General features: G+C 39.1%; 3 protein-coding genes, 1 long non-coding RNA gene, 3 other non-coding genes and 1 pseudogene across 14 annotated transcripts in view; 5 read left to right on the top strand and 3 right to left on the bottom strand.

Annotated features, from left to right (window-relative positions):
• The window catches only part of LOC127447142 (4F2 cell-surface antigen heavy chain-like), a 4,864-nt gene extending 4,533 nt beyond the window's left edge, over nucleotides 1-331 (bottom strand). Inside the window, exon 1 of the mRNA XM_051708760.1 lies at nucleotides 1-331. The gene's annotated coding sequence lies outside the window, so the exon portion shown is untranslated.
• Nucleotides 332-3,274: 2,943 nt separating this feature from the next.
• Nucleotides 3,275-11,637, bottom strand: LOC127442669 (uncharacterized). 5 transcript variants are annotated; one of them, XR_007897516.1, is made up of 6 exons: nucleotides 11,396-11,637; nucleotides 11,151-11,232; nucleotides 10,702-11,021; nucleotides 10,553-10,603; nucleotides 10,131-10,322; nucleotides 3,275-9,725 (listed from the first exon to the last, which is right to left on the bottom strand). It is a non-coding gene; the product is annotated as an uncharacterized LOC127442669 (long non-coding RNA). The 5 variants fall into 5 exon arrangements; XR_007897517.1 differs by having other exon boundaries at nucleotides 11,151-11,212; nucleotides 11,396-11,636; XR_007897519.1 differs by having other exon boundaries at nucleotides 11,151-11,209; nucleotides 11,396-11,636.
• A 20,962-nt stretch (nucleotides 11,638-32,599) lies between these two features.
• LOC127416118 (calpain-5-like) lies at nucleotides 32,600-110,574 on the bottom strand (annotated as a pseudogene).
• Nucleotides 65,537-65,630, top strand: trnai-uau (transfer RNA isoleucine (anticodon UAU)). The gene is made up of 2 exons: nucleotides 65,537-65,574; nucleotides 65,595-65,630. It is a non-coding gene; the product is annotated as a tRNA-Ile (tRNA).
• Nucleotides 65,854-65,947, top strand: trnai-uau (transfer RNA isoleucine (anticodon UAU)). Its single transcript has 2 exons — nucleotides 65,854-65,891; nucleotides 65,912-65,947. It is a non-coding gene; the product is annotated as a tRNA-Ile (tRNA).
• On the top strand, nucleotides 66,185-66,278 carry trnai-uau (transfer RNA isoleucine (anticodon UAU)). Its single transcript has 2 exons — nucleotides 66,185-66,222; nucleotides 66,243-66,278. It is a non-coding gene; the product is annotated as a tRNA-Ile (tRNA).
• An 8,366-nt stretch (nucleotides 110,575-118,940) lies between the features above and the next one.
• Nucleotides 118,941-125,293, top strand: LOC127448683 (protein canopy 4-like). The gene is made up of 6 exons (XM_051711411.1): nucleotides 118,941-119,110; nucleotides 119,450-119,576; nucleotides 122,191-122,287; nucleotides 122,526-122,648; nucleotides 124,299-124,416; nucleotides 124,592-125,293. Exons 1-6 carry the CDS (start codon nucleotides 119,026-119,028, stop codon nucleotides 124,693-124,695), a joined length of 654 nt encoding a protein of 217 aa, XP_051567371.1. The 5' UTR covers nucleotides 118,941-119,025; the 3' UTR covers nucleotides 124,696-125,293.
• A 13,128-nt stretch (nucleotides 125,294-138,421) lies between these two features.
• Nucleotides 138,422-144,179, top strand: part of LOC127448607 (netrin-1-like) — a 20,686-nt gene continuing 14,928 nt past the window's right edge. For 3 of the 4 annotated variants that reach the window (XM_051711298.1, XM_051711291.1, XM_051711277.1), the window contains exon 1: nucleotides 141,107-141,329. The gene's annotated coding sequence lies outside the window, so the exon portion shown is untranslated. Of the gene's footprint in view, nucleotides 138,514-141,106; nucleotides 141,330-144,179 lie in introns of those variants that run through there. The other variant, XM_051711282.1, reaches the window with a different exon arrangement.

The following is a 144,179-nucleotide window of genomic DNA, read 5'->3' as shown; positions in this document are numbered from 1 at the left end:
CTTCAAAATGAGAATATTTCCTTTTCAAGCAGCTCTGACCACAGTACAACTCAGTGTCTAGATCTGATGGTCAATCCAGTTTATATAGTGCTGACTTCACATGCATCCGCCCATTCATTATCTAAGGAGGAACTCCAAAGAACTTAAACATGGATAATACAATGTGACAGATTTCTGCAATAACATCAAACAACAGAGTGCTTTAAAACACAATGCTCTCTGATTTTACATACAGCTCGCAAAGTTACACCACAATCCCAACTGTAACATAAACTTCATTCTAAAGAGTTTCCACCTTAAATTTCCTCTCCCAGCCACATTGTGCCTGAGTTCACTTGAGTGAACTGGAATTTATTCTGCAAACATTACCATGAGAATGGATATATTCTTCTTAGTTAGAGATATATAGAGGGAAAAAACAGTTAAACTCACATTGGAAGATAAATTGTAAATGTCATAAATGTCAGGTACAGTCAACCTTGAGACATCCATGAACAGCATATAGGCTAAGTGAATTGTTGTTCTCTGTATTTATTGCATAACCATGCCATAAAACATTGGGTTGAGCTTTCTGTAACAAAGGCTTTAGCATACAGTCTGAATCAATCGTTTTATCATAATCACATCTGTTGATAAGGGGGCCTGATCTATACCATCCATTTAAGTATTATTATTATTATTTATTTTTTTAATTTATCTGTATTTCTTTTCAAAACTCTTCAAATGTACAGTAGATTGCTCAACTAGACTGTTGGGTAAAAGGAAAGATTTTCATGTTTTATGGGTAAAATATAAAATAAAAAACCCCCGTCTAAAACAGCTTTCAATGACTCCTTTCAGAATGTTGTCTTATATTCATTCTAAAGTTGGCTGGTTTATTCAAGATTATTAAAGCCACAGGCCACAGTCAAATACCAGCACATGATGGTTTGCTTCAAGTGATAGGAAACATATGTACCCAGAAACACACAGAGGTTTTATTTCATGCCATCTCATCTCATGAATTGTTTTGTCTTTCTTTTTTCAGCATTTTTTGTATTCAGCATCTGTTGCAGGACTTTTAATGATTGGTGGATTGATCTTACAGGGGTAGGTTGTATATGTAAAACTTAACATATTGCATACATGTAAAACTGTGTTAGAGTGTGCGACAGAATGCAAACAAGAAATTAAGTGAATTTTAAGTGCCACATAGTAGACTTTCCTTAGTGGCATTCCTTAAGATTAACTACTGGACCAACATTATGCAATGAAATGCAGTCACTGTTTCTTTGTTATCTCGTTACTACATATGTTACGGTCCTTCTTAGAAACTCTGCTTCTCATCACAATGAACATTGCACTGCCAGCACTACAGTTCTTCCCTCATTTCCCAATCGTACCTCTTTCATTACTTTCCTTATATTCCTGGCCTCCTTTTTTTTTTTTATCTTGCTTTTCTTAATTCTAACTTTTTGTTCAGCAAATAAATACTCTATATAAATACTGCTGGCAAAAAGAAAAAAGAAAAGAAAAAAAAGCTGTTGTTCTTTTTCTTTGTGGCTCTTTGCTACTTAGTAATGCTCACTTTCCCTCTCACCCTACCAAGAGAACAATGTGAGAGTGTTTTTCCCATGTGTCCCACATTCTCTGCCTCACAGTGAGGAGAATTTCAAACAGTCCCTGAGGTACAAGGGTCACAGGGATTACCAATAATTCTCTCTACTGGGAAATATCCTTTATCAGGCTCCACTTTAAAACATCCTGTAGTGGTCTATCTAATCAGTCTGAGAATGTGCATAAATGTATATATTATTACACACTTTATGCTTTAAAGTTAAAAATTACTTGCACTGAAAAAAATAACTTTTGTGAAGTAAATATAGCAAGATTAAGTCCTTTCTACATTAAATAAATTAAAGTGTGAACTTGAAAATATAAAGTAAATTCTTCATTTAAAGATGTAAAAATGAATATATATATATATATATATATATATATATATATATATATATATATATATATATATGTAATATTAACTTCTATGTAAATATCATTTATTATTGTTTATTATCTTTACAATGTGTCATCATGTATCAATCCTAAAGAAGAAACTTTGTCATATCTATTTACCAATTTGAGTGAATTTCACTGGTAAATAATAATGTGAATTTTACTTTTCCTTAAAAAACATCCCAGCATGCACTGGGCTTGAATAATTAATGAGATTGCATGGTTTCACTGTTTGTAAGTGTTATGATTCACTGTTGTGTTACCTTGGGCTTATCCTCTGTCTTCTATTTTCCCCGGACTACACTTCCCATAATTCACTGCACTCATCACTGCCAGCTGTTCCCGATTGTTCTCACCTGTCTTCCATTACCTCGTTTATCCTTGTGTGTATAATGCCCTGTTATCTGCTCAGTCTTTGGCAGTTGTTGTGTTTTGCTCCTGTTTTGATGTAATGTTTGTTTTAGTTTCCCAGTTCCTAGTCTTGCTGTGTTCCAGTGTTTACCCTGTTTTGTACTTTGGGTAATTCCAGTTAAATATTAAGCTGCATCTAGATCCTGCTCTCGTGACTTCTCTCAGACGTTACAGTAAGTTTATTTATGCCATTTTATTCACTTTTTTTCTTTTCTTTTTTTTTCTCTTCATTTGGTGACTTCTTGCTTTGTGCAGACTTAAGTTCATTCTACTCAATTTCCCATTCATGATAAAAAAAAATAAAAATGTATCCATCAGTCGTCACTTTCATGGGGTTTTGTGCGCCAAGTGTTGAGGTCCACGGGCACATATTTCTATTACCAGTAATGCAAGGTAATGTTGTCTCGCAGAATAGCATGCATTTAGTTTCCCTGCGGAAGGATTCCATTTGTCATGTGGTAAATGATGATTCATGTGTTTGTAAGGAAACGTGACAGTCAAATTAAAATGAACAGAATAAGTTTACTAAAGGACCATGTATATCATATTTGTAATGAAGTTACTGTATTTACTAAAGATTAAGTTTACATTTACTCATCACACTTTTTTCCTTTTACTATTAAGATTTACAAAAACTGTGTGCAAAAAGTTGTTACGTGACACTTACTAGTAGTGGTTTTTTTTTTTTTTTTCCCCCAGTGTGGGGCCAACCAATAGACCCTAAAGTGACACTTTACTTGATACACTTTCTGTAGTTCCTTGGTTTAGAATGTTTGTGAAGATTATAATGTTGTTAAGGTTATATATTGTTAAATACTCCTTTTTGTTCTGTACACAACACAAATAATCTGTCCAAACAAGAGACAAAAGGTCTGGGCAGCATTTTATTTTTTTAACAGTACATATTATAGCACATACAAACACTTATTTACTGTACATGTATAAATAAGGTAGTTAGTTGAGCGTTTGAGTGCACAGTGCTCTCTAGTGGGGATTGTGACAACTTTGTGACCGGCGTGGCCCTTCAACAACACAGCATAGCCTTAGCAAGAAGGAGACTCTTTAATCTTGTTCACACTAACAGCCCAAATCAGATTCTGTAAATCTGATCACATATCCTAAACATTAAATCAGATTCTGTCTGTTCTGTCCAGTCCAACTGAAAGTCAAGCTATGACGACAAATGTATGCCAGAAAATAACGGCAGTACACTGCCTGAACATACAGATCAGTGTTGATCACTTAAAAGGAGCAATGTAGCCTATTGGTTGTTTAGCTCTGAAAAACACCTGGTACTGTCTGCTTTGCAGTTCTAATCTAATTACTGTAGCTGATTGCTGTTAAGTAATTTATTGTAAACAGTCATTTTGAATGGTGCTGTTTCTTGGTAAATGAAGCAGTACATCAAGTTTACCGTCTACATCCACATATGACAAAAAGAAAGCCATTTGTGTGTCCAACATTAGAATTCCACCATATGATTCCTTAACATAAAATTGAATTAATCACTTCAGATTCCTCAAGTACAGCAAAATGCCCAATCACATTTTAATTGTTCACATGTAACAGCAATCCTAAATTTAGAAGAAAAGAAAATGTGTATATATTCAGAATAGTCAAATAACATTTTGGACAGAGCACTCAGTTCTTTTGCAGATGAGCTGATGTAATTGCTAAAGGCAAGAGATCTCTGAGACTGGTGGTCTTAGAGGTTCCATCTGGCTTAGTCAGTTAAACGTACCAAACTAACACAACATGAAATTGGAGAGAGAAATTCAGAAGGTAGGAAAGGAAAAAATGAGAGAAATGGTGCATTCAATTCCTCCTGGGAAGCTCATACTTAGGAGGTTGGAGAACATAAATACAATGTGACGTGTGTTTGAGTGATTTTAGTCAAAGAATGTATCTGTTTTGCAATTTCATATTTCTCACTTTCACACAGACTGTCAAAGATAGGAAGCTTTTAAGCATAAATGCAACAAAATGAAGTGGCACCATGCATTAGCTGTGTAATTAATGCTTTATCTATTTTATTCTCATGTGGCCACATTAATATATTTTTGTTGCACAAGGCTGTTGCTTCACAAACCAGATAGATGAGTTTTATTTTCTGGCAAGCTTTATCATTGTTCTTCACTGACAGAAGAAAACAGGCATACAGTATTAAATGCAGTCAAAAGTGAAACATGCTCCTAACTCAAATAAAATCCCATTATTGTCACTCAACCATATACACAAGTGCAACAGTGGGTGAAAGTCTTGGGTGTGGTTCCAAGCAACATAGCAGTATGACAATTAAAATAAACATCTGACTTACACAACACAATATTCACATAATATACAGTATACACAAAATAAGACTGTATAAAAAAAAAAAAACTGTTACTCTGATTACAATCATTCCGACATGACTTGAACGGACCAAAAGGCAATGAAGTACAAATGTAGTGACAGAAAGATGTGGTAAAATGTGATGAACAAGTAATTACCTCCATTAAAACTTGTCGGCAAGCATCACAGAGTCCCACAAAACTATCTTTGATATCACTGTTAGTCAAATGAAAATGAAAGAATTATTTAACATAAAGCAAATGTTTTCTTGAAAGCTGCAAAAAACAAAATTTAAGTTAGCTCAGTGGTTCTGAAGACTTCCCACATGGAAGATCGCCACGTTCTCAAATCTCATCCTCTTTCACACATTCAACAAAAATGGTGACAATACATGCAAGAACCAACATGCACAATTTCTTTTTTTTTTTTTTTTTCTGCCTATTCTCAAGCCTTGTTTAAACTTTCCCTTAGCACTTCATCCCTCAATCTTGTGTTTCACGGTTGAAAAAAGTAATAGTGGTTTTGAACAATGAGGGTGAGTAAATGATGGCAGAAATTAAAACTTTTAGGGGAACTATTACATTGTAACATTGCTTCTGCACTGGGCCAGATTAACCATGTCCAGGCAGGCTCCACATGATGGCATTTATTAAATAGGTTATTAAAGTTTTTCAGTATCATTAATCAGGTGTAAATTATTGTCCAGAGGTCTGGACTGCTACTGAAACTTTCCTGTGGTCTCTGTTACTTTTCTCAGTGCAGACCAGGATGGACCAATCACAGTTGTTTATTATTTATGGATGAAGATTTTGCTTTTATAAATACTGCAGAGGTGGATTTCTATGAGCAGGTATACATCCTTGCAATTACCAGTTTTTATAAAAAATATCTATCCAGAGTAAAAATATCTCCAATGAGACATAAAACATTCTGAGATTTAAATGCAGATGGAGGATTTGATTTTCTGAGCTGTCAAGCACCCCCTGCAGGAAGAAAACTTTGTGTCTCGTAGGAGACAGTCAATGGCTGACAACATTTGCAATTTGCAATGTGTTCATTAACAGAAAGTGTGTAGGCCTACTGACAAAAAGTTCCTACATTTGGATCCTTTTTAACCCTTTAATGCATACCTCAGGTCTTTAGTGTCATGGAACCTCATTCCACACCCTGTACCTCACCCACTTAGTTATGTCCACACCTCTTTAGTATTCCTCAACCGTTCTCTTCTGAATTGTGCAAAATTGCAAATAATATATATATATATATATATATATAAAACTGCTTAATTCCTAAAATGTATAGGGTCTTAAAGACCCTATATGTAATAATGTAACTTTTCTGTGCTTCCATAAATCAGATTTTTATGATTATTTCATTTCTATATTATTTTACTATCACATGATATATATTTCTTTGTTTATTACAAGATATATGACTACTATATTCATACAAATGAATACTATATCAGGTTGATTTTCTGCACAACAATGGTGAATTATCAGTTTAACATACTGTATGCGTGTACACAGATATTATACAGGCTATTTGTTACTCAAGGTGGCGCTGTTGTTTCAGCGATTGACTTGGCTTACATTTGACATTGCTATTTGACGAAGAAGCAACATGGAAGTAAACTATAGCAAGTGTAACACATAAACAGTTTGATTTGGCTATTGTCATTAGGGTTTACTATTGAAATTGTCAGTTTTGCATCTATTTATAATCCAAAAGTTCCTGAGAAAATACATATGTGTAGCTTATGTGTTATGTGTAGCTCAATGTGTGTTTGACATCCAGCTGTGTCTCTTGAAATTTCAGTGTAGAAGTAATGAATCCTGTTCTACATTTGTTGCAACAACCCTTTGATATATTAAAAACAAAACATCAAAATATATCACTGAGTTAGTTAGTAACAATTTTGGAATATACAACATACCATGTGATGGCTATGGCTGTAAATCATCTGTAGCCTTCTGCCACTGCTCTCTGTATCACAGTTCTCTCTGCACATACAGTGAGGCCATAGGAGGCATTCTCAACATTACAGCCTAAGCCATATGAGGGAGGGGGGTGGTCAAAGTCAGAAGCATAATGTCCATTTAAACAGTGATGCAAGCTGATCACCAGCTGTCAAGTTCAGTTGCTTGTTATATTACAAACAGCTTGTATATTACATAAGAATTTTCACCTGGATCCCCTTGCATGCTAAACGAAAACTGTACTACAATACTAGCATGTCTTATTTCGTTGTTAAGACATGCAAGAACTGCCTTCATGAGAAATGCTGTGTAATCATATCGCTTCAACCAAACAAAAAATTAACAGGTGCATCAGCCTACCAGTGATAATATCGCCCCCTGTCGTCATAATAGCGGCACCGACTGGAAACCCGCTTTATGGACAGTAAGCCATCTCAAGTGCCTGCAAGCATTTTGCCACCAGTTAGGCAACTTGACCAGTGAAGTTATATATGAAGTTATCAAAAAGAACAAAATAATGGGGAAAAGACAAAAGGGCATCAAAAGACAGTAAGGATATCACGGACACATACAAACCCATTGTCTACTCAATTTTATCTAATGTAACTAATTTAAATACACCTTACCACATAACTATAATGTTATTGTTATGCATCAAGTACAGTATGAGGGATGCAGATTGCATTCTGGGACAGGTGCTGCAACAGGACAACTGACCTCACGCATGTTTGTGGGTGGAGCGAGGGCTGAGTAAACGATCTAAAAAAAATTATATAAAGATGCTCAAAAGCAAAGCAAGATTAGATAGGGTGTTTAACGTTACAGTCATTAGGCCCGTATATATAGCTTGTGAGCTATAGAATTCTTTATGAATTTCCCACATTTTAGAATAACAGTGAAGTCATCCAACTATGAAGTACAGGTATGTTATGTAATTGATTATAGAGTGACCATTTTTTTTCAAACAAATCACAACTATCCCACATATGCTGGGAACTTGTTGGTTTCTTTTCCATCACCATTCTGACCAACGTATTCTTTTAAAATGAATGAATGAATGAATAAATAAATACATTTTAAGCATTGTATCGAGTAATTCATACAAAGACATACGTTATACTTGTCTACAAAAGATTCAAGCATTTTAAGCATAAGCCTTTAGATTCTACTCCTACTGCTACGTGTCGGTGAGTGATGACAACTAACTGCAGGCTATGCCAGCCAGACATCACTTCAGTCTACTACGATGGACTTCACAGAGGATAAACTGCTGCCAACTCCAACTATAAGACATGTGATACTTGACTGACCACTGCCTGTACCTTGGACTTAGGATGGACTTCACCGGAAATGAACTGCCACAAAAGCTTCCAGCCAGAATGCGATGCCCCTCACTGACCACTGCCTGCATCATCTTAGACTGCACATTCTCTTAAAATGGAATCCATAGACAATAAATTAATTACCAACTAAAGTCTTCATCAGACAAATAACAAAGGACACCGCATGTATGTGCATTTCCCCTGTCAATTTGGGATGGACTTCAAAGACTTTGTCATTTATCTTACAATTCATTCAAAATCCTTTAGTTTAAATATTGGCCACCAACATCTGCTCAGTTTACTCATTTAAACCGTGACTTGTATTACACATAACTAATATTGGCATTACATTCATGCTTTTTAGTCAACTCCCTCCCACCCCCAGTGTATATATAGGCCTTAATATTTTTTTAAGGTGTAATCTACAATCATGTGCATCTGCACACTGAAGACTTTAAAGGAATAGTTCACCCAAACTTCTCTCATTATTTACTCACCCTTATGCCATCCCAGATGTGTATGACCATCTTTCTTCTGCAGAACACAAATGAAGATCTTTAGAAGAATTTCTCAGCTCTTTTGGTCCATACATTGCAAGTGAATGGGCGCCAAAACTTTTGATGCTCCAGAAATCACATAAATCAGCATAAAAGTAATCCATAACACTCCAATTTCAATGTCTCCAGAAGTGATCTGATAGGTGTGGGTTAGAAACAGATCAATTTTTAAGTCCATTTTAACTATAAATTCTCCTCCCTGCTCAGTCAGTGTGCACTTTAACTTTCACATTCTTCTTTTTCTGTTTTTGGTGATTCACATTCTTCACGCATATGCCCCCTACTGGGTAGAGAGAAGAAATATTGACTTAAATATTGGTCTGTTTCTCACCCACACCTATCATATCACTTCAGAAGGTATGTATTTAACCACTGAAGCCATATGGATTACTTTTATGTTGTCTTTATTTGATTTTTGGAGTGTCAAAATTGTTGTACCCATTCACTTGTATTGTACAGAGCTGATATCTTCTTCTAAAAATGTTCATTTGTGTTCTGCAGAAGAAAGAAAGTCATACACATCTATGATGGCATGAGGGTGAGTAAATGATGAGAGAATTTTCATTTTTGGGCGAACTGTTCCTTAAAGACATTACAGCTTCATTTTCTGTTACAGCATAATTTTCTGTAATGCTGCTTTGAAATGATGTGTGTTTTGTAAAGTGCAATACAAATAAAAACGTTACTAGATGAAAAGGTTAAGATCACGATAAACATAAATTTAGTTGTGTGTCTAAACTTTTCTCTGCTAGTGCAATTAATTTTTTTGCACATTTAAATGCATTATTTTAATAAAACATCCAGAAGTTTAATGATTGAACAACTATTGAAAAACTATGACAAAATCTCTTGTGACAAATTTATATGATAAAATCATATATCAATAGGAATAAGACAGCATCTTTTTAGAGCATTACAGGAAAGAATCTACAGGTCTGCAACTAAATTCTATGACTCAAGCTCAACAGCACAGTTGTAGATGGTATACAAACAAAATGCAAACATTATGGACAGGCACAGAAAACATATATTGTTAAACCAAAATGCAAACAGGTACATGGTCCTATGACAGTGGTCTCCAGTGCTGTTAGGGTCATAGTTGGGAGGATATATGGAGTAAATCCAGTAGGTACCTGAAAGAAAAACGTGCATTATCATTGTCCTTGATTACTGTAGCTCCTCTATTAGATGATGCTATTATTGTCCATATCAGTTGTCCATATTTTTACTAGTGGTTGGCTTTGTACATGAAGTCATATGTATATTTGACATTCTTGCTTTAAAGGCATAGTCTTGACAGCAATTTTTTTGCCATTACAAAAGTTTTGCACATAATGAGAAAAATACAGTATATTGAAATTTATGTACACAAACAAGGATAAAGAGTCCTGGAAGACATTACTGAGTGCACCTTTAACACAGCATTTGTGCTGTGTCCCTGGTACCTTTGGTGCCACAATTAAAGGACAGTACTGACACTAAATGGACAATAACTTAGTTTATTTCTATACTTCTAATATAACACATCTTTCCCTCACCAGCAAAGAACCAGCAGACAATGAATACGTAGAGCATCAGACTAAAGACACAGCAGAACCGAGCAAGCAGACAGTCATCCAAAGTATTCCTTATGTACAACAGCAGCAGTGAAAGCAGACCACTTGCCCCAATCACAGTCAGATAGATGGGGAGGTATGGTTGAACAGGACACTCATGAAAATGGATCGTTCCTAGAAACATTTAGCCAGATAGTGTAAGAATGTTGTCACAAATGCAAAACTTTCAATCTTCTCTTTATTTGAGGTCATTGACATAAGATTCTTTGAAAAAGGCAAAATGTTTAAAGTATTCTGTGCTAACTCCAGTAACATATGATTATGATTTTCTCATGGATTGTCAAGGAAAACAAACTGATCAGTTTAATAATGTTGTATATTGTTCAAGAAAAACAGCTTTTTACCTAATCCAGTGGCTGGAATCAAAACCATCCATGCAATCATGTTAATCATCACTGAAAAAAATAAAATAAATAACAATAATGGTTTTTTTTTCTTTCATTTTTTAAAATTACGTTCACCATTAAATTAAGCACACCACAATTAATCCTACCAATGAAAGATCTTCTGGCAGCAGACATCTCTGTAGTCTCCATCTTCAGCAATTTCTTGAATATTCCACAAAAACTGTGAATTATCGCTTATTATTTTTTTCTTATACATTTGACTTTCAAATATGAGGAGGACCTCTAAAATTACCTTCACTGCATTACTAAGATATGAGTATAGCATACAAGTTAAACTGGACAGATCTGAGTTGTCTAGTTGAGTCAACTAGTATGTTTTCACAGTTCTGTGGTCAACAAGCTTGCCCAGTAGCTTTGAAACACTTCCTTTGGTGAAATGTTGAGAAACTGTTTTAGCAAACCTAAACTGAAACATTACAACTGTCATTCCTTTGCCCTTTATACATGTTAGATAAAATAGCTAAATAAAACATAAACTCCAGTGTACATAACATAATATAATATAATATTTTTGTTGTTAATAAAAGTTTCTTACCAAACAGTGATGTCAGAAAAGCTGATGACCTAGCCTTGTCCATCCTCAAAATATCGTTGCTGCTGAACATTTACAATAATTGCTTTAAGTTGGGTAAAAAATAGCAGAGTATCAACTGTCATCACAAAATAGCATGAGACATTTTAAACATGTAAGATAAGTAAAAACAGATAATATGATCAAAGGACCAGTAAGATTGTAGGATGGAATTAACATATGTGTTGATCAATAATTGGGTCTCTCACCTCAAGTTAAATGTTGATAAAAGTTTCATTCTGCGTCACCTCTCGGGCTTTAAGCAGTATGACAGAGTAATGCATGTTTCTGCCCTCTTAACTTTAAAAAGAAAAAGGAGGACTTTTTCTGTTGTCTGTCACAATGTCTTATTGACAAAGCAGTTAAAATATTCAGGATTTCCTAACTGCTTCAGTAAAGCACTGATGCAGACTCTGGTGTATTTTCACAGCAGACTGCAACCAAGTTTCCTCCACTCTGGGCAGGGGCAGACTGGGAAGAGAAATCGGCCCTGGATTTTACATACAGTTGTACTCAAAAGTTTGCATACCCTGGCAGAAATTGTGAAATTTTGGCATTGATTTTGAAACTATGACTGATCATGCAAAAAAAAAAAAAAAAAAAAAGGTATTATCACATAGTTGTTTGGTTCCTTTTTAAATCATAATGATAACAGAAATCACCCAAATGGCCCTGATCAAAAGTTTACATACCCTTGAATGTTTGGCCTTGTTACAAACACACAAGGTGACACACACAGGTTTAAATGGCAATTAAAGGTTAATTTCCCACACCTGTAGCTTTTTAAATTGCAATTAGTGTCTGTGTATAAATAGTCAATGAGTTTGTTAGCTCTCACGTGGATGCACTGAGCAGGCTAGATACTGAGCCATGGGGAGCAGAAAAGAACTGTCAAAAGACCTGCGTAACAAGGTAATAGAACTTTATAAAAGATGGGAAAGGATATAAAAAGATATCCAAAGCCTTGAAAATGCCAGTCAGTACTGTTCAATCACTTATTAATAAGTGGAAAATTCTGGGATCTCTTGATACTAAGCCAAGGTCAGGTAGACCAAGAAAGATTTCAGCCACAACTGCCAGAAGAATTGTTCGGGATACAAAGAAAATCCCACAGGTAACCTCAGGAGAAATACAGGCTGCCCTGGAAAAAGATGGTGTGGTTGTTTCAAGGAGCACAATACAACGATACTTGAACAAAAATGAGCTGCATGGTCGAGTTGCCAGAAAGAAGCCTTTACTGCAGCAATGCCACAAAAAAGCCTGACAACACCTTGACATGCTTCACAGCTTCTGGTACACTGTAATTTGGAGTGACAAGACCAAAATAGAGCTTTATGGTCACAATCATAAGCGCTATCTTTGGAGAGGGGTCAACAAGGCCTATAGTGAAAAGAATACCATCCCCACTGTGAAGCATGGTGGTGGCTCACTGATGTTTTGGGGGTGTGTGAGCTCTAAAGGCACTGGGAATCTTGTGAAAATTGATGGCAAGATGAATGCAGCATGTTATCAGAAAATACTGGCAGACAATTTGCATTCTTCTGCACGAAAGCTGCGCATGGGACGCTCTTGGACATTCCAGCATGACAGTGACCCTAAGCACAAGGTCAAGTTGACCCTCCAGTGGTTACAGCAGAAAGGTTCTGGAGTGGCCATCACAGTCTCCTGACCTTAATATCATCAAACCACTCTGGGGAGATCTCAAACGTGTGGTTCATGCAAGACGACCAAAGACCTGGAGGCATATTGCCAAGATGAATGGGCAGCTATACCACCTGCAAGAATTTGGGGCCTCATTGACAACTATTACAAAAGACTGCACACTGTCATTGATGCTAAATGGGGCAATACACAGTATTAAGAACTAAAGGTATGCAGACTTTTGAACAGGGGTCATTTCATTTTTTTCTTTATTTCCATGTTTTGTTTTATGATTGTGCCATTCTGTTATAACCTACAGTTGAATATGAATCCCATAAGAAATAAAAGAAATGTGATTTGCCTTTAAAAATGGTACATATATTACCAATTCTCCAAGGGTATGCAAACTTTTGAGCACAACTGTAGAAACCGTCCCAAACGGCATTACACGGTGGCCCATTTCAGCTTATCGCCACCTGTTCGGCCCCGTTTCATGGCTGGCCCACCAGGAAAAGTCCCGGTTCTCCCTATGGCCAGTCCGCCTCTGACACTGGGCCACACCTTTAATATTCAAAATGGTCATTAAAATCAAAGTAAAAACATCTCATAATTGGTCTTCACCAAAACAATGAAATCAAGCTATGGAAGTTCACTCACAGATGACTTTCCATTTTAGAGGTCAGGGTGCATTCCAATACACTACACAGCCACTGAGTTGCCAGTCAACAAAGGGACAAATCATGCTCAGTGGAATCACAGCCAAGCACAGATGTTACCTTGATCAACTTTACATTCATGTAACTTTTCATCAAAGGGGAAAATAAACATTTGCTTGGGGAAAAGCCCAGCAACCATTCAGTAAACAGAATTCAAAAATCGATATGGCAAGCATTACACCACAGTAAGCACAACACATTGCATGAATATGACATACAAAGCAACCCCACACTACTTCATAAGTCACCAAAAAAGTGACAGAAACAGAAAAGTTTCACAGGTGCTAAAGAGACCTACCAAGCTGAGAGTCAGCAGAGTTTTTTAATAAAAAAAAAAAAAATTAAAAATGGTGGAGAGCCGATATGGCTGATATCAAACACAGCAGAAAGAAAGAATAGACCGGCCATACATCATGATGGCGCCGCAGATGGCCGCCTTGGTGTAGAGCGCTCCTATTGTTTTGTTGTTTTTGTTTGTTTGTCCTGTATTTAGTAATCTTTTTCCAGTCAGTTTTACCAGAGACAAACTGCTGAACATTTGACAGCATATACCAGTCAATCTTTACACTGGATTTTGAATTTTCTGATGTTTTGTTGGAAATTTTAGTCAGAGGCGCGGCTATGTTGTTTAAACGCACTATGAGATGCAGGAGAGGGAGACGAGCAGGCGCGCTGGTCAAGCTCTGTCGGTGTGGCTTTCAACCAGAGCTGCTGAGCATTCATCTTGCGAATCTCCGCTCTCTTGACCTAACAAAATGGATGAACTACATCTCCTCACCTGCACAAACAAGGACTTTTCAACCTGTGCTGCCTTATGCTTCACAGAAAGTGAAGTAATTCCAGACAGCGTGTTACATCTGCCAGGCTTTCAGCTGTTCAGAGCGGAACGCATCGCAGAGATAACGGGGAAAACGAGAGGTGGTGGAACATGCTTTTACATCAATGAAAGTTGGTGTACAGATGTAACAACGTTAAAGAAGATGTGCTGTCCTAATTTGGAAGCGCTCTTTATTAACTGTAAGCCTTTCTACTCACCGCGGGAGTTTTCCTCGTTTATTTTGGTAAGTGTGTATATCGCGCCAAATGCGTGTTTGAATGCCACGCTGCAACAGCTGGCTGATCAAATCACAGACACAGAACAACAATACCCGGACTCAGTTATTATTATTCTTGGGGATTTTAACAAATAAAGCCTCACACATGAACTGCCCAAATACAAACAGCACATTACATGCCCAACCAGAGACAGGAATATACTGGATCACTGCGACACAACAATAAAGTATGCATATCGCTCTGTTCCTAGAGCAGCTTTGGGACTATCTGATCACTGTCTGGTTCATCTTCTTCCAACCTACAGACAGAAATTATAATGTAGTAAGGACTGAAAAAAGATGGACCAATGAAGCAGAGCTGGAACTATAAGCCTGCTTTGACTACACTGATTGGAGTGTTTTTGAAGCTGCAGACACCAATCTGGATGAGCTTACAGATACTGTAACATCATATATCAGTTTCTGTGAGGATATGTGCATTCCTACTATTACTTATTTAACATTTAACAATGACAAACCATGGTTTACAGCAGAGCTCAGGCAGCTTCATCAGGCCAAAGAGGATGCTTACAGAGTTGGGGATAAAGTCTTGTACAATCAGGCCAGGAACACACTGAATAAGGGAATCAGAGTGGCTAAAAGAAGATACTCTGAGAAGCTGAAAAACAAGTTTTCAGCTAACGACCCTGCAACAGTGTGGAGTGGCATGAAACAACTTACGAATTACAGGACTCCTACCCCCAACCCTGTGGTGGACCAACAACTGGCTGACGACCTGAATGTGTTCTACTGTAGATTTGAAAGGCACAATCTCACACCCCACAGCCACTCTGACCTTCACTTCACACAAACACCAACACCTCCTGCAACCCCCCTCCTCCCCCCTCCTGCCACTCAACCTGCACTTAAGATCTGTGAAGATGATGTGTGCCATGTCTTTCGAAAACAAAGGATAAGGAAAGCACAGGGCCCAGATGGCGATTCACCTGCATGTCTTAGATCCTGTGCTAACCAGCTGGCCCCCATCTTCACACAGATCTTCAATTGATCACTGGAGCAGTGTGAAGCCCCATGCTGCTTCAAACGTTCCACTATCATCCCCATCCCAAAGAAACCAAAAATCACGGGATTTAATGACTACAGACCTGTCACCCTGACGTCTGTGGTCATGAAGTCATTAGAGACTGGTGTTGGCCCACCTGAAGGACATCACTGGACCCTTTCTAGATCCCCTTCAATTTGCTTATCGAGCAAACAGGTCTGTGGATGATGCAGTCAACATGGGATTCTGTCATATCCTACAACATCTGGACAGACCAGGGACATATACAAGGATCCTTTTTGTGGACTTCAGGTCGGCTTTCAACACCATCATCCCAGCTATACTCCGGACTAAATTACACCAACTCTCTGTTCCCACGTCTATCTGTCAGTGGATTACCAGCTATCTGACAGACAGGCAGCAGCTTGTGAGACAGGGGAAATTCACTTCCAGCACCTGTACAATCAGCACTGGTGCCTCTCCCCACTACTCTTCTCCCTCTACACCAACGACTGCATCGCCAAGGACCCCTCTGTCAAGCTCCTGAAGTTTGCAGACGACACCACTGTCATTGGTCTCATCTGAGATGACGATGAGTCTGCATACAGAAGGGAGGTTAAACAGCTCGCTGTCTGGTGCAGTCAAAACAAACTTGAGCTGAACACGCTCAAAACGGTGGAGATGACTGTGGACTTTAGGAGGAACCCCCCAACACTGTCCCCCCTCACCATTCTAAACAGCACTGTGGCAGCAGTGGAGTCATTCAGGTTCCTGGACACTACCATCTCACAGGACCTGAAGTGGGAGACCCACATTGACTCCACTGAAAAAAGGCCCAGCAGAGGTTATACTTCCTTCACCAGTTGAGGAAGTTCAACCTGCCACATGCGCTGCTGATACTGTTCTACTCAGCAGTCATTGAGTCTGTCCTTTACACTTCTATAACTGTCTGGTTTGGTTCAGCTACAAAATCGGATATCAGAAGACCACAAAGGAGAGTTCGGACTGCTGAGAGGATTATTGGTTGCCCCCTGCCCTCCCTTCAAGAACTATACACTTTCAGAGTGAGGAAAAAGGCTGGAAAAATCACTCTGGACCCCACTCACCCTGCCCACTACCTTTTTGAACTGTTGCCTTCTGTCCAACGCTTCAGAGCTCTGAGCACCAGAACCATCAGGCACAGGAACAGTTTTTTCCCCCAGGCTATCCATCTCATGAACAGTTAAAACTGCCCCTTTGAGTAATAATTAATGTGCAATACACAGCTTAGTCTTTTTATATTATCCAACACATCCTACCTCTTCTGCCATTACATTTCCGTGCACTGTATATAACCGATTTGTATTTAGATTTGCACTACGTATGTGTGTGTATGTATGTATGTATGAATATGTATGTATATATACAGGTGCATCTCAATAAATTAGAATGTCATGGAAAAGTTCATTTATTTCAGTAATTCAACTCAAATTGTGAAACTCGTGTATTAAATAAATTCAATGCACGCAGACTGAAGTAGTTTAAGTCTTTGGTTTTTTTAATTGTGATGATTTTGGCTCACATTTAACAAAAACCCACCAATTCACTATCTCAAAAAATTAGAATACATCATAAGACCAATAAAAAAAACATTTTTAGTGAATTGTTGGCCTTCTGCAAAGTATGTTCATTTACTGTATATGTACTCAATACTTGGTAGGGGCTCCTTTTGCTTTAATTACTGCCTCAATTCGGCATGGCATGGAGGTGATCAGTTTGTGGCACTGCTGAGGTGGTATGGAAGCCCAGGTTTCTTTGATGGTGGCCTTCAGCTCATCTGCATTTTTTGGTCTCTTGTTTCTCATTTTCCTCTTGACAATACCCCATAGATTCTCTATGGGGTTCAGGTCTGGTGAGATTGCTGGCCAGTCAAGCACACCAACACCATGGTCATTTAACCAACTTTTGGTGGTTTTGGCAGTGTGGGCAGGTGCCAAATCCTGCTGGAAAATGAAATCAACATCTTTAAAAAGCTGGTCAGCAGAAGGAAGCATGAAGTGCTCCAAGATTTCTTGGTAAACGGGTGCAGTGACTTTGGTTTTCAAAAAACACAATGGACCAACACCAGCAGATGACATTGCACCCCAAATCATCACAGACTGTGGAAACTTAACACTGGACTTCAAGCAACTTGGGCTATGAGCTTCTCCACCCTTCCTCCAGACTCTAGGACCTTGGTTTCCAAATGAAATACAAAACTTACTCTCATCTGAAAAGAGGACTTTGGACCACTGGGTTAAGTTCAGTTCAGTCCAGTTCTTCTCCTTAGCCCAGGTAAGACGCCTCTGACGTTGTCTGTGGTTCAGGAGTGGCATAACAAGAGGAATACGACAACTGTAGCCAAATTCCTTGACACGTCTGTGTGTGGTGGCTCTTGATGCCTTGACCCCAGCCTCAGTCCATTCCTTGTGAAGTTCACTCAAATTCTTGAATCGATTTTGCTTGACAATCCTCGTAAGGCTGCGGTTCTCTTGGTTGGTTGTGCATCTTTTTCTTCCACACTTTTTCCTTCCACTCAACTTTCTGTTAACATGCTTGGATACAGCACTCTGTGAACAGCCAGCTTCTTTGGCAATGAATGTTTGTGGCTTACCCTCCTTGTGAAGGGTGTCAATGATTGTCTTCTGGACAACTGTCAGATCAGCAGTCTTCCCCATGATTGTGTAGCCTAATGAACCAAACTGAGAGACCATTTTGAAGGCTCAGGAAACCTTTGCAGGTGTTTTGAGTTGATTAGCTGATTGGCATGTCACCATATTCTTATTTTTTGAGATGGTGAATTGGTGGGTTTTTGTTAAATGTGAGCCAAAATCATCACAATTAAAAGAACCAAAGACTTAAACTACTTCAGTCTGTGTGCATTGAATTTATTTAATACACGAGTTTCACAATTTGAGTTGAATTACTGAAATAAATGAACTTTTCCACGACATTCTAATTTATTGAGATGCACCTGTATATTCATATATATGTATGTGTATATATTTATTTTATATATATATATATATATATAGTCTATTGTGTATTATATATATATACTTTTTTTCTTTTCAATATTTATCTATTTTTTATTCAATTTTACTTATTTTTTAAAAGTCTTGTTGCTGTTTTTTTTTTGTGTACTGTTGTGTACTGGAAGCTCCTGTCACCAAGACAAATTCCTTGTATGTGTAAGCATACTTGCCAATAAAGCTCATTCTGATTCTGAATTTTGCAAATACTCAATATTTTTGAAGTTGCCCCAAGCTGGTCTCAAATTACCAAACTTTTGATATCCAGAGAACTAAGGAAAGGTGCACAGACCACTGGGCCACATGTTTTGTAAGTGTTGAAGAAATATACCAAGATGAGAGTCAGCATGTTTTAACTGTAAAAAGTATTCAAAAGGGTGGAGTGCTGATATGGCTGATATCAAATACAGCAGAAATTAAGAACAAATAGGTCATGAGACATTTTGCAGTTGCTCAAAGTTTTCCAGTCACCCCAAGCTGGTCTCAAACCAGCAACATTTCAAACTCCACAGCACATTGGTATAGTCAGCAAGTTCTGAATAATAAAAAAAAAAGTATTCAAAATGGTGGAGAGCCGATATGGCTGATATCAAACACAGCAGAAAGAAAGAACAGACTGGTCATGATGTATTTAACAGATTAGCATGCTAGCTGATTAGCATGTTAAACTAATGTTACCTACGGATATCATTGTGATCAAATAGCCTTATAAATGTGTTGGTTAGCATGCTAACTGATTAGCATGGTAACCGATTAGCATGCTAAGCTAATGTTGCCATACGGAGAGCATTGTGATCAAATAGCTTTATAAGACAGAAAAATTAACAGTTAGCATGCTAACCGATTTGCATGTTAAGCTATCATAGCATGTAGCACGATTACCATGCTAAACAGACCATGTCCTTTTGAACTACATGTGATGCTGTCTCTAAACTACTTAATCCTTTCAAACGATATCACTCCCATATAAATATCAGAAGAACAACACTTAGACAAAGAAGAACAAGAAGTATACATGCAAACAGAAGTGATCTGTGATAAAACCTACAACTATTCATTAAACACAATACAACATCAGCTCTAACACTGGTCAACCTGGGAATAGAACTCACAATTTCTCAAACTATAAATCAGTGCTTTAACACACTGAACCATACAGCTGACAGGCCCATTGAGTGGCAAAGAGACTTCCTGAGGTTAGAGTCAGCACTCAAGTGTAGGTTATCTTGTGAAATATTGGTTCTCCAAACTGCTCAAGTATCATCAGGACATGATGTTGATGATGCATACCAATTTTCCTTGAAATCCGACATTGTATTTAAAAGATATATCATTTTTATTACATTTCAATATGGTGGAGGGACAGTATAGTTGATATGGGACAAATTGGTATAGTTGAAATCCTCATGACCCACAGAATCCATAGACACTAACCTCATGATTTTATTACCTTCGGTGCTTGGCCCCTAAATAATAAGAAAACCAGTGAAAACAATAGGTGCCACAGCACCTTCGGTGCTTGCCCCCTAAATACATTACCAATAAATAATACAAGTTTATCTATACAGCTACAGTATATGAACTGCAGTAAATGGCATACACAATGCCTACAAGATTTCTTAAAACATTGCTGATCCTAGTCAGCCACATAAAGGACAGCACTACACATTGAAATATTTTATACCAGCAGCAAAACATTCACTAATTTAGAATTTAAAAACTTATATTTTAGGTCAAATTATTATTTTATTTTCTCTATACATTAATCAGGAGGTAAACTGTATTAGGTCAAGCCTTTCAATTATGTACGTACAGTATCTCAGCAACAGTAATCTGTTATGGAGGATGTATTTGTCGTGATCACATTTACCAGAATAAGAATGTTGTACACTGAAAAAAAGAGCATACTGCAGAAAAAGCTTCTTCTTTTCTAGCTCATCTTGCACATTGTTTAGCAAGCCTCTGCTTATGCAATGTCCTCAGTAAATGCATTATATTTGAGAAATAGCATTTTCCAGTTGGAGGCACATATCAACATCCATATCACTATATTGTCTTACAGCCATTAATCCCTTAATTTAAGCAGTGACAAATGTATCTATAGGCCTAATTTTAGACCTATCAGTTTTACTTGATCAGTTTGTTTGTAAGCCTTATACATTTACTATATGGCCCCTTCCCTGTTCCCCTGTTACCATAATCCTCTCAAGCATTATTGAGTGGCTTGATTAATCAGTATGTTTAAAAAGAAATGTGGGCAAAATTATGGCCTTACTGTAATATTATTATTGGATATAAACATAGCAAAGATATTGTTTTTTTCTGCAAGGAAAGTTAGTTAGTTCATCCCAAAATGAAAATTCTCTCATCATTTACTCACCTCATGCCATCCCAGATGCGTATGAATTTCTTTCTTCTGCTGAATACAAACAAAGATTTTAAGAAGATTATCTCAGCTCGGTAGGTCCATACAATGCAAGTGAATGGGTGCCAGAACTTTGAAGCTCCAAAAAGGACATTAAGGCAGCATAAAAGTAATTAATACAACTCTAGTGGTTAAATCCATGTCTTCAAAGGCAATATGATAGGTGTGGGTGAGAAACAGATCAATATTTATGTCCTTTTTATTTATTTATTTTTACAAAAAATGTCCACTTTCACTTTCTCCTTTTGTTTTTGCTGATTAACATTCTTCGTGCATATCGCTATGCATATACTGGGCAGGGCGGACAATTTATAGTAAAAAAAGGACTTAAATATTGATATGTTTTTTGACCCACACCTATCATATCACTTTAGAAAACTGATTAAACCACTGGAATCGTATGGATTACTTTCATGCTGCCTTTATTCCTTCTTTGGAGCTTCAAACTTCTGAAGACCATTCACTTGCATTTAATGGATCAACAAAGCCGATGTTCTTCTAAAAATCTTCATTTGATGTTAGCAGAAGACAGAAGGCACTATTTTCATGAGTGCTCAAAGCTACACAGTGCTACACGCTATGACAGTGAGCAACATCTTATCCAATTTTCGTCAGAGCGCTAATTCTAAGTGCAATTTTCATTTCAAGTGGTCATGGGTGGAGTGTTTGCACTATCTGTGGGTGTGTGTGCAAACTGTGGATGTATTGTATGTTAATGATGTGGCACAAAGTGCAATTTGTTATTTTCTTGAGAAATTGGCCATTGCACTAAGACATTTCAAGACCATGTCTTATTTCAGTGCAAAGTCTGCATTCAGTTACTGCATTTACAGTTTGGAGATTCCACCAGCAGGTGGTAATAAAGTTGTCCAAAACCCGTGACACTCAAATTTAGCATCTCACGGGCCAAGCCCAAAGAGGTTTCACAGCTAAAATGGTGAGGGTGAAGTGTGTGCATGGGGATATTCACAACCTCCCTGTGGTGACCCTTGTGATTAAATTCCGGGTAACAAAACATAGAGTGGAGACCACGGTTAGTGCCCGCCTCACCCATCCGCTGATTTTGGGGACTAATTGGCCTGAATTAAAAAATGTATTAAAGGGAATATGCATGGATGGGTCCTGCACAAAAGTGATGAGATGTGAAATGTGCGATGCTCTGGCAGGGGAGGTGGAACCAGGGCCGTCTTCGTCAGCTCCACGTCAGGATGACGCGAGGGGGGGGGAGGATGCAGCCCCTCCCGTCCTCTGGGAATTTCCCAAAGGGGATTTCCCTTTGGAGCAGTCGCGAGAAGAAACCCTCAAGCACGCCTTTGACCAAGTGAGAATGATCGATGGTCAAAACTCCAGCCGGGTGACGCCCTTTCATATCCTTATTTCGCAATTATAAACAAGTGGTTGTATAGAGTGATGCAGGATGCTCAAACAAAGGAAGATACAACCCAGCTCTTCATATCACGGAGCCGTCGGGAAATGGTGTTCCAGGTGGATCATTATAATCCCATGGTGGGTCATCTAGAGGAAAGAAAAACACTGAACTGCCTAATAGCCCGTTTTTATTGGCCGGGCATTGGCGGCGATGTCCACAGTTGGTGTCCAGCATGCCGCGAATGCCAGCAGTTGAATCCACCAGCCACCCCAAAAGCGCCATTGCGTCCTCTTCCACTGATCGAGGTCCCCTTCTAGAGAATTGGAATGGACCTCGTCGGGCCATTAGAGCAGTCAGCATGCGGACATCGCTTTGTATTGGTCCTGGAATATGCAACACGATATCTGGAAGCAGTGCTTCTGCGCAACATCTCAGCACGCAGTGTTGCGGAGGCACTCTTCAAAATAATCTCCTGGGTGGGGATTCTGAAAAAAAATCCTCACCAATCAGGGCACAACTTTATGTCACGGACACTACACGAGCTTTACGAATTATTGGGCATTAAATCAATCTGCACCAGCGTGTACTATCCGCAAACAGATAGCCTGATGGAGCAGTTTAATAAAACTCTTAAAAATATGATTCGTAAGTTCGTACACGAGGATGCTAGAAATTGGGACAAATGGATCGATCCCCTGTTATTCACAGTACAAGAGGTCCTGCAAGCATCCACTGGGTTTTCCCCATTCGAGATGCTGTATGAGCGGGGAAGCTTGGGAGGAGGGACCTTCAAACAGTAAGAATGAAATTCAGTATGTTCTTGATCTTAGAGCAAAACTCCACACTTTGGGGCAACTAACACAGGAGAATTTGCTCCAAGCTCAAGAACGACAGAGCCGACTGTATGACAGGGGAACTTGGCTGCGGGAATTTGCACCGGGAGATAAAGTACTCGTATTACTTCCCACATCGAGCTCCAAATTACTCGGCAAGTGGCAAGGACCCTTTGAGGTCACACGATGAGTGGGGGATCTTGTTTATGTGGTAAAGTGAACCGATAGAGGGGGCACACATCAAATATATCACCTCAACCTCCTGAAATTGTGGAGGGAGGCGGTCCCTGTGACGTTGGCTATGGTAGTCCTGGAGAGTGCAGAGCTCAGGCCGGAGGTGAATACAAAACACAATCATTTCACCCCGGTCACTTGCGGAGACCACCTCTCACCGTATCAACTCGCAGAGGTTGCCAAATTGCAAAAGGAGTTTGCAGACGTGTTTTCCCATCTACCGGGTCGTACGAACCTCATCCAGCACCACATCGAGACCGAGCCGGGGGTGGTGGTACGTAGCCGTCCCTACCGATTGCCCGAGCACAAAAAGAAAATTGTCCGGGAAGAATTGGATGCAATGCTCGATATGGGGGTAATAGAGTAATCCCACAGAGATTGGTCCAGCCCGGTTGTTCTAGTTCCTAAGAGCGACGGGTCTGTATGGTTCAGTGTGGATTATAGAAAAGTCAACGTGGTGTCTAAATTTGACACCTACCCAATGCCTCATGTTAATGAGTTGCTCGATCGGTTGGGCACTGCTCAATTTTATTCGACACTAGATTTGACAAAGGGTTATTGGCAGATCCCCTTGACACCAATTTCCCGTGAAAAAACAGCCTTCTCCCCACCGTTTGGATTACACCAATTTGTGATGCTTCCATTCAGTTTGTTTGGAGCCCCGGCTACATTTCAGTGTCTCATGGACCGAATCCTCAGACCGCATTCGGCTTACGCCGCTGCCTACTTAGATGACATCATCATTTACAGTAATGATTGGCAGTGGCACATGCAGCATCTGAGGGCGGTTCTGAGATCGTTGAGATGAGCGGGACTCACAGCAAACCCCAAGAAGAGCACGATTGGACAGGTGGAGGTACGGTATCTGAGGTTCCACTTGGGCCATGGGTAGGTGCATCCCCAAATTGAAAAGACTGCGGAAATTGCGACCTGCCCAAGGCCCAAGACCAGAAAGGGGGTGTGACAGTTCCTGGGGCTGGCTGGCTATTATAGGAGATTCGTGCCTAATTATTCAGATGTCACCAGCCGCTGACTGATCTCACTAAAAAGGGAGCTCCAGACCCAGTGGACGGAGCACTGTCAACAGGCGTTCATGCAGGTTAAAGCCGCACTTTGCGGGGGGCCGCTTTTACATTCACCCGATTTCTCTATCCCTTTTGTCTTGCAGATGGACGCTTCAGACAGAGGACTGGGGGCTGTGCTCTCGCAGGTGGTGGAGGGGGAGGAGCGCCCAGTGCTGTACATTAGCCGCAAGCTCTCGCTGAGGGAGACTAAGTACAGCACCGTTGAAAAGGAGTGTCTCCTCACACTCTGGTACTACCTGTTGGGGCGGGCCTTCACCCTCTGCTCGGATCACGCCCCACTCCAATGGCTCCACCGCATGAAGGATACCAACACGTGGATCACCCGTCGGTATCTGGCTCTTCAGCCATTTAAGTTCAAGGTGGTCCACAGACCGGGATAGCAGATGGCTGTCGCCAACTTCCTTTCCAGAAATGGAGGTGAGAATGGTAGACAGGCCGGATGTCTCCCTGGCCTGAGTCGGGCGGTGTTGATATGTGGCAGTGGGGGCGTGGTCGAGCATCCGTCCGGAGAGAGAGAAAGCGGTAAGGGTGCTTGCACCTGAGCTAGATTATGTTTATCACCTGTTTCTAATTCCAGTGAGCATGGGGAGAGTGGTATATAAGCAGCCTCACCACCAGCAGAGAGAAAGAGAGAGTCTGGCACAAGGAAGGCCACGGTGCTCCTGAAGCTGTTGCGTTCATTCTGTTGTATTTGTGAAGCTGATGTGTTTAAGTGACTACGTGCCTGTAAAAGCTAATGTGTTTAAGTGACTACGTGCCAAAGAAGCTGATGATTTTGTGAAGTTGTAAAGCACTGAAGTGGCCGATTAAAAGTCTTACCTGAGCCTGGAAAACCTGCTTCCCTGTGTTCTCCTTCCCTTCTGCTGTGAAGTTTGTTACACTTGATTTATTGACAGTAGAACAAATCTCTGCTTAGGCTTGGCAGGTGCTTTGGAATGAATTTACAACCCATATAAATTAGGATTTTTAACCATGAGTTCTTGATATGCATTAGTAGATTCTGTCTGCTAAAATGATAAAAAATGTTCTTTGTTCACACGAAATGTCTTTTGACTAGCAGATATGGTGACTCAATGACTGTACTTTAATATTTGTGACATTTTGTCAGTTCTAAAAGGTGTCTGTTACACTGTAACATGATCGATTCTTCACTTTGTCTTTTGTTGTTGTGGGTTTTTGTGATTATGTGTCTTTCTACACATAAACATTGTTTATTTAGTACAAATGTTTCTGTGTCTGGCTGTTCGTGATGCTCTAACAAACAGTGGAATGCTCTGATTGCACCACAGAGACACAGTGTTTACACTTTTCAGGAAAATCAACTTATGAATGGTTTACTTAGAGTAGTCCCTGAAAATAAAGCAAGGACACGAGAAAGTACAGCAAAAATTACACAACACCAAACACATCAGCTTTAACTGATGGCTCAGCTGGTTCATGACGTCTACTAATACAATTCAAATACATTTTAGTGTGGTCTTTTTAAGTCCTCCATTCATTTATTCTCTCATCTGCCCTTCTTTTGCATTGCTGCAAGCTACTTTACCTTACACCATATCCAGATCCACCCATTGTCTGACAGTTCTTAGACTCCAGTTCTCTGTTATCTGTCTTGTTATCTTGTTAACATCTGCTAAGGGCATTGCAGCTGCCCCCCATGTCCCCCGCACTCTTTAAAAAGGTGATTTGGTCCCCCGCACCTTTTCAAGCTAAACCCATACCGAGTCCAAATGGTGGATTTGTATACAATATTCTTTGCGTTTTGTTGCTGTGGGTTGATTGAGCAACCATCCATTCAATCACAGGTGAGTTTCATGAGCCGAAACAACCCTTACGTAGTAGGCCATCAATCAGAAAGTCTAAACAACACAGCTCCGTTTATTTAAATTGCTTTCAACAATGCTCATTTATCCATGTATTTAATCTGCATTAATGTTGATCTAAATTAATAATCTAGAGATGAGGAACACACAAATGAGAGTTATTTATCGGCATATCCTTCTTGATTGCCAGCATTTTGTGAAATGCACTGCGGAAAAAAAGGACAATCCTTCTTTTAAACACACATTGTAAGTGTAGTTTATGTCAGCGCCTGTGTCTTCATTATGTTATTCTTTTTACATTATGTTTGTGAGCTAAAACTTTGATCAGTTCTTTTAGCCAGTTGAAGCAGATTACTATATATGTGTTAAATATGTAAAGCTATTTTTAATATCAGCTCCTGTTTTTTTTTTACATCTATATTAGTGTGCAGTCGACAAATGTTAGGAATAAAGATAGACCTGCTGTGTTCTTAGAACACAGGCATTTTGTGAATAGATATGTAGACACTTTTTTTATACATGAAAACACACGGACGTTATTGAAACTCATAATTATTATAAGACTATTATTGTTGTCTTTTGATATGTCATGCACAGCAGCTCACAAACTGTAGGGAAATGATAGATTTGCTTTGTTCTTACAATGATTAAAACCTCTACTAAAGTCTCTTTGTAGGTCTGTAGACAGACAAAGGATAACATTTTCTTTTGATAATTGATTCAGTGACTAACTCATTTCACACAAGACACACATTTGTCACCACCTTCTGGCATCACCAGAAATGGCCACTGAACGAATCATAACAAATTTTGGTGAATGTAGTCAAAACACTCCAGCCACTTGGATAAATTTAAATCCAATAAATAAATAAATTTTACAGAGTAAAAAATAAAATTGTGCACATGCACAATTGTCATTATTGTAATTGATTAAATAATTTATTCAGAACCAGCTTGTGCTCAGTCTTTTATTGTCATGTGAGAAACAGAAGCAAGTGCTCCACAAGATGCCCTTTATTTTTGCAGCTAATGTTGCAAAATTTTGCAATTAATTTGCAATAATTGAATCTTTAAAATACTGTAACAAAGGTTCATTTGTTGGGCAGATAAAGAGGAAGCGGGAGCTGGTTTCCACGTTCCATGTGAGTCAGGTTTTTAATTCTCCACAAACAGTAGTCACTTTCAGTTACACGCACAACCAGGGTTGGGGAGTAACAAAATACATGTAATGGGATTACGTATTTAAAATACAAAATATAAGTAACTGTATCCCACTACAGTTACAATTTAAATCATTGGTAATTAGAATACAGTTACATTCAAAAAGTTGATTACTGAAGAGATTACTTTGCATTTTATTGTCATTTGTTTCATTTAATATTTAGTCCTTTCAGATGAAAAACATTTATACATATAAATGATGCAATCCAAAGTGCATTTGAACAGCGGTGAAACACTTTCTTATGATGTGTTACATTCATACGAGCAGACAGAGAAGTAAGTTTGAAGTAAGTTTGGAGCACAAGAAATAGAAATAAACCTTGTGTAAATTGTCATCTTTACGCAAAGCTAAAATGCTATTTCTAGCCATTTTACATGCACGTTACCAGGCACGATCATATTTTTTTTATTAAGAAAATTCACGTTCGTAATTTCTTTTTTTCTAGTAAGACCTTTGATATTAGGGTAAAAATCGTATTCTTGATAATAATTTTTGTATTGTTTTCCTGTAAAAATATTTAATCCTTAAAACAACATCAATTTGATTGATCTTGTTTTAGAAACAACACTACATAAGATATTTAGGTTTTTCAGAGAATGTATTTTTAACATGTGTATTTTGTCTTACTGTACTGGCAGAGTTTTTATAGTCAAAACAAGTGAAAAAATCTACCAGTGCTGAAGAAGTAATCCAAAGTATTTAGAATACGTTACTGACCTTGAGTAATCTAACGGAATACGTTACAAATTACATTTTACAGCATGTAGTCTGTAATCTGTAGTGGAATACATTTCAAAAGTAACCCTCCCAACCCTGCGCACTACAAAGGTTGGCTTTTCAGCATATACAAATAAAGTTCTGCTTTTCAGCATCTACAAAACAGTCAGTAGCAGACACACAGTCTCTCATGTGCCCCTCTCTCCTCTCTCTGTGGACTGGGCCATCTTTTGTCTTCGCCGATCTCACTGTGCACACAGAAACAGTAATTAGTAACAATTCATCTCAGGTGGATATCCTTACCGCTTTCTCTCTCCCCAGACAGGTGCTTGACCATGCCCTCACCTCCACAACTACAAATATATAATATATTAATATAATACTTATATCATACTTATATATTAGTGTGTACCATAAAATATTAATACTGCACTGTAAGTGTTGGGTTTGTGCGAGCCACCTACTAACAGCTGTGTCCCCCCACTTTTAAAATGACTGCTACGGCCCTGACGTATGCTTAGACTAGAAATCCATTGCAACTTATCTTCTAGGTGTTCTTGCACTTAAAAAATAATTAAAAAAAAAAAAAACACTCATGGAGTTTCACAAACTAAGTTCAGGATGAGCATGTTCATTTAATCCGACCAATCATTGCCAGAGTAAACATTTATAAACAGCTGCTTATGATAAATCTTCCTGCATCTCTTCACCACCCCAACTCCTCCAGTCTACTCATTAATAACTCAACAAGTCCAGGGGGTATTTCGAGCTCGGGTCCAGTCTCGAGCCTCAAGCCCTCCTCTAGGGACAGCGAGCCAAACATGTTTACACTATCCTCACCTCAGGATTGCATTAACATGCGAACTACTTGCATGTTAATTGTAGTGTCACTAATGTATTATGCAGATGGTACAAGTCATGTTGCACTGTAATTATAAAATGTTGCTGGATCTGTTCTGTTACCCATATAGTGTTTGATTTGCTCCCCTCTTCCAAGCATATCTGAACCATAATGCTTCAGTTGTCAAAAAATAATTATAATTTTATAGAAAATATGAAAGTTTTATATGGTGTGCAGTGTTTTATAAGGTATTTGAGAGTAATGAATTAGGTAATGATAACACGACAGGTAGTGCTGAGAAAAAAAACATGTTTTTTTTTTTTTTTAGATTTAAAAGAAAAGTGACATCATGCAGCTCCCCACTGTTTTTATTGACGTGCCTAAACACACATTTCATGTCATCATGTTAATCTTTAGGACAAACAGGTTCTTGAGATGAAAAATTTTTAAAAAATAAAACATTACACAGGGAAATCCCAGAAGAGGTCTGGCAAGTGTTTTGAAAATAAATTCAATCAATCCTAACTACATGGTTATTTTTAGCTAGGTGCCTAGTATGGCTTTCTTAAAAAAACCACAAAATAAACACTGCCAATAACCATTTCACTAGCACATATTACTTTCTTGCACCACCTTGCAAATGTACCCAATAAAATTTTTTTAATTTTTGTATTTTTTTCTTTTAATAAGAGGTTTCAATTCAATTTGTCTTGTAATTAAATTTGTACCTCTGTCTATTGCTGTGTTCCATACAACTCTGAAAATCAGAATTTCCAAGTACCTACTTGGAAAAATGCATCAGAATGCCACTTGACTTCCAACTTTCATGAAGAAATCTTCAACTCCAATTTCGCAGTGGTGCAGTTACATGACATAAAAAATAAAAAAAAGTCGGCGCTCAGGGAGATGCACAATTAATTATGATAAACATTGTGTTTTCATATTAACCAACAAAAATCCCCTGTACATCTTATACTTGGTGAATAAAGTTCTAAATTCTAAAGCGATTTGCTACAGAATCCCATGTATAGGGGTGTGTAGGTGTTTTTTTTATTTTTTATTTTTTTTTGAGAACCATTATGGCGTTGCAAAGAAACTTGTATCGAAATATGGAGCAGTGCCAACTATACTGGACACAACTTAATGGGCATTCCAGTGCATTCATGCATTGAGTCTTGACGCTTACTTAGGCAGTGAAACGATCGAGGGCGATCTTCAACCCTCTCCCCCTGGCTGACTCGCAAATCGATCAAGGGGGACTCCCCACTTGGTGAACGTCCCGTATTTCCCTACACTGAATGCGTATTGAAGCGATTGAAACGACAGAAGGGAACCCCAGGGCCGATCATCCCTTATAAATCTACCAACAGCTGGATGCAGATTTATTAACCATTCACATTTGCAGCTTATTTTAGTCTGGATTATTTTTACTGTTGCCAGCTTTATATGCAGTTTGCTCTGCAAAGATGTTAGCCAATCATAACAGTGGGCATGTATACTGAAGTTTTATTGGGGAAGCACACCAAAACTGAGTGTTTCAGACAGAGGGCCAGAGACAGGGTGGAAAAAGGTCATGTAATACTACCTTATTACTGTTTCTTGTGCAAAAATAAAAGCTCTTGACTGGGAAAAGAAAGACTGCTGGTTTGATCCCTACTTCAATTCCACCACAGGAAGTGTGCCATGATGAGCTATCACCATTGTATCCTTTAGCAAAGCACATGACCCGTGACCCTGTAATAAGTTAATGACAGTGTTCTATGGTGACATCACATGGACGTAAATTCCAATTCCATATTCACTTCAAGGTATGGCAGATATGTTGTTGTTTTCTTGTTCAGTCCAGCATGGTCATCACCGATCATTACTTTGAATACACCTGTCCATCACAGGTTATTCAGGCACTGGCTTGAGGAGGTCTTTACAAAAACACATCCTCATGATTGGCCACCCAGCAAGTCAATCACTCGGTTCTGTTCTCATTCATAACCTCCTGTCTGAAATAGTGCTCCTCCCAGAATGGAATCCAGCAGCAAACCTCTCCTTCAAAGCTACTTATGAACAAACACGCACAAACACATTTATTCTCTGCCACAATAATGCAAATATTATGTTCTCTACATGGTGATAGTGGCTGCATTTTTGAACAGCCGAGTTCAACTTTTTTCAATATTTTACTATAATATCAGGACTATATATTACATTAGTAATTGTATTATATTACTATTGTGAAATTAAAACCTTCACAAAATATTGTGCAGTAGCCTCTAACCTCAATTGAGATTTTTGATTTTGGGTTCCTGCTGTAAAAGATGGCCTTGATATTAAATTCAGGACTTATATAGTGGTATAGATTTGCATAGCCCTCATGTATTGTTTTTTTGCATATCCCTCATGTATTGTTTATTTCTGAATTTGTATTATTTTAATACTCAGTATACTTGCTGAGTTAAAGGTGCTATATGTAAGACTGACAACAAGTATTTGAAATGGGTACTGCTGTCCAAATTCAAATTATTGGAGAGTTGTCTGGCCTGCCCCAGACTCAACGCTCATGCGGGTTGCCAGAATGTTGACATGCAAATTAGCCAACTCAGCATTCGTTTTAAAGGATTTCTGGGCTTTAAGCTGTCTCCATCTTTCAAAGGTGTCTCCAATATTTATACTTGTTTTACAACGCCTCTAGTCATGGTGGTTTTTAGACGGATGGTGAGGCTTTTTAGGTCAGGTGGAATTTGTTATCTCTTAGTTTGTTAGTTTGCTGGCTTCCACGGCTGCAGCACGCAGTGTTGTTTGCCTGCAAACTTGTTCAAATCTGGCAACCCAGCGGTGTCAAAATACTACTGGTGAGTGGACAGTGGGCGAGATTACACAGGCCAAAACAAAACAGAAATTCCGGCCCGGAATGGAAACTTCAAAGTAGAATATACTGGCTGTTGCATTGTTATCGGAGAAGACAGTATTTCAGCTTAGCATGTTTCCTAATTCTCTAATGACATATTATGATTTAGTACAGTAAAAATATTACATATAGCACCTAAGTCACACATCACTTAGACCTGTGTATACTGGCGTGTGACGCTAGGTGGCGATAGTGAGATCACAGGAATGTTTCACTTTTAGTGGAAGAAGTCACACTGCCGGTACTGTTCAACGTGCTGCAAACGATTATTTAACCCACGTTGTGTGTTTAATGATTTCTCTCATCATTTATTCACCACCATGCCATCCCAGATGTGAATGACTTTCTTCTGCAAAACACAAATTAAGATTTTAAGAAGAATATTGCAGCTCTGTAGGTCTACAGTCCAAGTGAATGGGTGCCAACATTTTGATACTCCAAAAAGCACAAAGGCAGCATAAAAGTAATCCATACTGTTCACTGAAGGAATTATGCAGATGCGTACACCAGGAACATTGCTGAGTATATTAGATAGGCTGAATAGAAATTGTGAGGTGGTGAGTTTTAACCTGTTTGTTTGTGCTGACTAATGCCTGAGCTGATAGACTGTAGTTACTGCACTGGGCTCAAGAATACAACACTGCCACACTGAAAGAGCAGGTAGCTCTTCCTTTAACTCCCTAAAGAAAGAGGACCAAACAAAAAAGGAAGATGAGACCATTAAAATGAGGGTGAAGTTAGGTAAAAAAAAAAAAAAAACCCAAGTATACATCTTAAACAGGCTTGAAAACAACAAATACTGTACATGTTTTTTTGTACATTTTAACACTCAGGGGCCGACGGACGGCGCATCCTGCTGGATTTTTTCCTCATAACAGCGGAAACAACTTAAAATACTCCATTTTTGGGCATACAGATAAGTGTAAGACATCATTAGAGACAGTAAAAGGTCTACTTTTGTGTACACTCACAATAACAACAAATCCTTGTGCTTTTGTAAAATAAACAGGATGCGCTTTCAGCTGTCTCTGTCTCCGTGAGCATCTTTCTGAAACACGTAACAAATGAACTGAAACTCCACGAATACTTATCAGACAAACATGAAACGTATGTCTAAAGAAAGCTTAAAATGTCTACTTTTAAATAAAACAATTCAAATTTAAAACAAATATTCTCCTGCAATGTAATCTGTATGAAACTAAAGCGATGTACAGTTTCTCCTGGCTCAGCTAATTAATCGCTAATGTGATCACACCCACACGCAGAGGCCACTATTCATACGGTAATGTTCGGAGACGATCAATGCAGATGGTAAACGCCCCCAACAATGCCTTAAAAAGCATCAAGTTCATTCACTTTCCTGCGCGTTTGGAAGATGGCACGCTACACAGGTGAGGAAGCTCCTGGATAGTGATGAAGAGTTCACATTTTCCTCAGAAGAAGAGTGGGACTCCGATGATGAACGTTTGCATTTTGAAGAGTGACTCGATTCAGCCGAGGATACAATTTCGGATGAGTAAGTCTTTACTTACATTAGTTGACATGCTATTTTATATAAACATGTACATATTTTACTAGTTAGACTATTTCCAGACTTGCCAGCCAGTATTCAGAGTACTGAAATGTGAAATGTCCAAATAGGCAAGTTTTAGTTACAGTTGTGCTCAAATATTTGCATACCCTTGGAGAATTGGTAATATATGTACCATTTTTAAAGAAAACATGAGTGAGCAGGCAAAACACATTTCTTTTATTTCTTATGGGATTCATATTCAACTGTAGGTTATAACAGAATGACACAATCATAAAACAAAACATAGCAACAAAGGAAAAAAAATGAAATGACCCCTGTTCAAAAGTCTGCACATATCCTTAGTTCTTAATACTGTGTATTGCCCCTTTAGCATCAATTACAGTGTGCAGTCTTTTGTAATAGTTGTCCATGAGGCCCCAAATTCTAGCAGGTGGTATAGCTGCCCATTCGTCTTGGCAAAATGCCTCCAGGTCATGCAAAGTCTTTGGTCGTCTTGCATGAACCGCACATTTGAGATCTCCCCAGAGTGGCTCGATGATATTAAGGTCAGGAGACTGTGATGGCCACTCCAGAACCTTCACCTTTTTCTGCTGTAAACACTGGAGGGTCAACTTGGCCTTGTGCTTAGGTTCATTGTCATGCTGGAAAGTCCAAGAGCGTCCCATGCGCAGCTTTCGTGCAGAAGAATGCAAATTGTCTGCCAGTATTTTCTGATAACATGCTGCATTCATCTTGCCATCAATTTTCACAAGATTCCTCGTGCCTTTAGAGCTCACACACCCCCAAAACATCAGTGAGCCACCACCATGCTTCACAGTGGGGATGGTATTCTTTTCACTATGGACCTTGTTGACCCCTCTCCAAACATAGCGCTTATGGTTGTGACCATAAAGCTCTATTTTGGTCTTGTCACTCCAAATTACAATGTGCCAGAGGCGTGTCAATGTGTTGTCAGGCATATTGTAACCGGGCTTTATGGCATTGGTGCAGTAAAGGCTTCTTTCTGGCAACTCGACCATGCAGCTCATTTTTGTTCAAGTATCGTTGTATTGTGCTCCTTGAAACAACCACACCATCTTTTTCCAGGGCAGCCTGTATTTCTCCTGAGGTTACCTGTGGGTTTTTCCTTTGTATCCAGAACAATTCTTCTGGCAGTTGTGGCTGAAATCTTTCTTGGTCTACCTGACCTTCGCTTAGTATTAAGAGATCCACAAATTTTCTACTTAATTGATTGAACAGTACTGACTGGCATTTTCAAGGCTTTGGATATCTTTTTATATCCTTTCCCATCTTTTATTAAGTTCCATTACCTTGTTACGCAGGTCTTTTGACAGTTCTTTTCTACTCCCCATGGCTCAGTATCTAGCCTGCTCAGTGCATCCATATGAGAGCTAACAATCTCATTGACTATTTATATACAGACACTAATTGCAATTTAAAAAGCCACAGGTGTGGGGAAATTAACCATTAATTGCCATTTAAACCTGTGTGTGTTGCCTTGTCTGTAACAAGACCAAACATTCAAGGGTATGTAAACTTTTGATCAGGGCCATTTGGGTGATTTCTGTTATCATTATGATTTAAAAAGGAGCCAAACTACTAAGTGATAATAAATGGCTTCATATGATCACTATCCTTAAATAAAAGACAGTTTTTTTGCATGACCAGTCATATTTTCAAAATCAATGCCAAAATTCCACCATTTCTGCCAGGGTATGAAAACTTTGAGCACAACTGTACATTTAAATGTTGTTTCAGCAAAAGCAGGTATTTAAATTGTATGCTGTATGATATAAATAGGATATAAAAATAATATGAATCTTACCGATCTAAAACTTTTAAATGGTAGTGTAGGTCTAAAGTTTTTAAGTAAAGTCTTTATGTAAAGAAAATGTATAGTTAGATTACTTTTAACTTAAACTTGATTTTGATCATTAAGTCTCCTCACATTCATTCTCTCTCAGGGGAGGGGTCTTTGTCTCAGGTGTGAATCACATCAATATTCATGATCATCCACGCCTCCTCACATATGGCTTTTCTAACACTAAAAGTGTCTTACAAAAGTTAAATGACTATATTGTTTTGTATGAATGAGTGATCAGAATGGTTGTCACATCATTTTGTAGCAAAAACTCTAGGCTACAAGATCCAGTTCTCAAAAGTCTTGTGAACAAATGTTTAGTATGTGTTATATGGCCTTATTTCAGTGACTTAAAATTAGTTTTCAAAAACCACGCATAAACATTATTTTCTCCAAAATACAAACATGTACAGGTGCATCTCAATAAATTAGAATGTCGTGGAAAAGTTCATTTATTTCAGTAATTCAACTCAAATTGTGAAACTCGTGTATTAAATAAATTCAATGCACACAGACTGAAGTAGTTTAAGTCTTTGGTTCTTTTAATTGTGATGATTTTGGCTCACATTTAACAAAAACCCACCAATTCACCATCTCAAAAAATTAGAATATGGTGACATGCCAATCAGCTAATCAACTCAAAACACCTGCAAAGGTTTCCTGAGCCTTCAAAATGGTCTCTCAGTTTGGTTCACTAGGCTACACAATCATGGGGAAGACTGCTGATCTGACAGTTGTCCAGAAGACAATCATTGACACCCTTCACAAGGAGGGTAAGCCACAAACATTCATTGCCAAAGAAGCTGGCTGTTCACAGAGTGCTGTATCCAAGCATGTTAACAGAAAGTTGAGTGGAAGGAAAAAGTGTGGAAGAAAAAGATGCACAACCAACCGAGAGAACCGCAGCCTTACGATTGTCAAGCAAAATCGATTCAAGAATTTGGGTGAACTTCACAAGGAATGGACTGAGGCTGGGGTCAAGAGCCACCACACACAGACATGTCAAGGAATTTGGCTACAGTTGTCGTATTCCTCTTGTTAAGCCACTCCTGAACCACAGACAACGTCAGAGGCGTCTTACCTGGGCTAAGGAGAAGAACTGGACTGTTGCCCAGTGGTCCAAAGTCCTCTTTTCAGATGAGAGCAAGTTTTGTATTTCATTTGGAAACCAAGGTCCTAGAGTCTGGAGGAAGGGTGGAGAAGCTCATAGCCCAAGTTGCTTGAAGTCCAGTGTTAAGTTTCCACAGTCTGTGATGATTTGGGGTGCAATGTCATCTGCTGGTGTTGGTCCATTGTGTTTTTTGAAAACCAAAGTCACTGCACCTGTTTACCAAGAAATTTTGGAGCACTTCATGCTTCCTTTTGCTGACCAGCTTTTTAAAGATGCTGATTTCATTTTCCAGCAGGATTTGGCACCTGCCCACACTGCCAAAAGCACCAAAAGTTGGTTAAATGACCATGGTGTTGGTGTGCTTGACTGGCCAGCAAACTCACCAGACCTGAACCCCATAGAGAATCTATGGGGTATTGTCAAGAGGAAAATGAGAAACAAGAGACCAAAAAATGCAGATGAGCTGAAGGCCACTGTCAAAGAAACCTGGGCTTCCATACCACCTCAGCAGTGCCACAAACTGATCACCTCCATGCCATGCCGAATTGAGGCAGTAATTAAAGCAAAAGGAGCCCCTACCAAGTATCAAGTACATATACAGTAAATGAACATACTTTGCAGAAGGCCAACAATTCACTAAAAAAAAAAAAAAAAATGTATTGGTCTTATGATGTATTCTAATTTTTTGAGATAGTGAATTGGTGGGTTTGTTAAATGTGAGCCAAAATCACCACAATTAAAAGAACCAAAGACTTAAACTACTTCAGTCTGTGTGCACTGAATTTATTTAATACACGAGTTTCACAATTTGAGTTGAATTACTGAAATGAACTTTTCCACAACATTCTAATTTATTGAGATGCACCTGTATATACATGTTGTTCACATATTATTGTAGCCCAGTTTGTGCTGAATACAGTGTTATCAGACTTTAGCCATTAATATGTTTTTAAGCAACTGAAAAAAGCACAAATGTCAAGGCATGTCAAAACTTCTCCAGGGCCCAAAACACCCTCAGACCCCAGAGGGTTAAATTGTATTTAAAACTACCAGGTATTAGCTTGACATTGTTTACTAATTAATTGCTTATTTGGATATAAAACTAGCAGTGACCCAATATCTTGTCCCTACCTGAGGCACACATGTGAGTGAAAAAAAAAAGCATTAGGAACTGTCCAGTGGCACCAGGCTGGAAAGTAGTGGGGAGAATGACATATCAACCAGGACCAAGGATCACTCGCAGGGTGACACTACGGAAGTCCATGTACACTGAGCTAGCAGCCTGCTCACATAAACACTGTACCCGACACACATGATTCACCTCCACCTGAGAAGGAACAGAGGGAAAGAAAAAACATCTGAACAAAATGTAAATTCAGGGATATCTAGAAATAGACTGCAATTTAAAATGCATAGTCTGCACGTTTAAATTCTAACTTTAACATATTTTAGTAATACATTTAAACTACAAATTCTTAACTTCTTAAAGGAATAGTTCACCCTACATTTACTCACTAATGTTGCTCCAAACCTGTACTGTTTGACTCTTCCTTGGAACACGAAATATTTTTATAAACTCTTCACAGGGTTTATTTACTATACAAAGTAAATATTGACTTTCGTCTGTCAAGCTCAAAAAAAGGAAACAAACAACAAAACAGTAAAAGTAATCAATACGACTCATGCACTATATTCCAAGTCTTCTGAAGCCACACAATGCTTCAGGGTGAACTTTTGGGCAAAGTATTCATTTAAACAGAGCCAAAAACAGAATCTGAGAATGTCTGAAAAGTCTGACAAAGATGAACTGATACTGCAAAATCCTTTTTTTTTTTTTTTAAAAAAAAAAAAAAATTAAAAAAACAAAGTCCACTTTCCCCTCTCATGACAATGGTTATTCTGCACGGTGACTTGATTAGTTGCCTGTCAGTTACTCTATCACTTACCCTTAAAACCACAAAGCCGATTGGTAGGTTCTCCTCTCTTCCCTCCTGCCTTTTCATAGAGAGAGAGAGAGAGAGAGAGAGAGATATGCAGGATAAATTATATGAATGTACAATTAGGAAGGAAGAGAGAAACATGGACACATGTTCACCTGTTGTAGATTTTATAGTGTCCCCAAGATACCACAATGATACACTTCTACATCTTAAAGCATTTTCTGACACTTATTGTATTACTCCTAATTGTAACAAACCTAATCATATGCTTACTTAATCTCAACTTTAGCACTGAAGCTAAAATGTTTACTTGAGCTGTCATTTCTTTTTATCTCCTTGGCTTAGTCCCTTATTCTGTCTTTCAATCTTTGCTTTTATGTCTCCTTTCTGAGCTGGCATTTGTTTGGACAATTGGAGCCCTTTTGAACACTTGTGTGTCTTGAAGTTCTGACAAGCAGAAGAGGAGAGTATGGGTGAAATCCCAGATGCATACGTCCATGCAGTGCACCTCTCTCCAGTGGGGCCAGAGGAAAGAGTTTTCTGCAAACATGCACACCACCATGTCTTTGAAGTAATGGCAAAAGTCCTCAAACTCCATCCATGTTCTTAATTTTTCACAAATGTGTAATTTAGCTCTACTTCACTTGTTTTAACACATATACATATATATATATATATATATATACACACACACACACACACACACACTTGTGGCAACCCGAGGGGAATGGACACAAAAAATAAATAAACTTTTAGAAAAAAAAAAAAAAAAAGTTTATATTAGACACACACCTAAATAAACAGACTACACCACCCCAGGGGCCTACAACTGGAGAATCACCCTCAATACAAGAATCTCAAGGCTAACAGATTCAATTCGGTTGGAGTCAGGCATGAGACATGGAGTACGAATAATAGTTTTTGGTACAACCAATCAGGATAAAAGCAGTCCACAGCCCGTGGGGAACTCTTCCACAATACAAAATAAGACAAAAAAATAAAATTACATCACCCAATTAATACACAGACAACAGTTACACACAAATTGGGGGTTGGCGCATGCAATCTCCCATAGGAAGGATCACGTACTCTCCTAACCAAAAAGAGAATACACCGTAACCACACGTGCACTCACACAACAGCAGTCACACTGCACCTCGATATGGAGCACAGCAGCCAGTGAAGAGCACCACTACCAGAAAGTGAAGGGAAAGATGCTGATCCTCCTGCCTTTCAATCGCCCCAATTCTAGGAACCCCCCCCAATTAAAAATAAAACACTAACACAACGAACATACATAAGCATCCATAGAAACACTCCACACACACCTCTTAAATCACAGCAATGTGTTTTAAAAGCACCACCAGGGAGCTCAAACAATAAAACCAGCACGGCCTTTAGGTCGGATAAAACACCAAATAACTAAAATTTATATAAAAAACACCCACACAATATAATGAAAATTCACTTAAACCACAGAGAGAGAGAAAAGCATCCAAAACAATTATACAATTTAACAAAACTCTAGGAACCCCCCAAAAAAGCTACAATACAAAAATAAAAACTACATTAAAAACAAGGCAAAACACGATGGCGACTGCAAGGCAGACATCCAAGCACACCAACAAAATACATTAATACCATTCTGGAGCAGTTCGAGAGAATAGAAACAGAGCAGAAGCAGCCACATGTTGATCCGAATTAACAGCCCGGTCGCCCGGCCAAGTATCATGCTGATCCGATGACAGAACACTCCTGGCCGAGCAAACAATGAAGTGCAGCCCGGTAGCAACCCAAACAGTAAACAAGGAGCAATATAGCCGATCCGTCAGCCCACCACAACATACATAAGGCATCTCTAAACACATCTAAATTTACGTACAGGAAACACAAAAAAATATAAACTACTAACCAAATAAATGACTTAAATACGAAACTCGTTACTAGAGAGAGACATACCTTAATAGTAGCGACCATCACACGGGGATCACCATCCCCATTGCAGACGGGAGCTTTAATGCGCGGGGGGCACTCGCAAATGAGGGTTTACCGTTCAGTTCCTCAGTCCACTAAAAACAAATGAAGCCCATATCACCCTGTTCAAAAAATAAAATTACAGTCCACAATGTAAACGCAAGCAATGAACAGAAATGCAGCGATGACACACAACACTCAGGATGATGCACTTTCAGGTAGCACACACACACACGGCTTTTATAGCCCACATAACCAGGGCTTAATCAAACACGCCCCCACTCCATTAGGTGAGGAAAACGCCTACTGCTATACATACATACAGTATATTGACATGTTACTGTCATTCATGACTTAATTTGCACTACCAAAACTCTCCTACATCTCTGACAATGAGCCTCATCATCTCCCTCTCCCTGCACCCCAGCTGCTGCCACTAAGGAGACCTATAAGTGGCACCAGCAGGAATAGGTTATTATTTATCATATTTTATTCATAGCAATTCACTATACATTAAGTGCAAGGACAATCCCCTTGCAGCAACATGGAGTGACCTGCTTTGTTTGAAATGCAATGGTGATAGATGCAGTCTTAAAAACTTTACATGTCTTGGTTTGACTCTACCTCTTAGAAGCGACTCATGCTTTTCAAAAGTGGGGAAGCACAGACTATGTTTTTTGTGTTTGCAATGTTGCTCTTAAAGTTACTTAACCTACTACGAAGTACACAAATCCTGTCCATGAGTACAGACACCCAGATTAAATTTTACTCCAATAAAAATAGAAGTACTCCTTTAAATTTCTACTTGGGTAAAAGTACAAAAGTAATTACCTTTGAATGTACTTAAGTGTCAAGAAACCAGCCTGAATCCTCTCTACGTGTGCATGCGTGCGTGTGTGTGTGATTGAGCTTGTGGCTTTATTTGTCTTTCAGAAATTGTCTCCTTGACTCCATCCCCTAATTTGTCTGCCTTTACTGCACACCTGAGATCGATTACTCTTGATTGCTCTGGCTATTTATTCACTCTCTGTTCTTTGCCAGATTGTGCTCCTGAGCCTTTCCAGCATTTTGCCTGTGTGTTTGCCTGTGTGTTTGCCTGTGTGTTTGCCTGTGTGTTTGCCTGTGTGTTTGCCTGTGTGTTTGCCTGTGTGTTTGCCTGTGTGTTTGCCTGTGTGTTCCTGACTACTATGACTGTTATTGACTTTCCCCCTGCCTGACGATTTGGATTTTACATCTTGTATTTGGATTATTCCAGTTATTGACTGTTTGCTTGTGTTTGAATATTGCCTGAATATTGACTTTTCTCTTGCCTGACTTTGGTATTTGGATTTGTTTAATAAACTGTTTACTTGTCTCAATATGTCTGTGTCTGAGACCAATCAACCCAATCCGTCACACTTAATTATTAAAAGTACAAGTACTAACCTATTATGACTATAATTGATATTGATAAATGTACTCTCACACTGTACTTATATGCTTTATTTCAAGTCTTCTAAAGCCATACGATAGCTGTGTGAGGAATTTCAGTCATAATACACTGAAGATATTCCCTCCGCCCAAGCTCTCAAATCTCATTTGCATACAGGCAACTCAAATATGCAATATCAACTTCTACAAATGGTCCCACCAAAACCAACGTTGGTTAGGAGTCTGGGATAAAAAAAATATATGAAAGATTATGGACAGAAACCAAAATATTTATCAATAGTATTAATTACCAATAATATTAAATGACCATAAATTACCAATAATATTGAATAATTTTTCTCACTGAAATGTAACAATGTGAATCTTGGGTACAGGTATTTACCATACATACGAGAGGCGGTGTGAAGTATGGTGTTTTTGGTGAAGTTCTAGTGGTGTTTATTTTGTGAAAATGACCGTCTGAGTCATTATTCAGCCTATTAAAAGACTACTCACCAAATAAATAAATAAAAATGGCCATGAAACATTGATTTGCACTGAAATTGTGTAATTATGTGAGAAGAAATAAATGGCTGAACAGCTGAAATTCACCTCCGGTTTGTGTCAGAGTTCTGTTGGTGTTTATTTTGTGAAAATGACCATCTGAGCCCTAATTATTCAGTCTATTACAAGACTTCTTACCAAATAAATAAATAAATGGACATAAAACATTGATTTGAGTTGAAATTATTTTATTAGCTTACCTGTAGGGATCACACAGTGATCAGAGAAACAGGAAAGATGGCTCACAGAACCCAGATGAGCGGTCTGAAACGTCTTAATCCCTTGATGTGCAGTTGTTACAGAGCAATATTGACCAATCAGAATTGAGTATTTCAGAGAGCCGTGTAATTATAAATCTAACAAAATTAACTAAATAAAATGGCTTGCATTACTCCATAAATTATTTTAACCATCAACAGAACCAATTTCATATCGCTCATTCGTTTACATTGTATAATGCACTTTGTGGCAGTATACAAGGAAAAACCTAGGAAACGATTTCTGAATGTTCAGAAGGGAACTGACCGGATAAAATCTAAATGCTGGTTGAGTAAAGTCACCTCTTATTTGTGAATTCCACGCTGCAGCCATGAAAGATATATTTTTATCTTGCACTGTGTGTGCCAAACAGTCATGCACAACAAAATGGCAGAATCCTCGTGGTCGAGTCTGAAATGCTGCCTCCGTTCTTCTGCCTGCTGCCTTTCTCCCAGGTCCTAGCCTTTTGGGGGCCCTAATCAGACGTTTGTGTGGAGGCCCCCGTAAGTGTGTTCATAACTCCCAAAATGACCCCCCACCCCTAAAGCCTTTATCGCAGAGCAGTTTCGTATTAAACAAACATAGAGTTAATTTATTACTTTTTATACTGGCAATAGGCCAACGGTATAAGGTGCCAAATTTTAACTTTCATGACAAAGTTTTTGCATTTTATCTTGACTTTTTAATTAAGTCATGTTAAGTATTTACATAGCACGTTACAAACAACAAAAATTTAGCCAAAGTTGAAAGTACAGCTGAAACAACTGTGCAAAACTATCTATAAAACAGATCAAACATAATAAAACAATGAAATGTAAATGAATGCAGACTGAAAGACAGATATAAACATATTAAAGTGGTAGTAAAGACAAATGAACAATTAAATATATATTTTTTTAAATGACAGCTAAATACTCGCCAAAAATAACCCTCCAGCACTATCTAGCTTTTAAAAAAAGGGAAAATGGCCATGTAAGGGGGGCTCTGTAGCACCCCCATTTTCACTTACATTCACCAAAATTGGTATATATATATATATATATATATATATATATATATATATATATATATATATACAGGTGCATCTCAATAAATTAGAATGTCGTGGAAAAGTTCATTTATTTCAGTAATTCAACTCAAATTGTGAAACTCGTGTATTAAATAAATTCAATGCACACAGACTGAAGTAGTTTAAGTCTTTGGTTCTTTTAATTGTGATGATTTTGGCTCACATTTAACAAAAACCCACCAATTCACTATCTGCAAAGGTTTCCTGAGCCTTCAAAATGGTCTCTCAGTTTGGTTCACTAGGCTACACAATCATGGGGAAGACTGCTGATCTGACAGTTGTCCAGAAGACAATCATTGACACCCTTCACAAGGAGGGTAAGCCACAAACATTCATTGCCAAAGAAGCTGGCTGTTCACAGAGTGCTGTATCCAAGAATGTTAACAGAAAGTTGAGTGGAAGGAAAAAGTATGGAAGAAAAAGATGCACAACCAACCGAGAGAACCGCAGCCTTATGAGGATTGTCAAGCAAAATCGATTCAAGAATTTGGGTGAACTTCACAAGGAATGGACTGAGGCTGGGGTCAAGAGCCACCACACACAGACGTGTCAAGGAATTTGGCTACAGTTGTCGTATTCCTCTTGTTAAGCCACTCCTGAACCACAGACAATGTCAGAGGCGTCTTACCTGGGCTAAGGAGAAGAAGAACTGGACCGTTGCCCAGTGGTCCAAAGTCCTCTTTTCAGATGAGAGCAAGTTTTGTATTTCATTAGGAAACCAAGGTCCTAGAGTCTGGAGGAAGGGTGGAGAAGTCCATAGCCCAAGTTGCTTGAAGTCCAGTGTTAAGTTTCCACAGTCTGTGATGATTTGGGGTGCAATGTCATCTGCTGGTGTTGGTCCATTGTGTTTTTTGAAAACCAAAGTCACTGCACCCGTTTACCAAGAAATTTTGGAGCACTTCATGCTTCCTTCTGCTGACCAGCTTTTTAAAGATGCTGATTTCATTTTCCAGCAGGATTTGGCACCTGCCCACACTGCCAAAAGCACCAAAAGTTGGTTAAATGACCATGGTGTTGGTGTGCTTGACTGGCCAGTAAACTCACCAGACCTGAACCCCATAGAGAATCTATGGGGTATTGTCAAGAGGAAAATGAGAAACAAGAGACCAAAAAATGCAGATGAGCTGAAGGCCACTGTCAAAGAAACCTGGGCTTCCATACCACCTCGGCAGTGCCACAAACTGATCACCTCCATGCCACGCCGAATTGAGGCAGTAATTAAAGCAAAAGGAGCCCCTACCAAGTACTGAGTACATATACAGTAAATGAACATACTTTCCAGAAGGCCAACAATTCACTAAAAATGTTTTTTTTTATTGGTCTTATGATGTATTCTAATTTTTTGAGATGGTGAATTGGTGGGTTTTTGTTAAATGTGAGCCAAATCACAATTAAAAGAACCAAAGACTTAAACTACTTCAGTCTGGGTGCATTGAATTTATTTAATACACGAGTTTCACAATTTGAGTTGAATTACTGAAATAAATGAACTTTTCCACGACATTCTAATTTATTGAGATGCACCTGTATATATATATATATATATATATATATATATATATATATATATATATATATATAGCCCTCATCAAGCCGAACAACTTTCATACTCACAGTATTAGCAGTATTAACACCCAACAGGAAGTCGTCCATTTTGGATTTTCTGAAAATCACAGGCTCTGAACTTTTAAATACTCCTCCTAAGGGATTCATGTGTCTGGCACCAAATTTGTGCAACATCATGCCAAGACATTGTAGATGCTAAATTGTGAACAGATTTTTGATATATCGAACGGTGTTGCCATGGCGAGGCATTAATGCTGAAAAATGTGTGCAATGTGTGATTTAGATCAAAATTGAGATGTGTGTTTAGTCTTGGGGGCTATTCACATGGATGTGACTATTTCTGGTCACAGTCATAGCACCACCACCTTGCAGCAGGAAGTGTGGCTCTTACAACAGACTTTAAAACAGTCCTCTTAGATTTACCCAAATTGCTTCAAAATTGTTTAGAATAATATCAAATGTCAAATGCATGTGTCCACCTTGCATTGTTTTCCGAAAGCCACCGGGTGGAAATGGACCCAGGGTGCTTGGGCCTGTCATCGCTGCTTGCAGCCATATTTTTCTTTTTTCTTCTTCTTTTTTTTTCTTCTATTTAGATACCTTTTTACCATCCTGTCACAGATGTAATGGAAGTGGTTTGAAAATGATTCTACACAATATTGGTTATAAAATAAACATTTCCCTACAGCTCATGTGTTCCTCATCCTCAAACCAATTAATATTTATGACAGTTCTCTCAGTTTTATATGATGAAGCTACAAATAGGCTAATTGTTTCCCTGTGGTCTCATTATTTTTGTTAAAAATGTTTTAAAATCTCATTTTTAACTAAAACCCCAACATTTGGGTGCTAGCCAATGACATGTCAAGCTGTGCTCAACAAACAATACATTGATCTTTAATTTTGTTCCAATTTTAATTATCCAGTTTTGTTACTCTAGTCTCAGCCCTGTCACAACTCTCCCACCACTAGGCTACTAGCATTCACATATTTGTAACACCATGTTTCATTCAAGAAAATAGGCTATATATATATGTTGTAATTTATAATATATTGACTATTCCATATTTTTGTTGCTTTATTCATAAATGCAGTGAATAACTCAACCCCATTACAGGCTGACAGTGAAGCAATGTGACAGGGTTGCATTTTTTTGCTCAAAATCGCCACTGTTTCGCATGTGGTGTAAGACAGAAGACCATATAGCATGCATGAAATCAATAAATTCTCTATATATTTATGGATTAAAATATCATTCTGAAAAGTACTAAATTAATATATTAATTTTAATGTGATGGGGTTGAATTATTAAGCATGATGATACCCTTACATGACTATAATACATTTCAAAATATGTAAACAAACTATGATGATTCTTACCTGTTTCTGCACCATACTGATAAAGAAAACTGAATGATGTCACTTCTGGTTAATAATGTCACATATGGGTGGAACCAAAAAATATTATTGGGATGAAAATATTGGGATGAAAATAGCTAGTGTGACTGGGTTGAATTTTTGGTAAAATATCTTTCTCAGCCAAGATACACAAAATTTTTTTTACATTAATGACAAAACTTACAAACAGGGTGCACATTTTATTAATTATTTTCTAGGTACAAATTCAATGAAGTCCCCCAGGGAAATGACAAAATCTTGTCCCCCTCTCTGCTTGTCATGGTGATGAGGTTTATAGTAGATTAGTGTCACTGAATGGCTGGATGCCTGAGTGGTGTCCGGACAATAGCATAGGTTTTATAGACAATTTTGGGGTAGACCTGATGCTAAAGAGAGACGGACTCCATCCCTCCAGGGAAGGTCCCGCTCTCCTCTCTAGTAATTTGGCTCATAGTCTTAATAGTGATAGTATTTGACTAACTGGGGCCCAGGTTAGGAAGCAGACAAACTGGGTAATCCGAATGTCTGCTAGCTGCCTTGAAACATCACACAGGACACACAAACTACAACACATAGAGACTGTATCACCTAGATATCAAATAGAGACTGTGTCTGTTCCCCGAACTACCAAACACAAAACTCTCACTAAATCATTTAGAATTTTTTTTATTAAGGTCAAACTTGAAAAATAAATAAATAAATAAACTGAAGATAAACATCATATAAAGGTAGGGCTACTAAACATTAGATCTCTTTCTACCAAAGCACTAATTGTAAATGAAATTATTAAAGATCATAGATTGGATGCACTCTGTTTGACTGAAACCTGGCTTAAACCAGATGAATATATTAGTTTAAATGAATCTACTCCCCCAGGTTATTGTTATAAACATGAGCCTCCTCTGAAGGGTCAAGAAGGAGGTGTTGCTGCAATATACAGTGACATTTTTGGTGTTACTCAGAGGACAGGATATAAGTTTAAGTCTTTTGAACTAATAATGCTTAATGTAACACCATCAGTGACACATAAATAATCTCTGTCATCTTTTACCCTTGCTACAGTATATAGATCACCCGGGCCATATTCTGATTTCCTTGGTGAATTTGCAAATTTCTATCTGATCTAGTAGTTACTGTGGATAGAGCATTAATTGTTGGTGACGTCAACATTCACATAGATAATGAAAATGACACATTGGGATTAGCATTTATCGATATTCTCAACTCCCTTGGAGTCAGACAAAATGTGACAGGAGCAACTCATTGCCATATTCATACGCTAGATTAAATTTTGTCAAATGGAGTTGATGTTGATACTATAGAAATTCTGCCGCATAGCGATGACATATCAGATCATTACCTCATCTCTTGTATGCTGCGATCAGCTAATGTTATTCAATCTACACCACGTTCAGGTAGAAATATGCTTTTGACCACTAAAGATAGCTTCACTAATAATCATCCAGATATATCTCATATACTCAGTAAGTCAAAAAGTCTAGAAGAACTTGATGTAATAACAGAAAATATAAATACAGTCTTCTCTAGCACTCTTGATAGTGTCGCACCCCTTCTATTAAAGAAATGAAAATAAAAAATCCCCACACCATGGTACAATGATCTGTAAAAAAGAGAAAAAGGGAATCTGGATAATAATTTTCATATCCGTTCCGGAGCGGAACTTCAATAAATTGCCCTTGAAGGTCTCTGCGTTGTTCTGTCTTTTCTGAGCGCTGAAGTAAATCAATTATTGTTAATTCACACATTTAATTCCATTATTCATTTTATCTGACTCCAATTTTATATTAATCTGACTCCAATTTTAAGTTGACCTCTAATTTATATTTAAGCTCAAATTAATTTCTGATCATTCTTTTAATTTAACATTTTTAGGTTATTGATTACTCTAAATCCTCTTCTATTCATTGTCCTTTTGATCTTTGGAGACTTACGCCGGCCGTTATTAAATTACGTAAACCTCCCGAAAATGGATAGCCAGTTCCGTTCTTAGTCAGTGGTTGTAGGGTTAACTAATATCGTCTGGTTTGGCTTTTCTCATAACCAGACGATATTGCCGCTTAGTCACGTACATACAACTTGCTAAGACGGGCGGTGAGCAGTGACAGAGTCTTTAAATGGCTTTCTCCTACCCGGTTGTCCTGAGTGGTTTCTCCTATATTAAAGCTCCAGTTTGGTCTGCCCTGGTCTATTGAAATTCAAATCCTACCCGGCTGTCCTAGGTGGTTGTCCTACCTGGTTGTCCTGAGTGGTTTAAATTCAAACTGAGAGTCTTTAAATGGCTTCCTCCTATATTAAAGCTCCAGTAATGATTTCAGAGGAATTCAGAATAAATCAAATAATAACAATTTATTTGTCAGGTAGGATATAAAACATTGTTGCAGAAATTCAAATCAAAGCCAATTTCACATGATCAGAATAAACAAGCATTTCTAAAAATAAAAGACAAGTCAAAGAAACATACCTGACAAAACTACATGCAGCGGTACAGCATGGGAGATCTGTATACAGATTCCAAGAGCTTCGTGCCAACTTTCCTTAAATATCTAGACAGAATAAACATTGTGTACCAAATGGTATTATCCTTTGAACAATGAGGATTTGGGGGTGAATGGGTTCTTGACTTCCTGGGGTTTAACCTTGTTAACATACAGGAGATAATTTCAATTGTAGGTCAAGGAGGGGGAGCCACCTCCAGAATTATGCAGTATTTGGCAAAGACCTTATAATTTTGTTACCATTAGTTTTATCAACATGGGAAAGAGACCACTATACCAGTCGCACAGAGACCTCTTAAATTATATCAAACACATACAGTTGCATTCTTTGTTTTCATGTTATTTGTTATATTTTTTACATATAAATCTTATGTCTTTGTGTTGGTCCAGAGCTGTTGAAGGGGAGAAGGGGAGAGAGAAGGGGGGGCAGCAAGGTGATTTGCAATTTATCACACTGTGGTGATATTCAGGTGAAGATTTCAGCAAAAGGCGATTGCACTTAATCACACGTGGTGATATTCAGGTGTAGATTTCAGCTTTTGTGAGAGAGTTCTATGACGTTGATTCTCGCAGAGTTCTTTGACTTTTAGATGGAAATGGCGCCTTTTGGTTGTAGACATTCTGGTGCCAGCCTTACAGATCACACTCATGCTCTCAATAAAGCAGCTCAGAAAATGGAGCGCAAGTGGAAGAATACAAAATTAGAGGTATTTCACGGTGCATGGAAGGATAGTGTCTGTAGCTACAGACAGGCACTAAAAGCTGCCAGGGCAGCATATTTGAGCAAACTCATAGAAAATAACCACAACAATCCTAGGTGTTTATTCAGTACTGTGGTTGGTTAACTAAATTGGTTAGGAATGAAGCCTCGACTGAACCAGATATTCCAGCGCTCACAATAGTAATGACTTCATGAATTTTTTTTAATCATCAGAAATAAAACTGAAATTATGCAATCGTCTGTCACAGTACCTCACAAGCAACTTCAATCCTTTGCTGTCATAGGTCATGAAGAGTTAATGAAACTTATCGAAACATCAAAAGACGCAACATGTATGTTAGATCCAATAACAACTAAGGTCTTAAAAAAGGTATTCCCTGTAATCTCAGAACCTCTTCTTACTATTATTAACTCCTCACAATGTTCGGGATGCAGACACACTCACTGAGTTTAAGTCTAGACTAAAGACTCATCTATTTAGCCAGACATACACCTAATTTATCCATCAACTCACAATAAGGCTGCCTTAGTTAGGTCTGCCAGAACCAGAAACATTTATCATGATCTATAACTCTGCAAATTATGTAATGGCATCTACGCCAATATTATTCTATTTGTTTCCCTGTCTCAACCTCAGGATTCATCTCCAGAGGTTACCAGAGCCGGCCAGATCCAGCTCCCTTCCTACTTGGTGTTGGACTCCACTGCTAAGTGTGATGATGACTAAATGCAGCTGGTGCCAGCCAGACATCACTTCAGTCTATTACGATGGACTTAAGAGGATGAACTGATGCCAACTCCAACCATAAGACATGGGATACTTCATATGCCACTGCCTGTACCTTGGACTTAGGATAGACCTCACCGAAATTACCGGCTGGTTGAACTGCGATGCGCCTCACTGATCTCTGCCTGCATCACCTCGGTCTAATGATGGACCTCACACTTATAATAGACTACATAGACTATCAATTAATTGCCAACAAAAGCCTTCATCGGCCAACTAACAAAGGACAATGCATCTATGTGAACTTCTGCAGTTAATCCAGGATGAACTTCAAAGACATTAGTCATTAATCTTACAGTTCTTGCAAAATCTTTGTTTAAACACTGACCCTTAACACTTAGTTTAATAATTTTAAACCATGACTTACACTATACATAATTAAGTAATATTGGCATTATACTCATGATGTTAGCCAGAGGAGAACTGGCCCCCACAGTGAGCCTGGTTTCTCCCAAGGTTATTTTTCTCCATTAACCAACATCTTATGGAGTTTTGTATTCCTTGCCAGAGTCACCTTTGGCTTGTTCACTGGGTTTCTAAATACAATTATTATTTAATTACTTATTTTTAAACAAAATTCACAATCATATTTTATCAAACTACACAATGATGACTCTAAGACATTTAGAGATATTACAGTTTCATTTTCTGTTAATGCATGATTTTCTGTAAAGCTGCTTTGAAATGATGTGTGTTGTGAAAGGCGCTATACAAATAAAAATGACTTGACTATTATGCCACCCGCAGCTGGAACCAGCTTCCAGAAGAGGTCAGATGTGTGCCAAAAGTAGCCACATTTAAATCCAGACTGAAAACACTTCTGCTTAGCTGTGCATTTTCTGACTGAGCATTGTGATGCACTTATTGATTTCACTGAATCATTTTGCTTTTATCTTTCATTTTAATTATTGTGTATCTCATCAACTTGTGATGCCTATTGAACCTACAGAGAACAGTCAGTAAACTCTCTCTCATTTGATTACTGCAAAATCTGACTCTGAGTTTTTATTCTTCAATATCCATATTGAGGACCCAGCTGTCGCCCCCTACAGCTTATGGTGGAAGAATGCGGGCAATTTTATCAGTGTAAACTTTATCAACCAACAAAAATAAGATAGGTCAATTTTATTAATTTGTTAGGGACTGTCTGGTGGAGAGATTGAGTGAGGCGCTGCTGTTAGTACCTGAATAAAAGAGACATAAGACACCCCGCACTCTGTACCAAGAGTGGGCGGGAGTGGTTCTGACAGTCCACGCTTATGTTCTAGTCCTCACTTGGAGTCTTTATTAAGAATCTAGCAGTGGCTAGATATCACACCCGGATGTAGTGGTATCTTGATTAGAATGTGAGGATGTCCTTGTGACATCGGAGACATCCGCAGAATGATGGCGCAAATAATAATCTGCAGACTTTGAATGGGAAAACCTCGTGTCTCTCTGTGTGCAACACTGGTCTCACGTTCCAGAGAGGAGTGGGGAGTATTTAAGAAGAGAAGGTAGCGGCAGACGGGGAGAGAAAGATGCACGGAGCTGTGTGTGTGACTGTGTCACAGTGACTGCTGAAAAGCAAGGCTTTTTAGTGTTGTTGAATGAGTTTGTTTATTCTACTGTAAAGCACATTTATGTATTGATGTATACTGAAAAGTGTGGCATTTAAGTCTTACATGGATTGTTCTCCCTGCTCTCGCTTCCTCCTTCATAGGAAAGGCAGAGGTCTGCCACATTTGGTACTGAAACCTGGGGTCTGGAGGAGGAAGGCGCTGTCATGGAGTCCTCGCCGCTGGCTGAAGATCGCAATGCCAAGGAGAATCCTGATCTGGTGGTGCTGGAGCAGTATGTCAGCCGGTGACCGAAAGGGATGGCTGAAGGGGGTCCAGTGCCATCGCCCGGTGTCGCTGACGGAGGCAGTGCAGCTGGCTGAGGACTGTTTGGCAGTGTGTTCGGGGGCCGGCGTAACTATCTCTCTCCTCTCTCTTTCTCCCTCTCCTTCCTCCCCCTCGTCCTGTTCTTATTCCCAGAAGCCATTCTGCACCAACACTCCATCTCAAGAAATGAGGGCGAGGGGGGGAGTAAGTCACAGGCCCGGTGACAACCCAGCATGAGTTTGGCGATGGGGGTATGTGGTGAGCAGGACATGGCCAAGCAGCGTTGAGGCACAGCGAGGCTGGAGAGATTCATTTTAAATGAGTTCCAACCGTGTGCAACACTGGTCTCATGTTCCAGGGAGTAGTGGGGAGTATTTAAGGAGAGAAGACAGTGGCAGATGGGGAGAGAAAGACGTACGGAGCTGTGTGTGTGACTGTGTCACAGTGACTGCTGAAAAGCAAGGCTTTTGAGTGTTGTTGAATGAGTTTGTTTATTGTGCTGAAAAGCAAGTTTATGTATTGATGTACACTGAAAAGTGTGGCATTAAAATCTTACATGGATTGTTCTCCCGGCTCTCGCTTCCTCCTTTATAGCAAAGGCAGAGGTCTGCCACATTTGGTGCCGAAACCCGGGATCTGGAGGAGGAAGGTGCCGTCATGCAGTCCTCGCCGCTGGCTGAAGATCGCGACACGAAGGAGAATCCCGATCCGGTGGTGCTGGAGCAGTACGTCAGACAGCGACTGAAAGGGACAGCTGAAGGGGGTCCAGTGCCACTGAAGGAGGCAGTGCAGCTGGCTGAGGATTGTTTGGCAGCGTGTTCGGGGCCGGCATGACCATCTCTCTCTCCTCTCTCTTTCTCCCTCTCCTTCCTTGCCCTCTCCTTCCCCTCATCCTGTTCTTATTCCCAGAAGCCCGGTGACTCCCCGGCCTGAGTTTGGCGATGGGGGTATGTGAATGTGGGTGCAGGGTCTGGCCGAGCGGCATCAGGGCAGAGCAAGGCTGGAGAGATAAGTGGTAAACAAGTTCCACCTGTGTGACACACCAGTCTCGCATTCCAGGGAGGAGCAGTGGGAGTATTTAAGGAGAGAGGTCAGAAGCAGACGGGGAGAGAGATTAGAATATTTGGTGACCGTTGAAGAAATTGACTGCACCACTTTTGTCAAAAAGTGGCACTATAGATCTCCCCAGCCATGCCCATTTGTGAACATTTGCCTAGGCCTAATGGCTGACAACTCTGATGTGTATGCAAAATATCATGAAAATTCAAGCATACCAAGTACCTCAAAAACATTTAAATATGCATAAAAAGGAATAATAACATTTAATGCATTGCCATGGCAACAGTATTTGGGATATCAAGAATATATCCCTTCAGAAATTTAAATCTGCACCGTCTTGACATTATCCAAAAAAAATTTGATTCAATTCAGGTAAATATCATGAAAATTCAAGCATACCAAGTACCTCAAAAACATTTAAATATGCATAAAAAGGAATAATAACATTTAATGCATTGCCATGGCAACAGTATTTGGGATATCAAGAATATATCCCTTCAGAAATTTAAATCTGCACCGTCTTGACATTATCCAAAAAAAATTTGATTCAATTCAGGTAAACATAAGAGGGATGTTTCATAGTCTGTTAAAAGTGCCACACCTTCTTCCGCCAGTTGGTGGCGCTACGACTGTGACCCACAATAGCCACATCAATGTGATCATCCCACAAGGACAAACATTTGGCTCAATTTTGATGTAAATCACACTATGCACGCAGAAGATATGAGACACTTCCTTTTTCCAATTATTTGATGTTAATTTATTGCGTCACCATGGCAACACCATTCAATATATAAAAAATCTGTTCAAAATTTAGCATCACCAATGTCTTGGCAATATGTCACCCACATTTGGTACCTATAACATGAAATGCTTCAGGAGGAGTATTTCAAATTCCAGAGCATACATTTTTCAAACAATCCAAAATGGCTGACTTCCTGTTGGGTGGAGCTTATGACTGTCAGCACAGAAGTTGTCTGGCTTGATGAGATCTATTTGTGTACAAAGTTTGGTGATGGTAGCTCAAAAGGGATGTGTAGGAAAGGAATGTGCTCACATATAGTAAACTGCTCTCATGACTGCTGAGAAAATATATGTTGAGGTTCCTCCACAGGTGTCTCCTGTCCACTTCTTAAAATAAACAGAATGGAGTCAAAGAATAGGAATGGTGACATGTATGGAATGTATTGGCCACTCCTTGGTAAATGATATGTATATAAGCAGGTGCAAACCATTTTGTAGTAGTTGTTGTAGTTGTGATGGAAACAACTCGGCTTTTTTATCTCTGATAATAAAATCTATCTTCTGGCATCAAAACCCTAAGACTTCAAGAGTGATATTTCACAGAGGTGGCAGAAGCCACAACATATTGGTGACCACAAAGGGACACTGGAAAGGAACAGAGTGGAAGCCACAACGGGCTATCTGGACAAGCAACTCAAACAGTGGCCACTTAAAAAGGGAAGAATTTTTTGCTTATATAATTAGTTTGTGTTGCTTGCCAGAATCTGCCCGTGGTGGTAAGGACATTCAAAAAGCTCCTCCAAATTCAAAGAACAAAAAAAAAAAAAAAAAAAAGAATGAAGGGTTCTGATTCCAGAAGAAATAATTGCATGCAATGATCTATTTTTACTGTTAAGGGGGCCTTGATGAATAACAGTAAATGAAAAGCAGATAAAAAAAAAAAAATAAAATAAAAAAATAAAAATAAAATAAAGCCAGGAAGTCAAGAGAGACAGGTTTTTGACCAGGTAGGTAAATCCTGCAATTATTCGTTTTTACTATTAAGGGGGCCTTGACGGATAACAGTAAATGAAAAGCAGATACAATTTAAAAATAATAAAATTAAAAAAAAGCCAGGAAGGCAAGAGGCAAATCCTGCAGGTCACCTAAGAGGGGGGTAGAATAGTTGCGTTTTAGAATTTTATTGTGTTCTTTGAGAGCTCTGTGTTTAGAAAGGCCTTGAGTTTGTGTGAAAGTTTCTGTGTCTGTGAGAGTGTTGGTGTGACTCTGGATGTATGAGAAAATTAGTTCTGTATCTTGTGGACAATTTATTGTCACACTTGAGAGGAGAGTATGAGAGAATGAGCCCTGAATAAAAAAAAGGGGGACATAGAACGACTGTATGAGCCCATACAACTGGGACAAGTATATATGAGAATATATATGTATGAGAAATAATGAGCCCAAACAAATTGGACAAGTGTATATGAGAATATATATGTATGAGAAATAATGAACCCAAACAAATGGGACAAGTATATATGAGAATATACATGTATGAGAAATTTGAAGTATGAGAAATTTGAGCCCCACACAACAATAAAGGGCCTTTTATGAGCTTATGTATTGAATAGTGAAGGTGAAACAAATTAGAACAATTGTTGGCTTTACAGATTATTGTAGTAGGAAATAAATTAAAATAGTAAAATATACGTTCATCTTCTAAATGTAATGATTTATCTAAATGAAGGGTGATAAAATAATTTTTCATTCTTTGTGTGCCAAGTAAAAATAACTTGGAAGGAAAAAAGAATAAAGAACAAAATAAAGAAATAAGTATTTAGCTTATCTAAGAAAAAGTAGCTGTTATTGTGGTTTGACACTATTTGGATACAGAGTGATCCTAAAAGTAAACTGACAACATATAGAAAAATTTGTACATATATGTGGTATATTAATTATTACAATTAAAGTGCATGTTATAGGAGAGGATATGGGAAATTGGTTTATAAATACATAAAAATAATTGAATTTCTTTTGGAAGATCATGTTATTAGAACAAACAAATTATTAAAAAAATGTATACATTGATATATTTTTCCTAATTAGGATTAAAATATCCATTGTGTAGAGAATTTATAGATAAGCTCTCAAGCAAATAGCAAAAGAGAACCAAGATATGATGACAAAATGGCCTAAGGAAGGGACATTTGATGTAGCGTTGTGTGAGGAAATGGAAACTTTGATAAAAAATTATAGAAATAAAGATAAGAGTAAAAAATAAAAAGAGAGAAACAAAAAGGGCAAGTAAGAAGAGAACTAGAGGAGACTGAAGCAGAAGCGCAAGTAATAGAAGCACAAATAAATAGGAACATTAGAGAAACAGAAAAATTAATACAAGACACAGATAAGTTGGTGAGAAATAGAAGTAGACTATTGGATAGTAGGGAGAGAGAAAGTGAAGAGGAGTCACTGTTCAAAAAGGAAGGAGAAAATTCTCTGAAAAATATAAGAAAGTGGGCACAGGGAAGAGAAAAAGTGCTACAAACTAAAAACAAAAGTGCAACCATACAAATCAGACTTCTGTTAATTTGTTAGGGAGAGATGCATTATATAAATTGGGAATGTTTTGGGGAATTGCAATAATAATAGGAAGGCTATTGTTTTGTTGTGTACTTCCTTCATGGAGGTCATTAGTTATCAAAGCCACGGTTAAGCAAATGGAAATGCTAAGATGTCAAGAAAATGGGAAAGAGAAATTAAAAAGAAAGGTGAAACTGACGAATAAGAAAATTATATTTTGTAACTTGAGTATGAAAAGTAAACCTTAAATGTGAAAACTTCACATTCATGTGTCTGTTAACATGATAACATTTTTAACAATATTAAATTAAACACTATACAGTCTTGATATCTAAATGTAAGAACCCATGATTATTTGTTTTGTTCTTGATTTTCTATGTGTTTAAATATGTCTGAAGAACAAATTTACATGTGAGTTGCAACTTTATCGGTGTAAACTTGATCAACCAACAAAACTAAGACAGGTAGAATTTATTATTTTTGTTAGGGACTGTCTGATGGAGAGACTGAGACAGATGTTGGTAGGGCCCCAAATAAAACAAAGACCTATGACCTCTTACTCTGTAAGAATGGCACCAAGAATAGTCTATAGAACCTTTTCTCTCTTGGTGTCTCCACACAGACAGGGGTGCCCCGAATTTAGAAAAGAGAGATAGCAGATTCTTTTAGTTAAAATTAGATGTTTTTTCTTTTATTTTCTTGTTTTATACACACAGTGTAGCATTGGTTGATTATGGGTACACTGAGAAGCTGCTTTTGAGACTAAAATTAAAGGAAAGAAAATTAAGAATGATTTGGATCATTTCATGTTCTCTGCAATTCCAATTTTCTTATGTTGTGCTCTTAATACTTGTTTTCTTATCTTTATGTGTGGCACCCTTGCCAATATTGTGATGCTTTTTCCTTGGGTTTGTTCTGTGACCAATCATGCCAGATAAAATGGAAAATAAAGTCCCAACCTCCAATAAGGAGGCAGAACTAAGCAAACGTTGTAAACAATTTTGCTCAGATGCTCTGATATTTAACAAAATAAACTTTTTTTCCTTTTGGACATGCATAAAATAATGTTATTCATGCTAGAAGTTCTGATTTGAAGATTTAAGAAATATCTGTGATGTATTTGTAAAACATTACTGATAAATGGAAAAGGAAAAAATTGGTCATGGGTAGTAGGTGAAACCTATGGAGAAACGTTAAGATTCAATTGAACATCGTAAATTCCTCAACTATGAATGTTAATAACCTCATATACATGTGTCTATTCTGATAGTGTCTTTGATACTAACTATGTTTTACCCATTCTGTTGTCATCATTATGTGTATGTTGTTTCATTAACTCATTCTGGAACCAGTCTCTCACCATTGCAGATGGCTGGGCCAGATGATTTATTGAAGTTATTAATACTGCAGGAGGAAGTCTGAAGGAAAAAAGACTGAAAATGATGTGGGCTATTATCTGATTGGCCCTCCCGCTCTCATGATTGCTGGTAATCAACACTGATTTGACATTTCAAATGTGGATTCAAATTTCTCTGGATAAGTTGATTTCAGTCTAATACTTCCTGATTGCCATCCATGGGTTCAAGACCCATGTCTAAATTGTTCCGAGGGTCTAAATTTAAATCCAGCATCTAACAGCTGATTCATTGATTTAAAGAGTAAATATTACAAACTTGATGGCAAAGTTAGAGTCACATATTGGATAGGTTACCCCCCAGATTTTCCAGAGAGTACCCTCACTTTAAAGAAAATGGTTAGTGGGTGCTACAAAGAGTTGACTGAGTGTCTTTTTCTAGTAAACTATTTCTATTTTGAGATGAATCCATGAAATTATCACTTTAAAGGCATACAGTTTCTGCACAATGATGTTTGTCTCTACTATTTAACTGAATAATTTGTCAGGAAGTGCTGAGAAGTATAAGAGAAAAATGAAAAATCTTATTGTTAAATGCTGAAACACTAGAATATAAAACAAATAAACATTAAAAATTAAAAGGATGTAGTGTATGATATTGATCAAATATTTCAAAACAAAAGAGATTTGTCTGAATATCCATTGTGCCTCATTACTACTTTATTTTGTTTAACATTTTAATTGCTTTTCTGTTTGTATAAAAAGGTGATTTGTGTTGCTTCATTAGATAGAATGAAAGTTCCTTCTCCTGAGACAGAGTAAGAAAAGGGAGAAAGTAATCATAAGAGAGTTAATTGACTTAAAACAAACAAAAAACAAAAAGAGGGGATTATATTAGTAATAAGATGACAGGACTACAAGATAGATGTTGTATAATTATCACTATTTTCACTGTTGAAGAATAACTTAAATTATTATGAGATTCTACAATGAAAAAGAAGGAATAGCTGTAATGAGAATAGAAACAGTGTGAAGGAGTGGAATGTCCCCCTCCGAATTCCTACCCCGCACTCTCTCTCTCACTCTCAGTTTAAGTTTTTGAAGTGTGCTAAAGGCACATCTCTAAATTGTTTTATTTTCTTTTGATTTTATTTTATTGTATATGTAAAATTATATGATTTGACAATAATGTTAGATACAGTAATATGAAGGAGAGGTTCAAACAGCTTTCCTCATCATGATTAATGATTTTATATATTCAGAGGGCAATATGAAGTTAAGTGTTTATACTAAAGACAAGAGATTCAGTTGAAAGTTAATCTGAAAGAATAAATGTAGGTTCAAAAACTATCTAGAGACTATTGTTGAATTAAGGTGATGTTTTTTAAATTAAGCTTCCTAGAAGTTTGACAGAGGCTACTCTTTATTTTGTTTTATTCTGATATCAGTCCCCACCATGATACATGGTCTTTTGTTATGTTTGCTAAAGGAGCAGAAATACAATCTAAATGGAAATTAATGATCTGTAAATAAGTTAAATTTTAGCATTGTTATTTTACTTTTAATTTGGACAATTTTAATAGATTGTTGAATTTTGAATAATGCTTTGTGAATTTAACCATGTTATGAACAGTCTCCATATTTAAGCAGTTGTTGATGGTTCCATTGGCTGTGATGGTTCTCAGGTGATACTCCCTGAAACAAAAGAAAATATCTGTTTACTGATACCAAATTGTTAAGGACTGGCTAATAGGACTGAGCGGTATCGAGACCAGTGGCAAGAGGTGATGACCCAATGACAGGTAAGACTCTCCAATGGCAAGAAGGGGGGGCAACCTAAGGCAGGGCATCACCGCCCTTGTTAGCCTGCCCAAGAATGGGTGAGATGGGTTTAAGGAAGTGGATGGATGCTTTTAGGTCAGAAGCATCAAACGGGAGGTCTAGAAAAAACCTGCCCGATAATTGTGAGTTCCACTCAACCCGGCTGCATTTTAATAACCGCTTTACTAAAACAACTTATCACAGTGTTAAATACTAAGCATTCTGTCACTGTGCCATCAGGGGATCATACCCTGTGCAGAAGATTATTAATAGATTGGTTTAGGGGTAAAGTTTTGAGAACCGTTGCAGACAAAAGGAGTGCCTGACTTATTGAAGTAATATTAAACAAACCTGGGAATGTTTGTATGTTGAAGGATTAAGATTGAAAAAGGATTTATTACTTTTACTTATGCTTTTATTGAACTCATGTACATTTTAATATTAATGAAAAATGGAAAAAGAAAACATGGTGGTGACTAAAGATTAACATTGCTTGTCTTGTTTGTTTATAACAATTTAAATAGAATTCTTTAAGAAATGGGGTACACGATTGGCTAAAATTAATATAATGATTGGAATAACAATCCTTGTGGAAGGAATAATATTCTGTTGTGTGATACCATTAGTAAAATCATTCTTGATTCTTGATTCACCGTGCAACAGTGAAGCAAATGACATTGATCAATGTGAATGTTCTAATGCAATGACACCTACTCTGGATGGACAGAAATACCAGATTGGGAGGAAATTGATTCCTCCAATGAAGATATGTATGAGAAGATGAATGATGAGCCACACCCTGGGTGTAAGTGCTAGCCTAACCTCTCCCCAAAGGGTGACCCTCTACGATGCGCAAAGTATCTGGGTTGAAGGTATCTACACTACAAAAAATAACTCTTAATATGATGATGAATATTTTGTTTTATGTTTGATATACTCTACATAACTGTGACAACCAAAGACAAGGCTGAACCAATTGCACGCTCATGCTTACAGTGTAACATGCTTATAGGTTTCATTTATTGAATGAAGGAAAAATGTGACAGAAAATTTTACTACATTCTTAATCAAACTTGGATGGAGACGTTTGATTCGGAAATCTCCATTGGAGTGCGGTTGCATAATCTGGTCATTGGTGGTGAAGCTGTGTGACTTAACTAAGTCGCTAGAAAGCATAACTGAGGAGACTGAATTATGAAATTGCACTCTGAATAAGGACAGTGAAGGTGAGACTTATGTAAGTCTCAGAGGGGGGATAATGTAGAATATTTTATCAAGTTGAGTATAAATTAATCAAGTATAATCAATGTTAATATAGCCATTTTATTTACAATTATTTCTGATGGTCAAGCATGAATCTTAGTGTGTGTGTGGAGAAGCCTGTGTAGGAAAGGAATGTGCTCACATATAGTAAACTGCTCTCATGACTGCTGAGAAAATATATGTTGAGGTTCCTCCACAGGTGTCTCCTGTCCACTTCTTAAAATAAACAGATTGGAGTCAAAGAATAGGAATTGTGACATGTATGGAATGTATTGTCCACTCCTTGGTAGATGATATGTATATAAGCAGGTGCAAACCATTTTGTAGTAGTTGTTGTAGTTGTTGTGATGGAAACAACTCGGCTTTTATCTCTGATAATAAAGTCTATCTTCTGGCATCAAAACCCCAAGACTTCAAGAGTTATGTTTCACAGAGGTGGCAGAAGCCACAACACAAGCAGCAATAATGGGCCCAAGCACCATGGGTCAATTTCCACTCGGTGGCTTTCGGAAAACGATGCATGATGGACACAGCAACAACTCAACATTAATGTAAACTTGGACCCTAATTATACAATGTGTAATAGATATATGCCACCATTCCAGTTTGACTACAACTTCATGTAATTTAATCCGTTGCCATGACAACACTATTAAAGCTATCAAGCATCCCTTCAAAATTTTCTATCAGCAGTGTTTAAACAATTTTGAAGCAACTAGGGTAAATGTAAGAAGACTATTTCAAAGTCTGCCAGTTGGTGGCGCTATGACCGTGACCCACAATAGCCACATCCATGTGATTAGCCCCCGAGAAAAAATATGCAACTCAATTTTGATCTAAATCACACAATGCATGCAGAAGATATGGGACACTTCCTGTATCCCTATTTTTGCCATTATTTAAGTGAATCACCATGGCAACACCATTTGATAGTTAAAAATCTGTTTGCAATTTAGCATCTTTGATGTCTTGGCATAATGTTGTCTAAATGTGGTGACAGTCTCATGAATCACCTAGGAGGAGTATTTAAAAGTTCAGAGAATTCAGAGAATCAATCAATCTATCTATCTATCTATCTATCTATCTATCTATCTATCTATCTATCTATCTCTAGTTTTAATTGTAATTTAAATTTGTTTTGCTAACTGATTAATTTTTACATTTTTGCTATAATTTAATATAATTATTTATGGAAAAAAATTTGTAGATCTAAAGATTATATTGTAATGAAGTCATTTACCATTTTATTTATCCTTAAAATGGCTTTAAATTAAATTAACAAATGTAATTCAAGGCATTAAGTGTTAAGATAGTCTAAGTAGATTTTAATATGTGCGCAGAAGTAATTTAGGCTTGTAATTTGATTGCAATTCTGTGGCAAAAGATTTCAATTTCTTTTATTGTTGCATTTTTTCTGTTTACTGTCAAAATAAATGAAGTACATTAACTTTGAGTCCACATTCGTTATTCATATGCACAACTGTTTAAATAGCCTCTAAATTAATGTTGGGCACATGAGGACATAAATTATGTTAGAATACTTCATGTCCGCCCATAGAATAATTATTAAAATCAAAATTGCCAACTGGTTACCAACAAACAACTATTTGTCACGGTTCCAGCATTTGTGCTGGCTCATACTGTTGTTTGTTTTTCTCTCTCCCTCGTGTCTCACAGGTGGAGCCAGCAAACGATCAGCATATCCATGGGAACGGTGATCGATCTTGGGGAGACACTGATCACGGCAATGATTTACTCACCTGTTACCATCTGCTTCACTCTGATTGCACTCCCTACTCATTCCTTGTGTTTCCCCTCGTTCTTTGCCCGTTTATTGTTCACTGTCATGTTAACTGTGCTCTCTTGTGTAGTTGGAGCATGCTCGTGTCTGTTGGTTGCCAGTCTATAGAGGTGCAGTTACCTTCCTGTTTGTCGTTGCCCTCGCCAGTTCTGTGCCCAGTTCATGTGGAGGAGGATTCCTCAGTCTCTGCCCGCGTCTCAGGGAGTATATCATCTGGGCCTTGCTTTGCACCACACCAGCTTCAACGGACTCTCTTCGGATTGTTCCTGACTTCCACAATGCACACACTTATCATACGAACACACCCTTCACTAGCCCGTTGCGGCTCGATGGATTTCAGCCTTCTGCACCCGGCGCGGGGTGTGCCTTATCTTGACATCGAGAACTTTGTTAATATCAAACGAACGACATATAAAGTTAAAGATCAGTTTAAGATGGCTAGCAAAATAACAACGTTATGCTCATGAAACACGGCGTTTGAAGTAGCACAGCAACGATGAGCACTAGTAAAAGATTATTTTAAATGGTCTGCTTTGATAAAAAGTAATTCTTGATGATCAATTCAAGCTCTAAAATAAATATTTAACATCATAAATTTGATAACTTCATCTCTATGTGTGCTATTGTTGGTCATGAGATATTGTAAGTCAGTGGTGAAGTACATCAATCAGCGCTAATAAAATGAGTCTGACTGAGTGGTCAAGTGGTAATTAATCTGCTCATTGTATAAGAGGGTTAAAGGTTCTAATCTGTCCATATAAAACTATATATTTTAATTAACAAAGATTGCATCCGCACCTCAATGGATGTATATCTTGAGTGGGGACACATTTGTTTGCATTTTACTATGGGATTCAACTGGAAAAGAGCGTAAACTCATGAACTCACAGCAATGAGGAGCACTCGCCACAAATTCTCGATTCCTCAAGTACATCACTGTGGCACATATATGGCTATCTTCTTAATACTGTATTACTTATGTTGTTTAAAATTAAAAGCAGTTCATGAGCATGACGTTGTTATTTTGCTAGCCATCTTAAATGGACCTTTAACTTTATCTGTTGTTCTTTTGCTAAACATAGTTTACCGAAGAACGTAGTTACACATTCTTAGACTATACACAACAGACTGCGCATGTGCAAGAAGTTGACAAAACAGGGATCTCTTCTAGACACTACCAGCAAAATCCTAAAGGGACTGAGAAGTGGGAATCATTCAACAATGGAGCTTGGCTGCCCTCTATTGGACATTTCTGCTAATTGCCACTTAGAACTGGGTTAGACATATGGCTTTGATTTTCTAGTATTTTTACATTTCAGCTGATATATTTATTATATTTTATTTATATAAAAAATAAAAAGTTTGTGCAGTACATTTTCATTACAATAAATTTAGACTTCTATAGCTTTTTATTTCACTTTAAAAACTGCTTTCATTTGCACAATAAATTGCAATGGAGACAGTAATTTTGCATCAGCAGTGTCTTGACATTATTCTAAAGAATTTTGAAGCAATGCACGTAAAAAAAAGATGGCTATTTCAAAGTCTGTTAAAATTGCCTTACTTGCTGCTGCCAGTTGGTGGCACTATGCCCGTGACCCACAATAGCCGCATAAATGTGATCAGCCCCCATTACAAAACATACAGCTAATTTTCATCAAAATCATACAATGCACACAGAAGTTATAATGAACTTCCTGTTTCACATTTTTGTCCTTAATTTATTGCCTTGCCATGGCAACACCATTCAAAATATCAAGTTTGGTGCCAGTCACTTTAATCCCCTAGGAGGAGTATTCAAAATTCAGGGTCTGCTATTTTCAAAAAATGCACATTCAATCCAAAATAGCCAGCTTCCTGTGGGGTGGAGCTAATGACTGTAATTTTGAAAGATGCTTGATGAGTACAATATTATGTAGGAAGTCTGGTGTCTGTAGAAGAAACTGACCCCACCACTTTTGTCAAAAGGTGGCACTACAGTTTGTAAATTGTTATAATTTAACAAGATGAGAGTTCAACAGGTATTGAAGTAGACTGATATGAAATTAGCCCGCAGTGTTCAGTTGTGTTGGCCAAACTCTAGCATTCATGGCTAATTTCCTTTCAGGGATATTTGTGTGTTAGGGCTTCTGTATGCAAGGTTAGTTGTTTGTTTTTAAAAAGAAGGGCTGGTTGCTTTTTCCCATGGTGTTTTGTAATTTATTTTCTTAGCTGTCAGCTCCAGTGGTGCAATTGGTTAGCGCGCAGTACTTATAAGGCAGTACGTTGCAGAGCAATACTGAGGTTGTGAGTTCAAACCTCACCTGGAGCATAATTTAACAAAATGAGAATTCAGTGGGTATTGAAGTAGACTGATATAAAATTTGCTGGCAGTGTTCAGTTGTGTTGTCCAAACTCTAGAATTCATAGTTAATTTCCTTTCAGGGACATTTTTGTGTTAGGGCTTCTTTATGCAAGGTTAGTAGTTTGCTTTTAAAAAGAAGGGCTGGTTGCTTTTTCCCATGGTGTTTTGTAATTTGTTTTCTTATGTGTCAGCTCCAGTGGCGCAATTGGTTAGCGCGCAGTACTTATAAGGCAGTACGTTGCAGAGCAATGCTGAGGTTGTGAGTTCGAGTCTCACCTGGAGCATGCTTTTAAGAGATGCTTTAACAAGATGAGAGCTCAACTGGTATTGAAATAGACTCATATAAAATTTGCCAGCAGTGTTTAGTTGTGTTGGCCAAACTCTAGAATTCATGGCTAATTTCCTTTCAGGGATATTTTTGTGTTAGGGCTTCTGTATGCAAGATTAGTAGTTTGCTTTTAAAAAGAAGGGCTGGTTGCTTTTTCCCATGGTGTTTTGTAATTTGTTTTTTTAAGGTGTCAGCTCCAGTGGCGCAATTGGTTAGCGCGCAGTACTTATAAGGCAGTATGTTGCAGAGCAATGCTGAGGTTGTGAGTTCAAGCCTCACCTGGAGCATGCTTTTAAGAGATGCTTCAACAAGATGAGAGCTCAACGGGTATTGAAATAGACTGATATCAAATTCATTACCATTGCTAATGGTTATTAGTTAAGTATAAATAGAATGGCTCTGGCTGGGTTTTTCTCATTGTGTGCTATAATTTCATTTCTACCTATCAGCTCCAGTGGTGCAGTTGGTTAGTGTGTGGTACTTATAAGGCAGTACATTGCAGAACAATGCTGTGGTTCTGAGGTTGAGACTCAGGTGAAGCCAGATTTTGAGGAGTGCACTAGCAAGATGACAGTTCAAAGGGTTTTGAAGTGGACTGCTATAAAATTGATTGGCAGTGTTCAATTGCTCACCAAACTGAAGAATTCATGCTTATTTCCTTTCAGTGATATGGCAAAGTTTGGACTTTTTATGCAGTAGAATACTGTAGACCAGTGGTTCCCAAACCTGTTCTTGGAGGCCCCCCAACACTGCACATTTTGTATATCTCCCTTTTCTGACACACCCAATTCAGGTCTTGGAGTCCACTAATGAGCTGATGAGTTGAATGAGGTCTGTTTGATAAGAAAGATATCCAAAATGTGTATGTTGTTGGGCCTCCAGGAACAGGGTTGGGAACTACTGCTGTAGAAAGTTACCCTCTGCATTAGTGCTCTGGGCATAATGTGTTTTTTTATACCCTACCCTTTTAGGGTGCCATTATTGATTGGCATCCTATTGCTGTGCCTCTTTGGGGTATATTAGGGGGGTTGCGTGTCATCTGGGGATGTGTCATTGTCTGAGTACCACCCTTTCCGGAACCGTGTGTTTCCGTGCTGCAGGTATGTGTTGTTGGATGTTAGGCTAACTTGAATACTGTTGCCATGGCAACGCATTAAACGTCATTATTCCTTTTTATGTATATTCACATTTTTGAGGTACTTGGCATGCTTGAATTTTCATTATATTTTGCACACACAAGAGCTGTCGGCCATTAGGCCTAGGCAAAAGTTAACACATGGGCATGGCTGGGGAGCTCTGTAGCACCACCTTTTGACAAAAGCGGTGGGGTCAGTTTCTTCTATGGTCACCAAACTTGCTACTTATATTGTTCTCATTTAGGACAACTTTCAAAATTACAGTCATTAGCCCAACAGGATGTTGGCCATTTTGGATTGAATGTGCATTTTTTTTAAATTGCAGGCCCTGAACTTTTAAATACTCCTCCTATAGGATTAATTCAATTCTCGCCAAATTTGGTCAACATGATGCCAAGACATTGTAGATGCTAAATTATGAATGGATTTTTGATATCTCGAACAGTGTAGCCATGGCGAGGCAATAAATTTATGGCAAAAAAGGGAAATAGGAAGTGTCTCATGTCTTCTGTGTGCATTGACAGATACAGATCAAACTTGAGCAGTATGTTTGGCATATCGAATTGATGTGGCTATTGTAGGTCAATGGTCATAGCGCCACCAACTGACAACAGGAAGTGTGGCACTTTGTGTGACTTTGAAATAGTCCTCTGATATTTACCTTCTCAAATGCATGCGCCCACCATGCTTTGTTTTCCTAGAGCCACCAGGTGATGATGGTGCCACAGTGCTTGGGCACATCATGGCTGCTTCATTATTATTATTATTATTCTTTTCAAGGTTTTCGGTACTTTTGGGGTACTTAACATGCGTATAAACTCTTGAATGTTTGCACACACATCAGAGTCGTCGGCCATTAGGGCTTGGCAAAGTTGCGGGGGGGCTCTGCAGTGCCACTTAGAAGATGGCATGTTCGGGGGGCTCTGTAGCACATCCCTTTTAAGCTACCATCACCAAACTTTGTACACATATAGTTCTCATCAAGCTGGACAACTTTCATGCTGACAGTCATAAGCTCCACCCAACAGGAAGTAGGCCATTTTGGATCATTTGAAAAATGCATGCTCTGGAATTTGAAATCCCCTCCTAGGGATTTCATGTTACAGATACCAAATGTGGGTGACATCATACCAAGACATTGACAATGCTAAATCATATATTATATATTAAATTAAATATATCGAATGGTGTTGCCATGGTGATGCGATAAATAAAAATTAAATTAAAAACGTCAAAAAACAGGAAAAAGGAAGTGTCTCATATCTTCTGCGTGCATCGTTTACATCAGAATTTAGCCAAATGTCTGGCCTTGTGCACTGATCACATTGATGTGGCTATTGTGGGTCATGGTCATAGCACCACCAACTGGCAGTGTGGCACTTTTATTAGACTTTGAAATATCCCTCTTATGTTTACCTGAATTGTGTCAAATTTTCTTAATAATGCCAAGACAGTGCAGATTTAAAATTCTGAAAGGATTCATGATTTCTTAAAGACTGTTGCCATGGCAATGCATTAAATGTCATTATTCCTTTTTATGTATATTCACATGTTTTGGAGGTACTTGGCATGCTTGAATTTTCATGATATTTTGCCTACACATAAGAGTTGTCGGCCATTAGGCCTGGGCAAAAGTTAACACATGGATGTGGCTGATGAGTTCTGTAGCGCCACCTTTTGACAAAAGTGGTGGGGTTAGTTTCTTCTACGGTCACCAAACTTGCTACATATATTGCTTATCAAACTGGACAACTTTCAAAATTACAGTCATTAGCTCTACCCCACAGGAAATCTGCTATTTTGGATTGAATGTGCATTTTTTGAAAATTGCAGGCCCTGCACTTTTGAACTGGCACCAAACTTAGGCAATATTATGCCAAGACATTGAAGATGCTAAATTGCAAACAGTTTTGTGATATATTGAATGGTTTTGCCATGGCTAGGCAATAAGTTAAGGGCAAAAATGTGAAACAAGAAGTTCCTTATAACTTCTGTGTGCATTTATGATTTTAATGAAAATTCAGCTGTATGTTTGGAAATGGGGGCTGATCACATTTATGTGGCTATTGTGGGTCACGGTCATAGCACCACCAACTGGCAGCAGGAAGTAAGGCAATTTTAACAGACTTTGAAATAGCCCTCTTGTGTTTACATGAATTGCTTCAAAAATCTTTAGAATAATGTTAAGACACTGCTGTTGTAAAATTGTAAAGGGATATTTGATATCCTAAATACTGTTGAAGCTGCAATTTATTGTACAAGTGAAAGCGGTTTTTAACATGAAATAAAAAAGTTATAGAAGTCTAAGTTTATTGTAATGAAAATGTACTGTACAAACTTTTAATTTTTTATATAAATAAAATATAATAAAAATATTAACTGAAATGTAAAAATACCAGAAAATCAAAGCCATATGTCTAACCTAGTTCTGAGTGGCAGTTAACTTTAATCAGATGCAGTACCATAAATGTCCAATCTTCAGTTAACTATATTTCTCATTTCATGTTTTAAACATTTCCGGTTCTTAAGTTGGAGTTTCTATTTCATCTGATCTGTGTATGTTTTGATTGGCGATCCAGCACTGGAATGTGTCACTTGCATACTTGTGGTTTGGCTGTCACGGACAACGCTGTGAGTAACCATATGATCTATGGGTTTTAGCGATTTACTATTGGCTAGGTATATTTAATTCTTTTAGCATTGTGGGTGTTGGGTTTTTGATTATTAATTCATTGTTGTGTTTATTTTAGTGGGTCAATCCGCTTGTTTGAGGGCGTTTCATCTTTAGGGGCTGTGGGGCGAGTGCTCCTCAGACAATGCCGTGAGACGGCACTGTTTGTTCTGCTGTTGCTCCTCTGTGACAATTATTGTTTTTGTTTTTTTGGTTTGTTTGTTTTTTGTTTTCTTTTTTGTCACTTGGATTTATCCCTGCTGTTTTGGTTTATTTTTCTTTGTGGTCCTTTTGTTTCACATTAACGCTGGTGGCCCGAGTGGAAGAGTGGCTCTTGTTTCAGAACCTCAATTTGTGAAACGTGCCGTTACCCATGCACATTAGCCCACTTATTTGTTATATTACCACCAGCGGTGTGTTTGTTTTGTTTGTGTTTTGTGTGTAATTGTTTTGTTTCTTTGTGTGTGTGTTTGTGTGTTTTCTTTGAGGCACTGAGTGGGAAGTTTTGGTCGTCCACTACCTAAGAACACCAAGTGTACCTTTTGTTTATTTCTGTTTTGTTTAATGTTTTGATCTGAGTATCTGATGGAAGCCTGGCTCAGATGTGTTATTTTCTTTGGGTTCATTTGCTGTAAATTCATGGGTTCATTTTATTATATTGGTTTAATTTGGCTAAAGCCCAATTAATAATTGTTTTCATTTGTAGTGTGTGTGATATGTTTTTTTTGTCTTCTCTTTATAGCAATTGGCTACCTTACCGTCTGTGTCTGGGCTTTGCTGGCAATTTGGTGTGAACCTATTGAGCTACATTTTGTTTGTAACTTTTGTTGCCAGTGAAATGCCAAATGTGGACCTCTTTATGTTTTGAGTTCTACTAAAATCTGTGTAGATGAATGTGTGTCTGGTGGCTAATTGCAATGTCTTTGTTTATTTCAGGAGTTGAAGGCCCCGGGGTAGGGAGACTAGCTGTACTTGCCCTTTGGTGGTGGTGTTTCCCTCACAGAGTGTTTTGCTGCTGGCAACCGCTTCTCCCTCACAACTGCCCCGACGCCGCTTGGCCACTCCCTGCTCGCCACATACCCCCATCACCAAACTAAGGCCGGGGAGTCACCGGGCCTGTGACTTACTCCCCCCCCCCCCCATTTCTTGAGAGGGAGTGTTGGTGTGGTGCCTCGGCCGCCGTACTGAATAAGAAAAGGATGAGGGGAAGGAGAGGGGGAGGAAGGAGAGTGAGAAACAGAGAGGAGAGAGAGATGGGCATGCCGGCCCCTGAACACGCTGCTAAACAGTCCTCACCCAGCTGCACTGCCTCCGTCAGTGATGCCGGGTGATGGCATTGGACCCCCTTCAGCCATCCCTTTCGGTTGCCGGCTGACGTACTGCTCCAGCACCACTGGACTGGGATTCTCCTTGGTGTTGCAATCTTCAGCCAGCGGCGAGGTCTCCATGACAGCGTCTTCCTCCTTCAGATCCCAGGTTTCGGCACCAAATGTGGCAGGCGTCTGCCTTTCCTATGAAGGAGGAAGTGAGAGCCGGGAGAACAATCCCCGTAAGACTTTGATGCCACACTTTTCAGTGTACCTCAATACATAAACGTGCTTTTCAGCACAATAAACAAACTCATTCAACGACATTCAACAGCCTTGTTTTCAGCAGTCATTGTGACACAGTCACACACACAGCTCCATGCATCTCTCTCTCCCCGTCTGCCACTGTCTTCTCTCCTCCCTGGAACGTGAGACCAGTGTGCTGCACAGGTAGAACTCATTTACCATTTATCTCTCCAGCCTCGCTGTGCCCTTGTGCCGCTTGGCCACGCCCTGCTTGCAACAATATATATAGATAGATAGTAGAGGTGTAACAGTTCAAATTTCTTACCATTCTTTTTAGGGTCACGGATTCAGTACGGTTCGGTATTTGTTATGTTCAGAACAAAAATCCAAACTAAACATATTCTATTTGGTAACAGACACTTAAAGAGATTTGCCCTCACTACAAATCACTGTTACTGTTTTTACAACAGTAACCATAGTTTAACCATAGTATTTGTAGTAAAATCATAGTAACCACACAATTAACATGGTTACTGTCATGGTTACAATACTAAAGTAAAATCAAGGAAACTACAATATTACTGTTGTAAAACAATGGATAATTGTATCAAAACTATGATTTCTGCCAAGAAAACAATGGTTACAGCAGTCATTGTTACTTCAGTCATGGCTACTACAATATTACTATAGTAAAACCATGGTTACTATATGACTACTAGAGTATTACTGAATAAAATCATTGTTAATTTTCGTTAGTGTCCTTAACTGACAATATATATATATATTTACTAACTCAACATTTAAACTAACTCAAAACTTAATACCTGCATAATACCTGCATTTATGCTACATGCATCAACATAAAGTGCATTTCATACTCATCTCAACATATATTCAACATTCAGAATCTGTATATCATTATAGAAGGAATAACTTTGCTGTTAAAATGGATGCTAGAAGGGATGTGACAAGTGTTTTAATCATATGCGGAAATCCCACATCTTCATCAACAGAGTAGGGCAACATAACTTTGGCAATGAACACCCCAAGCGCTTTAGTTCTTGTTTCATGTCTGTCCGAACTACTATCAAGTGCCTGTTTAAAGACGGAAGGGATTTGTGTCTGTATGCAGTTTCAGAATCACCTGCGGCTCTGTGCGCACCGTGCGCTATCTATCCTCAGGTGATGTCAGCGTAAATAAATAATCAAACATCAATGTATTACCAGTATACGGCACTCGCGTCAAGCAATGTCTGCAAACAGTGCCTGCTTTGTAAAGGTTTTATGACCATTGCTGTTGTGATTGACTGCAAAAAGAAAATGTTCCCAGACAGGAGACTTGCGGCTTGTTTTCTCAGCTTGCCGTTTTCAACTTCACGCTAATGCGTGCAGAACTGTGTCATCAACTGATTTAACATACTTACAGTTAATAAGACAACTTCTCTCTGTAGAAAGTTGACCCACGTGAAACAAAGGCAGAGTGTGTCTTTGGTGCTTTATTTTTTTTGCCAAAGTGAATGATCCAGATGCGTTTTTAAACTAGAGATGAACCGCGGAGCAAATGCTTACCGAACCGTGGGTGGTGAACCATACGTTTTTTTTGTTTTTTTTACTGAAAACCGTTACACCCCTAATAGATAGATAGATAGATAGATATATTCAAATTTATATTATATTATGTATAAATTTATTTGAACAAATAGCATCAAACATATTTACATACATAAAAGCTTATCCTGTAACATACTCTTCTGTTAAAAACATTTAGCATAATGTTAGCGGACATTTCAGGTGATCAAAGCTGCCAAATAATCACAGATGCAAAAATATTAACAGAACTTCAACTAGAAGGTAATAATGTTACTTAACCAATCTGATGTGTTTGTTGCATTTTCATCAGTGGACCCTCACAATGAAATGCATGCTGTTTTTCTTCAATCATTAGATCAGATATAAGCAGAGAACATGAAACATATGCACTGTTGCTCACATGTCACATGTTTTAAAAATGCACTCTTTTATCATTTTAAAATATGTTTTCACTGTAATGTTCTAATTGCAAAATAGACTGCAGAAGATGAAAGTTGAGTTTTTAAGCTTTAATTTGTGATTGATGAAGTTTTTGATATAAAACAAAGCATTTGTTTTATAGCCACACTCAAATGGTCCAATTGTTGGCCAATGACAGTTAACAGGTTTAAAATGGCTGTGTAAGACGGCCTCTGTAGCACCCCCATTTTCACTTACAGTCACCAAAATTAGTACGTATATAGTTCTCATCAAGCTGGACAACTTTCAGAATTATAACCACCCAACAGGAAGTCGTCCATTTTTTGAATATTGCATTCTCTGAACTTTTAAATACTCCCCCTAGGGGATTCATGAGACTGTCACCACATTTAGACAACATTATGCAAAGATATTGAAGATGCTAAATTGCAAACAGATTTTGAAATATTGAACAGTGTTGCCTTAGCAAGGCATTAAATTAATGTCAGAAAATGGGAAACATGCAGAGTCTCATATCTTCTAAGTGCAATGTGTGATTTAGATCAAAATTGAGATGTATGTTGGGGGCTAATCACATGGATTTGACTATTTTGGGTCACGGACATAGCGCCACCTCCGGGCAGCAGGAAGTGTGGCTCTAACAAGAAACTTTAAAATAGTTCTCTTATATTTACCCAAATTGCTTCAAATATTTTTAGAATAATGTCAAATGCCAAATGCATGTGTCCACCTTGCATTGTTTTCCGAATGCCAACGGGTGGATATGGACCCATGGTGCTTGGGCCCGTCATTGCTGCTTGTAGCTATATTATTATTCTTTTCAGGGTTTTTGGTACTTTTGGGGTACTTAACATGCGTGAAAACTCTTGAAAGTTTGCACACACATCAGAGTCATTGGCCATTAGGGCTTGGCAAAGTTGGGGGTGCTCTGTAGTGCCACCTAGAAGATGGGCATGTTCGGTGGGCTCTATAGCACATCCCTTTTGAGCTACCATCACCAAACTTTGTACACATAGATCTCATCAAGCCGGACTTTCATGCTGACAGTCATAAGCTCTGCCCAACAGGAAGTCAGACATTTTGGATTGTAAGTCCATTTTATAGTTTTTGTATTTTACAATATTTCACCTATTCCAAATTGCATATTTCGCCAAAGTGAAAAACAAATGAATTACTTTCTTGTTTTAACACTTCTCATTTATACTTACAAATAACATTCCCCTCCATTAGTTCTGTGTCATTTATACTCATCAATTGTTCCACTATTCTCTTTAACTCCTTAAACATTTTCCAATTCTGGACAATATAAAAAATAAATAAATAAATAAATAAATAAATAAAAATCATCTTCTTTTCTGCATACTTTACACATTGTATTTTCGGCTACTCCAAATCTCATTTCAGAAAATATAACTTTGTGTCTTATGAAAAAGTCCAAGCATTATATTTTTACATCCAGATATTTCCATGCAATGTTTTTCCATATATCCTTCTCTTCTATACCAGCAAAATGTCTTCTCCAAAAATTATTAGTTATTGGCTTTTTAAAAACTGATGCTCTGAAACATTGGTAAAAACCTTTCAACGTGCAAGAATTAAAAGCATCTCATACTTTTTACTCTTGTTCTACTTCCACCAACCCTATCCTTCCTTCTTCCACTGGTCCAATGAGTGTATCATAGGCTATTCTTGGAGGTCTTTTTTATCCCATATAAAATTCAAAACACGTCTCTTTAATCTTTGTCCCACCCACTTTGGCATTAGAGTGATAGATAGCACATACCACATTTTTGATAACATTAAGACATTTACTATTACAATCTTTCCCTTTAAGTTCTTTCTTCCCCACCGTAACCCCTAAAACCTTCATTTTTTCTTTTTCCTTAAAAACAAAGCATTCTGGTAAAGTCTGTTCCCCCCCAAAGCTCATAAAAGCTGGCTCTTCTTCATTTACTTTTGTCATAGATGCTTTATAGTATTTTTGAACCACTTCCACTGCTATTTTTAGACTTACCACATTTTTAAGTATGATTTTGTGTTGTATCATCTGTGTATTGAAAAATATTTTGCCCTTCTGTTCCTTCTAATTCTATTCTCCTGATTCTTTTTTCTTTTTTTATTGCCATCCCTAAAGGTTAGGCCACTAATGTAAATAGCTGTGCTGATAGTGGACATCCTTGCCTTACTGACCTTGTTAATTTAAAAGCATCTGTTAAAAGGCCATTGTGTATTATACAACTCATTGCTCCTGTATATAATATCTTAATCCATTTGATAAAATTTTCTCCAAACCAAATCATTTTAAAATCTCATATAAAAACTCATGCTCTACCCTGTCAAATGCTTTTTCAAAATCCAAACTAATCACATATCCTTTTCTTTTTTCTTCCTTTACATTACTTATTATATCTGTTATGTTATTTATTCTGTCTGCTATATCTCTTCCCTTTACAATGTATGCTTGGTTAGAGTGTACTATCTTTGGGAGAATATTCTTCAATCTGTTTGCTAATATTTACGATAAAATCTTCAGATCTGTGTTTAACATTGTGATTGACCTAAAATTACTTAAAACTGTTCTATCTCATTTTCTCTTATATATTATTTTCATCAACCCCATTCCCATCATCTGATTCACCTCTCCTTTTTTTTTTTTTTTACGAACCTCTTCATATACTTCCTTTAATATTTGACTTATCTTTTAAGACTTTCTAAAATTATCTTACTAACCCATCAATTCCTGGACTTTTCCTCTATTTAGTTGACATATAGCTAGTTCTATCTCTTCTTGTTTTATTTCTCCATAACATTTATCTTTATCTTCCTTTATTATTCTGGCTGTAATTTGTTCCAATAATTTTATTTTTATTTTTTTCCTCTCTTTTTCATATATTCCTTTTTTGGTAAATAGTTCTTTGTAATAATCTTTAACCTCTTGTATTATTTATATTATCTCTCTTACATTTTCACAATTTCTTGCCCTTATTTCTTTAATTATGTCTGCTTTTCCTCTTCTTTCTAAATCAAAGAAAACTTTTGTGCATTTTTCTCTTTATACTGTATACTTTGTCTTACTCCTTAACATTGATCCTGTGTACTTTTTTCTTCTAATTCTCTTAATCTTTCCTCCATCATTATAATCTTCTGTACATTCCCTTCTTCTTTGTTTAATTCTTCTCTTAGCTCTTTCCTTATTTCTTTTTCTTTTCTTTCTTAACTTTTTGTATTAATTTGCTATACTTAATTTAATACTTTTTTAAATTAATACATATTTTACATTCTCCCACCATATCCTTTTATCTTCTTTGTACTTTCTATCTTTCTTTCCTGTATATAAAATTCTACTAATTTCTAATTTATAGCCTTCATGTTTTAGTAAATCTGTATTTAAAACCCACACACCTGGTCCCTTTTCTACTATATTTAAATCTATGTGAACCAAAACCAGTCTGTGATCACTTAGTGATGTTTCTTTGTAATAAACCTTCTCTATATGCTGTTCTAAAGTCCTTGCACTTAATACATAATCCATCCTTGTTTGACATATAATATTCCCAACTACTTGTCTCTTAGAATATTCTCTTTTTTTCATTCCTTTCCCTCATTCATTTATTAAATGTATTCCTCCATTAACATTTTATTTATTTTCTCCCAGTGTCATATCCATTTTACTAAAAACTGTATTAAAATCTCTGATCATAATTACTTTCTCCCATTTTTCCAAAAGACCCCTCAAACTATTAAAGAAAACCTTATTTTCTTTTTCTCCTGGTGGTGCATGTACATTACATAAAATAAACTTGTCCCCCTCAGTACTGAATTCTACCACCATACATTCCCCATTCTTATCTTTATATAAAACATTGATTTCTGTACATAAACCTTTTTTTATTAAAAAAGCCCCCCTTTTTTTCTCCCCTTTTCTCCACAATTTGGAATTCCCAATTCCCAGTGTGCTCTAAGTCCTCATGGTGGCGTAGTGACTCTGGGTGGCGGAGGGCGAATCTCAGTTGCCTCCGTGTCTGAGACCGTCAATCATTTTATCACGTGGCTTGTTGAGTGTATTACCGTGGAGACCTAGCGTGTGTGGAGGCTTCACACTGTTCTCTGTGTCTTCCACGCACAACTCACCACACACCCCATGAGAGCGAGAACGACATTATGGTGACCACAAGGAGGTTAACCCAATGTGACTCTACCCACCATAGCAACCGGGCCAATTGGTTGCTTAGAAAGCCTGACTGGAGTCACTCAGCACACCCTGGATTTGAACTTGCGACTCCAGGTGTGGTAGTCAGCGTCTTTACTTGCTGAGATGCCAAGGCCCCCTCCTCTTCCTGTTCTTTAAATATATCTCTTTTCTCCCAATTTGGAATGCTCAATTCCCCCTACTTAGTAGGTCCTCGTGGTGGCGCGGTTACTCACCCCAATCTGGGTGGCAGAGGACAAGTCTCAGTTGCTTCCGATTCTGAGACTGTCAATCCACGCATCTTATCATGTGGCTCATTGTGCATGGCACTGCAGAGACTCATGCTACTTTCTGCAATCCCCGCACAAATTACCACACGCCCCATTGAGAGTAAGAACCACTAATCGTGGCCACAAGGAGGTTACACCATGTGACTCTACCCTCCCTAGCAACTGGGCCAGTTTTGTTTTGGTTGCTTAGGAGACCTGGCTGGAACTTGCAGCTCCAGGGGTGGTAGTCAGCATCAATACTTGCTGAGCTACCCAGGCCCCTCCTCCTCCTCCTCCTCTTCCTCTTTCTCTTTATCGTTTTCTCATTCCAGTTTGGCCAATTGAACACTGTTTTTTGTATCAGTCTACTTCAATACCTGATGAACTTTCATCTTGTTAAAGTGTCTCTTAAAACCATGCTCCAGATTAGGTTCAAACTCACAACTGCTCTGCTATGTACTGCCTTTTAAGTACTGTGCAGTAACTAATTGTGCCACTAGAGCTGACCTATAGAGAAGAAATTATAGCACACCGTGGGAAAAACCCAACCAGCCCTTCTTTATTGCACTTAACTACTAACCTTGCATACAGAAGCCCTAACACACAAATATAACTGAAAGGAAATTAACCATGAATTCTAGAGTTTGGCCAACACAATTGAACACTGCCAGCCTTCTTTTAGAGTGTCTCTTAAAACCTTGTGCCAAGTGATACTCAAACTCACAACCTCAGCAATGCTCTACTACATACTGCTTTAAAGGTACCACATGCTAAACAATTGTGCCACTGGAGCTGACACAAAGCAAAGAAATTACAGCACACTATGGGAAAAACCCAACCAGCCCTTCTTTTTTTGCACTTAACTACTAACCTTGAATACAGAAGCCCTAACACACAAATATCACTGAAAGAAAGTTAATCATGAATTCTAGAGTTTGGCCTACACAATTGAACACTGCCAGCCATCTTTTTATTAGTCTATGTCAATATCTTTCGAACTCTCATCTTGATAGATTGTGTCTTAAAACCATGGTCCAGGTGAGGCTCAAACTCTCAACCATGCTCTGCTGTATACTGCTTTATAAGAACCACATGCTAACTGCCTGCACCACAGGAGCTGACCTACAGAAAATAAATTATAGCACACCATGGGAAAAACCCAACCAGCCCCTCTTTTGCTCTTTCTACTGACCTTGCATACAGAAGCCCTAACACACAAATATGAAAGAAAGGAAATTAGCATGAATTCTACAGTTTGGCCAGCACAACTGAACACTTCCTGCCAGTTTGATATCAGTCTCCTTCAACACCCTTTGAACTCTCATCTTGCTAGTGCATCTCTCAAATTCATGATTCACTTGAGTCTCGAACTCACAACCACATCATCGCTCTACTACTGAAAGGAAATTAGCATGAATTCTGCAGTTTGGCCTACACAACTACCAGCAAATTTCATATCAGTCTACATAAATACCCATTGAACATACATCTTGTTAACCCTCTTATGGTATTAGGTCATTTTTATTTAATAAAAATTTTTCTTTTATCTGAGCAGTACAAGACTTGTTCACTTTTCCTCCATTTGCCATCTGAACAAAAAAAAAAAATAAATAATTTGGCTTCATTCGATCAGTCTAAATAGTCATAAAAAAATGACACCTTTGGTATTTGCGGTCAAAATTAACCGACCATTGAAAATTAATGGGAAAGACCAAAAAACAGAGCAATTTTCTTTTATCTGTGAAATACAATCAATATATCAATTAAAGCGTCTCTTAAAACCACAATCCAGGCGTGGCTTGAACTCACAACTCAGCATTGCTCTGCTACGTACTGCCTAATAAGTACCGTGTGCTGATCAATTGCGCCTCTGGAGCTTATGCACAAAAAATAAATTATAGCACACCAGTGTTATGTAATGGCTCGGAGCCATTCTTTATATACTTAATTACTAACCATGCATACAGGAGACCTAACCTCTTAATGTCACTGGACTGAAATAAGCACTAATTCTACATATTGGCCAACATATCTGAAGACTGCCTGCCAACTTTATATCAGTCTTCCTCACTACCATTTGAACTCTTGTCTAGTTATAGTGTCTCTTAAAACCATTCTCCAGGTGGCAGGCCTGGGTAGCTCAATGGTAAAAGACACTGGCTACCACCCATGGAGTGTGCTAGTTCAAATCCCAGGGCATGCTCAATGACTCCAGCCAGGTCTCCTAAGCAACCAAATTGGCCTGGTTGCTAGGGAGGGTAGAGTCACATGGGGTAACCTCCTTGTGGTTGCTATAATGTGGTTTGTTCTTGGTGGGGCACATGGTGAGTTGAGCATGGATGCTGCAGTGGATGGCGTGAAGCCTCCACACACATTATGTCTCCGTGGCAACACACTCAACAAGCCAAATGATAAGATGCACGGGTTGGCGGTCGCAGAGGCAGCTGGGATTTGTCCTCCACCACCTGGATTGAGGTGAATCACACACTACATTCAAGGGTACACAAGGACTTAAAAGCACATTGGGAATTGGGCATTCCAAATTGGGTGAAAAAAAAACATTCTCCAGGTTAGGCTTGAATGCAAAACCTCACCATTGCCCTGCTACATCTTGTTCTTACAAGAACTGCACACTGACCGATTGTGCTACTGAACCTGATTTCCCCAAAAGAGGTTATAACACACCATGGGAAAAGCCCAGCCTGAGCCCTTCTTTTTTATTCCAACGGCAGCAGGAGCCGGTTTCCACAGCTCACATGAGTCTGTTTTATTAACAAATAAACAGCAATCACTTTTCAGCTTCACTCAAAACACAAGACTGCTTTTCAGCATCACTCAATAAACAGTCCGCTTTTCAGCTTCAAACAACACAAGACTCTCTCTCTCTCGGGGAACAGACACAAAGACTCTGGTCTGTCTCTCCCTCTCTCTGTGGACTGGATGTCTTTTATCTCCCCCGACTCTCACTGTGAACAAAGAGATGGTAATTAGTCACAATTCATCTCAGGTGGATGTCCTTACCACTTTCTTTCTCCCCAGACAGGCGCTCGACCACAACCTCACCTGCTACAGACTGCCCCCCCCCCCCCCTTTTTCTGGAGAGGAGGTCCACCCCTGGTTTGTGGACCACCTCAAACTTGAATGGCTGGAGTGCCAGATACAGTTCTGTGCAAAAGTCTTAGACACATAAAAAGCATTTGTCTTAAGATGGTTATTTATATTTGCTACTTTAGTGTGTCAATAGGAAATATCAATGTTAGACTCCCAAACATTACTTTTGCAAATAGAAAAGATTAGAATAGAAGAACAGGGAGCCCTTCAACAGATGTCATGGCCTCCACAAAGCCCCCCACTGAACATCGTGTCAGTCTGATATCACATAAAGTGACAGAAGCAATTGAGACAGCCTAAATAGATAGAAGAACTGTGGCGAATTCTCCAAGAAGCTTAGAACATCCTATCTGCCAACAGCCAAGAAAAACCGTGTCCAGTTGTACCTAGGAGAATTGGTGCTGTTTTAAAGAAAAAGGTGGTCACACCGAATATTAATTTAGCTTTTTTTTATGTTTACTGGATTTTGTATGACATTAAGTGATAAATGAAAACTATTTATGTCATTATTTTTGAAGACATCCTCACTATGCAAAATTTTTCACAAGTGCCTAAAACTTTTGCACAGTACTGTACCAACGGGTGATCTGGGCATTGGCATCCTTCATGTGGTGGAGCCATTGGAGCGGGGCATGGTCTGAACAGAGGGTGAATACTCGTCCCAACAAATAGTAGCGGAGGGTGAGGACCACCCACTTGATGGCCAGACACTCCTTCTCTGTGGTGCTGTACTTCGTCTCTCTTAGAAAACTTCTGACTAATGAACAGCACCGGGCACTCCTCCCCCTCCACCGCTTGGGACAGTACAGTACTCAGCCCCTGTCCGATGGGTCCGTCTGCAAAACACAAGGGAGAGAGAAATCAGGGGAATGCAGAAGCAGCCTGCCACAAAGTGCAGCTTTTACCTGTGTGAACGCCCATTGGCATGGCTCCATCCACTGGACCGGGTCTGGAGCTCCCTTTTTAGTAAGATCAGTCAGCGGGCTGGTGACGTCCGAATAATTAGGCACAAACCTTCGATAATAGCCAGCCAGCCCCAAGAACTGTCTCACCTCCTTTTTGATCTTAGGTCTCGGGCTGGTCACAATAGCTGCGGTTTTATCAATTTTTGGTTGCACCTGCCCATGCCCCAAGTGGAACCCCAGATACCGTACCTCCACCGTCCAATTGCGCACTTCTTTGGGTTTGCTGTGAGCCCCGCCCATCGCAGTGACCTCAGAACGGCACCCAGGTGCTGCATGTGCCGCTGCCAATCATTAATATAAAAAATGATATCATCCAAATAAGCAGCGGCATATGCAGCGTGCAGTCTGAGGACTTCTCACAAGACATCAGCGTTAAGGGGATCTGCCAATAACCCTTTGAGTCCATATAAGTCCAGTGTCAAGTAAAAGCGAGCCATGCCCAACCGATCAAGCAGTTCATCAATACGAGGCATTGGATACGCATCAAATTTCGACAACGCATTGACTTTTCCATAATCTACACAGAATCAAACTGAGCCATCGCTGTTAGGCACCAGAATCACCGGGCTGGCCCAATCACTGTGGGATTCTTCTATTAACCCCATATTGAGCATGGCCTTCAATTCTTCCTGTACTACCTTTTTCTTGTGTTCAGGTAAGTGGTAGGGATGACTACGTACCACTACCCATTGTGTAGTTTCAATGTGGTGTTCTATGAGGTTAAATTGGCCAGGGAGAGGCGAGAACACATCAGAGAAACTTTTTTGCAATCTGGCAACCTCCGTAAATTGTGACGGCGAGAGGTGGTCTCCACAAGGGACCAGAGTGAACTGATTGGCTTTTAGACTCACCTCCAGATCGAGCTCCTCCCTCTCTGGAACTACCGTCAACAATGATACGGGGACAGCCTTTCTCCATGGTTTTAGTAGGTTGAGGTGGTAAATTTGATGAGCCCTGCCCCTATCCGTACGCACTACCTCACAGTCGACTTCCCCAAATCGCCGTGTGACCTCAAAGGGCCCTTGCCACTTCGCAAGTAATTTAGAGCTTGATGTGGGCAGCAATACAAGTAATTTATCTCCCTGTGCAAACTCCCGTTGCCAAGCTCCCCTGTCATACAGCCGGGACTGTCATTCTTGAGCCTGTAGCAAATTTTCCTGTGATTGATTCCCCAGTGTGTGGAGTTTTGCTATCAGGTCAAGAACGTATTGAATTTCATTTTTGCTTTGTGAAAGTCCCTCCTCCTAATTTTCCTTCATGATGTCTAACATGTCACAGGGCTTATGCCCATATAACAATTCAAACAGGGAAAACCCCATGGAGGCTTGCGGGACCTCTCGTACTGCAAATAACAGGGGTTCAAGCCACTTATCCCAATTCCGAGCATCTTTATGTATGAACTTACAAATCATATTTTTTTAGGTTTTATTAAATCGTTCGACCAAGCCGTCCATTTGTGGATGGTACATGCTTGTCCGAATCAACTTAATACCTAATAATTCGTACAGCTCGTGTAGTGTACATGACATGAAAGTAGTGCCCTGATCAGTGAGGATTTCTTTTGGAATCCCCACTCGGGAGATGATTCTGAAGAGTGCCTCCGCAATACTACGTGCTGAGATGTTGCGAAGAGGCACTGCTTCCGTGTATCGCATTGCATAGTCTACCAGAACCAACACAAAGCGATGCCTATGTGCTGACCATTCTAATGGCCCGACGAGGTCCATGCCAACTCTGTCAAAGGGAACCTCAATCAATGGTAGAGGGCGCAATGGTGCTTTTGGAGTGGCCGGCAGATTCACCAGCTAACATTCGCGGCATGTCGCACACCACCGGCTAACATCCCCGCGAATGCCCGGCCAATAGAAATGGGCCATGAGATGGCTAAGTGTTTTCCCCTGTCCCAAATGACCTGCCATCGGACTATGATGAGATGCCTGGAACAACATTTCCTGACGGCTCTTTGGTTCTAACAACTAGGTTGTATCTTCTTTTGTCTGAGTGTCCTGCATCACTCGATACACCCGATCATTTACAACTGTGAAATATGGATATGTGAGGGCAATGTGCGGTTGAAGGCGTTGACCATAAATTACTTACACTTGGTCAAACGCATGCTTAAGAGTCTCGTCTCGCGTCTGCTCCTGAGGAGAATCCCCAGCGGGGACGGGGCCGGGGAAGTCGAGGCTCGCCCCTCCCTTACGTCATCCTGATGCGGAGTTGACGTTGACGGCCCCGGCTCTGCCTCCCCCATCAGTGCATTGCACACCCCACACTGTCCCACTGTATTATAGGACCCTTTTAACAATTCGGGAAAAACCGGCCAATTAGTACCCAAAATTAGTGGATGGGTGAGGCGGAAACTAACCACAGCCTCAGTGTTATGATTTTGACCCTGAATAGAATAGTGACATCACTGCAGGATAATCGTAAATATCCCCATGCACACACCTCACCTTCACCCAATTATTTGTATTCAATGCCCCATTTTGAAACAAGCACTGATGAATAGAGGTTTGGTTACAACCTGAATCCACTAAGGCTTGGTATGTAAAGCCACCGCTGGCGGTGCTCCTCTGGACTGTGGCTGACCCGCTGCAGGATGGCTTTCTTCAGCTCAGGGTACCTCAAGAGGTTGTCGACCAGGAGTTGTTGGGCCGTGAGTTGGGCCTTCCCGGTCAGCAGTGGTAAGAGGTGGACTGCCCATTGCACCACGGCCATCCAAAGCTTGGGCCGTGCACTCGAAGATAACAGCACACCCTTCCTCCTTCTCCCGGGTTTTAGCACCAGTGTGATAAAGGTTCGGGTCGCTTTTCAGCTTCACTCAAAACACAAGACTGCTTTTCAGCATCACTCAAATAAACAGTCCGCTTTTCAGCTTCACACAACACAAGACTCTCTCTCTCTGGGAACAGACACAAAGACTCTGGTCTGTCTCTCCCTCTCTCTGTGGACTGGCCGTCTTTTATCTCTCCCCAACTCTCACTGTGAACATAGAGAGGGTAATTAGTCACAGTTCATCTCAGGTGGATGTCCTTACCGCTTTCTCTCTCTTCAGACGGGCGCTTGACTATGCCCTCACCTCCACAATTAGCAATCTTTTTAGAGTGTCTCTTAAAGCTGAATATGTAACTCCTGTGACACAAGCGCCACCAAAAGTTGCAAAAATATATGTTGTTTTCAATACAGGTTTCTGAACACGCCCCCCATCTGCTGTTGGTCAAACAAAGAGATAGTCCCACCCCCAGCTCACGCCATTAATTGAGTAACGTTGTTGGGGCAGGTCTAAGTGGATCGCTCTAAACAAACAGATACATTTTTTAAAGTGCCACAGAAAGACAGTGCTTACAGTTTTCGAGAAAATTAACCTATGAATATCTAACTGTTGTCTCTGTATATTAAGCTTGGATAGGACAAAGTATTTTAACACAGAAATGTTACATACATCAGCTTTAAAACCATTCTCCAGATTAGGCTCAAACTCACAACCTTGGCACTGCCCTGCTACGTACTATTTTTTAAGTACTGCACAAGGGCTGCACGATAAATCGAAATAAAATTGAAATCAAAAAATGACTGTAAGATTATTAAACTGCAAAGGGCTGCGATTTAATTAAATGCATAATTAGTCTTCACGCGCCGCTCTTTAAAGTGTAAATACCCTGCTCTGTCCTGTTTGTGTTAGAGCATTATTACAGTGTTTTCAGAGTGGTTCTGAGCTCCACAACTCCATCTCGTGCTCAGAGCAACATATGTGCTACGAGTTTGGTTCCTTTCATTATGTGCAATGAGCGCATTATATTTAGACAAAAGGAAACTGCTGCATCCTGCATGAAGCAAGCAGTCTTTTAAGTATTATAAGAATAACAGATGAGGTTTAATTCAAGCATCTTTATAAATGACTCCAGAGCAAACTGCATTAAAAGTATCACCTGCTGAGTCCAAAAACATGCTGTATTTCTCAGCTCTCCTGTCATCTGTTTAAAGGAATAGTTCACCCAAAACTGAAAATTTGCTGATAATTTACTCACCCTCAGGCCATCCAAGATGTATTTGAGTTTCTTTCTTCATGAAAACAGAATTTAAGACTTTTAGGACAAATAAAGTTCTTCTGAAAGCAAACTGTTGATTATTTTTAAAAACAAAACAATACTTATATACTTTTTAACTACAAATGTTGGCTTCCGTACATCTCTGTGACGTGTGCTCATGAGAGGGATGACGTAAGCTCGTTGGTAAGGTCACGCGTCATGTGGAGGAGGATTCAGGAAGCGCGTCATTGTTATGCTAAAAATAATCAATCGTTTGCATTCAGAAGAAATTTATTTGTCAACTGGAATCGTGTGGATTATTTCGATGCACCCTAAATATGCATTTTGGACCATAAAAAAAATGGAGGACATTCACTTGCATTGTTTAGAGGAGGAGGCCTGAAATGAAATCCTAAAAGTCTTAAATTCTGTTTTGATGAAGAAAGAAACTCAGATACATCTTGGATGGCCTGTGGGTGAGTAAATTATCAACAAATTTTCATTTTTGGGTGAACTATTCCTTTAACTCACGAGAGAGCGTGTTCCCCTCATTACAACCCCAGCGGGAACAAGTGATTGCAGAACTAATATTACCAACATCCAACAAAATGAAAAGGAGAGGAATGTAGAACATATAAATAAAATAAATAGATATTTAGATGCTATAATATAATGCATTATTAATAAAATATAATTTAAAATAAATGAATAAAAATAATTTAATGAAATGAATGACAAAGAATACATAACTGAAACTTTCACATTAAGTTTAATTACACTAATGGGTTATCAGTTCAATTCAGTTTGACATGAAGCCTCGTTCTTTATAGGGCTATCTATCCTAATATACAGTAGAGAATATTTTGTGTAAGCCTACTTGTTTTTAAGGCCTATTAAAAAAATGTTTGTAAAAATAAATATTTTTGTGTTTATTTATTTGATTATCATTTAACCAGCCTACAGTATTTTTGTCAGCAAAAACTAGGTAACAACTATGGTATTACCAACAGGGACATTCTGTTAACAGTAAGCAGAAAGCTTACACATCGGCTGATCATATGAAAAGAAAATCTGTGAACGGTATGGGCTCTAAAAATCCTGATCAGATCATCACTAATATTCAGTTTGGCTGGGTTTAAAAAATTATGATGATGAATAGTGGGCTGAGACCCTATCATAAAGTGGACAAAAAATAGGTTCACAGTGGACAATTTTGGTTTGAAGAACAGTGGTTTTTTTTTGGGTTTTTTTTTCTTCTTCTTCTTCTTCTTCTTCTTCTTCTTCTTCTTCTTTATTTTACTGTTTTCTTTATTTATTTGTTTGTGGCTGAAGTGAACTTAAGTGTGATCCCTCCGTAGTCATTTATTGGTACTGTAACATGTGCAAAACATTATGAAATTTTGGTCAAAAGGAATTACTTGCTAGTTTTTTGTTTATCATATCGCAGTTCAAATTGCAATAGCAATATTTTTCAAAATAATCGCAAAATGACTTTTTGTCCAAATCGTGCTGACCTATACTGCACACTAAAACCGACTGTGCCACTGGAGCCGACACTGACAAAAGAGATTTTAGCACACCATGAGAAAAACCCAGCCTGAGCCTTTCTTTTTTTATACTGAGCTACTAATCTTGCATAAAGAAGCTCTAACCTCCTAATGTTACAGAAAAGAAATTAGCACTTGGTTGGACAAAACATTTGAAGACTGCTAGCCAACGTTATTCCAGTCTTCCTCACTACCCATTAAACTCTTGTCTTGTGAAAGCACCTTGTAACACCATGCTCCAGGTGAGACTCCAGTCAATCGTCCAACAGGGAAAGTGTTATCTGCTATCAGATCCTTGAATAACATATAATGTGCGAGGAAGGGCAACTTTTTGGTGACCCCTTAGGGTAAGATGTGCCCCCCTCAGGGGTTGGTGCCCTACGCAGACTGCGTAATCTGCACTGGAGCTATTGCCCAGAAAAAAAATTACAGCACACCATGGGAAAAAAAACAGACCATGACCATGTTTTTGCAATATGTAATTCACATTATTAAGTGTATGTTTTTTCAATGGATGATTTTTTGATTTGTTTTTGAGTTCTCTTAAAAACATGAAATTGACTCTTTTTCTTTGACTGGATAGACTGGAAAGAACTGATTACCAAAGAAAAAGATGGTGGCATGAAGGTTTCACACTTCTGAGGGTGCATGTGTCAGCCAAGCAACTGCCTCTGAGATAAATGGGAATGCTAACGGATTACTCTCTCCAGGTATTCTGGACCTTCAAACTGCTTGTTTAAATTCATAGCAAATGCAAAATTGCAAACTAGCCATGATATATGTTTATAACACGCTCTTAAAACGTTTAATTGTGGAGCCTGCTGATCAGTAACATAATCAATATAAAATGATTGATTATAGTAGCTTCTGAGATAGACTGGTAAACATTAACTCACCCCAGACTCCAAGCTCCTGTCCAGTCTGTCGTAGTGATGGGAAGATCGGATCATTTTACTGACTTGAATCTTTGAGTCTCCTTCAGCAAAATGAACGAATCTTTATTCAAGTAATTTCGTTCATTTCATTCATTTGAGCAGAATTAACTTAAAATGTTAAATTTTCAATAGCCAGATCCCCCCCAATACGTCTACTTACGCAAACTTTGATTATAGTCCCAATAAGGAAAAATGTATAATGCAGCCAAGGACAAATTATGAGAAACAGAAAGATTAGTTCACCTCTGGAATCTTCTTGTCTGAGTCGTTCGTTCTTTTGTCACGTGACATCTGTATGTGCATAGCGTGTACGGCTGTCACGTGACAAAAGAACGAATGACTCGGATCAGATAACTTGAGAGGTGAACTAATAATGTCTGTTTCCTGTACAGCGCCTATGCGGTTTTCACGTAACATATGAGCAGAGGTTGCGCAATGCACATGCGCGGCCAACATAAAATGAACGAATCACTCTCTGAGACTACTCGTTCTTCTGAGTCACATAAAAGATTAGTTCAAAATGAACAAATCGTTCATGAACGACCCTTCACTAGTCTGTCATGCCCAAGGGGTTCATCATTCACACCATGTAAATACGAGATGTGCTACACACGCTCAGCACAGTCTTGGACACAGAGTTTTCTGACGGCTGTGACACCATATGCATGACCCTTTATCAATCCACAGTCCAGAACTGATTCCACTTGCTCTCCCTCTGCTGGCTGCAACTCAAAAAGAGAGAGGGTGTGTTCAATAGGCAGAGGTAAGTAGAAGAACTTTGTAGTTTAAACTTTAAAGGTTTCATTGTACCTGTCACCCCACACAGGCCATCAGCGAATCCAATCTGCCTCTTTTTTAACAATGTATGCATTTAATGAAACTGGTGTCAGAACAGTTTGAAAGGCACCTTATTTTCATCTTTCCTTCGCAAACATTTTACACAGCCCATATGCCTTTTAGAGCTTTCGGATGCAGCCAATAAGTACGTTTTGCACAATCTCAAACTGAGTATTCTTAATAACCCAATAACTGTGTTAGGTCAGGTAAACTCCTTAAACAATTTTGTTTTTGAGCCATACATGGTTCAAGCAAAAATAGTCTCACTCTGCACGTGAACACCTTTTTCACCTTTCTGTAAGCTTATTCAATGCGCGCATGTCTCCTGTCTATTTCAAAATTTAAAGATGTTTTTTCTTGCACTGTTGGGTTTAAAATTAGCTGATTTTTGGTAGTTACCAGCGTTTGCTGTACATGTAAACAAACACAATGAAGTTAAATTGGATGATGTAAAATTTTAAAAGATCAGGACAGAGAAACTGTATACAATTAAATATAAAGTGACATGGTTGTTTGTAGACTTGGGACCTCATGCACGCTAAAGATTTATTTACACAAAAATTTCAGAATCTGATAAAATATTTTGATTTATAAAGCTTATAAAAACATTCACAAAATATTGTGTGTATTTTAACAAGCTTTTAGCACTGTAAGTAGCCAAGCAATTCTCCTTATGTTCAATGGACTTTCAATTGACAAATATTCATTTTTAATTATTGCAAAATACAAAAAGTACAAACAATTCACTAAATCATTAATTACCAAAGTTATACAAAATTCTTTGTTAATTTCTCTGTCAAAAGTAAACCCCATTCACTTTTTAAATTGTAGTATATACGAGACTGAATGCAATACTTGAATAGAACTTTCTGTGCTTTGTCCACATCTGGGGTTATGCAGCATGCTTTAAAATGTTGCATACATTAGACCCCTTGTCTGCAAGCAGTTTAAATTTATGGAATTGAAGGGTGTTTAGACTGTAAAAACTGAGGTTTTCTTCTGTGGCTTTGGTTTCTGACCCAAATGGAGCAGGTGATGAGTGCTTTATGGATGTGTGCATGGGCTAGTGTCTGGAAAAGCATCCTCCTCTGGTGAGCATGCTGGATCAGCTCCTCCTGGTCCAGACTCAGAGGTTCGGAGACCCCACCAGTAAAATCAACCAGAGCTTCAGCTGTATTGCCTACTTCTAGAGCCTCATAACACCCATTGAGCCTGACAAAGACAGAGAGAAATTGCAGGAAAGTAGAGGAGAGAAAAAAGATCTTTTTTAAGGGGTCATATCATGGACAAGTGGATTTTCCTTGTTCTTTTGAAATAAGAGTTTGATGTACTATGTAGACATACTCAAACTTTCAGAACTCAAAACTCACTACCCACCCACATTATTTATCGAAGTTACACTGCAAAATGCATCACACCCATGACCACATTGACATGTGATATTTACACATCAACACCTATTCATAATTCAACAAAATACACACACATTCCCCTTATGCTGTCAAAGGGGTGAATTGTCCCGCAATCATGCGTCTGTCATTGTTTATATAAATATTTTTTAACGCTGAAAATAATTAAGTATGAGATACCTTGCAATTGGATGACTGTGAGTCTGTCATAATCAGCCAAAAAAGTCCCCTCTCCATTATATGAGCTGGTATCAACCAACTAGTGTTGTGCAATGCCCTCTAGCATTGATGGTGCAGACATGTATTACCTAATACTTTTTTCAGTGCTAGATAGGATGGGCCAATCACAGTTGTTTATTATTACTGGATGAGGATTTTTAAAAATGCTTTTACAGATAATGCTAAGGCAGATTTCCATTCACGGGTATGAATCCTTGCAATTATCAGTTTTTATTAAAAATAACTATCCAGTGTAAAATGTCTGCAAATATATATTAAACTTTTTGATATTTAAATGCGGATGCATGGAGGATTCTGTTTTCATAGCGTCAATCGCCCCCTGCTGGAATAAAACTTTTTGTTTCAAAAGACAGTCAGTGACTGACAACATGTGCAATTTTGGGCTGTAGGTCTGTTTCCCCACACAAAACTATCATGAAGTTAGAAAACATTAAATATATCATATGAGTCATATGTGGAGTCAGTAGAAATGTTAAAGGTGTCCATAGAAATGATTAGTTGTCATTTTCTGGGTGAGGAAAGCAGACAGGCAGGTATTTCAGATGAGTAGGTAAGAATTGTAATTTTCTGAAAGCATTAATGTTTCTGATGAAACCTATTTCTGAATATTTGATAAGATACACAGTGTACAAATATTAAAGAAACCCTCCCAGACGAACTGAACACCTTTTATGCTCGCTTTGATCGTGGAAACACAGAACCACCCATAAAAGCTGAGCTCCCACCTGATGATCTGCCACTCACATTTTCCACCAGTGACGTGTGCTCCACCCTGAGCAGAGTAAATGCTCAGCTGCTGGCCCTGATGGCATACCTGGCTGAGTGCTCAGGGCCTGCGCAGAACAGCTGGCAGATGTCTTCACCAAAATTTTCAACCTCTCCTTGGCCCAGGCCATTGTCCCCATCTGCTTCAAAACAGCCACCATTGTACCAATACCAAAACATGCTACTGCAGTGGCCCTCAACGACTTCCGCCCCGTTGCTCTTACTCCCATCATCGCTAAGTGTTTTGAGAGGCTGGTCCTCTCCCACCTGAAAACATGCCTGCCCCAACACTGGACCCATATCAGTTCGCCAACAAACCCAACAGGTCAACTGAGGATGCTATCACCTCAGCTCTTCACTCCACCCTGACTCACTTGGACAAAAACAATACATATGTCAGGATGCTATTCATTGATTTCAGTTCTGCCTTCAATACAGTGATCCCATCCAAGCTGATCTCCAAGCTCACTGATCTTCTTCCCTCTGCAACTGGACCTTGGACTTTCTCACTAACAGACCACAGTCTGTTAGGATCAGCAACCACAACTCCTCCACCCTCACTTTGAACACTGGTGCACCACAGGGCTGTGTGTTGAGTCCAATCCTCTACTCTCTCTTCACCCATGACTGCATAACCGAGCATGGCTCCAACTCCATAATAAAGTTTGCAGATGACACCACGGTGGTAGGCCTGATCAGCGGCGATGATGAGACAGCCCACAGGGAAGAGGTACAGCACCTGGCAGTGTGGTGTGCCAACAAAAATCTCACACTCAACACCCAGAAGACCAAGGAGCTGATTGTGGACTACCAGCGGACTAGGAAGGGCCACTCATACACTCCCATCTACATTGATGGGGACGAAGTGGAGCATGTGACTAGCTTCAAGTTCCTGGGTGTCCACATTTCTGAAGATCTTTCCTGGACCTACAGCACCTCCACTCTGATCAAAAAGGTGCAACAGTGCCTTTACTTCATTAGGAAGCTAAGGAAAGCTCATCTGTCTGCCCACATCCTGCTGAACTTTTACCGTTGCACTATTGAAAGTATACTAACAAACTGCATCACAGTGTGGTATGGCAACTGCACTGTCTCAGACCAGAAGGCCCTCCAGCGGGTGGTGAAAACTGCCCAATACATCACTGGGGTTCAGCTACCCTCCATCAAAGACATTCACCATAAATGCTGCCTAAGGAGGGTGAGAAGCATTATCAAAGACACCTCTCACCCCAACCATGCTCTGTTTAGTCCTCTCCCATCTGGGAGACGCTACAGGAGTCTTCGCTGTCGCACCAGCAGACTCAGGAACAGTTTCTTTCCCTCAGCTGTCAGCCTACTGAACTCTAAACTCACGCTGAACACAACATCCCACTCAGACTACATATTTGTTTGTTTTTTTGCACATTCCCTTGCACATTTCTTTGCACATAATTTCTACCTCTTGATGCCACTTGCACTGTTATGGTCACCAGCCATATATATATATATATATATTTACATATTTATACTTTATACATTCTGTACAATGCACCTTCAGTGTTTATACTTCTTCATTTGCACCTTGTACTGTATTCATAGACATTTGCATTGAGCTGGTCTCTGGTTCTCTACCTCATAACTTTGCACTCCATAAAAATCTTTATTGTATATACTCTCTCTCTCTCTCTCTCTCTCTCTCTCTCTCTCTCTCTCTCTCTCTCTCTCTCATATATATATATATATATATATATATATATATATACACATATTGCTATTTGCACTTCTGGTTAGATGCTAACTGCATTTCATTGGCTCTGTACCTGTACTCTGCACAATGACAATAAAGTTGAATCTAATCTAATCTAATCTAATCTAATCTAATCTAATCTTTGCTGGTGCGGGATGCGTCGGTTTTACACTCAGAGGTACTAAGTCTCCTTGCCAATGATGGGATAGAGGCGGTTTTGGAGTGCGATGCTCAGAGCGAGTTTTAGAGCTACTACTTCCTAGTCACCAAAAAGAATGCCAGGCTATGCACTATTCTGGACTTGAAATGCTTGAACTTGACACTTGCGAAGTCTCTGTTCAAAATGGTCACTCAGAGACAGATTTTGTCTCATGTGAGTTCTCTGGACTGGTTTGTGTCGATCAACCTGAAAGACACATACTTTCATGTTCAAATAGCCCCTGGTGCTCGCATTTTGAACTGCCTCAACGACTGGCTGTTTTAGTGCAGTTAGAGGAAGAAGCTTGCAAACACAGGGATCTGTTGCTTGCACATTTGGAGCATTTGGACCTTAGTCAGTTTGGTGAAGAGTGTGTTGGTGCCCAGCCATCAGGTTTCCTTTTTAGGAATGAAACTTGACTCAGCGATCATGTCGGCGCATCTGACCATCAGTTACACACAGTCTATCTTCATGTGCTTGATTAAATTCAAATATAAATTCCCTCCCATTAATTTGCTTGTGCAAAGTGTTGTGCAAAGTCCAGGAAGACAGATAATTCATGCTGTTGGTTGCACCAGAGTGGCCCAATCGCCCTTGGTTTCTGGAGCTGGTGGAACTGTTAGATGCAAGGTTTTGGCCACTCCTTTTCAGGGCTCAGGTTGTTACCTTACAAACTTTTCTCTCCTCCTCCGTTCACATTGGGCGAGGCACAGAAGCTGCACATGCTCTGCCCTGTGAGGGCACTACGCATGTATGATGACCATACGAGTCAAACGAAGCTGATGGATCAGCTCTTTGTCTACTTCGGCTGTCTCCAAGCAAAAACTTTCTCAATGGGATGTCGATGCCATTGCAGTCGCATATGATTCGCAAGGCATACAATGGTGTTAAAGTCCCATGGGTGTAAAGGAGTATGGCCTTCTCCTTATTTTTACCCTCCCCCTTCCTATTAGCAATATAAAGGGGAGGCTCTGTTGATTAACTACCCTACTGGCTAGTGGGCATTTCTAATGCATGCGGCTCAGTAGCACGGCATGATGGTATATGTTTCCCATAGCATCAGCAACTGACGTAGCATCTCGTTCCCTCCTTTCAGGGAACCAGGGTAACAGGCATAACCATATTGATATTGTACGACTTGGCTCTTACAAAACAGGACTACTTTAAGTCCCATAGGGATCAACCAATAAATAAACAGAATCTCATACAGAAACAATGTAGGCATGAAATTTGAGCTAGCCTTCTATCCAACACTTTATTTTAATAAAGTTATTCTTATTATATATGGTTAGTCATTCCATATTTATTTATGCAATACAAATGACTGATGTAAATGTGCACTGTTAAATTACGAGCACCACTGATGAGATTTTACATGTTTCTTTAATATTCTTTACGCAATGTAACACTTGCTAGTCAGCTGCATGCAGTTGAATTTGGCTGGTATGAAATGAAAGGCACCCCACCACATACACACACAAATACACGCATGCACTCACAGTGACACCATCATATAGCAGTCCAACGTGAGTGTATCCTAAAACAGAGAAACAGTATACCCACAGGGCCTGAACTTCGGCACGGAATTGCGGGTATTGCACACAAACTGAATAATTCCTGCATGTTCCACGATGATAATGCGGATATTTCCCACACACTTTTATTTACTTGAATATGTAGTTGAGAACTGGTAAACCAGTCCATGCAGATGAACAAATCAATAATCTTGAGTTTGTATCAAACTGTAATTCCAGAATCTGCAGTATAAATCAGCTCTTCCACATTCCTCTTTCTCTCCCTCTCTCGTGCAGCAGCTCATTGAATGCAGGAAGTCGCATATTACTGAATTTAAGATTCGACATGTGAATGGCATTGTACTGCGTCTCTGTAAGCGAGTGATGCGTTAAAACTATCACTCCTCTTTATATCAAGAAAGCAAAGCTGTCAACGTTGCAAGCGCTCGTCGTCAGAGTGATCTAGTTTTGATGCCTGCATATCGTGGCGCTTCCTCACAATGCAGCACATTAGACAAGAAAGGCAGAAACAGCAAAAATGCTTTGTGGAAAATGCTACCAGACCTTCTCTTGGTGAAGAGAACCTACTGCAGGCTGAAGAGAAACTCTTAAACACCTGTTAATCTCCATCTCCCTAGAGCTCCATCTGATGTAAACAGGTATTTCCTCTGCTATGTGAAACAGTCAATTTTAATAAGTACTGTATGTCAAAATATACATAAATAATAATAATAATATAGTAATATAAATACTATAATATTAATAATATACAGTACATAATATGAAAATAAATCATTTTCTATCTTTAAAGGTGCAGTATGTAACAATTTTCATGTAATATTCGCCTTTTTTTGCCAATGTGTGAATGGCTTGTAGCGCAACTTAAAAAAATGAGCCCTTCCCGGACTTCCTAGGTTGCCTATTAAAGCCTGTAGACAGATTTTCAGGCGAAGGGAGCAGGTTGGTTTTGCCGGGAAAATCCAAAGGATGTGACGTTTATGCACACTTCTGAGAGCCTACTGAATCCCATCTGACTAAGTGGCAACGTGATCATGGTTGAGCGAAAACTAGAGTGAACATTGGCAGGGCATTTGATTCCTAGAGGGACCTTCGTTCAGTTTTGGGGATCAAAACCGACCCTGAATTGGCATTCTTCTTATTGGACAGGTAAGCTTACATAACTGCAAAGCATGTGAAATATAGTGCCATAAGGACTGATCTGTCTAATTTTAGCTAACTTGATCTTGCCTGCTAACGCTGAGGAATTGCAAGCTACCTTGCTTCGTAACTTTCAAATAATTTCAAAGATCTTCTCTTTATACTAAAAGTCAGGTATACAGGATCAATTTAAGCAAATACTGGTTTCTTGATCGTAGTACAACATATGACATACAAAACATACAATAGTAAAACATAACAGTGCAGTGCAAGAGTAAACTGTTTGGTATAGTTCGGTAGTATGTAGCTGTATGTGTATATCAGTATGCTATGTTAGCTGATAAGTAGTTTTAGTTTAGTCTCAAAGTTTGTAGTAAAACAATCATAACTGTGTAATTTTAATTATCTGTCAGCATGATGTCGGTGGATCACGTTCAGTCTCTTTGTATGTTACGTCATTGTTTTGGCCGATGCTCGCTTGCATCCCTATGGAGTGTGTGCACGAGCGCGAGCACGAGCAACAGGCTGCAGTTCACTTAATGGCCACAGGTGTCATTAATAACAAGGGTTTCTGAATCTTACATACTGCACCTTTAATATACATAGAGTATTATACAAGCAAGGTTCTTTCTCAAGACATTTTGCCAAAATGAAATGGCCATTTTTAATGCAACTGGTGAGTATTGACTTATTGACCTATTCCTCTTAAAGTGTTAGTAATTCTTTCATCACTTGCAAACGTTTATGATTTTCTTTCCACCATATAACTCAAAAAGAGATGTTAGGGAGAATGTTAATTTCAGTCTCTCTTAAAGTTCATTGTATGGAAAAAAAATATGTAGTGACAGTTGTAGGGCTTTACCGGTTGTTTAGATCAGTGTTACTATCAGAAATAATTAATAATTATTTCTGTAGTTATTAATTAATATTTAAATTAATTAATTGGATCTAACTCATTAAAACCTCATATGGGACTCCAGTAAATGTAGTGTGCTACGTTTAGGAGCAAGTTTGGTTATTAGCAATAATCAATAATTATCAAAGATAATTATTAATTATTAAAATCAATAGAACATCGATGAGAATCAATATTAGCTTTTTTAAATCTTTAAATCAACAATTATCAAAGATAATTGTTAATTGTTAACATTGATGAAACATTAATTAAAATTAACACTAGCTTATTGATCATTCAAATTCAATCAAAGATAATTATCAATTATCAAGAATCAATAGAATATTAATAAGGATTAACATTGACGGGGCACCACCCTGAAATCAGGGACTAATAACCGAATAGTAAAACAGTCTCAATATTAGATTGTTTTCTTAGGAAAATCGGCTTCCGAAGAATATCGATTTTCGGGAAAAAAACAATGAATGAAGGTTTGAATTCGAGCACTGACATCCCATCAGCATGACACAGGCGTATGCAAAACAAACCAAAACACTTCTCTTTGTAATATAAACAAAGTTTATTTATGCAGTAATATCAATTAATAATTAATACAATGCAGTCAATAAACTTCCGACTTACAACTACAAACTAAACAGTGATATGATTAGATATGGAAATCAAAATAATCCTATAACACATAAGGTGTGTGTGTGTGACAGTGTGTGTGTGTGTGTGTGTGTGATTAGTAAGAGAGAGAGAGAGAGAGAGAGAGATGATTAAGTGACAGCCCTAAAGCTGATTTCACGATAGTGGGAGAGAAAGCAGCTGTGTTCATCACTCAGAGACGCGGTTTTACGAGTGGGGCTCGTAAAAGTCCTGCGTTATTTGACTCTAATGGATGAACTCAGTTTCTGTCTCACCCGCGATGGCGAAATTGCACAATTCAGTTTGGTTGGACCACAATACAGCAAAACAAATTTGTGATAATTAATACCCTGCGTATTAATAATGAGCGGACATGGCGATCCGTAAACTGTACAAGCAAAAAACCTTGAAACACAAGAATAACATGCTATCATATTCTATCTCTGCCCAGACGTAACCTCTTACTTGAATCGCATGAGGACACAGGTAGAATGTGTTTTCCTCCGTCCTTTAACTCTGACCTGGTTCCTTGAGGCTCAGGTGATGACGGGATGCCGTTTCCTCGCTCTGTCGGCGGGCGGTACGGCTGTTGATTGTCGGCGGGCGGTACGGCTGTTGATTCTCGGTGGGCTGGCGGAGAACTCAGAAATGTCGACTTGATTGAAGATGGAAGAGAAATCTTTAATCTCTTCACTTCTGTAGGCAAACAGATGAAGATGCGAATTGCTCGGCGGTCTCCTTCGGATCCGTTAGAGTGTTTGGTTGAACACAGAGTAATCTCAACTCGTCCAGCAAGATGGAGATTGTATGGCTACAGTTTCAAGTCGGACATTACTTCCTTGTGCCACGAGGTTGCACCTGAGAGCAGCAAAAAGCTACGTCTATATTCGGTGAACTAAGTCGCTGGAAGTGAATTCTGGAAGCATTTCAGAATTATTTCAACTCCTGATTATGTCATGTTTGAGGGATGTTCTGTTGTGTGCCTCATCCAATAGGAGTTGAGAGCTCGATACTTTAGTGAGCAAGGCTTCATGGATCTGTAGTCTGTTTTGGACTCCCTTTGTTTGATTTTGGCACGATTTTTATCAGTAAAATTTACGACTTAGAAGGTGGGGGCTTGAGTTATGTTTTTATGACTGTGTTAGGCCTGCCTTTGTCTTCTATCTGAATACATGAGGCCCAACACAGTGCATGTTGACTGGAAACCTACATTCTGCCTAGTATCTCCTTTTGTGTAACACAGAAGAGAGAAATTCATTCAGACTTGAGGGTGAGTAATCATGACAGAAATTTCATTTTTGAATGAACTGCCCTTTACTACCTGTTAAAGTTTTTGTTAAAGGTATCTACCAAGAACAACAACATAAATGTAATTCAGCACATGACTGCATCACATTTTGCTGGGAAACGTCCTGGTTACTTGCGTAACCTCCATTCCCTGATGGAGGGAACGAGACGTTGTGTCGATGTAGTGACACTAGGGGTCACTCCCGGGAGCCTGAGACACCTCTGGTCTTTGATAAAAGGCCAATGAAAATTGGCGAGTGGTATTTGCATACCACTCCCCCGGACATACAGGTATAAAAGGAGCTGGTATGCAACCACTCATTCAGGTTTTATGCTGAGGAGCCGAGACAAGGTCCCGGCCATTTCAGCAGGTAGTTCAGCGTTGTGGCAGGAGGGACACAACATCTCGTTCCCTCCATCAGGGAACAGAGGTTACGCAAGTAACCAGGACGTTCCCTATCTGTCACTCACTCAACATTGTGTCGATGTAGTGATACTAGGGGTCCCTATACAAAAACGCCACAACTGGCTGAACTGTGTTACGTGAACTGGCAGTGTGTGATGGGCAGACCACTGTGTGCCTCGTAGCCAGTGCACCAGGCTGACACGTAACCTCCCCCAACACAGTTATGAGTGTCGAACGGCCCTTTGGGGACAAGTCGACTACCCAAAAGATAGAGATGGGCTAGCCCAGTCGTGGCCTCTTATCCCCTTTTTTTTCACACTCCCTAAAAAAAGGGGGATTAACCGACTGGGCCCACCAGGTCTAGTTGGGGGGTGTCCATCCCAAGGGGAAGACACCGCGGAGACCACACCCCACCCGGGGGGGGGGGGGTATTTAAGTGGAAATATGTCACATGGTCTTGCCAAGCTATGTCAGAAGTATGCCATGTGGGGGAGTCCCAAGGTAGGTCCTGCCCTACAGGGGAGGAGTTACTACAAGCATGGTGACTGGGGCAGAGGGGCCTCTGCCCAAGGAAGATGCAGTTTGCCAACAGGGAAACGAATTAGCGGAAGATGTACGTCGCATGGGGTTACCTACGGGGAACCAACACATGCGGAGCACCTACCCCAGTACAGGGCTTAGTTAGCACATGTACTGAGCCGGCAGCGAGTCTCTCCGCAAACTCGTCTGCCACAGGGCTTGGAGGAAATCAACCAGGGAACACAGTTTGTGAACACTACTGGGAGTTAACGGCGCACGTCTTCAGCTCAGGGGAAGTGAAAGGCACTATGTGCAAGCGATACATCCGGCCAGCTGTCCCGGACTTTCCTGCTTGTGCATGCCACTATACGGGACGAAACTGGTTCCACCCAGAGATTGTAGAACCTTGCAAATGTGTTGGGTGTTGCCCAGCCCACTGCTCTGCAAATGTCTGTTAGAGAGGCTCCCCTGGTCAAGGCCCAGGGTCTGTGCAAGTAGGCTTACTGGGGGAAATGCATATTTGCGAAGTCCAGGGGACCAGCTGTGTGCCAGCACGTCTATACCAAGAGGTGCCTCGGTCAGGGCGTACCAGAGCGGGCAGTGGGAGGATTCTTGGGAGGCAAACAGGTCTACCTGTGCCTGTCCGAATCGACTCCAGATCAGCTGGACCACCTGAGGGTGAAGTCTCCACTCTCCCTTGAGGGTAACCTGCCGTGACAGCGCATTCGCTGCAGTGTTGAGGTCGCCCAGGATATGAGTGGCTCGCAGTGACTTAAGGTGCTGCTGACTCCAGAGGAGGAGACGGTGGGCGAGTTGTGACATACAACGGGAGCGCAGACCGCCGTGACGGTTGACATATGCTACCAATGCCATGTTGTCTGTCCGAACTAACACGTGCTTGCCCTGGATCAACGGCCGGAACCTCCAAAGGGTGAGCAGAATTGCCAGCAACTCGAGGCAGTTGATGTGCCAACGCAGCCGCGGGCCCGTCCATAAGCCGGTCGCTGTGTGCCCATTGCAAACAGTGCCCCAGCCCGTCTTGGAGGCATCTGTCATAACCACGATGCACCTGGAGACCAGCTCTAGGGGAACACCTGCCCGTATAAACATGAGGTCAGTCCAAGGGCTGAAGGGCGATGTGTCCCACGGCGCCATGCCCATCTCGGGACTCGAGTCTGCAGCCAGTGCTGAAGCAGTCTCATATGCATCAACCCGAGCAGAGTGGCCACCGCTGAGGATGCCATATGCCCCAGGAGCCTCTGAAAGAGTTTCAGTGGAACCGCTGTTTTCCGTTTGAACACCTTCAAACAGGTCAGCACCGACTGTGCTCGCTCGTTCATGAGGCGCACCGTCAATGAGACTGAGTCCAACTACAAACCGAGAAAAGAGATGCTCTGAACCGTGAGGAGCTTGCTCTTTTCCCAGTTGACCCGAAGCCCTAGTCGGCTGAGGTGCGAGAACCTGTGTGTACCTGTGTGCACACAGCATATCCTGAGAGTGGGCTAGGATTAGCCAATCGTCGAGATAGTTGAGAATGTGAATGCCCACTTCCCTTAACGGGGCAAGAGCTGCCTCTGCGACCTTCATGAAGACGCAAGGGGACAAGGACAGATCGAAAGGGAGGACCTTGTACTGATACACCTGACCCTCGAATGCAAACCGCAGGAAGGGTCTGTGTCAAGGTAGAATCGAGACGTGGAAGTACGCGTCCTTCAGGTCAACCGCTGTAAACCAATCTTGATGCCTGACGCTCACCAGAATGCGTTTTTGCGTCAGCATCTTGAACGGTAGTCTGTGTAAAGCCCGGTTCAGTACTCGCAGGTCCAAGATTGGACGCAACCCACCGCCTTTTTTCGGTACAATGAAATAGGGGCTGTAAAACCCCTTCTTCATCTCGGCAGGAGGGTAGCGATCTCCACGTGCAAGGTAGCAGCGTTCTCGCCCTTCACTGAGGTGAAGTGGATGCCGCTGAACCTGGGCGGACACCTGGCAAACTGAATCCCATAGCCGAGTCGGATGGTCCGGATCAGCCATCGCGACGGATTGGAAAACGCAAGCCACGCATCCAAGCTCTGAGCGAGGGGGACCAAGGGGACAATCTCGTCGGACGTACCGGCAGGTGGGGCCTCGTGGCGGGGCCGAGCTCGAGGTGCCACACCATCTTGTGGCCGTGCTGAGTTCAGGGACATCGAAGCACTTACCTGGCTCCTTGTGACCACCCCCGGAACAGCCTGGGACGGGGGAGGAAGAGGCCTGTCCTCGTGACCCATAGAGACTGTTACATAAGGGGACAGATCTGTGCCACAGCTGGGCACGCAGGGGCGGGGAGACCGCTGCTGGAGCGCCAAACCTGCAAGGATGGAAAGGTGGACGGTGGTCGTGATGACGGCCATGCACACCGGGTACATGACCCAGGGAACGAGGAAACCGCTCTTTTGCTGAACTGTTGGGTACCGCAGCCACTTGGGCATGCAGCAAAATTAAATGAAAAAGCAACAAAAGATTCTCCTCCCAGCCCTCCACCGGGGGATGGAGTGGTCTGCTTACCAGCTCCAAGGTGGGTTTCATTGTCCCTGGGTCACCCTACTCAGGGGCGCTTCTAAGACTTCCGAGGGTTCTTGGCAACCGGCCATGAGACAGGTGGCGTCTGCATCCTGCGGTGGGCTCCATGCCGGGGCCGGGCTGAAGGGGCGGGCTGCGGCGGAGTCGGTTCACTCACCGCAGGGGGATGCACTTGGCGACGAGCAGGCGCGGTGCGGGATCTTGAGCCACGCCGGGGCAGGATGTGCAAGATAGCCTCTGTCTGCTGCTTCACCTTCGAGAACTGCTGGGCAAGGTCCTCGACGGTGTCGCCAAATAGGCCAACCTGGGAAATGGGGGCAGCAAGGAACCGTGCCTTGTCAGCCTCACCCATCTCGACCAGGTTGAGCCAAAGTTGGCGCTCATGGACCACTAAGGTGGACATCGCCCGCCCGAGAGACCGCGCTGTGACCTTCATCGCCTGGAGAGCGAGGTCGGTCGGCGAGTGCAGCTCCTGCATCAAATCTGGGGCAGAACTACCCTCGTGCAGTTCCTTTAGTGCCTTGGCTTGGTGGACTTGCAGGAGAGCCATGGCGTGCAGGGTGGAGGCAGCTTGTCCAGTGGCACTGTAGGCTTTGGCCGTCAGGGACGACGTGAACCTACAGGCCTTGGACGGGAGCTTTGGGCTTCCACGCCAGGTGGTGGCGCTCTGCGGGCATAGGTGCACCGCGAGCACCTTATCCACCGGGGGAATATCCCTTGGCCGCCCCGCCATCGAAGGTAGTGAGTGCGGGAGAGCTGAAGGATCGAGACCAGGCAGTAAAAGGTGCCTCCCACAATCTTGTCAACTCCTCATGCACTTCCGGGAAGAAAAGGACTGGAGCGGGGCGTGGCTGCTTTGAGCGACGCCGTGAGCCCAGGAACCAATCATCGAACCGCGAGGTTTTGGGGAGAGCGGAGGGTTCCACTTTAACCTGGCACTCGCGGCTGCCCGGGAAAGCATGTCCGTCATTTCCGCATCAGCCTGTGACTGGGCAACCGCACCAGAGGATGGGAGTCCAGCTGAGGCTTCTGCATTCGACTGGATGAGCCCACTCTCCGATGTTGCACTCGAGAGCTCATCAGCTTCGCGGGCTCCGAACAAGAGGTCGAACTCGCCGTGAGACGAGCCAGCGGACTCATCCGATCGGGGCAGACGAGCATGCTGGGGAATGGGAGGTCCGTGGGGGGATACCCGGCAGAGGTGGTCCCATTGGGGTCCCCAAATCGCCCCCAGTGCTAGCCACACTGGCCTCATACCCGTAGGTCTTACGAAAGCAAGCCGCGACTGCAACGTTGCCATGGTCATGTTCTCGCAGTAAGTACATGATCCATCCACGAACGCTGTCTCCGTGTGGGTCACGCCCAGACACGAAAGACAGCGATCGTGACCGTCAGAAGTTGAGAGGTAACGACCGCAACCAGGAATAACACACAAACGGAAAGGCATCTTTAAAAAGATGTGTCTTTAAAAAGACATTCCGTGTGTGCCACTCATTTAGAGAAATATATTCTTTTAGGAAAATATACTCTCTTTTTTCTGCTGAAGCGCCCAGGGGCATTCTCTGCAGTGCACCAGTGCAGAGGAGGGAGAAGCTGCTGAAATGTGCCGTCAGATCCAGCAGAGGTGAATGAACTGTCAGCTCAGTAAACATCGACCATTCGGCTCCGAAGAGAAAATCTGAATGAGTGGTTGCATACCAGCTCCTTTTATACCCGTATGTCCGGGGGAGTGGTATGCAAATACCACTCGCCAATTTTCATTGGCCTTTTATCAAAGACCAGAGGTGTCTCGGGCTCCCAAGAGTGACCCCTAGTGTCACTACATCGACACAACGTCGAGTGAGTGACAGATAGGGAACAACTGACCATAGGACCAGCAGAGGACCATAATTTGGCTATATACTTTAAAAATTATCCCTTCTGAATAAAACTACAGGTAAGAATTGAGAAAAGTAACCCCCTGATATTTAGGTGAGATTGTTGTACATTTTCAGACATTTTTGTAAATTTTACCCGCAGAGCCTTCCAGAGCCCTTCAAGTGTCAGAAGCTCCCAGTAAACACACACATGACAAGGCAAACATGAATAACCCATTATAATGATTCTAAGGTGGTTTTAAGCTATTCCTCCACCAATATGCGTAAAAACGGTTCTGGTGTTACTGGCTCATGGACAAGTGCAAAATTGCGCCACAACTGAAATTTTTTTTAGGGGAAACACTGGCTTCCCTCGTCTTGTTCCAAACCTTAATGTTTTCTTTCCCTCATGGAGCACAAAAGATATTTTCCTATTAAAATCATGGCTATGTTTAGGGTTTGTGTAATGGTTCATACTTTATGTTCAGGTTTGGGTTAGGGATTAAACTTAGGAAAAATTGTAATAACATCATTTGTTGATTTGTTTATATTTCTCAATGGGAGCACAAGTCATACATTTTTGTACAAACTAATTTGTACGTTTCTTGCTATCTCTTACTATTATCACGACTTGCATGAGATTTTTATAGTATTACCATTCTAAGTCACATAGGTTCATTACACCACTAATTCGAGTTTTTTACTGACATGTTAACACTGACATGTCATTGTTGAAACAAAATTGTGTTCACTTAAACCAACATAAGCCTATGCAAAAAAAATGCATGCTGTATATTTTGATATAAGATCTTGGGGTCAATTTAGTTGTTTACAATGTACATCTACTACAATCATTGGGATTGCATTAGTCTTATATGAGTCTTGTCCCAGACTCATTCTCTTCTGGTCTCGATCTTGACAAGGACTCGACCATCTCTGGTCTTGATCTTGTCTTGGACTCAACCTATTCTAGTCTTGGCCTGGACTTGTAATCAGATGATCTGGTGTACACTATAACACTGAACCAGACCCACCAACTTATATCTGTCAAAGCAAATAAAGGTACTTGTGTACTTGTCTGTGTTTGGATTCTGTCCTGGTTCAACAGGTGTCTTACTTGGCATAGGCTTTCTCCAGCAAAGCGCTCCAAAATTCCCAAGGTTTTGCAGAACGACAGAAGAGCAGTATTCCCACCTTGTTGACCGGTAAACGGTCATCTACCACAACATCTGTCCACTGGCCCAGTCACCAGAAACGAAAGTGAAAAATTCCAGCATACAGGTCCGGGCGCTTCAGGTTCCACTCCTGTTCAGCATGGTCTGGGATCATCTGAATAAATTATAACACAACTGTGAAGGGAAAGAGAGAACGGGAGTGAAATATTTATATTAGTTATTAGTTATTTCTATTTATTTATTTTTTTGCTGAATAAAAGCATCTGATAAATGAAAAAAATTCATGTTTGATTGGTCCAGTCTGTATCTTTAATTCACATGCAGCATAAATGAATGCAGGCCAGATGCTCATTTGAATATTTACTCATTGATATAACTTTTACAATGTTTCCATCCAAACCAAATAAATTACACTGCTCTAAAGGACATTCCCCTTGAGCAACCTGGGGATACGAGTCATGCTTAGGTGCAAAATGGTTAGAATATCTCACTTTCTATTAATGGTTCCATACCAATCAAGTGAAGGGTGCTCCTACCTGGATTTTAATACTTTCCTATTTCAGTTCTTTGTTCCACCAGAACCTTAAGCACTACTCTAAACCACCTTAGTTACTGAATGCACTCTCCATTTATTTATTTCTCTCTTAATATGTTATAACCTTTTTCCAGTGTGAGGGTTCTGTTGCCAGGCATGATGTAGCTGCCACCATCCAACAGTTACCCAAGTTGCCCTGGTGAAGATCCCGTGTGCTGATTCCATCCACAAAAAGTTGTGGGTCTTTACACAATTCCTGGGTGCAAGAGGAAATATCCTCAAACAGAATGTTTGTGTTCATGTTTATACATAGCAATTTAACAGTTATAAATGTACTGAATTATATAAACAAAAATTAGAGACTACAATAAAAAAACAACTTATAGCAACCAAAACAAGGCATTAAATAATGCTAATATGAGGATATTTTCAATTCATAATGCTACTGTTAACACACAAGTGGGAATATTTAAATAGAATGGGTATTTAATGTAGTGCAGTTCAACACAATTTAATATACCATTTACTACCATACACACTATTTGCATGTATAGGGTACAACAGTGCTAAAGGCACCCCTTAATATATATATATATATATATATATATATATATATATATATATATATATATATATATATATATATACACTGGTGGCCAAAAGTTTGGAACAATGTACAGATTTTGCTCTTATGGAAAGAAATTGGTACTTTTATTCACCAAAGTGGCATTTAAATGTTCACTTAAACTACTTCAAAGAGTTCTCATCAAAAAATCCTCCACATGCAGCAATGACAGCTTTGCAGATCCTTGGCATTCTAGGTGTCAGTTTGTCCAGATACTCAGGTGACATTTCACCCCAAGCTTCCTGTAGTATTTGCCATAGATGTGGCTGTCTTATCGGGCACTTCTCACGCACTTTAAAGTCTAGCTGATCCCACAAAAGCTTGGTGGGGTTAAGATCCATAACACTCTTTTCCAATTATCTGTTGTCCAATGTCTGTGTTTCTTTGCCTACTCTAACCTTTTGTTTTTGTTTTTCTATTTCAAAAGTGGCTTTTTCTTTGCAATCCTTCCCACAAGGCCTGCACCCCTGAGTCTTCTCTTTACTGTTACAAGAAACTGGTGTTGAGCGGGTAGAATTCAATGAAGCTGTCAGCTGAGGACATGTGAGGCATCTATTTCTCAAACTAGAGACTCTGATGTACTTATCCTCTTGTTTAGTTGTACATCTGGCCTTCCACATTTCTTTCTGTCCTTGTTAGAGCCAGTTGTCCTTTGTCTTTGAAGACTGCAGTGTACACCTTTGTATGAAATCTTCAGGTTTTTTTTTTTTTTTTTTTGGCAATTTCAAGTATTGTATAGCCTTCATTCCTCAAAACAATGATTGACTGATGAGTTTCTAGAGAAAATATTTGACCTAATATTGTCCTTAAGACATGCCAGTCTATTGCATATTGTGGCAACTCAAAAACAAACACAAAGACAATGTTAAGCTTCATTTAATGAACCAAATAGTTTTCAGCTGTGTTTGATATAATAGCAAGTGATTTTCTAGTACCAAATTAGCAATTTAGCATGATTACTCAAGGATAAGGTGTGCAGGAGATAGGTGTTAGTTGATGCGTGCGCGCTGTGGCTGCGCAGTGAGCAGATCCATGAGGAATCCTCTGTTGAAGAGTTGTGGGTGCCGAGAACAAGCACACCGCAGACTAGAAGGTAACTACACTCCCGACACGCGGGTAGAGACATGCAACCAAACAGATACATGAGACAGGACCAACTAGGCAGAGAGAGCGAGGTAAGTTACTTCACACCAAACAACAATCTAGCAAAGATACTGAGAACACGAAGGGCTTAAGTAGGGAGTGAATCAGTGGAGAAACAGGTGCTGCTAGCATGCTAATTAGTGGTATGATCAGCGTTCCCCTTGGAACAATCAGTGTTCCCATGGAAACACTGTTCGTGCATGAAGGCAGCGCCTGAGACTCATGAGGGAGAGAAAATAACAAAACATACAAAACAAACTGATGAACTCACCAGAACCGTGACAGTAGCATGTGTGTGTGTGTGTGTGTGTCTGTGTGTGTGTGTGTGTATGTGTGTGTGTGTGTGTGTGTGCATGCGTGCGTGCGTGTGTGCGTGCGTGGTCACTCAAAAAAAAATAAAACAATAAGAAATAAAAATCTGCTAACATCATTCAACTTCTGGCAACCAAAATATAAACTTACCTTTTCAACTTAAAATGACAACATGTCCAACTACTAGGTGTAGAAAAAAAGAGCCTGTTCAGTCTGGTTTGAGATCAACTGCTCTATAGTAAGTTATCAGCAATTTATTCTGCAACCATTGATGTGAGATAAACAAAAAAGATTGCTTCCAATGCCCTTTGTCTCAGTTTATGTTTGATGATTCACAACTCACACTGCTCCTTAAATTGACAAATACTAACTAATTCTAACACATAACCTATGCACTCTATTTTAATTATGCTATTATTATTATTATTTTAAATCAGCAAATCATGTGTTAACGTAGTGATATGTTGATAATCTCTCTAATTTGAAGCCATACACATGACATTCACACTCTCTAAGGACTCAAGTTACTTTAAGCTGATGCCTTGCGGCTGTCTGAGAGGCCTTTAATTAAACATATATCTTATGCTGCTGACTGTGTTTCTGTATTTAGAATCAAAAGATTCACCATGGCAGATCTTCCATTCAAAAGAGTTTCTGACCTCTAGAAAAAGGTTATTTCCATTTGTACTGATGTGATACTGTAATCACCAACAATTACTGAAAGATAGCATGAAATCATAATTTAAGTATTGTGGCTTTTAGTCTTTTAGCTTTGATTCCCTTTTAAATGCTACTCTTGAAATGTACAAAAAATAAGTGCTCCTACAAGATTACAAAATTAACTTAGATATACGCATTTTAAATTGACAGTCTTTCAAAATATTGAAGACTCATCTTGCACTCACAGGCATATCCAAATGTTGTACAATAAAATGTTCTCTATCATTGGCTTAGCCACTGGTGGGCCTGGGTGGGCCGGTGCCACACACTGGCATTCAGGCTCACCCAATCATTGTCTTATGTCCCTTTTCCACCAACAGCCAAAAGCTTGCTGTTGCTTTCAGGTTGGATTTGGCATGAAATCGCAGGCATCCATCAGAAAAAAAAGCAGTTTTATTGACAGTAAACCATAGCAGAGACATAGCAACAATACCCATTTCCATAATTTGTATCCGTCAGTTTAATCTGTCCAAAGACACAGCAGCAAATTGAGCTAGGAAAAAAAATTACCAAAAATGGTCCATTCTATGGTTAAAATGTATATACTTTTTTATATTTTTAAAAGTCTCTAGGGTAAATCCCCTGAATCCCCAAATAATATTATATATCTGTTCTCATCCACAAGGCCTCCAAATGATTTTATGTCAAATAAAGAACAAAATAAAAAATCGGAATGTACTCAAACATGAATATTGTTGATTGATATTTAATTATTCTTAAAATAGTCAATCTTTAGTAGCTAAATGTCCTATATACGCCCCTGCCTGGAAACAATTAACTAAACATTAAAAACTCAATTTAAATAAAAAGTTTACAGATATCATACGATGGATCATTTCTCTTGGCCCATCCACCCAAAAGTTTCTTCCTCCCCCTGATACCACTTTATATATATATATATATATATATATATATATATATATATATATATATATATATATATATATATATATATATATTTGGAGATTCACGTTTTACAGAAATAAATTTTTTTTTAAAAAACAGTCCATTTTCACTTTCTCTCACCTTGGGTCTCTTCCATGTCAGTCCAGGAGGAGGCGCTCTTTTGTAGAACAATGACTTTGCAGGGGGAGGAAAGTGTGGATCTTGGAACAGAGCCCCTAATCTTAAACATGCTTTCTTCAGTTTATGATAACACTGGCCTTGAAACTTGCACACTTTCTCTGGCATACTGCACAGGGGAGAAGTGGAAAGAAATGAGGAAAGAAAGGATGATGTAAGAAAAATTCAAAGCATTCCATCCGGAAAACACCTACAGTAAACCCCAAAGGCAAATAGTATTTTTAAATCCCACAATTTTAGATTTTCTGTTCATTTACTTTTAGAATAGAAGATCAGACATTATTCAGGACCTTTAGTATTTAAGTAATTAGTATTTAAGTAATGCATTTAACATGCATTAAACATTGAGTATTTAAGTATTACTTTTGTCCAAATACAGTAGTAAGGGCCAGCAGAATTTGTAAACCACAATGTTAAGTTTTTAACCTTGAGTATAGCTTCAGTTTCAGGGATGATTGGGTAACAGGGTTTATTTGCAGACAGTGTAGTTTCCCCTGGAAAAGGAGAAGGGTTGGACATGCATGCCCTGGAGAGGCTGATGTGTCAGAAGTCCCTTCGCAAGTAATAACAGCATTATAAGTTATTAGAAGTGAGGCATGTGAATCAAGTTTAGTATTTAAAAGTGGTACAATAGGTTGTGATATTTTTCATTTAAGTAAATGTGTGTGAGAGAGTATGTATGTGGGAAGAAATATGATTTGGGGGGGGGGGGTCTTTTTAGATCTTAGGGGTCTGGCACAGGGAGTGCCATAGGCCAACTGTGTGCTGAAATTTGAGCCACTCTGATTTTGTCTGTTTGTATGTTTTAGTTAGTGCTTGTGAGCGTGTGTGTGAGCGTGTGTGTGTGTGTGTGTGTGTGTGTGTGTGTGTGTGTGTGTGTGTGTGTGTGGGCGGGTTTACTAGGACTTTTTTTAGGTTACAAACTGGTAATTACAAGGGTATTATGCTATAAATGTGGTTTATGAAGACATTTCTGGTGATCCCATAATTCAAATCGCTTAAAAAAACATACTAAATTATGTTTTATTGAAAATGTAAAAATGCAGAAAGTTTTTTGTGAGGGTTAGGTTTAGGGGTAGGGTTAGGGTTAGGGGATAGAATATAGTTCATACAGTATAAAAACCATTATGTCCATGGAGAGTCCTCATAAGGATAGCTACACCAACATGTGTGTGTGTGTGTGTGTGTGTGTGTGTGTGTGTGTGTGTGTGGTCTGGATCCAAGCACAAATCGGACAGGCCAACACTAGCACTCTAAACTCTTTGAGGGAAACACACTACACAAATTAATCAGAGAATCTTTTACAAATAAACAACACAAACTTTACAGAGACAGAAAACAAAAGATTCTAAATCATTTTAGAAATGCAGACTTAAATCGTCACTTTCCTTTCAAGATCTGGAAAAAGTCATTCATGCATTTATTACATCACGCCTGGACTATTGTAATTCTCTATACCTTGGTCTTCCCCAATCTTCATTGGCACGTCTGCAGATGGTACAGTACGCAGCAGCTAGACTGTTAACGAGTGCAAAAAACATGATCATATCACTCCAATTCTAGCTTCTCTTCATTGGCTTCCGGTCTTTTTTAGAATTCAATTCAAGATTTTTCTGATTGTTTTTAAACCTCTTAATCGACAAGCCCCATCTTATATTTCTGACCTTATTTATTTGCATTGATCTCATAAGTCTCTCAGGTCTGCCAATAAAGCTCTCCTTTATGTCACACGGTCACGTCTTAAATTAAAAGGTGACAAAGCCTTTGCAGTTGCTGCTCCGCACTTATGGAATCAATAGCCACCTGACATTAAGTGTGCTCCTTCAGTCTCTATCTTTATATCTAGACTTAAGACACATTTTTACTCTTTGGACTTCCCTGGCTATTAACTTGTTGATTAGTAATTGTTATCTTTTTATTTTATTTTTTTGTGTTTTATAATTGTTTTTGTACAGCACTTTGGTCAGTGTAAGCTGAATTTAAATGTGCTTTATAAATAAAATGTACTTACTTACTTTAGAAATGCAGAGCCTTGCAAAAGTATTTAGAACCCTAAGAGCAAGTTTCTGATTTTAATCAACAATGAAATTTTGTTTTCATTGATTATGCTGTTTCCAATACAGAAAATGAAAACAATATTAATGCAGCACCTTTATGATAATTAATTCATACCCACATAATATTTTGTTGATCTTTGCAGCAATGACACCTTCAGGTATTTTGGGATAGGTACTGAGTTTCACAAACTGTTTAGGTTTGATTTTGGCCATTGCTCCATGCAGATTTGCTCCAGGTTGTTAGTCAGATGGCACTGATGTGCTGCAAAATGTCACAGATCATCAGTTGAATTGAGATAAGGGTTCTGACTGGCTTGTTGCAGAACATTCACCTTCATAATTACATTATGATGTAAATTTGTGTCTGCATTGGGGATCATTCCCCTGGCAGATTTTGCACCACTCATTCCTGCTTCTGTTTAAACAAAATGCTTCATTTTCGTCTCATTCACTATGAGAATAATTATCCCTTGACAGTGGGGTTTTATTCAGGAAATGTGGTTATTTTAATGACTCACATGTGGAGGGCAATTTTATGGCAATTACATCTTACTTATTAGGGTAATTGTTTTTTATTTTTGTCTGAAGTCTAGAACATCTACAACAGGACTGTTTTCTTCTTCTTCTTCTTCTTCTTCTTCTTCTTCTTCTTCTTCTTTTGCAATCATGTTATTTACATTTTTGATGAACATATTTTTAATAATGCCACATTCAAATTATAGATTTTTTATTTATTTTTTTAGTTTCTAATCTGAATCACAGATAACCTCATTTCAACATTATTTTTACAGTAGAAAACTGGTTGAGGTTCTGAATACTTTTGCAGTGCAATGCATACTACAATTCAACTGCTGATATAAAACAAATTCTTCTCAAAAGGAATGTATCAGTTATGTTCACATATGATGTAAATGGCTAACAAGAGTGAAGATAGTTCTGAGAAATGGTCTAGCATAATTTGTTCGCAGATGTTACTTTGTAAAAGTTTTGTGTGACTTAAGTGTACAGAAATGCAAATACTTTTTAGGGCCATTGTATAAAGGATAAATATCACAATATAAAGTATGCCGCTGATATAAAACATGACATGGTACATGGTGCAATTAACATTCTAATAAAAAATCTAAATAAAATCTAATCTACATGAGACAATTTTTTTATAATCTATGATCACTGCTGATCCCAGCATGCAATCAATCATACTATTGCATGAATAATACAAGATTTATACTAATGATTTATTTATACTAAAATTCAAACCCACGGATCCAGACAAATATATTGCAGGACTTACCTGTCTTTTTTAGTACTTTGCCTCTGTGTAATGTTATTCTTGGAGATGTATCCAGTAGTTAAGGTAGTTTCCCAAGTTTATTTGCAATTTATTTGTAAAGGAAGACAAGTATAAGACTTCCATCACACGTCATTTTGCAGTCCATGCATCTGATATAGCAGGATCAGTGCATCAGGTGTTTTCTTTCTGTTTTACCTGACTGTTTGACATCGCTGTGACAACTGGGCTTTGTGCCGGGTAAGCCAGGTGTGGGTATCCTTGAGTCTTCTGAATAGGTAGATCCTCTGGCATGTATTTGCATGTTCAAAATAATATTTAAGGAATCTTTCTGTTGTGTAATGTTGTGTATATCATGTGTTGTGTGTCCTTTTATCTGTACGTTTCTACCTGCATCTACCTGCACACGGACAGTCGTTCATTTGTGGGTGTAACTTCATCCTTCCAGCCGGTCTAGCTCAAAACACAGTGACATAACAATTAGTGATCCTGAGAAGAGTGTTTGCACACATACACACAAACACACACTATCAGTTTGCATAAATGCAACAAAAGCTTTCCTATTAAGACACACAACAACCATGAATGGTCACTTGCCCACATTTGTGCTTAAAAAACAAAACAAAAACACTTGTGCATTAGAATAAATACAAGCAACCAAAGCCAGCAAGTAAGACAAGCTGCAAAGGTTTTAAAAGAACAAGAAGTAAACGTAGTGCATGCAAGTCTTCTTAATTCTTAATTCTTGCTTAAGTTTTTCTGGTTGCTTTTGTACCATTCTGTTGACTTCACTCTCTGTCTATATTAAATATGTGTGTTTTCCGCTTAATATATATATTTTTCTCCATCTATTTCTCCCTTTCGTCAAAAGTGTTTGGTCCTACCCTCTGTCTGACCCTAAAACATTACAGGAATATGCTGAGTTCAACTCCTCTAACTCCACTTACTGCCACCTGCCCCCCGTCATCGCTGTCTTCTTGTGTCTCGCACATTAACACATGGGCTATCCCTTTTCTCCAAGTCCCTTAATTAGGCATACAGCTCTCCCTGCATTTTCTTGCACTTAATCACCCACACTTACAATTTGGCCTTCTGGTTCACTCTGGGTATTTCCAGCATCCTATACAGTAGCCTATTTTTCTCACTCCTCTTTCTGGATTTCTCATCTCTCTCATCATTCTCTCTCCTTCACTCCTCTCATACCCCCTCCTCCCCCACCCACCAGTAGGTTCATCATGCCATTTCTGTTGTCAATAAGCCCATGACACTGACACCTGAATCCCCAAGAGAGCCCAGGGCCGGGTAATGCACCCTGACACCCCTCTGAAGGCACACAAACTTTAACCAATTCACTACCGACATTTAATCCAACAAAGCCTCATATTATAATTACTCTAATAGTAGTAAAAAAACTCGAATAGTCTTCTCTTTTACAGAAAACAGACTGGCTTGAATCGAGTGCATTGAAGTACCAGCCAATTGAGTTAATTCCATCAACATGTCACTGTTATATACAGTAAATACACTTTACCTCTCCTAAACTTTACTATTCACCTGTTCAAATCACTCAAGGACACTGTAATTTTGCTGCTGGCACTGGCAATGATGATGAAGAAGTGATGAACCCAAGTGCAGTTTAATATGAATCGTGAAAACCAGAAACCCTAACTCTAAACGTGAACAAAACATAAACATGACTTGACTAGACTTGATTTGATCATGGAACAAACAACGTTACATAAACACAATACCTGACGAGAGACAATGGCAAACACGAGAGCTTAAATACACAGACATGGGTAACAAGTAAACAAGACAACTAATCACAAGATAACAAGACTAAACCAATAAAAAGATAAGACTAATAACAAAGTAATCAAACAAAGAACCAATGAAAACAAGACATATGAACAGGGGAAACACATGACAAGATCACATGAGGGAACAGGAAATCACATGACATGAACTAAACTTGAAAATAAAAGACATGAAAAAACATATCTAGACGTGACATATCCCCCCCTCCAGGGGCGGCTCCTGATGCCCCAAAACAAAGACACAGTGTTCAATAGGGTGCTGGGGGGGGGGGGGGGGGGCGGCTGTGGCGACTTGACGTGGCAGGCGTGAGCGCTGGACCGTGGAGCAGAGGCGGGCCTGGACCGTGGAGCAGAGGCGGGCCTGGGACATGGCATGGAGCAGTTTGGGATTTGGCTGTGACATGGCATGAAGCAGATTGAGGCGTGACATGGCATGGAGCAGACTCAGGCATTGCTGTGACATGGCATGGAGCAGTCTGGGGCTTGGCTGAGACATGGCATGGAGCACACTGAGGTTTGGCTGTGACGTGGCATGAAGCAGACTGAGGCGTTATTGTGACAGGCTGAGGCGCGGCTGTGACATGGCATGGAGCAGGCTGACTCTGGCACGGCTGTGACATGGCATGGAGCAGGCTGACTCTGGCTTGGCGGCCATGACGTGGAACTCTGGCTTGGCGGCCATGATGTGGAGCAAAGTCATGGAAGGTGGAGTTATGGGAGGCTCAAAGGATGAAAACTTGGCAAGCGGAGCCGTGGTAGGCTCGAGACTAAGAGTCCTGGATGACTGGAAAAAACCCTCAGTGGTCGTGAACATGAGCCGAGTCTTGGGAGCGACCTCTGTGGTTGTGGGCATAGACAGAGACTCAGGAATGACCTCTGTGGTCATGGGCATGGACTGAGACTCGGGAACTACCTCTGTGGTCATGGGTGGTGACATGGCATAGAGCAGGCTGACTCTGGCGCGGCTGTGACATGGCCTGGAGCAGGCTGACTCTGGCGCGGCTGTGACATGGCCTGGAGCAGGCCGACTCTTGCGCGGCTGTGACATGGCCTGGAGCAGGCTGACTCTGGCGCGGCTGTGACATGGCCTGGAGCTGACTCTGGCAGAGACTCGGTATGACCTCCATGGTCGTGGGCATAGACTCGTTGGCCGTGGCAGGCGTGGGCGTTGGCCATAACGTGGGATTCCGGCTCGGCATCCGCCTCCCCCACATTGAACGTAGAACCAATGATCTGTAAGGCAAGGACGATATATCGAGCGAGGCTGAGGGAACTGTGACCACCAGGCATCAGGGAGGAAATTGGCTCACTTAATCCAAACTGGAAGCAGTCTTTGAGGGCGACCTCATTAAAGTCCACCTCGCTGGCCAGAGAGCAAAAGTCCCCCACATATTCCTCCAGGGATCGATTTCCCTGAAGTAGGCGCAGGAGTCGGACCGCTGGGTTCATGGTTGGCGTTCAGGTATTCTAACAAGATAACAAGACTAAATGAACTTAAAGCAATGAAAAGACAAGACTAATAACAAAGTAATCAAACAAAGAACCAATGAAAACAAGACACATGAACAGCGGAAACACATGACAAGATCACATGAGGCAACAGGAAATCACATGACATGAACAGGAACTAAACTTGAAAATAAAAGACATGAAAAAACATGAACAAAACACATCTAGACGTGACAGACACAAAGAGCTAGGTGGAACAATAGATCACAAACACACTCTTCCTAAAACTCTTCCATTTGCTTGACAGACGAAAATACATGGGATTAAAGCTCTATAGATATCAATAGTAATGTGCAGTTACTCCACTAAGCCCTTGGCCAGAGCATCTGTATGGATTTCCCATTAAGGACGTGGACACTGACTATTTCTTGAAACAAGATTTTGTTTCCTAAAGCGCACTTTACAGTAGCCTACTCTCCATGTATTGCTAATTTGTGATGAAAGTGTTTTACAGAATTGAGTTCTGTTCAACAACCTTTTAATCATCTTTAAAGATGCATTCAGTTACTTTTTGTTTGTGTCATCACGAACCTAAGGGTGTGGATGCAGCATCATTCAAAGTCAATAATTTTCAGTTACAGATGCCATTGTAGAAATTCACTATTCAGCCATGATTAATTTAATCCAAGAGTGAAAGTGTCCAATAGCATGACAGTTGCTGAGATTAAGCGAGTAGTATTCAGCTGGTCATGTGACTCTAAAATGGCAGCACCCATGAGGGCGCAATCTGCCCCAAGTAGAATAAAACAGCTTTTATAAGGTTACTGATATGACTAGAGTCTTCATCTCATGTGAGTGCTCATGATTTTACACGTTTCAAAATTACAATTCATTTCTTTGGGAGCAAAACTTTTTTAGTGGGGAAAAGAATTACTGAATGCACCTTTAAATGTCTTTATGGTGTTGCCACAACACACCTTAGCACTACTAAATACACTCCACCTAGATCACTCAGATCATCCAGCTGCAACTTGCAACTGGTACCATACAATACAGCTGAAAAAGTGGGGAGTCAGCTTTTAGTCACTATGGTCCCAAGCTGTGCAACTCTCTCCCTGATAGCCTACCAGGAATTTACTCAATTATCACTTTTCAAAAGTATATTAAAGCACACTTATTTGCTGCACTGAAGTGCCACACTTCCTCAGGTCTTTTCACTGGTTTCTAGTTACTTAGAATTGATTTTAAAGTACTATTACTAGTTTATAAATCACTCATTGGCATATAGGAACTAAATACATTGCAGATATGCTTGTTAAATATAAACCTTACAGACCTCTTAGATCATTAGGAACAAGTCAGTTAGAAATACCAAGGGTTCACTAAAAACAAGGTGAAACAGCGTTTCATGCCTATTATGCCACCCGCAGCTTCCAGAAGAGGTCAGATGTGCTCCAACAGTAGCCACATTCAAATCCAGACTGAAAACACATCTGTTTAACTGTGCATTTACTGACGGAGCACTCTGCTGTACTTAATGACTACATTATATCATTTTGTTTCTGTATTCTTTTCCTTTTTCTTTATTCATTTTAATATATATATATATATATATATATATATATATATATATATATATATATATATATATATATATATATATATTAATTTATATTATTACTTATTATTCTTATTTCTTGTTCTATTAGTTTTAAATTATATTTTATGTATCTTGCATTTTATTTATCTTTTTTTATGTAAAGTACTTTGAATTACCACTGTTTATGAAATATGCTATATAAATAAACTTGTCTTGCCTTTCCTAGCGCATTTCCTTAAACAATCTACTGTTCTTCTCCCAATAATTGTTCTTATTAATAGGTGTTTAATGCATTTTGTTTTCTATTTATTTGAAATGTAAATTATTGTCTTATTTTATTTTTTCAATTCTATATTTATATCTGTATCTTATTTTATGTATGTGGACAACTGTAGAGCACTTTGTAAATACTTATAAAAGGTGCTATTTTAATAAATAAAGCTTCACTTATTCACTAATTGAAATGTCAGGCGAGAAAATAATAAATGGATAACTATTTCATTGCATTTATTTAATGGCTTGACACGTTTCTCTTACGTCTCACGTTGTCTTTACATTGACCAGTAAAACTTTTATGCACTTCGTTTTTTAATGTTTGCTAGGATCTTGAACCAAATGCGTTGAGCGTTGTGTCTCGATTAACTATGCCTGCCCTGCATCGATAACACGTTTTCTTTAACACTGTCGTCATGCGCATGCGCCGTTCCACTAGTCTGTACGTCTGCTCAACCAACAAAAATGTCGATGTGGAAACTCTTATTGAATCCAAGTTATTAAACAGAGGTCACAATGGACATTTTTGCTTTTTGCTTACTCTGGATGCTTAGCCTTGCCTTGGCAGACCAAGAAGAGCGTTTGCCAAATAAATGCGAGGGTAAGAAGCTGAAAGTGTACTCCTTTGTTTAATGCAATTAATTTGCGCATCATTCGCCATAATTACGAGTTATACAGGAATTATGCGTTAAATACAAATGTATTAAATGTAATTCTAAAATGTATTGTCTCTGCAAAGATCCCAAATGTGAAACCGGATCAGAATATAATGCATTAGTGCAAACTGCAAAGTTTTCCTCTTTATGTCTCTACTTGTATGTGTTACTGGTCATACAGTCAGGTCAAAACGAAACTTCGGTTAAATGTTTCTTCATTTTTAACTACTTGCTTGAGCAATAATTGCATTCTATAAATTGCAATGCATCTGCTCTTTTAATAGTTTGTAAGTTACTGACGGTGGAGTTGCAGGACGCCTTGGAAAAAACTGGTCGCTCCAAGGAGGTTCTAGAGCTCGGAGAAGTTTTGGACACTGGCAAGCGCAGACGCAAAATCAAGTACAACACCTCGTAAGTGATGACAGACAGACATACCGGTATTTTAGAGCTCCTTGGGATATAGAGGTTTCCCACGTGTTTTGGAATACCTGGAATTTTGCAATGCAGTTTTCTAGATATCTAAATGTCCTGGAAAATAATTATTTGTCCTGGAAAATATTTTATTAAATATTTAAATTAAATTAAAAATGAATATAGTTTTGTCACTGCCGGTGTTGTGTCGAACTCCGTTTCCCCGTCGGGATCTGTTTCCCCCTGCAGATCTGTATGGGGGGAACAGTATCTGACTATAACATTCTCCGCTGTCAGAATGCGTTCCCCTATGCACAAACCTAAGCCTAACCCTTCCCTACCCTACCCTACCCACCCTAACCCTACACCAGTGCTTCCCAACCTTTTTTCTGCCACGGCACACTTTTTACGACTAAAAAATTATACGGCACACCACTTTCCCACATAGGCTAACCATCATCAATATTTTTGCTTTTCAAGAACTTGTCCATGTTTTCTGTCCGTCTTAGTAGCGTGTTTACTTGTAATAGTTTGAAATTCGGATATGCCAAAAAAAATTTTTTTTTTTAAAAATCACATAGGTAAGCTACGCTGTGTGAGGTCACTGGTGGCTAGAGCGCTAAATGGGTAATGAAAAAAACAACAGATTTGCTTCTTTTCTCATTTGTAGATTTGTTATTGCAGTGCCACAACAAATTACAGGGATGCAAACTCATGAGGGGTGAAAAAGGTGAGACAATCACTGGGCCACGAACATTTTTTCTGGAGATATTTTTTTTTAAAGAATAAGCTATAAGCTCCAATTCCAGCTATTTTTGTGATTCAAGTTTATTCAAGTTTACAATTGTGCAAAATTCACTGAAAAACAAAGAGTATTTTGGTGAGGCTTGCTTCTGTTTCACAAATTTGTTAAATTTTATTAACTGATTAGTTCAGCGACCCCTTCTGGAAATGTCACTAGGTGGCGACAAATGAGCGTCTTATGTGCTATGAGTGAGTCAGTGAATCATTTTGAGTCGTTCATGACCGAAACCTACCAAGAGACTTTATAGTGTTTAAGCATTAAAAAAACAAAGCAGATCTATAGTCTTCCTTCAGTCTGAGCATTATTTTTCATCCAAAAAGACAATAATAATAGTCTAATAATAGTGAGTTTCAATAAAGTTCTTACCTTCTCCTTTATTAAAACTTGCATGACAAATCTACTGACTTCAGTATAAGAATTATAAGCACAAAGCAGATCTATGGTATCATTTTCCTACAGTAGCATATTTAAACAGCTGAGCATGGCTTTTATCAGAAAAGACCACAATAATAGACAAATAATAATAATTTTGAGTTTCAATAATGTTCTTTCGTCATTGTAAAGCGCATTTCACATGAGTTGAGTCGAGGCGCCAACGCTCCATTCAACGCCACCGTCAAGCGCCGCGTTGCCCTCCACATGACAAGAGTTGCAGAAAGCGTCACAGAGGACAATTTTATGAGTTTGCCACGTAAATAAGTGGGAGGTGTGCACAATAATCACTGAAAACATATTAGGAAGAGAGAAAAAAGCTTGCAGTTGCTTTGAAAGGACTCAGAAAGTAAAAAAAGGTTTATGTTTAGGTCTAAGCATTTTCTTGGTGAATTTAAATTAGTTCAATAACTGGGGTCTCTGATATTCGAAAACAATAAGGTAATATTTAATTAAAAGAAATTATGAAAAATTCAATGTCTCCACAAATTTGGACAGTTTTTAAATATTTCTTGTTGCTTAGTACTCTCAAAGACATTATTGGTGAAGCAAAAACATGTGTGTGTGTAAAACACTTTGGTGTAAACTGGCGTCACTTCATAGACTTCAATGTATTCTGCAGCGCTGACGGGAGTCATGTGAAAGACCCTTAATGTGTATAAATATCAGTCACTTTTGCACATTAATCATTGCTCTTCACAATCAAAAAAGTGACCGATTATGGTTTCAAAACGGCCAGTTTGGATCCCTGAAATTATTATTTTTTTTCATGCATTTATTTATTTTGTGGAATTTGAAAATTTACCATGGCACACACACAGTGGTTGGGAAACACTGACCTACACTACCCTAACTACACTAACCATAACCCCATACCCTGTCTGGGCTAGGGGGAAACAGATTTCGAAGGGGAACACAATTCGATACAACACCGCCGGCTGCACATTGTGAAACAGTGTCAACGGTTAAGTGTCATGAACAAATCCCAGCAGCATTCATTCTCTGCTCATCTCCTCTTTGCGGACGGAATCAAGGAATCTAGTCATAAAAATGACATTAGCTATAAAACTCAGAATGCCGTGGAATATGACATATTTGGACGAAAAATAATGGGCTATTTAGCGAACTGCTTACCTGGAGGTGAGAAACTATACAGAGAAAAAAAAAACACACACAGAAACGCCAAAATAAAAGCTCTATTTAAATGGACCTGTGTGTTTTTGTTTAAATATTGCACTTTTTGGGCACATTAAATGTCCTGGAAATGTCCTTGAATTGTGCCTTGAAAAGAGTGGGAATCCTGAGACATATCTTCATGTTGTTTTTACTATGAAAGTCACATAAATAAATAAAAAAATAACTTTATTATGGTTCCAGAGAGACACGACTCACTGAGGCTATGGACAACATCTGTGAAAGAATACTGCAGTACAGAGTCCATGCTGAGAGACCAGGAAGCCTTCGCTATGCTAAGGTATGAAGCTGTCTTTTCCCAAGATGTTGCATGGGCCTTAAATATTCAGAAGAATTGGGCTTGTTCTGCTACCTGAAATTGTCTGCATACAAGAAAAAAATAAACTCCAGTCTTGCACAGTAGGAAAATAGACCAATCGCTGCTGTTGATTTGATGTTTAAATTTCACAACACAATCTGATTTAAAGCAACACTGCTTTGAAATGCATGTAGATAAGTTAGACTGCTGTGTTTGTCAGGGCACAAGTCAAACAATGAGCACACTGCAGAACCTGGTGAATAAGGGAGTGAAGGTTGAACTCGGGATTCCTTACGAACTGTGGGATGAACCATCAGTGGAGGTGGCAGACATGAAGAGACAGGTAATAAACATGCTCACACACAAATGAGCAAACACAGGCCACAGAGAAAGAGCTTGTCAAGTGTTGTGTAGTTCTCAAGTGATTCATAGTGATTATCATTAAGCGATACATAGAGATTAATGTGTATGTTGTTTTAAGGGTGACAATAGCATAGTGGTTGGAAAAGAGGATCACTTATAGGGATAGTCCACCCAAAAATGAAAATTCTCTCATGATTTACTCATCCTCCAGGCATCCCAGATGTGTATGACTTTCTTTCTTCTGCAGAACACAATATGTATATCCTAGAAAGGATATACATATTGTTTTGTTTTTTAATCTTTTAATAAATATAGAGAAGAGCATGCTATGGATTAAACTGTCAGGCCTTATTCCCAAATGAACATTACTGTATAACATCTTGAAGGACACCTACATTTGCTTCAAGGTAAATTAAAGCTAAATAACTTTACATTAATTCATTTACATATTGATTCATGTTTTAGTAAAGGTGATAAATAAAGGGTTAACAGCATCATAGTGAGTGTGTTATGAGACGTTATGAGCAGTTCTGTTTGCTTACGCTAATGTTATCTGGTGTGTAATCTCCATCAAATGACGCTTTTCTCTTTTCAAGTGATTACTCGATTCTGATTCACAGTCTTTCTAAATTTCAAATGTCAGATAAATATGCTTTACAATGTCACTCTTATTCCAGCCCACGTAAGAATATTATCTATTCCGTTTATGAGAATATCTTGCCAAAAACTGCACCGTTGACTGCAATCTCCCATTCATTCCTATGGGAAGTTCTGCAGAGCTTATCAGAGTGAGCAATGGTAGCCAAAGAGGGGAGCTTAGCGAAGGTTCAATTTCTGTGCAAAACAGATTTTGCAAGAATAAGCATTACTGTTGAAAAGCTTTCCGGAGTACAACCCCGATTCCGAAAAAGTTGGGACAGTATGAAAAAAGCTAATAAAAACAAAAAGGAGTGATTTGTAAATTATATTCACCCTTTGCTATATTGAAAGCACCACAACTACACATTAATTGATGTTTTACCTTGTGTATTTCATTGTATATTTTTTAAATGTACAGTCATTCCAAATCAGATGATTGCAACATGCTCCAAAAAAGATGGTACAGTTGAGTGTTTACCACTGTGAAACATCACCATTTCTTCTAATAACACGTATTAAGCATTTGGGCACTGAAGACACAAGTTTAAGTTTAAAAGGTGCTTTCAATATAGTAAAGGGTGAATATAATTTACAAATCACTCATTGTTTTTATTAGCATTTTTTGTACTGTCCCAACTTTTTCGGAATTGGGGTTGTACTTCCCTACCTGCCGTTGATCAAACAAACAGATAGTCACGCCTCATGCCATTGTCTCTACATATTAAGCTGGAACTGGAGAAAGGATTAAAAAATTAAAAGCGTTACACATTTCAGCTTTAACTGGAATGTCATCACCATTGTTATGCAAGCCACTGAAGCCCGTGTTTCCCTTGGGGTATTGTCTCTGTGGACACCATACTGTAAGGCATTGTGAATAAGAACATAGATTTATTAAAAATAAAAATAAATTTTCTAAATAAAAAATAAAAAAAGGTATGTCTTTATGTTTGCACACACATTGTATGTGAAGAAACTGTGTTTTATATTACAGTGTGAGACCATGTTAGAAGAATATGAAGAGGTTGTAGAGAACTGGTACTTTAATCATCAAGATGAGAGACTTGAAAGATTCTTCTGTGAAACCCATGTCCTCAGAAACTCAGATCAAGGTAGTAAAGGCACTCGATGTCTTTCTGTTACTGTATGTCTTTCTCTCTGTCCCTGTCTCTGCATTTATTTATTTTTTTCATACACACATGCACTTTAACTCTTACTGACAAACATGCTCTCTCTTACACACACACCCAACCACTATTTTTCAGGCTTTTTTTCCATTAATTTCAGAGTGCCTTAAAGAGGCGTGGAAAGGTGACATGGGAATGAAAGGATCAAAGGAGGAGAATGAAGGAGAGGGAAGAAGACAGACCCATGATACAGGAGAATTGTGAAAGCATAATGAGTCATAATGGTTGAAGAGCGGGCCTCCTTTGCACAAATGTATGGAGTGATGTGTCAATGTAGTTGATAAAGATTGTTGCCTGAAACCAAGGAAACATAAAGCATATGGAAAAGTATTTTTTAAATCCCTAAGAGCACAGTAGCTTCAAAAGTCCTTAAAATCAGTCTCAAAATATTCCAAATCCGTTCTTCCTGCCTGATGAGACATGAACAGTCCTTGATGTTTTACCTCTTCACCTTGATGTTTTACCTCTTTGTCCATGCAGACATATGTTGAATTGCTCTTTTTATGCAATGTTAATACTAATGAAGAAAGACACTATCTAATGTCTCAGAGTTGTCTTCAGAACAGAAACATACGGTTTCTTAATAGACCAGGTTTGTGTTTGTACAAGTATTTATCCAGAATGCACAATAATTTGACAGCATGTGATTTGTCTTTGCTACACCTTTTTCCAGTTTGCTGAATTGAAAAGCAGATGGTCTTAAGATTTTGTATTTTTGGGGGGAACTTTAATAATGTTATTTTTGTTTCTTGATGCAATATGTATAGACAGTTTATAACAATAAAATAATTATGAATAATGAGTGTGGGTCTTCATTATTTGGGTGTGTGAACGTGAAGCCGGTAACTCGTTTATTTTTTTCTCCCCTTCAACTTTAAGTCTAGCCTCTTAATTTCCCATCATTTACATAGAAAAAAGATCTTCCCAAGTGCGCTGGCACTTATTATTGATGGGCTTGGTGTAGTTTGATATGCTATTGTCAATGAGTCTCGTTTTTGCCTACTGTGCCACAATTATATGTCTGAGGCTGTGAGTTCAAGTCTCACCTGGAGCAGAATTAGCATGGTCAAATCCTAAAATGCAGTTTTATATATATATATATATATATACCCTTTTCTCCCCAATTTAGAATGCCCAGTTACCAATACTTAGTAGGTCCCTGTGGTGGCGCAGTTTCTCACCTCAATGCGGGTGGCTCCGGGTAAATTATATTCACCCTTTGCTATATTGAAAACACCTTTTAAACTTAACAAACTTGTGGCACCATGGGTGGTAGTCAGCATCAATGCTCAATGAGCTACCCAGGCCCCACCTAAAATGCATCTTAAATCGCTGAGGTATCATCCAACCTAGAGCAAAGTTGCATATTTGTGGAAGATTGCAGGTGTTCTGCTTGTATTTCAGTGGAGGCCTGAGTAAGAAATTAAACCCTAAATTTGCCCACGATGAGGTTTCAACAAACATTGCAAGTGTCCAGTAATTCATTTGAAACCCCTAGCAATTGTCTCCAGACAACAAACTATTGAATAAGCTGAAATTCAGCAGGGGTTTCATTAAGTTTTATCTCAGCAGGTACACCAAAAGAGCTTATTTCTTTTTGCTTAGTGATCATTGTTTTAGAAAATGGAATATATTTAATTTTGTATGTAAGACTTCTTGTTCTTACATGGCAAAACATATGTCAGAACTGTCACATAGTGGTTTACACATATAAGCACCAAGGTATTAATTTTCTGTGGTGATGTCACCAGCCTGTTAACCTGTTTTTGTTGCCGTTTTCTTTTTGTTCTACAATAATTTCCTGCTTCTCTTATTGTCAGAGCAAGCCTGTAGCTAATTCTGATACTGACACAGGAGAGATGACCGAGGTAAAGACAGTTTGCGGTTTGAAATTCAGACTTTGATTGGCTATAAATCCGCAATGTGCTGTCGCAGACATGTAAATAATGTTGCATGTGGGGGTGTCATGTGACGCCATGCTAGGAGCGGATGTGTAAACGGCGAGCTCTGTGCACTTTGCTAGTTTTTAATTCATAATTTAATTATATGTCATGGTGAGTTTCGATACACCCTGCTACATATCTGTTCTTTGAAGTCAACATGGCAAAGAATTCAAAATCCTCGGGCTCTGGAGATATTAAAAGACACTTACATGCTCAAGCTGATACCTCAGAAAGGCCCGCAGACCAGGGACACGGTTTGGATGGTGCGGCGGGAGAAATTACACACCAACTGGCGAGTATCTCTGTGATGCTGAGGAAAGTTGTTGCTAACTTAGAGGATCTTAATTGCTGTAATACGGAAATAGATTACTGTGATGGAAACTAAGTTCTCTGAGTTGGTTACAAGAATCAGGGAAGTCGAGAGACAGATCGATTATCTGGAGTCATCAGAGAGGGAATTAGCTGCTAACCCACTAGCGACCAAGATAAACTTGGAACGCATTTGGGAAAAGTTGGAGGATTTGGAGAATCGTAATTGGCAAAACAACGTCCGAATTGTTGGAATTCCTGTGCATGAAGAAGGCAGAGATATGGTGAAATTCCTAGACAGGCTCTTCCCGAATCTGCTCGACATAACAGCCCATAAGCTGGAAATTGAGCGAGCTCACAGAGTCCCGCCTCGGAGATCGGCTGAGGGAGATCAATTCTGGCCAAATTTCTGAGATCATCCGATCTCACCCTATGATCTTTCTTGGAAGAATCACAGCATTTTCTTGTTCCCAGATTTTGCGAATTTGTCGAGAGAAACAAGATCGATTCAAGGAGCTCTTACATCAACAGAAGATCGCTTTTGTTCTGATGTTTCCGGCCAAACTGAGAATAGATACTAAGGATGGCCGCAAAATATTTACATGCCCACAGCAAGCATTGTCTTTCATAGAGACAATGGGATGAGTAAATCATTTGGTGATTTTCATATGTCCTCCAAGTGAGCTTGTCTCGCTGAACATACACTTGACTGTTCGAGGAAGCTGGGCACCTTTTTTGTTTCTTTTTGTGTTGGTTCTGCCTAGCGGCTGGAGGCTTGGGAGGCACTTAAGGCAGTTCTTAGGGGTCGGATCATACAGTATGCCTCATTCATCAAAAAATCCAAAGCACGAGAACTCGTGGAGTTGGAAGAGAATATTAAAAGTAGCGAGACAGAACTGAAGTGCTGAATGTCGTCTGATGGCCTCAGAGAATTGACCCAAATGAAATATAGATATAATACTATTTTGTCGCAGAAGGTGGAGTTTTGGTTATTTAGGGCAAGACAGTCATACTTTGAGTCGGGGGACAAAGCAGGGAAGCTTTTGGATGGATATATAAAGCAGAGAGAGTCTTTTTCTACCATTCCCTCAGTGAAATCTGCTGGTGGTGAAATTTTTACCTCGGCCATTGCTATTAATAATGCTTTTAAAGAATTCTATCTTGATCTTTATAGTTCCATGTCTTCATCTACTGATGAAGATATTAGAAACTTTGTGGAACCATTAGATCTCCCTAAACTGACAACTGAGCAAAAAAGTTCTCTTGATTCTGAGATAACCTTGGAGGAGCTTGACGAGGTAATTAAGGCCCTGCCTACAGGCAAGGCTCTGGGGCCAGATGGCTTTGCTGCTGAATTTTTTAGATCTTATGCTACAGAACTGGCTCCACTTTTGTTCAAAGTTCAAACAGAATCACTAAAGAATGGAAAGCTTCCGCCAACCATGACACAAGCCTGGATCAGTCTGATTCTTAAAAAGGACAAAGATCCAAGCAAGTGTAAGAGCTACCATCCAATTTCCCTGATCCAGCTAGATGTTAACATTTTGTCAAAAATTCTGGCTAACCGATTAAGTAAAGTTATGACATCTCTTATACCTACAGATCAGGTGGGGTTCATTCGGGGCCGGAGCTCTTCTGATAACATTAGGCGTTTAATCAATATTGTGGTCAGTGGTGAATGATCAGATTCCTGCCATCTCACTTGACGCTGAAAAGGCATTTGATATGGTAGAATGGGATTATCTTTTTAAGATTTTGGAAATATACAGGTTCGGGAATACTTTTATTGGATGGATGAAGTTACTTTATAGACACCCTGTAGCGGCGGTACAAACAAATGGATTAATTTCAGATTATTTTACTCTGGATAGGGGCACCTGGCAGGGTTGCCCTCTTTCCCCATTACTGTTCTGTCTTGCCCTGGAACCATAAGCAGCTGAGATGTGAAGGGAAGATGATTTTCCAGGGGTGGTGGCAAGAGGTGTCGCGCATAAGTTTTTGCTTTATGCAGATGATATTTTATTATTTGTCTCTGACCCCACTAGATTTATGCCTTGCCTCCACAGAATAATGAATTCCTATTCTAAGTTCTCAGGATACAGAGTTAATTGGTCTACATCCTAAACTTTGGCTCTGACAGTGTACTGCCTAGTAACAGCTTTCCAGCCGGGCACCTTCCAGTGGCCCAAACAGGCTATTAAGTATTTGGGCATTTTATTCCCAGCAAATTTGTCTGATTTAGTTAGAGTTAATTTTTATCCCCTAATAAAAAGTTTTTCGAGCGATATGGGCAGGTGGGCTTGATTACATTTATCTATGATTGGAATCAGTGAATTGTATTCCAAAATGTAACAACCTGCTACAATCTCTCCCTGTAGATGTCCCCCTCTCTCATTTCAAGCAATTTGATAGCATAGTGAAATCCTTAATTTGGAATGGTAAGCATCCCAGATTACATTTCAATAAGTTACACAGGCCGATTGACAAAGGTGGGCTAGGCCTGCCCAAGATTTTGTTTTATTATTATGCATTTGGTCTCAGACATTTGGTTCATTGGTCACTTCCACCTGAGTGAACCCCTCCCTGGTTTGGTATTGAACAGGATGTTCTTGCCCCTATTTCACCATTGCAAAGCCTCTCTATCAAACTACTCGAAGTTCAGTTACACCCGGTTATTTCTCATTTGCACTCGGTATGGACAAAAGTGTCCAGAGTGTTTAACTCAGACATTTATTTAAATGTTGCCTCGAGCATATGGCAGAACGCAAAATTATGTATTAATAAGTCCCCTTTCTGCTGGTCAGAGTGGATTTTGAGGGAGGTTATTAGGCTCGGTGACCTATATGAGAATGGAGTGTTGAGATCTTTTGAAAATTTGGTTCAACATTTTTGGGTCCCCAGATCTCAGTTTATTGGTATTTACAACTGCGCCACCTACGCTGTACTATTTTTGGGAGTAGCATACACCCCCCTAAAGCGGCAGATACTCTGGGAGTGGTGATTACTGCTTTTTGGAAAAGGTCATGAGGCATCAGTGTATTACTCCCTGCTAATTTAGAGTCTGGGGGATGGAGCTTTAACTTCTATCAAGAGATTATGGGAGAAAGATTTCAACTTGGTATTGGAGGAGGGAGTGTGGGCTAGGATTCTTAAAAATGTCAAGTCTGCATCTAGTGATGCAAGGGTGCGTCTTATGCCATTCAAGATTTTACATAGATTTTATTGGACCCCTCTAGATTGTATAGGCTTGGTCTTAAAGACACACCCACCTGCTGGCGATGTCAATCGGAGAATGGAGACATGGCCCATGTTTTTGGTGGTGTATTGAGATCCAGAAATTCTGGTTGAAGGTTCAGAATTTTGTGTGACGTGGTGGGCATTCGGGTTTCGTTTTGCCCCATATTTTGTGTTTTTGGGCGATAGGGCAGTCATAGATGTGGGGAACAGTCACATAGAGAATTGGGTTCTGACCTGTGTGATGATTTCCAGGCAGATTATTTTGAGGGGTTGGAGGTCAGCTGGTGTGCCCCCATTTCTGGAGTGGTGCACGGAGATGGGGAGGGTGGCTGCTTTTGAAGAGGTGTCATTGGGAAGACGGGGTAACTTAGATTTGTTTGTCGGGAAATGGGGCAATTATTTTGAGTTTTTGGAGGGCTCTCGGGGTGGGGGGTGGAGAGAGTAGTGTAGTTTTGGTTGAGTATGATTATATATATATATATATATATATATAAATGTTGTGTGTGTGTGTGTGTGTTTATTTGCTTTTTTCTGTGTATTTACTCATGTGTGACCACAGGGATGTTTGTTTGGGGGCGGGGTTGGGGTTTGGGAGTGGTGGTTGTGGCGTTTAAATGTTGTTTGTGTGTATATATGTATATATATATATATATATATATATATATATATATAATGTATGTTTTTGCTTTTATTATTGTAAGATTTAATAAAAAAAAAAAAATTAATTATTAAAAAAACATTGCATGTGATTCTTCATGATTTGTGAATTCGGATGACATCATCCTCCGCTCTGCAATCGGTCATTTACATTTTACGACTCTTCATTTTCGAATCTAGATAGCTTCAAAAGTTGAACACCAAGAAGACTGAAGCCACTCTCATCTTAACCAGTCTGATTTGTGAATTTTTTCAAAGCATTTTGTATTCCTGTAAACTCTTTTAAGTCCATGATTCGAGAAGGTGAAAAATAAGTGCTCTTCACTTTTAACGGCTATTTCTAGTAAACATGCAATCTGGGTTCATGCAAATTCACTTGTATTAGATAGGTTTCACAAATCATGCTCTTTCACAATCACATTTGGTCGCGTTTGATTGCGTCTTACTGCTCTACCCCCATTGCCTTGTGTAATACTAACAAATGCTATTTCTAGCCATTTTACATGCACCATCGTATTTTTTATCTAGAAAATTCATGTTGGATCATCATTTCTTTTTTTCTAGTAAGACCTTTGATATTAGGGCAAAAATCGTATTCTTGATAAAATTTTTGTATTGTTTTCCTGTAAAAATATCTAAAAATCCTTAAAACAAGATCAATTTGATTTATCTTGTTTTGGAAACAACACTGCATAAGATATTTAGGTTTTTCAGAGAATGTATTTTTAACATGTGTATTTTGTTTTACTGTACTGGCAAAGTTTTTATAGTCAAAACAAGTGAAAAAAATCTACCAGTGCTGAAGAAGTAATCCAAAGTATTTAGAATACGTTACTGACCTTGAGTAATCTAACGGAATACATTACAAATTACATTTTACAGCATGTATTCTGTAATCTGTAGTGGAATACATTTCAAAAGTAACCCTCCCAACCCTGGCTGGGTCAATGGATAAATCCATCAGAGAAATCAGCTTATAATTCTAATATTATTATAGCACCTAGACAGGTTACAGTAAGCTCAAAAAGACCTTCATGATTTTTGAATTTTTTCACAGATTAGTTTGTTTCTTAACCCTTTTTTGAGTTCTGTTAGTCAGCAGTTTACCTGAAAAATCAGTGTTATAGGATTTGAGAGGTCACATTTTGTAAACACATGAGAATTATTATAGAACAGCGCGAAGGGCGGGGCGTCCCTGCCGGCCTGACTTCCCAGGTCCGCAGCAGGTGTGAGGGGAAGGCGACCCCCGGCCCTGCCTCTAGCCCGTCGGACGCGACGTGTACTTCTCCTCCGGCGACTCATTTAATCGGCCCGGGAGGTCCGAGGAGCGGGTCCGGCGGCGCATTAACTTCTCCGAACAAGGATGCCAGTGTGTGCATGCATAGAGATTTGAAGCCGGCTCCACGTGAAGAGGTGCGCTCTGCGTTTTAAAGACATCGGTGATGAAGCATTATTCACATCAGGTGTGCTTCATTCACCGCTGTCAGAACAAGGCTTATTAGTTATGCACCTCTTCTCGCTCTCCTGCCCAATTCGCGTCGTGAGCCTGGCTGAAGGTCGGCCCTAAGAGGCGGGGCGACGATGACGAGCCGGAGGGGCGGATCATTCCGCCACAAAACACATTATAATTATGATGGAAAACAATAGTTTTACACAAAACTGGATTTGTGAAGATTTTCAGAGATTGATTTGACTCAGTATGATGGCTTTGGTTTGTTGTTGACAAATAAAATGTTGATATGGATGATATGTCAACTAGCTAGTCATTTTATTTAACCCTGGTGTGGTGTTCGGTCATTTTTGACCCATTTTGTTTCGGTTTCTTTAATAAAAATGGTTTCATTCATCTCAGTGGGCCAAGGCTTGGTTACTTTTCTTTCATTTGCCATCTGAACTCACAAAAAATATTGGACTGGATTTGATGAGTTTAGCCCCCGTGACAAAAAACACTCGTGGTGTTCCGGGTCATTTTTGACCCACCATAGGAAATGAATGGGAAAGACTAAAACACAGAGCAATAATAACACTAAGCCTATAACACTGATTTCTCAGGTAAACTGTTGACTCAGGAACTCAAAAAAGGTTTAAATGACAAAAAAATTAGCTGTAAAAAAATTTTTACAAATTAGGATAGTCTATTTAAACCTAGTGTGGCCCGTCTAGGTGCTCATTTTGTAGAATTATAAGACGTTTATTGGTTTTATGGCTTAGAAAATTAGTATTTCACAATGCCAATATGCAAGAAGCCATCAAACTGAGTAAATTCAATCTGTGAAAGTTTTCACAAATCCAGTTTTGTAATTAAAACACTAGTTTCGATCATAATTGTCATGTGTTTGCAAAATGTGACCTCTCAAAGCCTATAACACTGAATTTTCAGGTAAACTGTTGACTAACAGAACTCAAAAAAGGGTTAAAAGACAAAAACTGATCTGTGAAAAAATTCAAACATCATGAAGGTCTTTTTAAGCTTACTGTGACCTGTCTAGGTGCTCAGTTTTTAGAATTATAAGCTGATTTATGGCTTTATCCATTGACACAGCCTATATTATTATTATTATTACACAAGGCAATGGGGGTAGAGCAGTAAGACGCAATCATATGCGACCAAATGTGATTGTGAAAGGTTTCACAAATCATGCTCTATCTAATACAAGTGAATTTGCATGAACCCAGATTGCATGTTTACTAGAAATAGCCGTTAAAGGTGAAGAGCACTTATTTTTCACCTTCTCGAATCATGGACTTAAAAGAGTTGACAGGAAAACAAAATGCTTTGAAAAAATTCACAAATCAGACTGGTTAAGATGAGAGTGGCTTCAGTCTTCTTGGTGTTCAACTTTTGAAGCTATCTAGATTCGAAAATGAAGAGTCGTAAAATGTAAATGACCGATTGCAGAGCGGAGGATGATGTCATCCGAATTCACAAATCATGAAGAATCACATGCAACATTATTTACATGTCTGTGACAGCGCATTGCGGATTTATAGCCAATCGAAGTCTGAATTTCGAACCGCAAACTATCTTTACCGCGGTGGGGAGATGGTATTCTCCTGGTGCTATAATGTGATTACAGTGGAGATTTATTTATAAGCTCTATCTGTATTTCATTGCTTTCACATTGGCCTACCCAGTTTCACGCAAAGGACGTATAATGCTGAATAAATAACTATTCGTGTGTGTGAATTTTTACATGTGTAGGCCTATATATATATATATAAAAAATAATAATAGCCTTATTAAAAAAAAAAAAGTATCTCCTCTTAGTTTGCCGAAACACCGACCTTACCTCTGCATTCGGCTATAAACTGCATTCAGCTCTATTGCAAATTCAAAAACATTAGGCTACCTATAGGCTAATGATACTTACAATAACGCCTAACGCGCTTAGTAAAATATTGGTCCTTCATCAATACTTACTACTAATTACGACGATTTTATACGTTTTAAAGGAGTTATATCCCACACTTTGAATCAAGAAGGGAATTACAACAATCGCTTAATATTAGGCTATAAACCGCAAGGGGACAGTAGAGTCCAAATCCTAAAATAGTCAAATAAGGGGCCAACTGTGTCGATTCAGAATTGATCCATGAGGATAAAATGATAACTGAGGACAAGAGAGCCCTGTGGCATCATTTTCAATGATGGACAGATACTGTAAGTCTATATGTTACCTTCTCCTTTACATTTCAGAAAAAAAGGCTTCTCATGATCCACTGGATAGAGTTGTTTTGCGGTGTAGTTGTGCACTCAGTTTGACCCAGGCTAGCCTACAGTATAAATGGATAATTAGCCTAATTTTGAAAAATGTTTAAAATCGTGTATACTCACATGAGTCACAGTCATTTAGGTGGTCTAGTACAGGGCTTTTGAAACTTTTGAAATGCCAAGGAACCCAAATTTGATGATTCCCATACGAGGGACCACCTTGTGAGAAAAGCAGTAAACGTAGTCTTATTAAGACTTCTTATTTTCAAAATAAAATAATTGTCTTTTACTGTATATTGTCATTGTGCTAAATCCAAAATAAAGTATTTAATTATTAACTCGAAAATATGTACTTCTTATTAAGCTGAGAGTATATCTTTCTTATGCTGGAGTAATGTTAATGCTTTTGATTTAAACATTTTAAATTAAAATAAATGTAAAAATGTAAATATATGTTTAAAATCATGTACACTCACACGAGTCACAGTCATTTAGGTGGTCTAGAACAGGGGTTTTCAATATTTTTAGAGACCCCCACATTTGATGGTCCCCTTTTGTGAGAAAAGTAATAAACATGATATTTTAAAGACTTCTTGTTTGCAAAATTAAATAATTGGCTTGTATATTGTCAGTACTAAAGCCAAAAGAAATTATTTAAATATTTACTTCTTATTAAGTTGACAGACAGTGTATCTTTCATGCTGTAATGTTAAATACTTATGATGTAAGATGTATAAACCTGAAGATAATTTTTTTTATATAATTAAAAAATATATATTTTTTATTTTAAATATTTATATTTATTGTGAATAGTGAATAACAACCCTTATTTCTTACAAATAAGATTTGTTTTCTACATATACTAGACTATATATTAATTTATTTCTATGGCTGTTGATACACTGACGTAATCGTGATTAATTTTAACATAATGATTTCGGTATGAAACAGTAACAATGTTAAATAATTTCAACTTTTTTTACACTTTTTTTCCCGATTTGTTTTGCGGACCCCCTAGCACCCCCTTGCGGACCACTGGGGGTCCCCGGACCCAGTTTGAAAACCCCTTTAAAGACAGGGTTGGGAGGGTTACTTTTGAAATGTATTCCACTACAGTTTACAGAATACATGCTGTAAAATGTAATTTGTAACATATTCCGTTAGATTACTCAAGGCCAGTAACGTATTCTAAATACTTTGGATTACTTCTTCAGCACTGGTAGATTTTTTCACTTGTTTTGACTATAAAAACTCTGTCAGTACAGTAAGACAAAATACACATGTTAAAAATACATTCTCTGAAAAACCTAAATATCTTATGCAGTGTTGTTTCTAAAACAAGATGAATCAAACTGATCTTGTTTTAAGGATTTTTAGATATTTTTACAGGAAAACAATACAACATTTTTTATCAAGAATATGATTTTTGCCCTAATATCAAAGGTCTTAGTAGAAAAAAGAAATGATGATCCAACATGAATTTTCTTGATAAATAAATATGATCGTGTCTGGTAACGTGCATGTAAAATGGCTAGAAATAGCGTTTTAGCTTAGTGTAAAGATGACAATTTACACAAGGTTTATTTCTATTTCTTCTGCTCCAAACTTACTTCAAACTTACTTCAAACTTACTTCTCTGTCTGCTCGTATGAATGTAACACATCATAAGAAAGTGTTTCACCGCTGTTCAAATGCACTTTGGATCGCATCATTTATATGTATAAATGTTTTCCATCTGAAAGGACTAAATATTAAATGAATCAAATGACAATTAAATGCAAAGTAATCTCTTCAGTAATCAAAATACTTTTTGAATGTAACTGTATTCTAATTACCAATGATTTAAATTGTAACTGTAGTGGAATACAGTTACTTATATTTTGTATTTTAAATACGTAATCCCATTACATGTATTCCGTTACTCCCCAACCCTGTTTAAAGATAGCACTGCTGCCTCATGGGGAACTTATAAATATAAATTCTTTAGTAATTTTTTTTAAATATTTTTAGAAAAAAAAAAAAAAATACATTGCAATTGAGCTGGTGAAACTTCTTTGTTCAGTGAATACGTCCTCTTCCCCCTAATACCCCTTATAATAAAAACTCTTCTCTGGATTATTCATGGCTACAAAATTGTTGGAGTCATTGTGTGATTTCTGAGGTAACATGTATTTTTACTGAAAGTGATAGAAAGAAAGAAAATTAAGATAATTTAGATAATTATGTCCTTGCCTGAATTTGTTTCTACATTTCTCTGACATGATCTCCTTTCAAATGTTGAATGTGTTTGATTGTTAGTCTAAACTGTTATGAAATGTGTATCTGTGTAATTAATAATGATGTGTTTTATGTTTCATTTGAAATCAAAACAGGAAATTATGCCAAGGTTACAGATTTCCTTTCGTCTCTAGGAAAATAAAGACTCCCACCCATAGCAGCTGTTTCACAATCAAACACAGTTTTGCTCTGTTTGCATCATCAAATTCTTTAAACCTAATTTAGGATGAAATTAGTGGAAATGAGACGAACTCAGTCAACAAAAGAACAGAAGGAAAAATCTTAAGGGAAAAGTTACTAATGCTGGTTTTAATATTTAAAAAGGTTTACAGAACGTTTAATTGCAATCACACTTTAATAGTAACACTCTGGGATTTAAAAAAAAAAAAAAAATATTATATACATTGTTGTGTATATTATGTATATATGTTGTGATGATATTGACAAATGAAGTGCCTTCGTAATATCCATAGGTGCATTTTCTGAACACCTGGAGACTGGTGTCTTTTTGCAGGCTGACCACAGTAGCATTCACCTCCGTTTGGTGACATTCCCTCTTGCCGCTCACTTCTCTCCAACACTCTCCTTGTCAGCCACAATGTCTGGACTTTCTCCAGATTGCTTTCAATATCACATGGTGTAATAGATCCAGCAGACATTTCCGTGTAGTCACAGCAGTGCTGTAGTACCCCACTTCAGTCAAACTGAACTGTGTGGTGATTGAATGCCAAGAAAATTTGATATGCACAATTGTACCAGTTCATCTCTCAATTACGTTTGTTGTTCTTGACACCAATCCAAAAATATCAAATCCTAAACTGCATGCTCTGTAGCATGGGCACACACAGGCATACACCTGGGAAACAGTCCTCCAGGGAAGTCATCAATCAGTTTAATGGGACTGCTCTGGGAGACTTTCTTTTGTTTCCCTTTCAATTCACTTGTTCTTTTTTCCCACTCTCCCCTTGCCTCACTATTTCCATCTGTGTCAGCTTTAGATCCTCTCCAGAGACAGAGAGCCTTGTTTCTGGGGTTACCCAAAGTGTTGTTTCAATTGTGAGTTGAACTTTGAATTGACGCCCGCAAGGGTACAAGTTAAAAATCCTGGTGCATAACGAAAACTGCCTTAGGTGGTTTTTTCTCATGAGGCTCAACCGGCTACTCATGAGAATTTCTTTTGATGAAGAAGCTTGGTTGCAGAATCAGGAAAACCCAGAAAGGATGCCTGAGTGTGGTTATTTGTGCATACAGTATATTCTAACTCTCTCCAGGGTTCTTAATGTAGGGCTTAAAGGCACAATCTCAGTAAATTCAGGGTTTGTGTGTGTGTGTGTGTGTGTGTTGTGTGTGTGTGTGTGTGTGTGTGTGTGTGGGCAGGTTTAAATGGTTTAGGAGGACTTTTTTTTTTTTTTAGGTTACAAACTGGTAATTACAAGGGTATTATGCTATAAATGTGGTTTATGAGGAAATTCTAGTGTCCCCATAATTCAAATCGCTTAAAAAACATACTAAACGATGTTTTATTGAAAATGTAAAAATGCAGAACGTTTTTTGTGAGGGTTAGGTTTAGAGGTAGGGTTAGGGTTAGGGGATAGAATCTATAGTTCATACAGTATAAAAATAATTATGTCCATGGAGAGTCCTCATAATGATAGCTGCACCAACATGTGTGTGTGTGTGTGTGTGTGTGTGTGTGTGTGTGTGTGTGTGTGTGTGTGTGTGTGTGTGTGTGAGTGTGTGGCCCATGCCTGTGAAGGAGTTGACGTCAGGGCGATACGTAGTCCTGCCGCGGCGCGTCAGTTCTTAATGTGCGCTTGTCCGTCTGAGAGTATCTGTCTGCTCAATCAAGACGCGGCCACACTGGACACCCGCATTGACATGCACATGGTAGGTTACCTCAACTTTGCTCTTTTCTGTGCACCGTTCTGCCCGTTTTGTCGCTGTATTTACTGTAAACAGGCTTGTTCAGGTCTGCTGGCAGAAGATTCGTTTTAACCGGTGATGGTGAAGTGGCTTGTGCACTAAAAGTGAACGCCAAATTGTCTTTTGAACCGATCATATGGAGTGAACGCTTTGACAAAATCAAAATGTTGCTTCTGTTGTTGTTGTTTTTTAATATATATCATTTTGAGATCAAATGTCATAGGCTATTTTTTTAGTCGCAATTGGAGTTTCATTAGTTCAACATATACCCATATTAGGCTACCTACAACCAGTTAATTTATTTTACATTTGAGCAATAGCCTAATCTATTTGATGTTATTTTTATTTGCAGATCTCAAATAAGATACAATATCGTGATTTACTGAAAAACAATATTGCTCACCCAATAGCCTAGGCATAATCCACAGGTTGCAGACTTTTGTATTTTAATAGCCTAAAGCAAGTTTTTCAGTATCAAAATGACTATAAATGTACCTATATAACAAAACAAAAATTATTATGGACTATGATTATGATTATTATTATCATCATATTGCTTATTTGTTACATAGGCCTATTATTGCGCCTAATATTCTACTATTATTTTTTTTTAACGTTTTTAAGCGCTAAACCCTTCCCAAATTAAAATACTAAAACGTGATGGGAAACATGGGCCTAAATGATTAACGGAAGTGAACTGAGTGTCATAGTAATCTGTACCGGCGGTCGGTGGCGGATGGGCTGGATGTGGATCTGTGAATTGTACATAACTGTTCTGCCGGAAGGTTAGGCTACGCGTAATTTAAGGATAATGAGATCATTCGTCTAGGCATACACGGCAAATCACGTCAAAACAACTCTGAAACATTATTTATGTTAGAAAAGGCAATAGGCTGTATTCAGCTACACTCACCTTCAAAAGTAGCCCACTAAGAATATAGAAAATTATTTCCATTGCAATCGTAGTTTAATGTTAAATAATAGGCTAATGCAGCCATATTTTTATTTGTGAATCACGCGCGCAGGTAAAATACGTTCAAATCTGGTGTTTTCTAAGGATGCACATCAATTGATCTGTGATTCAAATGTAATTTGTGTAATCTTTTAAGGGGCCTAATTATTAAACGTGATGTGATAGAAAGTGCATCAAATTAATTTGATTAATTTTAAATGATTTTCATCTGATTAAAGATTAATGTAGATATAAGCAATTTAGGGGCCTATAACTAAACTTTGCTACAACAACGGGGGGAAAATAAAGCCCAACAATAACAGCTTAAGGCCATGTAGGTGGCCAGCTGCGAAACCGTATTTTAGCACAGAAATGCAATTTCCGTTCTCCTTCTGCGGGCGCACTTTGTGCCTCGTTATACTGTGACATATGTCGGGTCAACTGATAAACACGAATGGTTGTAATTACAGCTCCATAAAACAGAAATTTTCATTAAGTGATCATTATAGGGTTGGCGCTAGTTCACATCTCATAGGACTTAAATCTCATTTCACAATAGGCTACAAATTACAGTGGACATATTGAATTCAGAGGACATCTCGAAAGACTTGCATTGGTCGCTTATCTTTTTGTGGGCTATGGATTTTAATTAGCCTAAAGGGCAGCTATTGCCCCAAAGTTTCTGACAAAATGATACATTATCTTGTATATCTTCTTACACACATGGCTAACTTTCTTTTATACGTTTAATTAAGCCTAAATGGGATGTAACCCCTTTTGCTAATTGTTTCACCCTGTTCATCATGGAATGTTGTGCTTGGAGCAGGAATCACGGACGGCGATTTCACGTGCATCTGTTTTTCAACATTGAGGCGAAACCTGCAGGGAAATTATGTGATTTCACTGCCAGGGCACATAGCGTGGGAGAGAGAGAGTGATCTGTCTCTCTTTTCCCTGCTTTCTCTCCCCGTGCCGCTCTGTTCTCTAGGCCTACATGTGTTTTCCAATTCAAACATGCATGTATCCATGCTTCGGCCCATTAATGCATGTGTTAAAGTTATGACACAGGCGCACTATGAACATTCCTATGAAGACCTTAAAAGCACAAAGGGTAATATCTGTATTGGTTGCTTGAATTAGATGTCAGACAACCTGCATAGATGATTTAAAGTTCACAGTTAGCCTATTAAAAACAGCCCTGACCGACCCGTGCAATGCATGTCTGACAAAGTGTGCCGCATATAACATATCAGCTCCCCACATTATAGCTATGGCTAAATTGGCTTACCAATTTAGGCTTACCAAAATGAAAATAACTGGTAGATAACAAGGTTTTACTCGCAACTGTGACATGACTAAACAGGTGTATATGTGTGTGAGAAAAGAGAGAGAGAGAGTTTGAGAGAGAGAGAGAGAGAGAGAGAGAGAGAGAGAGAGAGAGAGTGTAGGACTATCTACTGGAGGCATTTGGATACACAAGAGGATATCAACTATTTTGGCAGCATTCGTGTGTTCTGCACTAGCTGTCATGATCTTATTCTTCCGAGGAAAACGTGTATGTCAAGAGCAGACAGTGATTGATTAATGACGGACAGGGACCAGTTACCTAATTGTAATAAATCGTGCATTTTAAATCCATTACTTTCAGTCATGTTTTAGCGTGCATCCCACGTGAAGGCTATCTCAAGGAATCGCTGGCTCGCTGTCGTCCATGACGAAGAATGTTAAAATGTGTTAGGCAGACCAAATCTTTCTCATCTGTCCGACAACATACTCAAGGGCTAAAATTTAGGACGTGAAGAGCAGCACCGCGCGAGGGAACTGACAGGTATTCGGCTCTCCCAAGAATAGACCACATATATTTGCCAAATGAGTGCAAATATTTTCGAGAGAAATTGGAAGACTTTGGCGCAACTTTAAAAGTAGGCTAAGCGTTATGACGTTCTGACTGAACTATCTGAACTGTGTTTTTGTGACTGTTCATTGTTTATGTATTATTGTGTTACTACTGTAAAGCGTCCTTGAGCTCAGGAAAGGCGCTATATAAATTAAACATATTATTGTTATTATTATTATTATTATTATTATTATTATTATTATTATTGTTGTTGTTGTTGTTGTTGTATAGCAGTTGTGACAAATAGCCTACATGAACTGATCTATGTGCGAGATTTTATTTAATGCTATATGCTACTGCAAAAAGCAACTTTTTTGTCTCATAAAATCAACCTTTTTTAAGGCTATTTCCAGTCAAGTCAAGTAGGCTATTCATCTTTAACTGTAACAGTTGTTAATTGTAAAAAAAAAAAAAAAAAAATGCTGCCTTCTTGTAGACCTATAGGCCTATTGTCTATTTCCACACAACAGTTTTTTTTTTTTTTTTTTTTTTCGTTAAGGGCTGAAGGATTAGACAGAAAGACTCGCTGACGAGGAAGAAACTCTCAGTGTCATGCTCAAGGTTGTCAGCGGGTATTATTTCTGCTCACATGTGCCTAATCGCAAGAGTAAAAAAGAAAAGAAAAAGAAAAGTCCACTAAAATTAGAGTTGGGACTGCTGACTTCTCGTTCTTTTTCGGTCCTAGTATTTTTTAGCATATATATATATATATATATATATATATATATATATATATATATATATATATATAAAAATTAGAGATGTTTTGCCTTTATGATGAACATATTTGTTGTTTAGGCTACTAATTATCCATCCGATTATCAGTCAAGGCTGACTCAACAATGACTTTTCGCATAAACAAAGCTGTTCCGCTTATTTCTCTGACTGAGTGATAACATATGAAGATGGATTCGATCAATTTCAAAGCTTCTGGTGAACAGGAAAAGACTCAGCAGCTCTCGTACAACCCCGGGTGTGCATTTATGGAAAGAGCAAGGCAAATTATGGAAACTCTATCCAGGGTCCTATATAGGCTACGTGTTGCTGAAGATACGACCACTGAACATGTCTGAATTTGTCCTCTTGCATTCGGAAGAAGGGAGCTGACAAACTCACAGAATGCACGTTAAGGATCCATTCATCTAGAGTGTGCAATGAGCTATGTTTAATTAGCTGTGCAATGAAGCCAAGGACAATTGCAAATCATACGAAGAGTATGGTACAACGGGGCTAAAGGCACATACAGTATTAAGGAAGAGGTGCTTTTTTTTTCTCTGGTCTCAAAATGTATCACGATCGAAAGCAAAAATATTTTTATTGAATACTTATGGAGCAACATCATTTGTGTGAAAATAAATAATATTAAAAGTTCTGATTAAAATTATAGATATATGTAAAAAAATATATATCTATAATATAAAAGAGTTTCATTGCGGGCTTTTAGCCCCTGCTACATGGGGGCATTTTATCCCAAATACTGTCCTTTTACTTATTGGACAGTTATTGAAAAACTTTTGATTTAATCACCTTGAACAAAACTTCAAATTACAATGAAGTATTTTGCCTCAAAATAAATGTGATAATTTCAGGGATTCTCATTTGCTTCATACAGGGCCGTTTCTAGCTATAAGTGGTATGAGCGGCACACAGGGCCCCTGAACCACCAAGGGGCCCCGCAAATCAAGGTAGTTTTTTTATTTAATTTTTGTTTTTAAATATACTAAAAGGTGCAAATAAGAAGGCAGTGAGAGGGAGGGGAGAATGTAACTGCAAAAGGAGAGTTGTAGCAGGATGTCACAGGCAAGTGCACACTCAAAGAGTTTTTCGTCATCATGAAGTGTACATACAAGTCGAGAGCCATGGGTTCCATTGGCGAAGGGGAGGCCTCCAAGTAGGATTTCGCTTAGGGCCCCATATGCTCAGAAATAGCCCTGGCTACATAAATTTGCAACATTTAAAAAAATGATTAAATATTAGATCAAATTGCCTCAATCAACCTTTAGACATTACATGCACTGATCTCATGGTCAGGAATAATTTGCAGTGCATATAGTGTCAGACAGGTGTTTAGGAAAGTGCTGTGAGTGTTTTTGTTGCTACTTAATGTTTTGGGAGAAAATCAAATCAAATTTTCCTTTTATCCCAGGGGTCCTTTAGCTCTATTGTACCCTAGGCTAGGCCAATATCAAACACTCCCTGCTCGAAATCCGCACCTCTCCTCTCTGCCTCACCATGACAGCCGTGAATATCTCCACACCCTCATCACTTTCCCGACTTACAGTGTTACGCATCGCCCTCAGATACATTGCCGCCTCTCTGTAACTGGAGATTCAATTAATCAGAAGATCAATTAATGCGCACATGTTTTTAACAGTGTTCTCAGTTTTCCCCTGGGGCACGTTGCAACATGTGTGGAATGATCGCGAGCCGCACACAGGACCCTGGGAATGCGCCACAGCGGAGAAGGTTCCCAGTGTTGGCCGCTCGCTCATCACCTCTCGTGTTGTAGAGGCAGGCACCTGGTGATGTTTCAGAGCAAAATGCTTTAAACACTATTTTTTTATACTAATAAAAGCATAGAAACCCAAAAAACAATGGAGATGAATTTGACGATAAGCGTGAGGGTGAGAGGCAGAAAACAGAAGAGAGGAGATTTTACCTATCACTCTCAGTGTGCTTTCTTTGACCTTCATGTCCCTTGGGAGTCCTCATATTTCAGGCTATGGGCTAACTGAGCATGGTGACTACTCCCGTGAATCTCTCAGTGCTCTTCTCTCCTAC

The sequence above is a fragment of the Myxocyprinus asiaticus genome, chromosome 1 (assembly GCF_019703515.2).
Source record: "Myxocyprinus asiaticus isolate MX2 ecotype Aquarium Trade chromosome 1, UBuf_Myxa_2, whole genome shotgun sequence".
Lineage (NCBI taxonomy): Eukaryota > Metazoa > Chordata > Actinopteri > Cypriniformes > Catostomidae > Myxocyprinus > Myxocyprinus asiaticus.
This window is presented reverse-complemented; position numbering and strand designations above follow the sequence as displayed.

Coding starts and splice junctions, on each gene's coding strand:
- LOC127448683 (XM_051711411.1), top strand. CDS start 119,026: ATGGACATTTTTGCTTTTTGCTTACTCTGGATGCTTAGCCTTGCCTTG. Junction 119,111..119,449: donor TTTGCCAAATAAATGCGAGG/GTAAGAAGCTGA, acceptor CTCTTTTAATAG/TTTGTAAGTTACTGACGGTG. Junction 122,288..122,525: donor GAAGCCTTCGCTATGCTAAG/GTATGAAGCTGT, acceptor TGTGTTTGTCAG/GGCACAAGTCAAACAATGAG.